The sequence below is a fragment of the Solea senegalensis genome, linkage group LG12 (genome assembly GCF_019176455.1).
Source record: "Solea senegalensis isolate Sse05_10M linkage group LG12, IFAPA_SoseM_1, whole genome shotgun sequence".
Taxonomy (NCBI): Eukaryota; Metazoa; Chordata; class Actinopteri; order Pleuronectiformes; family Soleidae; genus Solea; species Solea senegalensis.
The window spans coordinates 16,191,911-16,313,806 of record NC_058032.1 but is presented as its reverse complement, the minus strand read 5'-3'; the positions used below and the strand labels follow the sequence as shown (position 1 = coordinate 16,313,806).

Genomic DNA, 121,896 nt, shown 5'->3' with positions numbered 1-121,896 from the left:
TTTGACATAAATACTTTACATTGAGTGTTAAGATTTATAGTGCATGCATACTGGTCACAATATTTTATTTTTAGATGGATGCTTCGTTCAATCAGTCATTTCAAAAATACAAATTACTATATCTAATGGAGAAATTGAACACATTGGGCCAAGTGATTTGTACAGTGTTGTCTTTGGTCAGAACACACGGCAATGATGTTTCAATCAATCCAGGAAAATGTACACATGAAGAGAACACAGCTCATAGTGCAGAGGATTCAGTTTATTGAAGTCAAAGTTTAACAACTTAAGTTTACAATCTGTATTTTTTTGTAATATATATTCATATATATGAAACCAAAAAAGGCTACTTTAGGAAGAATAAATGTCATTTTCTTTCTTTTTTTAATATCATCTTTAGTCATTTTTAATGTACAGAATAACAGTAAGCTAATATTATCCTTGAAAAAGAGCAATATGTTCCTTTTTTAATGTCGCAGTGCAACTTACATCTTACACACCTGTGCAATGTACCATGAGGTGTACACCCCTGAAAAAACACACAGTGGAATCTCCCTTTTCGGCCTGTTTCTGCAGGATCTGGGACACAAAGATCTGGGAGGGATAACACAGTCTGTGCCTACAAATCATAACCCACGTAACTCCTTCATCTACAGTATGTTGCCTGCTCAGCGGAGCAGCAGCATTTAACGTAAGAAAACATATTGACCAACACTACAGATGAGAAACGGAGAGAGGTCTGCAGACTGAAACTGTATCATTGCTCTTCTACAGCTGTGTGTGTGTAGGATCGCCAGTATAGTCAGCCCATTGTTGCCAAAGAGAGGGTTGGGAGGCACAGGGAAAGTGCTTGCATCATTTTGTTTTCTTTGTGGTTTACTCGTAAATTAACCTTGGAATAAAAAAAAAAAACATGAGCTATAAATCTGGGGGAGTGATCAATACTTCACAACAGTGAGACATGATGAAAAAACCCGAACCTACACACAGTAAAATATGAAGAGTTAGTACAGCTAGTGCTGGATGCAGCAGGTGCTACACATGTCTTTGACACTGGGAGGCACCACTGAGTCCATGGCTTGATAAAGCATCACAGACATTACAGACCAATGAATGTAAATGTCTTTGACCGGCTCAGTATCAACCATGTGCTAGGAGGGAATTAAAAGGAGATGTAATTGTACTGCTGTCTCTCAGTCACCATTGGATGTGTGGTCGTCTCACTATGAAAACCAAAGCGTCAAACTGAATACAGCAGCTTAGGTGCTTTAGAAGGATCTGCATTAGACTGAATGACAGAGTAGCAAAAGTGCTCCCCTCAGTTATTGTACAGTTTGTGTCAAAATCTCTATCTAATCAAAAAAATAACAAAACTTGATAAACAAACAAAGTCATTCTTTCTTCAACAGTACTTTTGCATGTATCATGCGCTACAAGTCTAATTATGTTGCAATCATGAGAGGAAGATAAAAAGAAAAAAAAGAAATGAACTCACAAATGATCCATGATAGTTAACCATGTCCAATTAGATCAGTCCCAGGCCTTTTCTCATGCAACACGTCACCAGGAGAAGATGATGTAAACCAGTAAAAACTGTCAATCAACTGTCAGTGATGATGGTTGTCGTTTGCCTCCTAGTTATTCAAATGCTTATCACCCTGCATCGACAGAGTGAAGAGGGGGACACTGCAAAACCTTGGCATAGAATACATCATACTTTACATTATATCTATGACACAAAACGTAAATAGATTTATATATTCTTCTATGTTTAAATATATTTGTAGACTGTACACAAATCTTTAGAAAATGAGACGGCAAATGCTTTTACCTGATATTTTGAACAGCAATGGTAAAGAGGCCGATGAGACATAGACCCTGTGATGCAGCCAATGAGATGTAGAAAGTGCATTCTTTGTAGTGAGTGACTCCCTTGAAAAGAACTCGCTAGCTCTTGCATTCACTGTTTACGGAAAAGAAAAGAAAGAAATTAAAAAAAAAAAGAAAATATTTTTTGCACCTGCGCAAATACATACTCTCTGTCTTCCCTCCGCTACCTCTAGAAGCATATCACAGTGGTAGTGGAATGCAAACATTTACATCAGTATACACATATACATAGGTCTTTGAGGACAAGAGAGAGAGAAAGAGAGAGGAAACAAAACAAAGGAAACATGTGAGAAAGGAGGAGATGAGAGAGAGGGAGAGAGATTGCAAATTAAATTGTAGGATTGCGCTCTATCATAGGAGCCTCCTTCTGCAGATAAAAATGTGTTTGTTTTTTTACAGTTCACAGTTTGAAATAGCGTGCATCTAGCTGGCACAATGGTTTCTCAACACTCATGACACTCAGTTACATCGGCTAAAACAGATAAACCAACATCGATGGCTACCTTTCACAGTCTTTTTACACCAAAGTCACATAGTCACTGCCCTTACTTTCCCCACATTGTCCCGTCAGATCGTCCTGGAGTAACAGTAAGGTCCCTGTAAATCAGCGAGATATGCAGTGAGAGGAAAAAAAAAATAAAGAGAGAGAGAGAGAGAGAGAAAGGGGGAGAACTGGTGGCTCTGGGTGCAAAGTTCATCAGTACAAAAGTACAGTGCTGTGGTGAAAAGGATTTTCCTCTGTATTGCTGCTACATAGCTCCCCCTGCCCCCTAAAATCAACCAGAAGAAAATAACAAAACCAATACAAAGGAATGAATGTGTTAAAAAGTCTCCTTTTTTTCCATTTTGCTGGACAAGCACGTGGAGTTTATGCTGAGTTCCATAGACAAAGGAAGATTAATGCTTTCTGTTCAGGCATGCAATAGGCACCCTCTGGGGTCCTCAAGATTATCAAAAGTTCATACACGCAGGTCTCAGACTGTTCCCTCTATGATATTTACACATCTTAAAATGTGTGTTCCTGTATGTGTTTCTGTGTGAGTGTGTTCAGAGGAGGTTTGGCTAAGTAAAGCTGTGTGTGTGTGTGTGTGTGTGTGTGTGTGTGTGTGTGTGCGTGTGCGTGTGTGCGTGTGTGTGTGTAAGTGAGTGTCAGCATCTCAGTTCAGTCTCTGCCTCCCCTCTCTTCCTCACACGTGTGTCTCAATGAAGGAGTGTGTGTGGGTCATGAGAGGTGCGGCCAGCGGGGAGAGGTCGTCCTGGCCGTTGGTACCAGGACTGAGCTGGCAGATGTCTGTGTAGAGCTCGCTGTGCCACTGCTTCCACTCTCTGAAGGTCTGGGAGCACAGGCCAGGGTCCTCCAGGAGGGCACAGATCACTGCCAGCTCCGACTCTTTGGCCTGGGGGAGCAGAGAGACACCAGGGGATTACCACACTGAATCCAATTCCTTCCTTGCTGTGAGAGAATCCTCTCTTTGTGCTACCTTCAAGGTGCTGCGGAGGGCTCGCACCCGGTGTAGCCTGTCGTTGAGCAGAGGGTCCCTGGCTCGCTGGGTGAAACAGCGTCGCAGCTCTTGCCTGCTACAAGGTCTCGGGTCTCCTAGGGCCGTCACGTTAGCTTGCTCCAAGGCCCGGTACAGCTGCTCTAGACCATCTAATGATTCTGGCTCACGGCCCTCTGACACCCGCCGCTCCCTTCCTTCTGACACCCTCCTCTCTCTGCTCTCAACTCTCAACTCCCGCAGGTCTGAGACAGCCAGGAGACAACCATTAAGAGTGGGATTCATAATGTACATGGTGTATTTTAATACTAACAGAGCAGAAATACTATCAGACAGTCCGGTTCTCTTCCTCACTAGCACTGGGTCTTACCAAAGTGTCATTTTTTAGCAAGGTTAAAATGAACCCTGCCACTCTACACCGTCTCTACACACAACTACACACACTACAGGTATGACTGTGGGCCCACTTCTCTAGTGTGTGTGGTCCCACAGAGCACACAGCTGTTTGGAGTGAAATAATAACAATAAATAAATGTGTATTCCCTGTTTTAACCTGACTTTTAAGACCCAATCTTAAATGAAAATGAAGTGAAATCATATTTGTTCCCTTAGTGGACAAGTGGACATTGTGGAAGTTACTGAAATAAAGATCTGAACTCATACATCATTGTTACACCAGATGAACAAATATCCTCTATTCTTTTGTGAGGGGACAAAAGGTCATTCCCAGACAAACCATGTACAAGTATCTAATTTATTGTTCATGCAGCTTTTAAAACTCTCAACAGACCTATTAGGTATTTTTAAAGAAGTAGTGTAGTAGGAAAAACACTCAACATAGAAACACAGCACAAGGACGTCTATTGTGTTGACTATGTTCCACAGCTGAGGTCTCTGATTACAATGTATTCTTTACATTCTGTACAACACACACATTAAGATGATGAGCTCAGAGGAAGAAGAGAGAAGTGGTGCTGTTGTTGAGTCACAAAACAATAACAACATGGCAATAGTGTGGTAATAATTTCTAACATGACGGTAATATTATGGTAATAAACATCTTATTTCTAACAGAGTGGCAATGAGTAGATAATATTTCAGTAATACAATGTAATTTCCAGGTAATAACATACAATGTATGCAGAGCGTGCAAAGATTTTTGAAACATCATTAGTACTTAGTACTTAGTACATTAGTAAGTAGTACCACATTATCACATTATTACCTGATTGTTACTATTCTGTTATGTAATCTGTCATTTTGGTGTATGATGACAGTAACATTTACTTATTTGTTTTAAATACAATTTATGGCTTTGATTTGGCTCAATGTCTAATCTGCCCCAGGAAGACTAGCTGTGCCGAAGGGAAAAGCTAATGTGGTTCTAATAAATAATCAAACTGCCTAAACCTAAATCATATCATGGTTGTTGCTCCACAATTAATACATTACTATGCAAATTATTTTTATTTAATGATCCTATTAATATGCTCTCCCAACCCGTTCTCATCCCAGGAGCGTCATGTACCGACACACACGTCCCTCAGCGTCGCCTGACAGATGCACAAGGCACACGCACCAGGCTTTCAACTGACTCCAGTGTAAACACGCTCAAAGCAGAGCAGAGTAAAATAAAAGTCAGGGTTAGGGTAAATATCCAGGTTAGGCTTAGTGGATATAGACTGTTGGCTCACACTCTGACAGACTTTTATTTTATTATTATCATAAGCATGTCCATGACCAATAATAAATCAGAAATAATTATATATAATAAAGAATATATGTTTAACTTGTCAATGACTGCTTAGTACTGTTTGGTGCTCACAGCGACATTAAAGGGCAGTTTAAATGCACCACGCAGAGGGATGTGACAGAGCGACAGTATATGACGCTCTTAGAATGAGAACGGTCTGGCTGTTCACACTGTATAATAGAAATCTCTATATTTTTGACTTGTGGCAAAATACTTGATACAGTGTCATTTTCTTACCCTCCTCAGCCTCGAGCATATCTGCAGCCTGCACTTCTCCCTCTTCATCTTCACTCCTCTCCTCCATATGAGCCGAGGTGTGCAGCAGCTTCCCTAGCATCGGGTCTCTGTTCCTGGGCAGGCTCTGACTCCGCTGCTTGTGAGAGCGCCGGTGTGTGTAACTATGTGTATGTGGCCCCCGCTCCAGAGGGAAGGGTCCGTCCCGCTCCCTGTCCCTCTCTGCGGCGTGGTGTCTCCGTACAGGCAGGGTGGCCTGCCTGCGTCTCTCCGGGGACATGCCCTGCCTGCCCAGCCCTCCGTACAGCCCCATTTCTCCTGCCATGCTCCCCATTAGGCCTCCATAATCAGTCTCTCCGGGCGCAGTCTGGAGGAAGTGCAGCCCTGCACTGGTCAGCGGGGTCTCAATGAGGTCCTGCCAGGAGCGACGCTCACGATGGGAAGAACGGCAGCCGGATGAGTGTGTACTGGTGCTACCTGTGCCAGTGCCCATGCCCATGCCATCTCCACGCTGGTCCTCAGCTGAGGAGTGGGAGTGTGTGGACTCGCTGGAGAAATGCCGACCATGCTTGGGTTCGGGGAAGGGGCTAGAAGAATTTACCTGGAGAGGGAGAGGGGAGGTGGTAGAGACCATCTGTGGAGGGATTGGGGAGGTGGAGGCACTCATTGGTTGGGGGCGTGGGGACGGAGTGGAGCGCATGAGGCTCATGGAGCTGACTGAGCGGGGCAACTGGTCATAACTGTGGAGGAGGTTAGTCTGGATGGCCCGAGGGTAAATGAGGTGGACGGGGTTGGATTGTGTGAGAGGAGGAAGTGATGGGAAAGGTGACATATGTGAAAGGAGCACAGACGCAAGGAATATAGTAACCCGTGAAACAAGGAGAAGGAGGAGATGTGCGAGGAAGCAAGACGTGGCAGAAATAGAAAGGTCAAGAAAGAATAAAGGAAAAAAAAGAGACCCAAATATGAGTGCAACAAAGCAATGAGATGGCAGATATGTAACTTCAGGAATGGCTGACAGGAGCGTAGCATGGCTTAGCTGGAAAATGTGGTGCCACTGCATCTGCTCTGCAATAGACATGTCTGAAGGTTGAACTTCAGTGTTGCACAGTGTCTTTTCATGTTTAGTTTAGGACGTAATGTTCATTGTCATTTGTCACCACCTAGAGGTCACACTTGTGTATAATATCTGACAGTAGAAGGCTGCTTACAGGACCAGACTGTCTCACACTCGGATGTATTATTAATGCTGTGCAGCTCTGAAAACTGTGAGGCTTTCAGGAATAAAATATTCAATCACAATGAAACACTGTGCAGAAAATGAGTGTGTGTGTGTGTTTGTGTGCGTGTACTTACTGATGGCGTGCGATGATAAGTATCACAGAGGGATGGCGGTCCCTCCTGTTTGAGCGTCATTGAGCCGTCGACCTCATCTTGATCGCTCTCACTCCAGTAGTCTGATTTTGAGATAAACACACACACACACACACACACACACACACACACACACACAGGGATTTTAGTCATTGACAGACGAGGAAAAAGTGCGACCAGTAATTTCAAACTGAGACAACCCATCTTACCTTCGTCTGGGCGTGGCACCTTGTCATCTGGTGTGTAACCAATAGCAGCGAGCCCCAGTCGGTTCATCCACCTATTGGAAACAAGTGAAGGACACGTTATACTGTGGCTGCTTTTGCTCTTTTCATACAATTGATTGAGAATTGAAAAAATAATTGCTGCTTTATCCAGAGTCAGTTTATTTCATTTCTTTATTTAAACATAGAGTGTGGTTTCTGACTATATTGCAGCTTCAGATGTATTAACTGTCATGTAGAGTTCAATTATAGATGCATTTGGTTCCTCCTGGGGTTTTTGTGTCATCTTGTACATCTGTATGTGCTGTGTTTGTGTATTCTTCACACGGATACAGATGAAAAGAGTGGCCGGATTATTAACTCATCTGCAAACATGGTGATCATTCAAACTTAGCAGTGTGGTGGTTGTTTGTGTGAAGAGGAGGGCCTGGGGTGGAGTCAAGATTCCCAAACTGAATTATTGTTCCAGCTTCTACACAAGCATCTCCAAACACAGTATGGAAGTCAAATATAGCTGGTAAATTATTCTCCCCCCAATTATCTCCCCATGTCACTGACGGGCGGTGTGGATAATTAGAGCTCCTCAGATAACGCTCCTGCAAATATCACGACAATCTCCAACTTACACAAGCGCACACACGTGACGGCGTCTCACATTTACAAACACACTGCTACATTTAACAGCAGAGAGCTGGGTTTGTGCCTTATTCATGTGCACTTCATTGTGTTGGAACACAATAGTGCACTGATTAAGGATTCATAAAATGACACATGACGATGCCAGCCTGTGACGACTGTCCACACCATAACACAAATACACGCTCACGGAGTCTCACAGACACACAGTCGCTTACCTGTTCATTTCCTCAAGACAATCTGTGGCGAAGAAGAAGCTCTTGATTTTGGGATGACAGGCTTTGAAGGCACTGCAGTCAGCCATGCAGGGGGAAGAGGGCTGATTAGTGTTTTTGTGTTTGTGCAGTCAATTTGTTGTGTGGGTGAGTGCAAATGTGCTTGATTAGTAATTTCAGCGACGTGTGAGGGACACTCACAATTTCCGTCTGCACTCTATGGCTCGGTCTATTCTGAACTCAGGGAGGCTGATGAAGCCCTCAGCTTTCTCATCCTGCAGCAGGAGACAGATGGAGAGTGGCGGCACATCATCAACACAGAGAACAAAATGTCATGCATACTGATATAGCTGTTTTATTTGGGATAGTAGTCCTCTTGTCAAGCATATGAAAACAACATATGTTGTTTGTATTTACCACTTAACATGAGGCAAAGAAAGATAGATAGATAGATAGATAGATAGATAGATAGATAGAACAACAAAATAAAGTACAGATACGTGAAGTTTGTCCCTGGTCTCGAATTTTTTAATATTTTAAAGCAGAAATGTTCATAAAAGGTCCAACATGTAAGAGTCAGTGACATCAAAAAGTGAGACTGCAGATTAGAACAAACAGAGGACTCTTCTGCTCACCCTTCCCTTACGTCTTTCTTTTTTGTTTGTGTATAGCGAGCCGTTCTGCCTGCTGTACAAACAAGCAGTGCAAAATGGCAGCCTCAGTAAAGCTGAAGATAAAAGGCTTATTCTAAAGCTATAGAAACTGTTTTCTTATCTTAAAGGGATTCTACACTTGTACAAACATACTTATATATAGGTAGTATATTCAATTTCTGTCAACAAGTTCTCCTTAACGTTATACACTGGACCTTTACAAGTCGCAAAGAATTCCGTATTATTCTTTTATTTACATGGGATTAGTGGAGGATAGCTCAATGCTAATGCTCGATACAGCATCAGGTTAAACTCAGGGATGTACTGTAATAAGAGACAAATGTGGTGGCTTACGTTTTGGTTGGTGTACCAGTAGAGGCAGGACTCTTTGAGGATGAACCAGTACTTCCTCCATTTCTGAGTGAAGTAGCCTTTGGCGTCTTTCTTCTTCCACAGCCAGCCCTCACAGTCACCATGGCCCAGGTCCTTACACGAGATTCTCCTTCTACTCGCGCTAGTGAGAGAACCTGCAAAGAGAGGACATGTTGATATTAAAACTGGTGCTGAGAAGATTTGGAGGAGAACTGCATATAATACTGATAAAGAAGTCAAAGTGTGCTTCTTTAGAAGAAATACAAATGATGGTTCTCTCTTTACATCTGATAATATTTTGGTAATTATCCAGGTAACAAAGTATGACGTTGAAATTCATCTTCTCTTATGTGCCATACACATTTTCCATTGTTATTACCAAGATATTACTTGGTGATGATGAGAGAATTAAGATATATTTCCATAACATTACCTCACTACTTCCACATTATTACCATATACATCACTGTGATGAAAACTGTTACACTTGAATCTCTGAAAAAACATCTGCATCCCTGATGAGACCAGTGACAGTGATAAGTTAGCAGTGTCCAAAAATGGAAACAATCAATCACTGCAAGAACAGTGACGAGGGAAAATGGAGCAGGAAGGTGTCAGCAAGAAAAATCTGGACATGTAAACTATTGTTTTGCAAGCACAGTGTATCTCTCTCTGTTTATGTCCAGTACAGATGCTTTAGCACTGGTTCAGTTTAGTGTTCAGACATTTACATCATTTCATTGCTTACCTTTACTTCTCTTTTTGGTTTTCGTTCTTAGCGAGGTGTAATGGAAAGACTACAAGGAAGAGGGAAAAAAAAAAAGCTTTAAAATAACAACAAGTCAAGGCTAAAATTGGGCGAAGGACAGACATGTTACAGCAAAGTTTGTGTGATGGTGTTAATGAAATTCCCAAATAAACAAGAACAAGTCGTTCCCTCTGACTCTCTCTCACACGCCCTCGCTGGCTTTTTGAAAAAATATCTAAATGTAATGTTATCAGGCAAACAGCAGAGAGGATTAAACACACAAAAGGATCACAGAACTAAAACTACGACCCGTGATTGAACTAAAACCTCAGACAGAACAGGATATTGTGAAATGTATCACAAAAATGCAACGTCGTCGATTGTCAGCATGTAGTTGAATCCCAAATTAAATGGCGCACGTGATGAAATCTGTCCTCAGGGGAAACATTTTCCTTTGTTTATTTCTCTGTTGTGCTAAGGTTTGATGTGACACTGTAATGAAATAAGAGCCATTAAGTCACTCGCTTAGTAACGTCCGTTACACAACGATGTGATTAAAAATAGCCACCATAAGCTAATAGGACCATTGATGTTGTATCAGCTTAACCAGTGAATGAACTGAAATGAACAATGTTTCCAGTATTTTTGATATTTAACATATGATTATAACAAATACAGTACTCTGTCGGCTCAGTGGATTTTTATTTAGGTGACAAAGCTAAATAACTACTTGTTTATAGCCATATGCTGAGTCACTGTAATGCACTACTCACAGTGTTTTAGAGGAGAGGTGCGGGTTAATGACTGACAAAGCTTCCTGTGTCACAGTAACCATAGTATGGAAACCAATTCACCTCGTCTTTTATTTAAATTATTACACATGTGAATGGATTTAATCTCAACTGTATCTCGTATTTGTGTCTGACTGCATGCCCGGGTCTTATTTGGACACAACTGATCCTCATGTAACAGCAGATGTGGTTGCTAGGAGATTTGTGATGCACTTGTGAGGCCTCTGTTGCTACCGTAAAAAGGGGGGGTTGAGTCTCTGTAGTACAGGAAAAGCCAGGGTTGTTTAAGAATGAGACACAAGACCTCTGCTCTCCTACCTTCCTCATGGAGGCTGCTCCTGAGCTTCCTGAGCCCGAGTACCTACAGAGGGATGGACAGGAACAAAAAAAGAAAATCAGCCCCCAAACAACACTTACCGCTCTTACTTGTCAGATACGTGGTCACATGTATGGACTCACCTGTCTGTTGTGTCTGCTCGCAGTGTATCTGCACCTCGCTGGTGGACAAAAGGAGAAAAATAATCTTTATTAAAGAGCTTTTACAAATACATTCAAACACAGACAGACACATACTGTACATGTCTTGTGTTCATGTGTTGGTAAATCATCATTTAGACAAGGGGATTTATTCTAATTAAAAAAATAATCAATTTATTTTCTATAGCCCAAATTGAAAATTATAGTTTTCCCAAGTGGGCTTTACAATCTGTACATGGAGCGAGATCCTCTTTCCTTAGAACCTTAGAGAGGAACGATTCCCTTCCAGAAGAAATAATTATAATAACAGGTAATAATGTGTTTCTTAAACTTTCCCCATAAATGATTAATACAGTGCTGTGAACCGCTGTAATCTACAGCACTGTACTGTATAAAGGAATACACTTTGTGTAGTTATAATTCTGATAGATTCATGGGTCCAGAGTCCATTTCATCTGTAAAATGCTAATAATATATTTAACAGAATGGTAAAAACTATGACAGTGTTATACCTTTTGGATCTTATAAAGATACCCTATTGCCCATCGTCAACTTCAGACACAAAAAAGCATTTTCACATAATTAAATAAACCTACATGGGCACACTTACTGGGTCCTTAGCCTTCCATTAGTAATAGTAGTAGGTTTTAAAGGTTTTAATGTGCTGCATATTTCACTTTTAACGCTGAGGAGCACAAAAGGATCACGGCTCCATAGTCCAGAGCCCTTTCCACCAGACGAGCACAAAGAGGTGTTTAAATGCATTTATCAAGTGTCTTTCTGTTTTCTTCAGTTGCATTATGGGATATGAAGCTGTTGACAATGCTGGAATAGCAACCTTCCCACGGAGGTCATATGTATACTTAGAACTACTGATACTTAGAATAGAATAGCAGACATAGTGCTGTCTCTCTCTCTGAACTACCCTATGTTATAGAATTATAGTTCACGTTGCCTACACCAGCTTTATGGATATGACACATATTCAAAGAACTGCGTCAGCGTCCGGGACGAATTTAACATTTTTGGTGTTTTTCATTAATGGACATGAATCATACTGGGAGAATGAGTGAGAATCGGGCCATTAATGTTAGCATATGTTTGTTAGCGCAGGATGGTACACTTCATGTGGTACAGAACAGATATGAGTCATCACCATGAGAAGCACACAGCTGGGAGGGGGGTAAGAGAGGGCTGGTGTGAGCCAAGCTGTGAATCTGTGTGTGCCTCGTGTTGTACACACACTCTGTCGGCCGTGCTTGTAATTGGTCTGGGTGATGCTGAGTCATACACCTAGTCACAGGGGTACATGATTGTGTATGTGAGCGAGTGTGTGTGTGTATGTGTGTGTGTGCAAATGTGAATTTGTCCATATTAAATGTCTATTTAGGCTCAGGATGAGTCGTGAGATGGCTACCATGTATACAAGTGTACTGTGAACTGTGTGTGCGTGTGTGTCAGAGGGGTGTGTCTCAGAGTGTCACTTTCGTTCTCATAATGCGTGATGCTGGCAGTCGTGCAAAAACACTCATCATCCTCTCGCTCCTGTATCTCCTCGACCTGACACATGCACACACACACACACACACACACACCAGGAACAATGTGTGTACATCATGTCCTCAGCCACAAACTGTCCCCTCTTAAAGGAGAAAGACGTCAACTCTATGACATGAAGAAAGATTTGTATGCCAGTGGCACATCTCTGCTTTAGGATTAAATCCTCGAAGGTGATTGTATGTGGCACTGAAGACATTTTGATGCAAATCAATGTACAGTTGCTCTTGTGAGTATTGATCCATGTTCATAGTCGTAAAGTTAGAATACAACATGGCTCCAGTTGCAACATTGTGAACAAGAGAGGAAAATCATATATGTACAGAGGAGTAAGCTATAGAGGTCTAAGTAGATAATGCTTGTTTGTGGTAGGGTTGGCACCTGAAAATCAAAGGTTCAATCAGCTGAGAATTGAAGACTGGCACCCTGTTCAAAATCTAGCAGTTCAGTCAATAAAAACAACACATTTCTGAGTAGAAACAGCCACATTTAGCAGGAATGATTCATGACTATTGGTTTTAGTCTTTTGATGGAATTTGTTGACAGAAAGAAAAAGATCATCAGCATCCCCTTGCGTAGCATTTCAAACACTGTAAATTCACTGGCCAAATAGAGGTTCCAATTGGTTTTTATCAAAACTATTGATGGCATCACCAGTTGATTATTATAAATATCAAGGAATATGGCTGGACAGAAGATTCATTTTCAAATTTCATATTGACATAGAAACTGAAATTCAGACTTTCGGCACAGACTGAAGTCTTGCTTGTCTCTGGCCTCTATAGTCAGTAGCTGTTGGCCTCTGTTTTATCTCAGTTAGATTACAGAGATGCTCTTTACAGTTTTGCCCCACAGACCCACCCTGTCAAAACTCAACCGTCAGTCCAAAGGTACATGATGAACCATCACTGTACTCAATACAGCCTGTGGGATGCCGTCCCTCATTCACGAGGCCTACATCATTGTATAGTTTAAACTACTAAAAGTTATCGCTGGAAAGGAACCTTAACTTACAATAAAATGCCGTTAGAATAGAAACAGGCACATTTAGCCTTTTTTTCCACGGCCCCTGGTAGTGGAATGATCTTCAGACTAAAGCTATCACTCTGAATGTTTTTAATCAATGATGACTTTTTTATTTTGTTTTTAGTTTTGCACTGCTTTTTGTTACTGTGATTGCTTGACTCGGTCTCACTTGTAAAACAGCGTTTAATTTCAATGTGACTAATTAAAATCATCATTAATTAGTTCCGCCATGTGTTATAAGCACATATAAGCAGATGACTGATTGAGTTGATGGACAGAATATTTGTTTACTGCTGTCTGCTCGCCTAATATCCCTATGGAGATATTAAATATTAAAGTGCAGGAACCAGCTGAAAGCAACAGAGTACATACAGGCAGAGCATCAAGCGGCTGGTCTAAGCGCAGGGTTGACGACAGCATGGAGGGACTGATGGGAAAGCTGGGGCTGCTGGGATTGCGGCTCTTGCGTCGCGAGCGTCTGGTGGAATCCCGTCGACTCTCTCTTCCCGGACCCTCGGGCTCCTCCTCAATCACCAGGATCTTGTCATCGCTAAGGTAACGCAGCAGGGAGTTGTCTGAATCTGTGGGGAGACATGCGAAGTGTGAAGCAGTTTGAAGGATGGACTGGCTCAAAAGAACCCATGACAGAGAGAGGAAAACCACAGAGGGGGAGGAGATATCATCAGAGAGTCATGGGAGAACTCCAGAGTAGAAACAGATGAGGGCGAATAGACCCTTACAGATAAAAAAAACCCAACAGACAGGGATAAAAGTGCCTCAGAGCCTCTGATATGGATCCACAGCCAGCGACATACAGCTAATCTGTTTGCGGTGATTATGTCGATTTGGAGAGCATTACGGCTAAATCTTGTCACTCTCTGAAACTTTTATTCCGCTCCAAATCCAAAAAAATGCTTTTCACCTCATTTGTTTATTATACATATACTTCACTGTGAACACGGAAAAAAATGACTGACAGAAAGAGGAGGAGAAGAGCAGTTGCCTTGTAGAAGTATTGTGATTTAATGTTATTCATGGACTTTCTGACGGTAGAGTGGAGAATCCTCGGCTGAATACAAATTGACTCTTGCCGCAAAAAATGGTAAAGCTGGTTAGGACTGGTCACATAGAAAATACCCTCATTTCCAGAACATCTTTATAAATGCAATTTCCTTGCATTTATGTTGTTTTGTTTGTTCTGTCAGATACATATGTGACAGGTATGTATCTCCACACAACCACACCACCATGGATAACCAGAGGATGAGCTGAAATGTGTTGAGCCGAGTATGGAGCAAAGCACGGCACCAGTCTGTCACCTTTGTGTTAAGTGTGTGAGCGTGTACACTGTGGGGGTGCGTGTTTGTATGTGTGTGTGTACCTCGGCTCCCTCTCTTGCCCATGCTGGGTTCCTTGGCCTCTGCCATCCAGTTATATTCGGGAGGCATGGAAACTGGTCTGAGGTCACCTGGAACGACCAATCAGCAATCAGATAGTGGGCTGTGGGTGGGGGGAGTTGGGGGTGTCTCGGAAAGGCAGTGACTTAGAGATAGTGCGGGAGAAAGCTTGGGGTGCGGGGGGGGGGTTCAAGTGAGGGCGGAGATTCAGGAGACCTTTGAGGAACTGCTGGAACTGCTTGCACGCCCACTATGGACTTTTATAGCAATTAATTATTCTTATTCTTATTGGTTGGTTAAAAAGTTGTCGTTAACTCGACCACTATGACATCAGTCAAGTTCTAGAGATTTCTAATAATGCCAAACAACACAGCAAAACATACAATAAATACTATGTGGAAGAACTAGTGTCATGTATCAAAGTTTTGAGGAGGACATGTGATCTTACACAGCTAATCTAAGATTCAACTCTGATTTTAGCTCTACTTTGGTCTCTTAAGCTACAGTGGTTAACTTTTCTGGTGCTCACCAGGTAAAACACAGCAGGTTTGTTTGAGGTTATTGGTTAAACTGAACAACACTGATCAGAGTGAAAACAAGTAAACTCCTGAAGATTATGAAACACTTAATAGAGTTGAAAGGACATTGTGTTCATTTATTTGATGTATTGTAAATATTAAAATAATTAATTAACTTTTAACATAGTCATAAAATCAGTTCTTAGTCTGTCCATAGCCTGGACAGTCAAAAGTGTCTTTTAAAATAAGTGTATCTTTGGACACAGAGCAGAGGCTTGTTAAACTTAACTAATATTTTCCCCTTTGTTGGAGATCATACAGATTTCTGTGCAAGTTGACTGATTATCTTTATTATTCTCACAGTACAAACAGCATTCAATATAAAGCGAAGAAACCCTGCACATACTAGCAGTTCCTTGAGGCTTTTACAGGAAGGTACAGGATGTGTGGGAAGCTGTCTGAGACACAGGTGAACACAGGTAGTGGTGCAGAAAGGGAGCTGGAGACAAGTGTTTTTGGACTGACCCATAGGATTGTGATCAGTGTTTCTGGGACGTGCGCACGTGAGAAAGAAACACAAGGAAGCTGAGCCATGGAGCGAGCGGTGAACACATAACAAGGAGTTTTGTGGTAAAGATGAAAACAAAAAGTAAAGGAAGAAAGCAGTTCTTCAAAACAAAGTCAGGGAGATGGGGCCATTCCACAGCGCCACTCACACAGTTTGAGTGTACTCGCTTTCCTACCATGAGTGGGGGTTTTGTCCCTCCGGCGCACCCCTGTATTCCTGCCCCTGTCGTAGTCAGGCCCTGGGGGTCCATCTCCCTCTAACAAGGAGAAGTACTGACCACTGTCCTGGTCCAGGTAGTAGCTGACAGCCTCTGAGCCTTTGGATCCAGACTGGGAGCTCACACTGTAGCGGCTGATGTCGTCACATGACATCAGACCCATTTCCTCTCTGGGGAGAACAGAGCTGTCATCATCACTGTCATCACCTGGATCATGGTAAACAACAATCATCATCAAACATCTGCACTTGGGAGCATCTGACCTGGTGCTGTAGAGTCCAGAGACAGGTGAGAGGATATAGACGTCCTGCATGCTGGGGCCGTCCATTTTGGACATGCCTAAAGTTCCACCAGGTGTAGGGGAGGTGCTGGTGGGACTGGTGGGGAGCGGCTGGAGAGAGAGAGAGAGAGAGAGAGAGAGAAAAAAGGGAAGTATGAATCTGTTTTCAGCACTATTTCACTGAGGTGCAGTCGGGGGATAGAGAGGAGATGCTGGAGAGAGCACAGGAAAACAAACCAGCACATAATACACACTGTAATGCAGTGGACAAAACCTTTTACTTGTGCTATTTTCCTTGGAGCTCTTACTTGTTTTAACACTAAATCAATTGAATGTCAAATAGAGAGGGTGCCATGTTGTGTGCGCTGTCTTTTTTTTGAAAATATCTTTCTCATTCTGCAGACTCTTCCATGTTCAATCGCTTCACTGTTCTGTCGTTTTGTCTCAAGCCTCTTCACTCACATGGGGCTCTCCATGTCTGTTCCCATGACAACCCCTTCCTCTCTCATCCTTTCCTCGCCCTTCCACTCTCCTCAAGCCCCCCCCCTCCCCCCATAAGAGAGAGAAAAGGACAGAGGTAGCGAGGCCTCCTGCTTCGGCTTGAGTCAAGGACTTCTTTTGTCATCGGGTCCTCTGTGTGAACAGGGCGCCTCGCTCATGATGTCATGGAAACTTGCTCCTCATTTGAAATGAATAGCATTACTCCTCAGTTGGAGCAGCCCGAGTGACAAATATATATTTAGTGTTGACAGTTTTATCCCCAAGGATGAGCTTACCCAGAATCTGAAAAATGGAGTGTTTTACTGTATATCTGAGGAGTACACTTCATTTTCAAGAGGAGACACTGAGTGTGGATGGAATGGATAAACAAACAGAGAGCCCGAGCGATGGCGAGGCAGGCAGCGTCCTCATTATGGAGGCCCAGTGATTCATCATTTCATCAACAGTGCATTAGTGGAATTCATTTCATATTACAAACTTTACCCCCTCTTCCATCCCCAGGCCCTGTCTCTATCATCATCATCTCTGTCTCTCTTGCACAGACTTCTTTTCATTAAGGCAGTTTACAGTAAATAATGAAAGATGGCTCCACATTAAATAATGAACATGGGCTGGAAAGAGAAGCAAGTAAATGAGAAAGAGGAGAGGATAAGAAAACACGCCAGAAAGAGTGCAGGAGAGGGTGAGTGAAGCAGGGACGCTGTGCAATGTGGTGACTGGAGCTGAGAGTGAAAACAGTAATTTAGTGATTACAGCCCACTGCTGACTGCATGGAAAATTGTGGGGTGAGAGGGGGGCTTCCACAGCAGGCAATTGCAGTTTGGTAAAAAACAACAACAAAAAAAGCACTTAATGCATTTGACCCCTGCTGTGCCCTGCACTCCAAACTACCTGCATAACCTCCTCTGGTGTTCTCCATTCCACTACCATTATATGCACACATGCAAACTCACTGAAACTCCCAGTCAACTCATTTTACCATCTCACTATGTTAAATTGATCAAAAGAGTTCCGGTAATAAAATAATGATTTTGACATAAACCGTACATGTTAAAAACAGTTCAAGTACAATTAAATGTTATTTAATTTAACAATTGATGTAGTTTGATTTTTGCACTTCCATTAAATATGAGTTTGGAAACGGTCTGAAATAGTCATTTTCTAAAGTCAGCTTTCAAATTCTATAGTTTCATTTCAAACCACTTGTTAGTAATAGCCAGTACAGATAAAAAAATAAAATAAAAAAAAAACAGGGTTAACCCTAACCCTAAACCAGGGGTGTCAAACTCAAATGACCTGGGGGCCAATGAGCATCTAGCCTGGTCAAGAGGGGGCCGGTCTAGAGAAAAAAAAGTGGAAAAAAACAAATATTTAGTAGTGGTTGGGAAATTATCATTATCATTATAATATTAGACAGAATTGCAAAGTAAATGTACTTGTTTTGTTATAAAATGATGTATACTTCACAATAAAAACACATTTATGATGCACAAAAAAACGGAGAAATAAATAGAAAACTTGACAAATAATGACGCGGATAACTATAATTAAAACAGCTTAAATATATGTAATTTAATGTTGCGTGTATACTACATTTAATAAAGAAATGATTATAACCAAATGTCTTATTACTATTATAATAACAATAATAATAATAATAATAATATTGCTAGCAAATACATATAGTCTTATATTCTGTCTATATTCCATCACCTCAGTGGCAGATGTGCCTCAGCACAGTGGTGGGCGGGCCGCATGTAAACGATTGGAGGGCCACATGTGGCCCCCGGGCCGCCAGATTGACACCCCTGCCCTAACCCAACAGAATGGGCAATTTAACCTAACACTAGCAAGTGAAACAGACCACACCAGCCATTGTTTAATTGAATCCCTTTTTAAGAATACAGTACATTTAACATTTGTTTGGTAAAACAAAATGCTTGAGCAAAAAGTTTGTATCCTGAAACGTATCCTTACTCTCTGCTGTAATTATTATTGACAACAATGCTAGATCCTAAATAGTTAACGTGGTTGCTGTTGTAGGTAGGAGAGAATTTCTTTATTTAAAGAAGAGGAAGACGTGCACTTTTCTCTGTGAGTGGCTTTGGCAGCTGTGACAGACAGTGATAGACAGATGGTTCATCAGTGCACATGCCAAGCATTTTCTGAAAGTGTTTCAAAAGACTTTCTGGCTAAGCCATCCTAGAAGGTCATGTGCAACAAACCATCTGGTGTGTCAGGTTACACGTCCCCCAATCCGTCAAACTATCTATTTAAAATAATAGCCACTGCATTATTACATGAGCTTAAGAGAATCGTGTGGAACCTTGAAATCACACTTGACAAAACTCCCGAACCTCATGTTCCATTTAGTAGCTGTTATCTCATTCAAGACAGCTTAAACGCTAAGCCTCAAACTCTGACTGCGATGTAGATCTCGAGATGTGAAGAACAACCAGGAAATGGACCTTTCCACTGCCATGTTTTAGATGTTTCCCTGATTCAAATGAATGGGTCATTATCAGGCTTCTGCAGTGCTTGCTGATGAGCTGACCATTTAAATCAAGTGTGTTGGACCAGGGACACATCTAAAACATGCAGGGCAGTGGGTCCCCAGGACCAGGATTGAGAAACCCTGTGCTATGGAATGATTTATAATGAAGAGCATGTGTATGTGACACCCATTCAGCTGGTCCATCAGTAAATATCACATAACCGACAAATACATGTTTCCTAAGATAGCAGGTATCTGCCAAAAGTAATTATTTATATGTCGAAGCATATAACAGATTTATTAAAGATGGGTCACGGACACTGTGTAACCAATGAAGTGGCCTGTAATGTGGAAGCTGAGGTTGCCCTCAGTCACACATGGAATAACTACCTATATCTATATACAGCAGCAACAAAGTAGGGCATCAGTCCAGTAATCCTCATCATTGTTTTTACTGCATCCCATCATGCACACGCACACACACACACAGATAGAGAGAGAAATGGAGACAGAGAGAGAGGGAGAAGGATACATGTAATTATTGAGTAGAATAAAGAAGGTTGCCATGCAGAGATTTGGTGCTGTAATCACATGATAATTCGCAGAGATAAATTGTTTCCTTTGTACATTTTTTTTTAAATTCAATCCAGCTGAACGTTTGCCGAATTAGGGCTTAACTTCACAGCTGTACAATTCATCCTCCAAAACCAGGCTTAGAGGTATGAGTGCGCATGTGTTGATGTGTGTGTGTGTGTGTTTGTTTTGGGAGTGTGCATGTACAGTATGTGTCCAAAACCAAGTGCAGTGACCCAGTTCCTCTGTTTTTCAAAGGAGCAACAGCATTGATTGACATCAGAAAACATATCTCTGCACATGTGTACATGCAAACGACCATGGTCAGGGACCCACACGCACACACGCACGCACGCACGCACAAGCTGTTAAGCAGGATATTTTGGATTCAGTGAATTATCTCCAGTATTTGCTGAGTAGCAGTTCTTGTTTCAGAGCCAGTGGAGCTGCCTGTAGTTGCTTATGAATAATTAAGAGCTCTAGTCTTTTGGAGAGAGAACAAATCTAAAATACCCCTTTCTTCTCTTCTCCCACAGATATCCCAGTGCTCTGATCTTGGCGCTCATGGCACATTTGTGTCTTAGCGGCCCATCAGGGTCAAATTCACACATTTGTCTGCTTTTGCATGAAGCAAATGAAACACTAAGCTCTATGGTAGCAACATAGAGTGATGGTGTAACGAGACAGCAACCTGGAAACAAGAAGGGTCTTCTAGTTTGTTAAAAAACAGTGTGCAGTGTTAAATATGCATGTATATGCTCACAGACATGTGGACACCAAAATAAACTCAAACAATAGTAGTTTGAGAAGAAGAGACCAGCAGGAGAGAGCGTAAAGGAAGGTAAGACGGAACAAAGAAGGTAAGTAAGGAGACAAAGCCGAGGAGCAGCTGAGCGCCGAGCAGAGATCAGAGCATGCATGTAGCATGTAAATGAACGAGCCTGATGCAAGGTTAAAAATAGCAGCCAGCAGGGTCTGACAGGACAGTAACCGCTTCACAAAGCATGCAGGCGCAGCATCAGACTAGCGTCGAACCTTATCTGCACGATTAATTTGTTGAGTGCATCAAAATTCTTTTCTGGGCTCTCAGTGAGCAACAAATTTGCTCATTGAGGCTGTTTACTGTTGAGTGAGACGTGTACAGGAGGGTGTGAGTCGTAAGCACAAGCGTTTCCAGATACCCGGAATTGTGTATTAAAAATGAACTCTCTTTGGAAAGAGCGATGTCCTGCATGAATGAATATGAACCAAAGTCTGAGTAAAGATGAGCGAGAGCATGGATGGACCCTTTGGTGACCTTGTATTGCCCTATAGTGCCCTAGATCTTTGGCAGGTCACTCAGCTCATATTATAGTATCTGAATCATCCACACACTTCCCAAGTGCAATATAAATTTTAATTGGCTATTTTATACTTCAATTTTCAATGGCCTCTTTGAAAAAAAAAAAAAAAGCATTTAAGGCATTTGATAAGCCTTAGTTCTCTGCAGGTGGAGGTGTAGGCCTCAGCACATTTATGAATGACTTTTGAAACTGTCACCAGCACGACAGGCTGTAAAACTCAGAGATTTGTTGACACACTTAACGGGAAGAGTGACGCAAGGTCAAGCAGTGAACGAGTTTCCTTTCTTTTGAAATATTCATTAAAAAAGAATGGTAGTAGGAGAATGTGGAGTGAGGTTGTTTAAAACAAGAGGTGAGGGCGAGTCAAAAGTAAAGCCAGAGCTAAACACATTATTATTTGCAGTATACAGTCAGGGACGTTTGCAGGGGTGAGAATGGAGTGGTCTAATACAGTTTCTTACTTCTCGCTCTAACGTTTTCTTTGTTATGTTTGGAAGGCAGCATGAGCAGAAGGCGTCATGTGTTGCTGGTGTTTACCTGCAGGCCCAGTGGTTTCCAGCGGACGTTCCTGAGCAGAGCCGGCGTTGAGCTCAGGGTGTTCTGGGGCCTTTTCTTCAGCGTGAGGATGACTCCACATGGGTCCTCCCTCAGAGCGTTCACAAGGTTCTTCAGTTGCCAGCCCACCTGAGAAGCAGACACATGCCAGGCTGTATTCAAAACATCTGCTGCAAACGACATATACTGTACATGCCCGTGCTGTACGTGGTGCACTGAGAGCAACAGAGTCTGCTGAGGAACACCACCATGAAAGTCTTAGCCACCACACACTTCTGATACCACCTCTACACACATGTATTTGTCTTAGACATTGTATGCCTTTAGAAAGGAAACAGAGAACAAGAGAAACTGTGAGGAAGGGATAGAGTGTCCAATTTACCTAATCCCCATATTGCATGTTTTTGGATTGTGGGAGGAAGCCAGAGAACCTAGAGAAAACCCACACACACACACATGGGGAGAACATGCAAACTCCATGCAACCCTGGTTGCAGCTTCCACATTTGCATCACCTTCAGCCAGCCTTAACAATTTTAAGTCAGTCAGCACCAACAGATTGACAATGAATGATTGGAAACAGTGATCAAAAATAAATACATTACGGTAAGTCCATCCATAAAATGATACATAAGTGCACGTCTAGGTTTAAGATGCCAGATTAAAGTGTTATTTAAAATGACAGCTATCCCAGTCCAACAGCCTGATAGCTGTAGGGATTTAAAATCATTTTAAAAGTATCAAACTCATCAGCCAGAATATTCTGGGATTGGCTGACAATGGAGGTGGCCTTCTTCCTTGCTTGCCTCTCCCAGAGGGACGTCAAATCTTTTTGCCCGACTCCAGTGATCTTGAAGCAGATCTTTAACCCTGGCTGTTTTTTCCTTCAAAGATAGCCCCCTGAACCAGCAAATAAAAGACTCTCAGTACTTAGTTTTGGGGTGATACTGAATTGCAATGTGTTATACTGAGAGATTTTAAGGTCTGTGCTTATTGATATAAATTATATTAGACACACTGCCCTGTATAACACAACACAACTCGAGCCTGAGAAATTTGATTAATTTGATTAAATTCCTCCTACAAGGCACTGTGGTAACATGGCCCATAAACAGCCACAACTAAGTGACCATGAGTCTGAGTGTTGTGATTAAAATCTTAATTAAAATCTTGAACGTTGGTACACGACATTGGAAATACACCATTGCATTGGTCCGACTAAAACTGGACATTCAGAGTATACTGTATCTATATGTGTTAGTCAGACTGAAATGGTACTGAAATGGAATATCTTACATTTGGACTAATGCACCCTGATAATGCAATAGGGAATTTAATTAATACTGCATGTACTGAATATGTTTGACTAGCCTCAAATGTGGGTGATCTGTGTATGTTCTATATTTCCCACACCTGGGAAAACCCTGGAAATAGTAGAACTGGTTCACAAAAGAAGGAAATAACAGCGGGAAAAAGATGATGAAAGATCAGGGAATTTATTTGACTGCGAGGATCGTTTTGTAGTTAATGAACTGTAATGTAATAGGTCAAAATATTGAAATGCTTAATGCTAACAAGCTGAATTGGCCCATATCGCCACCTAGTGTAGCGGAGGCAGACATACTTCATTCATTCAATTAATGCCCCGCTAGTGTTTGTTACACTGGGACAAGGACAGTAGTCCTGTTTAACTGCAAGGATGTCGTGAGTGACACCTTGCACCACATTGTCCCAAAACAAATAACATATCATTGTGTCAGTGTGCTCATATTATAAAGACGTGAGAGTGAAGGGTTAGGCTTTTGAAAGTCATGCTGACTGCAGTGATTCCTCGTGGTTGTGGACAGTCTGTCTCCAGAGCACACCACACTCGACAGCTGTTGATTGGCTACAGCTACAAGAAGTGTCCAAAGAGGCCACCATGCACACACACACACACACAGAGGCAGAACTGCTCTGACCTTATTCCTGACATAATGATGACTGGCCTGTGTCAGCCTGTCGTGGCCCGTTCCTTGTTCTCTTTGGCCCAGTTCAGAAGCTGGTGATCATCGGACATGAGGGACAAAAAGTTTCTGTCTTCATGTTTTGTGCAGTTGCCCACTTAAACCAGAACGGAGGTATACCAGGACACACCGGGACTACGTCAATAACTACCATTCATTTATCGATCTGATTGATTATATATTAATATATTAATTAATATTATATATTAATATTGAGGGGTCTCTCAGTACTCATTTGCTGCCAGCAGAAAATAAAAATGCCATGAAACAAATTTACATGGACAGCAATATTATTATTAATCAGTCATAAGACACGTTTTAAGCAATAATCGGATTAAGAGTATTCTGGTCTTTATTCCAATTTGGAGACATGTGCATTTTAAGAGGATTACAATGCACTACTGGAGTTTTAGCTCTATGCTCTGTTTCTACTGCTACTCATGTAAACATCATAATCCAAATGCATGTCTTATTCAGAATAAAAAAAACAATCTGTTTATTTGTGTCCACACTAACATATTCAATGACTTTCTTGTTTTCCTACTTCATTTCCGTTCTGTCATGGCCGGCTCTTGGCATAGGCGATATATGCGGTCGCCTAGAGCGCCATCTGCTGGAGGGGCGCCGCGAGGCGACTAGTGACGAGTATACAGTCACTTTTGAGCGCGACAAACACGCTCGTGGACACACACACACACAATCTCGCCTAGGGCACAAAATTAGGTAGAGCCGGCCCTGCGTTCTGTCATCAAATCATTTGAGGTTAAAATCATACTTTTGTGTCACTTAAACTAGTTTATCCAGACAAACGAGTCAGCAAAAGGGTCAACTTTGTACTCGACCAGTAGACAAAGAGCAACATTAGCATTTATCTGAAGTCTTATTCCTGTTAAATCACCACCTGAGCAAACTCAGGTGGTACACAGAAGCCTTTACTTTAGAGATGGATGCATGCATGTTGAAATTGTCCCCGTCTAATCTGCATACTCACTTAAGTGTCAACAAAGTGGAATTAACTGACCTGATGGTGAACCAAATTGATCAAAACCTCTCAACCCTTGATTGATCCACCACAGTGAGCGCCTGCTCCACTCAGGTTGGTTTATAACTGTTATGTTAACATGCAAACGGCAACTAGAAAGTAAGAATAGGTCATAATAGAGCATAAACAGTTGCTCAAGTGTTTCAAATCCCAAGAGTCGTGATTATTTTCCCAGATGCTATTACCATCCCATAATTATGTTGCCTCTTCAAACAATCAGGTTGTTATTTGAACCAAAAAGTCATTTTACCCCAATAGAGAAGCAGAGCTAAAAACCGAAGCTCGTGTCTTCAAGAGTTTAGAACAGAAGCTCATGCACTGTAGCTAAATATGTGGGATAGTCCTATATAATGATCACATAATGTAATGTCTATTCACACCAAATCTAATTTTTAAATAAAGAGCCTCACTAAATAAACGTATAAGCTGTAAAGCTGTGTATATCCATTTTCTCCTCCTCAGCAGCTCCATTTAGGATTGAGGAAAAAAACAACTACAGGGATCTGAGACTTCTTTCATGCCGCTCGCCCCTTTTCTTTTTATGCCCTTCCTCTTTTCCCGAAGTCCTTCTTTACAACCTCCTCCTTTTTGCCTCACTCACTGGCAGCCTTCCTCATCCCAGCATCTCCTAACTGCTTTACACTGTTGTCCCCATCACACACACACACACACACACACACACACAGGCTTATCTCCTCCCCCAGAGCGAGGGATCAGAGTGGTGAGGGTCTAGCTGAGGGAGTAATGAGGGGTTGGAGTTGCTAGCCTGGCAGGGTGCGATCTGCACTGTCACCCCGAGGAAAGAACGCGAGGGACAGAGATAACTTGCAGTTAACTCGCACGTCAATCAACGCCTCTCCCTGGCACCTGTGTAGCACACGTTCACATGAGCGGCGCCTGTCGAGGTGTACAGGGTTGGTTTGTCCCTGATGTGACAAGCTGTATGCAATATTACAACTTATTCAAGTCTGAAAAGTGGAACATGGGGTGACATTTCAAACCAGAAGCCTCCTTCAGGGGTTCCTTTCAACACTGGAAACAGAAAGTAGAAGCTGACAATCAGGTTGGACTGAACAAAGGTCTTGGAACGATCGTTTCATTATCTGCTCGAGCAGTAAGTCTAATTAGCCTACATAGTGACACAGGACAGGAGGCACCATGGCAGCAGTGGTGGTGGTGCTGGTGGCAGACTTCATGTACCTTGACGGATCGTCAACACGGCACAGAATGGAGAACAGAACTTTGCATATTGTGTGTTTACAGTGGAGACACAACAGTTCCACTGAGTGTTGGGCAGCGTTTTCACTCACCACTGTCTGGTGGTTGACTTGGATCACCTCGTCACCTGCGTGGATCTTCTTACACTGGTCTGCCGGAGACTGTGCAGGCAGAAATTTGACCCAACGGGAACACATTTAGCAGATACTTGGAGGGTGCATTCGTTGACATAGTGGAATATGAGACAGTGAACTGTGGTTGGTGAAGTGTTGAGCGTCCAACTGAGTGAAACAAGAACTCACGTTCTCTGTGGTTCCGGTGATAACGTGGAGTCCGTCATATGTTGATTTGATATACATCCCCTGAAACAAAAGCACAGGCAGTGGCGGTGAGTTCAGTTTAATACAGAGCAGACTGATTCTGTCCACAGTGAGCCTCCAGTTTGTCTTCAGTGCTTTTTAACTGAGACTCATATTCAGTTTTTACACAGTAACATAACTATTCCACTGTACCCATCAAAGGTCTTGTATAAGTACGTTCACATTTTTTCATAATCAATTAAACCTTTTCTTTTTTTTTATCACCTCAGCATTTAAGACTGGATTTGATTTGAGATTTGAATGTCAAAGGATTTGAGTCACAAGTTCTGACCAGTGCATTTTCACACCCATTGAATATTTAATTGTTTGTCCTCTGTACTCAGGAGACTTGGGTTCAAACGTGTGAAAACACTAGTTTAGAAAAAGCCAGCGTACTGATGTGACAAGTGTTTATGACATCAGGCGCATGACACTGATGAGACTTGATATTACAAGACTAAAAGATACAATAAATTGCCTTCAAGCAAGGGAATACATATGAAGATTTTCTCTCCCCAAATAGACAACTTTCAGAAAGACTTTCATCGTAAAAATAACAATGTCATATTTATAAACAATTTTCTTTGTCTAGAGGAGAAGAATAGAAGCACCACAGCATGAAATAGTGCAATATTGTAGTGTATTGATATTTTCTTTCACTCATATTTTATACATATGACCTCTTTCACATATCAGCTCATGGTTCAAAATGACAAAGACTTAAACTTGACCTTAGTGTGTGTGTTTGTGTGTCCTTACCAGCCCTTCATTGGGCATGATGCTGGTGAGGTGGACCACCTCTAGATGGGCAGACTGAGAGACCAGAGAGTCTGATGACAGAGAGATGATGTGGTCGCAAATCCCTGCTAAGGTCTTACACTGAAGGTAAAGAGAGCAGAGGGAAAAAAAGAAAGAAGAGAAAGAGAGAGAGAGAGAGAGAGCGACAAAAAGAAAAAGACAGAACGTTACTGAGATTGGTTTTGGTCTGTGGGGGATGCTGTGACCTAGCTGGAGGAGGTGAAACTGAAATCATTTCATCAGACTGTTCCACATCGCCACCTCCATCACTCCAGCACACAAACTGTTTCCTGTCACAGTCTGTCCACAGGCAAGCCCACAAGACACCGTCACAGACAGAGCAACGCACACCACTGATACAAAACAAGCCCAAGGTGCACAGATGACATTTTCTAACAACTAAATTACAGAGCACAGATCTCATTTGTTGTTATCCGTCATGGTAAAGGCTATTTTTGTCATCAAATCAACCAATCCAAATCAGACACGTTTTAGAGTGGATGGAGTTTTCTCTGCTGTAATGTTTTCCCCTCTGCAGACACATTTCTAACACACACCGTTTTAATGCATGTGAGTGCATCCAAGCATTATTGCCCAATAAAATCCTTGGCTTCCTTCTTACCATAGTTCCAAATAAACCCTGATTATTTTTCTGGCTGTTTGTCTGCTTGGTCACGCATGCAAGTTAATTTATCATCAGCAACATCTCTGCCTTCTAATCTTGGCTGACTGACTGCAGGGATGGTTACCTTGGTTATACTGCCTCATTGCATTGCTGCTTAGTGCACAAATGTGTGCAAATACACACAAGCACAAACACACTCATATGAGTGCATGAAAACGCACACGCAGGAGTGTAATAACATGTAGAATGCAGAATATAAAGTATCTTCTCCGCGTTGACAGTGGTGAACTCTGCATCAACTAATCTTCTCATCTCAATCCTAATGAGCAATTACTGGATTATGGTTAAGAGGAGACCTTTAGCACACAAACACTCTCACACTTACACGCACACACACATAACACAAACTCATTCAAATACACACACAGACACGAGGACTTCACATTATCTTTTATTCTTTTTCTGCAGATATAGAGGTCACGGTTAACGTTATCGCTGACCATGACCTTATAACATTCATTCACACAGAGGCCGTGTCTGTGTTTGTTCATTTATATTTATATCAAGGTGTACACATTATGTAATGTGATACACAGAACTGACATTTACCCAGAAATATCATATGCAGACACCAAACTATTGCCCCCCCCCCTGTGGACTTCTACCATTTCCAGCTTTTATGTAGCCACCTCGCTTTACAGCGCTATGCAGATGTTGTGCTTTCCTCCATCAATCGGAATGTAAAAAGCGCCGCTCCGTGTGCAACACGGGAATGTCTCCACAGACATGAAAACAAAACCCTATAATACTGAGAGAGAGAGACAGAATCACACAGAGAGTGTTGTGTGGAGCTGATAGTCTTAACCAGCATGGTATTCATTAATTTGACAATGGTTTGAATGGAGTGGACATTTGTTTATATTTAAAAGCTACAAGCTGAGCCTCCCAAACAGCAAACTTCAGCAAGGGACAATTCTGTGGCTCTGCTTGTCTCCCGCTTTGATCATTGTGTCCTGCTTTGATCATCAGACTAATTCTTGACCTGGGATTAAACCAAGGCTGGGAGACAAAAGAACAATCACCAGCACGGACACTCGCAACTCCTGAGCTCCGGAACACCCTGCCTTGATCGGACGTGCCTCTGGGGGAATCAGAGCGCAGATTATAGGGAAGTTACCTTATGTGGCTGACTGGCTGGCATGAGATTTAAAAGCAGTGAAACAGAAAGCCAGACATAGTATGCTGCCAACTGGATTAAGCTCTGTGCGCACACAACCACCCCCATTCTCCACCTCCCTGTGTGCTTCCTTCCCCGTGGACGTGCAACTTCTCTCTTATGCACACATGTTAAAATGCTAACGTGCACTAAGCACGACTGCATAATTGATTGTTTTCCACATGCATGAGCGTAAGCGCCATGGCAAATAAAAAACCTCAACCAAGACACAGAAAATGACGGAGAGAGAAGGGGGAGTGGAGGAGAGACCTAGAAAAGCAGAAAGGTGGGAGGCAGAGTCCGGGAGGAAAGGGGGAGGAAACAAGGCAAAGGGAAAACACACAACTAGGGCAGTCTTATGTAATTCCTCTCATCCTTATGCATGCATGCACATAAAAACACATACGCTGATACACACTTCATGCTTCATTGAACACACAGCCTCATATCTTCTCTCTCTCTCTCTCTCTCTCCCTCTCTTGCTTTCTCTCTGCCTCTCTCACACACACACAGACTGTTTTCCCTGGCCATCTGATTGCTGCAGGCCGTAGTCTAAAGCAGAGCAGAGCAGAACAGCACTGAGTTCTGCATTTATAGAGCTGAAGCCGATGAACCTACCACTACCACTACAGTAGCTCCAGCAGACCTGAATCACATGAACAGAGGACAGACAGGCTGGGAGACTCTCACACACGTCCCATTAATACATCACATACATGAAGCTACATGGTTAGTATACAGTCTATACTATATTGTGAGATGTAACCTGCTGTGTTAAGCCGATTTTTCCCCCCTGTCCTGTGCAGCTGTTTTCCTTTGTTTCCAGACTTAATGCAAAGCTAAGCAAGATTCATATTTTAACAAACAGTTATGGGAGATTTATTGATTAACTCTCAACTCTTGGCGAGTAAGTATAATACACAAAAATGCAACGCTGTTTTATTTAAGTTAAAACAATAATGCCATGTGAAAAATGTAGGTGTGACATAGGTGATGGTCTCCAGTCCATCACCTATGTGCAGAGCAAACATATAGAGATGAACAAACTTTAATTCCAACATTGACACTCTAGGTCAATTTTGTCTTCACTTTATACTTAAATGTTTTATCCTATCATGTATGTCCAAAGTAAGACACTCGTCATGCTTAAAGAAACAATCACTGTTATTGACAGAATTTCTCATTTCGAATTTTTGAATTATAATTGGGCGGTTTAAGCTATGAAAACTCCATGTATTCAAAAGATGATCATAAATAACTACTTTTCAGTAAGGCTTTGATTTTCTGAAGTGAAGTGAGTGTATCCACATTTTAAATATAAGCACACTGAATATCAGAGTTTGATAGCTTTAACTAAATGTACTAAATTATTCCATACACAGCATTTATGTTATCATTGTGTAAATCTTTCTTAGATACTTTACCACCACTTTAATACTGGCTAAAACACATAGTAAACAATGATCGGCAAGGCAAGGAAGCATCATCAAAAACAAACACCTCCCCCTCTCTCTCTCTGTCTGTCTCTCTGTCTGTCTCTCTCTCTCTTCATGCTGTCTCCCTATTTCACACATAAACCTCCCACACGCCACATACTTAGACATGCGTAGCCTTTAGTCTGGCACTGTGTTTGTGTTTGTTTTTCAGGTCATACATTTACATAGTCATGTAAATGTCATGTGTCACAGTCATGTGTCCTGCTTTGTCTTTCTAAAGTGGGACACAAAGCAAATCCCCATAATGCAACTGTATTTGTCAAAGGTGAAATGTTAAAGCTGTAGTGTGTAACTCTGCAATACAAACTAATGTGTGAACTCATCACACAATGCTGATTAGCTCCATGTGACTCTCTCCAGGTTTCTCAATATAGCAGTGTTTTGTTTCCATCACGGCACAGTTCGGTTTGGTACAGAACGGTATGGTTTGATAAAGCCCTCGGTCAGCCGACAACGAACACTGAACACACCACAACAGACAACAACACAACAAACAACAACGGAGCAGCTTGTTTTTTCTCTGCTCGCTTTGTGGCTGTTTAGCTTTGAGTGAGAACAGACTGCAGTGTTGAATAAACACAGATTCTGTCGCCCAATCAGGTGACTGTCGTGGGTCTAGCTCCACCTATAACCTATCATTACTCTGGTAGCCCAAGGTAAGGGTATAGAAAAATGATTTTGGTACTATTCTTTATGGAAATACGTACCAGACCATACCAAACGAAGCGTTCCACTCGGTGGAAACATGCCATTGCAGCTGATAGAGGGACGGCACAAGCATGGCGGCTACCCTTGTAAAGTGAGACGGCAGCAAACTTAGGTTATTGCTGGATCAATTATCTCCAGTTCTATGAAATCTGAGTGAGGTAAAATGAATCGAGAAAGAGAACTTTAAGTTAAGGAATTGACCCCAATTCTCTAACACATTAGTGAGATAATGTTGAAAGAGACTCATTCATCCAGGTATTGCAGTTTTCTTGAAGTTCTCTTCAAGAAAACTAAGTCCAGTTACCACTGATTAAATTCTAGGATGTTCAGGTTCACCTGAGGCCTAAGGTAATTCTGAAGGAGCAGCGACACTCGCAGTGTTTTGGCAACAGAAGTCACACACTGCGGCTTTAAGGCTAAGGTTAGAGCAAAGATCAAGTAAGGGTGAGGGATCGGTAAGAAGCTTAGTAGTTATTTAACATTTACAGTAGCACATGAATCTGTAAGTCAGTGTCATTTTATCTGATGCAGGGGAAACTGACCGTGTGCATGTGTGTGAATGAATTACCATCTAAATATTTTAATTAGCCTGTGCCTTAGCTCTGTGTCATTAGCAGGCCTTTGATGACCGGGATACATGACAGCCGTGTTTCCACATCCAACATAATGGGGGACAACATGGAGAGACAAATGTCTCTAATACAGTCTTATCGTTAGTGTTGTTGACACAAACGTGCGATATATTTGTCTTTGACAACATCAGAGTAAAAAGAAATAAAAAAGAAAAATTGCTGTGATCTCCCCCTACAACAAATGGACATGGTTTCCTCCACCTGACCTTGGATGACAGCAGGAAGTGTCCCATACCAACTGTCAACCCAGATCAGACCCTATCTGCTCTCTCTATTTCACTCGCAGACACAGACAGTTTTCTGTCATCCTCGGGCCTCTTACACTCACACACAATCAAAAACATAAACATACACGCGCAGTCACACACAGACAGTCTCCAGCTGCAAAATTAAACAGCAACCTATGTCTACCATTGGTGATAAGATTGCATTAAAGTCATGGGTCCACATGGGTCTGCTTTGAAAAGTCTCATGTCTGTCTGGTTACTATGAAGCCAGAGTCAGGAGCTGTTTACTTTATCTTCTTATCTTAGCTGGAAACAACAGGAAATCACTTTTCTGTCTCTGTACAACGCTAACAAACACGACATCTTTAAATATCAAAAATAATGAAATAGCACAAAGAATAAGTTTATTCCTGACAATGTCAAACTCTTAGACCTCTTCTTTAATTTGGTGTAGTGGAGGTAAAATGTAAAATCTTGGAAAAGATATAAAAAGAGCCCAACAACAATCCATCAGTGTGGTGGTTCAACTACAATTTTTAAACGGAAACTTACCACATGGAGAATCTTATTCTCTGTCTCGTACACAGTGCAATCCTGTAAAACGAGAGGAAGACAAAGAGGAAGAGGAAGAAAACGTGAGAGGAAGGAAGCATCAACGTGAACATCCGCACAGAGGCTCAGATATCTTCGGCCTCCAAAAATAAAGTGAAGAAAAGAGGAAATAAAAGAAATGAGAGATGGATAAAATTAACGATGGATCTTTCTCACTGGAGAACATCAATAATCAGCTATTCATTTCTTACCGTCCACATTATGTCTTGTGTTACTTTGGAGTGACCAGCTCTGGAACTACTCTCCTGCTACTCTCCAGCCTCCTCAGGATTTAGAAATTATTTGAACATGACAGATTGTTATTTAATGGTAGCTGATAGTTAATCTATTTCTGGGAAAGCAGCCCACTGTATCCAACAGATGTGCATGGTAGCAGTTAATGAATCTGTTTGATGCATTAGTGCAAACAGCGCTGCCACCTTTGTCTCACTTCACCCTGGCAGCCACGTGTTCATTTTGCCCATTGTGGACCGATGGAAGCCCCTTACTCTTCGCTCTCCTTTGGCCCTTGTAAGAAGGAGTGGGTGTTATCTGCTCAGCTCCAGGACTCACTCTGGGCACATGCACAAACACACTCTCCACACACACTCAAAGCAGGGTCTTACAGGAAGGACATGGATGAGCTCCAGGACAGCAGGCATAGTTTCCGTCCAAACAATGAGGTTTTAGAGTGAGCATGTGTGCAAGTCTGGTTTTATTTCTTAAAAAGTAAATGTGTCAGTAGTGAATTTACAGTAGGGAGTAGAGAGAGGACGGGAAACGAAGTGATAAGACACCTCCTCATTCATTCTCCTTCTGAGTCCGGTATTTAAGCAGCAGATGAGGTTTAACAGGGAGTCAATGAGTGCATTGCCTGAAGCTGTGGCAGTGGTTCAGCATTATGTCCCATTCATGGTCAAATCTATAGAAATGAACTGTAAACTAGAGTAAGCTGCATCCATACTGATAGACCCAGTTTAAGCCCACTTTAGAGTTGTCCTTTCAGTTCAAACCCCGACCCTTGTCAAGTAGATAAATATAGTATATAACATTAAATACAGGCATGATAGACTGTCTGATACGTGCACGTGTGTAAGCACCTGTTGTACAATTGTAGTTAATTCTAGGCAGAGCTGCACAATGTTGTTCTTCAGTAATGAATACTCCGTCACACTGGCAAATGGAGACCTGAAAGAGACAAAAACAATGTTTATAATCTCGGAGGTGCACCTGGATCCTTCTGGATTATTTTCCTAATTTTGGTTATTGATCTTAATCAAATGTTCCTCAGAGAGGGGAATCCTACTAGGGTTCTTTATAGATAGTTATGACAGAGACAGCTGATAAAAGTCCACCTCCATATGATTGTGCAAATCTACATTAACATATTTAGATTTTTGTTATCATCTTTACTCACAAAGCGCACACCTAAAGCCTGCGGTATGATTCCTACCTGTCAAGCCAGGCTAGAAGGTTCTTGGCTGCACCAATCAGATCCACCACTGACGTGAGGAAATCATTGGGTAGTCTCCGAGAAGCCCGTCCATCATAGTGCCCACCCCTCCGCCGGCCCAGGATGAAGTTCTGGAGGTTCTTAGCTGAAGCGTTCAGCTTGTGGGACAAAGTCCTGAGGTTCTCTGTCTCTAAGCCGTAATTCTAGAGGATAAGCAGAACGATTCATTTCAGTTGCAGAATTACAGAAAACAGAAAGAATTTGTTTGCTCATCAGTGATTTGAAGTTACAACTGCACCGCTGTCTGCATATGGATTACAGTAATAAATCACAATGCAATGTTTTGAATGTGGTGAAAGCTACACACCTACAGCACTCCTTCAGAAGCTTCACTCCTCACATTCATGCATTTATTATCTGAGGACACCTTTTCAGGTAATCCTCAGATGTATCTGGTGATGTTTTACTTTATTGCTCCAAGAAGAGGATGAGCGTACTGCAAGCATTTTATATTTATGACTGTTCTCGTGGAGCGTGTATTGCAATCACTTACCCCACCTTTAATTAGTGAGCTGTCAGAGCTATTGTATTCAACACTGGAGATAGAACATCTGCTTTTCTCCCTCTGCTTCTAGTCTTTGTGTTTAGCTGGGCTTCTCCTGCCTCCAAATCCATAGCAGATACTCGACATGGGAGTGTTTTTTTATCTTCTATCTAATTAGTAATTGGCCCAAAATATTGACTATTGTTTTTACTTTTCCTCAATGGAAGTTTCTTTTCTTGTAGACAATATTTACAGCGGAAAGGAAACAGGAAGCTATGTCAGTAATGTGTCTAAATCCCAGTTTAACTACTATTACTGTGGAAATGCTACCTCTGAATAACCAGAAGCATTTTTATAAAATATCCACTCTGCCCACATACACACACGCACATAGCGAAAGAGAGAGTGCGCCACATTGCACTTAGTGTCATGTCCTCCATGACAGAGCCTGATTCCTGCTGACACAAAGGCTCCACACAGACACAGATACACACACATTAAGATGCACTCATACCCTTGTAAAGTCTGATGTGCAGGCTGAGGTAGACATATCTATTCCTCCCGTGCCTCTAGAACTATTCTACACAGTCACGACCACAGCGACAACAAAGGACAAAGGGTTTAACAGCAGAGAGAGAGAGAGAGAAATGAGGGAAGTGAGATACTGAAGAGGCAAGACAAGAGGGATGAAGAGAAAGCACCCAACTATGCATCTCAGGGAAACTAGGTCATGCACACACTGTGTTCTGTATGATCTTCTGTATTCTGTGTGAACATGGATGTGTACATGAACTTAGCGTGAACATGTTTGCGCAGCTGCAATTAGGCTGCCCTATATGCTTCGATCGGAAGCTCGATGCGGCTCTTTCCAGGGGACAGAGTGCTGAGATGAAGCATGACAATAATGCACTGTGTCAACTTTCTGAATGACTGCATGTGCACATGTGTACGTGTGTGTATATACACATACACACGTGCACATACAGTCATATGCTCACTGTACATATGCACTTGTATTTGTTACATCTTTAGGGTCTTTTTCGGGACTAGTAGTCCTCATGGAGACCAAAACCTGGTCCTAATGAGACAGAACCTCATTTCGGAGTGCTAAGATCTGAATTGTGGTTAGGTTAAGGTTTGGGTTATAGGCATGCAGTGGTTATGATTAAGCTAAATGAATTATCATAATCTTTCCTTCATTGTCTACCACTTTATCCTCCACTTGCCGTTGCCAATCCCAGCTGACATAGGGCGAAAGGCAGGATCACACCCTGGACAGGCCGCCAGTCCATCACAGGACCACATACAGAGACGAACAACCATTCACTCTCACATTCACACCTATGGGCGATGGCGAGTGTCCAATTAACCGCAGCTTGTTTTTGGACGTGTGAGAGGAAACTGGAAAAAACCAACTCACACGCAGGGACAAGATGCAAGCTCTGCTAGGCAACAGCGCTAGCAGTATGTTATTATCATACATTTGTATGATTTTAATGCTGTTTTTGTATGAATTCAACTGTCTTTATTAGCCTTATTACTTTTCTTTTGTGTTCTATTTTATGGTTCAATAATATCCTTAAGGGATCCTTATAATTAAACAAATAAACAAGTGGAAGTAAATGCGTGTGTATGTGTACCAGGTATTACTCATGTTGTAATAATGATGCACACATAATGATGCACATATGATGTATGGTTAGGGTGAGGTTAAGGTTAGATTAGGGTTAGGTTAATGTTAGGGTTAGGCCAATATAGTTCTGGTTAGGTTAAGATAATATAAGTGTAATGTAGTAATGTAGTTAATGTCGTGTGTGTGTGTGTGCAGTGAAATAATTTGAGCAGAATGTGCATATGTGTGTGCTAGATCAATACAGTGAGAGGGCAATGCCATTACAGCAACCACCCCCCACTCCGTCTTCATGTCGATGTGGTTGCCATAGCAGCTACATGTAGAGTGGCCTCTCCTCTGTGCTCATATTCCTACCATTCACTAAAAACAAACTGTTTCGATGCCACATCGAATTATCTTCTTTCAAAAGTAAATATTATTATGCAAATGTATCCACTTTTACTGGTCTTAAACATGAATATACATATATATAGAGAGATGTATATAGATATATAGATAAATATGTAGGGATATCACTTTAAATTTAACCCTGAATGATGAGTATTAAGAAATTAACATTTTTCTAACTAAAATGGTCCAATTTTATGTTGAATAAAAAGAAAAAAATAATAATAACTAATAAAAAAATAACTGGAACATGCACTTTAGGATTTTTGATAGAAAAGATAAAAGCAGATGTTGATGTATGATGTCTATGAAGAGCAGTTACATGAATGTTTAAAACAGTAAGGGGACAGGAATCACTGAACAAAAGAACCAAATAAATCTATGTAAATATTATTCAGGCCAAGATATTTTAAGGTTTTGGAGATGATGTTAAGCTTGCAAGATAAGAATATCCAGGCACGTTTTTTCTTCCAGGTGCTTCAGTGTAGTACAAATATATAAATCTGAGCAATTACAAAGTGCAATCATGATAAACATGTGTTTGTGTCTGTTTTAGGCCAAACAGACTGTTGACCTTTAACTAACATTTTGGTAAGTGTCATTACAGAATGGTGCCTTTCCTCTTTTTCTTCCAATCCCCTGTCCTATACAGAAAAAAAAAGGTTTATCAAATTACCTAGAGGACGAAGGTGGTACAGATTTCACAAATTAAGATAACTGAGTTATAACTATGTCCATATTACAAGACTAGTTGAGGTCTGTGTGGACACAGAAATCCAATTGCCATTTCCAATTTTCCGATCAGATTTGTGTCACATCAGTATGTGTTTCTAGATAAGGCATATATCCCATATGTTGCCATGCGACATGAGTAAGAACTTTTTTTTTTTTATCAGTGTCCATGTGGCTTTCTTGCCAATATGCATGCACTGAGAGTTGAGAGCCGCTGAAGCACGGCAACATCAAACAACCACAGGAGGAGAGTGTCGTTCTCTAGAGCTAAATCTTACCCACACATTTACTGTATAATGTGTCAAGTAACTGTTAAATATGAGTTTGCATGAGCACTGATTTTTCTGCTCACGTTGGAGTCATTTCTCAGTGTGTCTTGCTAAAGATTCTCTGCATACTTGGAAACATACAGTGGCAAAAACGTCATTGTATAGGCACATTACATACATACATACACACATACATACATACATACATACATACATACACACATACATACACACACATACATACACACATACACACACATACATACATACATACATAAATACACATACATACATACATACATGCACACACATACATACACATAGACACACACAGACACAAATACATACATAGACATACACATACATAAACACACAGACACATAAATACATACATACACACATACATACAGTACATATATACATACATACACACATAAATACACATACATACATACATATACATACATACACACATACATACATACACACATACACAGACACATACATACATACACACATACACAGACACATACATACATACACACATAGATCCACACATACATACATACATACATACACACACATAAATACACACATACATACATACACAAATAGACACATACATACACACACACATACATAAATACACACATACATACACACACACATACATACACACATAGACACAGATACACACACATACACACATAGATACACACATACATACATATATACATACATACACATACACATACACATACACATAGACATCTACACCTGCACTGAAAGCTCAGTCAGTGCAAAAAACTTGCATTGCTCTTTGGCCACAGTACCATGTCTCCTTTCACTGCTGCAAGACCAAAAGGTCACAGTGGTAGAGCCAGAGAAACAGGGTTTTGTTTTCCTTATGGTGGGTTATATCGCTGACAACACTGAATCTTCCTTTATTATCCAATTATTCTTAGTTTGTAGCTATAGAGCTTTGTCCAGTTCAGCTATCTTTAAATGGCATTTCTGTTTTATTGCACTTTGGTTTGTATTTCTGTAGTTTAATCATTAACTCTGTCAGTTATGATAAAACTATACACTTTAAGTAATCGCCGAGAAGAACATGGTGATCTCAGGCCAGTGGTGCAAGAAATGAGCAGTGGCACAGTCAGATAAGTTGCAAACCAGCAATTATTCGGTACTGATGGGTCACACCAGCATCCTCAAACTTCAAACTCCGCTTAGTTTGATCACAGTTACACAATTTGTGCAGTATGACCATGTAGACCCCTTGCTAAAATCCTCAAAACAACCTTTTGTTTGCTTTACAGTAGGTGTCTCCAGGACCACATTTAGTCACGGTGACACATACGCTGTGAAAACAATACCAGCCACACTGTCACGGCTGATAATAGATTTGGCTAACATGGGGATTTGTTTGAAACCAATCTGTTTGTTTGACTTCCTCCTGTTTCTCATCCAGATGCTCCAGATGTTGATGTGTTCCCTGAGCTCGGCAATTACATCACAGTGTTATCTGATGATGGCTAAACTGGCATTATCCTTTAAAACTATACTCGCCACACTTTTTAGTGACTCATCTTGTCTACCTGGCTTCGTGTGCGTGTGTATGTGTGTGCCCAGTTCCAGTGATTGCTGCTCTGGGACACATTCCCATGCTGGAACATCTGAATGAGAAGAGGTGGTGATTAGCGCTTGCGCGCGCACACACACACACACACACACACACATACAGAGGCAAACCTCAACTAATCCAACCATGTGTGCCTGGGAGATAAGGTGCATCCTATTCCTACACACACCCCCAGTCATTGCTCCTTCTCTCTCTCTGGACTGAGAGGGTAGCACCTAATTCTCCCTAATTCCCTAATCCTGGGCAGGGTGGCTCTGCATATAGTTAGCAGTGACCAAAACAGAGCACAATAAGCAGTCTAAATGATCGAGGATCTTTCTGGCCAGTCAGGGTCAGTTACTGGAAGAGGAAAATAAAAGATAGCCAACACATCTGTCCTAAAGAGAATTTTGTTCCCAAACTTCACAGATTTGACCAAAAATATCACTTAATGTAATTCTGAGATTAACAGAGCAAAGGTTATTTATATATATATATATATATATCTATATATATAGATATATATATAGATATATATGTAGTGAATGGACTTACATAATTGTGTTATGCTTGTAGGAAGGACTGTTCCGGGATCATGGTCCCTTTAAGTAACCATGTTTGTGATGACGTAGAGCCCTGTGCTGGTTGGTTGGTTACTGTACGTCCTCATCTTGTGTTTACTTCGGCTTCGCTGTTTTCAATAAACGAGGCACACAGTTTGTGCACTCAAGCTGAGAAATTGTTTTTACCTGTTCGAATGCAATTTCCACAGATAGATATCTGTCTTAAACACAGAGTAACGGTTGACAGCTGATACTATCAAATTCTAAATAGTGTGTGAACATGTGCAGCAGCAAAGAATTTGGAAAATTTAGATTTAAATGAGAAGCAGGCCAAAGTAGTGGGACAAAGCACTGGCATTAATTAGCAGGCAGCATGCTGGCAACCTGCAGCAGAGTTGTGTTTCTCTGCTCTTTAGTCTTTTCAGTTATCTTTTTGTTAGTTTCTCCACAGCTTTTAGCTCATGGTTTATTTCTCCATTCAATCTATTATTAAAACTACTCTACACTCAGTCTGTTATGACTCATTTTCACTGGTCGAAAAATAACTGTAATCCTGCATTTAAACTGTCTTTTTTCCCCACTGGGACAGTTTTAATTGGGATTCACTCACAGGTCAGAAACCTGTGCAACACATTCAGGTTTTAATCAGCTTGAGCTTCAGTCAGTGGGAGCTCAAGACCCAGGTGCATGTGCTAATTTCCATTAGCATAGCCATTGGCATTTAAGTTTGTCGTGATCTTTATTATTTAAATCTTGAGACAGCACTTGTTATCGTTATTTCTGTGAATCAGATCATCTAAACATTTGATTTAAGAGAGACTGAAGTAAAAGATGCAAAATAGCACTGCATCATCATTGATGGTGTTGCTTTTTCTTCCTCTGACTCATTTTGTTTCTGGCAAGACTGTGATGTCAGAATTCATGCACAGGTGATGAAGGGGTGAAAAGAAACACCACAGGGCAGATGTTCATCACCTTTTATTTTAGCAGCTTCACGCAGTTCTAAAAACTCCCGGGTACACGCACTCATTCTTTATGTGAATAAGAAAAGCTGACTGACCAGGGCACAGAGGAGGTCGACGGCTTCCAGGATGAGCTCCTGATGTCCTATTCTGGTGACACCCAGCTCTTCAAGCTCCTGATGGGTGATGTGCAGCAGCTGCTCGCCCCCCATCTGCTCCCGCTCAAAACTCTTCACATACTGCTGGAGACAGTCATCCAGACCTGGAGAGACCAAAGACAGATGCAGGTTAGCCTGTGGTGATACAGTATGTCTATCTACTAACACTACTGGTTAGTCCTCATTATTAAAACGTGTTAATTCATTCATCTTCTACCGCTTTATGCTCCACATGAGGGTCATAGCTGGTGCCAATCACAGTTGACATATAGGGCAAAAGGTGAGGAACATTCTAGACAGGCCGCCAGAGACAAACAACAATACACTCTCACGTTACATTTTTGAAATAGACAAAATATATATGTTATTGTTAGTATGTGAAAAGAGTTCTTCTCTGAAAAGGGTAAAAAAGACAACTGATAGATGTTGTATTACATACAGAGGATTATAGAGGATTGCATCCATTTAGATGCAACACACAGATGTCAGATATGAGTGTGGAGGAAAATTAAAGTTCTTTATTTTGCCTAAAGGGAAATAAAACACCAGCCTAAAGCCAGAAATGACTTCATTGTGTAATTACAAAACAAAGGTAGAGTAGGTTAACACTGATTTCTGTCATCTGATGTTGCTTGCACACATCACTGTGATAACCTTCAGTTACAATGAAATACATCCAATGTTGTTTGTGTTGCAGAGTGACAGCGCCGAGTTTCATACATAGTCTGATTGACTAAGGCTGTGTCCAAATTATAAAGATGTGAGCAACACTGATGTACGACTTTGCGCTGTTAAGCCGCGGCTGCCTGCCATGCAGAGAGCTAGTCAGCTATGGACGCGGTAGGTCCGGAGTACTATTGATCAGTAAGAGCCCCAGGCTTTGAACCAAACAGAGTCAGCAGAAAGCACTCCTCCCCACAGACCTAATGAACAGGCCTGCTTGAAAATGAGCACACGCGGAGCAAAAAGAGGAAGAAAATCCATGCACACAAAGTGTACACGCGCACAGAGCCACGGAGAAAAACAAACAGCACACTCCGTCCCAATGTGAACGCACATATCAATCACAGTCACACAAACAGATACGATTACAACTGCTGTTGTTATTCAGGGTCTCGACGACTCCGCGGAGGCATGCTGTTAAAGACGAGTAGAGCTGTGAGGAAAACACTGAAGCCCCTGGGAAGGACTGCTGTCAGAGAGCAGACAGTGTGGTAGTGCCATGTGCCACGGGACATGCCAGACATAAAAATAAACACATATAAGATATATATTCAACAAAGCAGAGCGACTGTGAATGTGACAAGTCAGTAAGAGACTCTTCACACTATAGCAAATAATGGTGAAAACTTAATTGAATACATTCCCGGTGGGCAGACCTTCATATCCCATGTGTTTCTGTGTGTGTTTTACAAATAACAGTACAGTGGTTTCGCATGGAAGACAGTAATCATGTTTACAAATGAAGTATATTGCAACGATACTTGTTTTATACTTGATGTTCTGCTAATACATACAAGTGTCATGACTTGTGTCAAAATTCCAAACCTTCAGTTTAGACGTTTGTTTTCTTTACCTTGAGCTTTTAGTTCAGTGTTTCTTTCCCCTTAGTTTTGCTTCCTGTCTTCCCTGATTGGCTGCCCCGCCCTAATGTGTTTCACCTGTGTTTGATTGCCCCTGCCTCTCTAGTGTATTTAGTCTCGCCAGTGTCTGGGTTGGGTCATTTGTTTTTTGTGTTTGGTTTGCTCTGGTTTGGTTTGTTAGTTAGTCTTGTCTGTTTTTTTGTATTCCTGGTCAACTCCCAGTGTTTCTGCTCCATGTTCTTTCGGTGTACTCATTACATCAAGCTTTATTAAAGACTGGTTTTACACTTTATTGTCACAACCCAATGCATTTACTGAGGTACTGAAAGTAATGCTGCTGTCAGTGAAATCCTTTATTTGAACTCTCTAGCTCTATATCCCCACATATATTACTGTTGTAAGTGTTTGGTCAGTGACACGGGTCTCTCAGTCTCCAGGGTCTGAAAGGATGAGAAGATTTTCTAGTTATCTAGCCACAATATTTTATCCAATCAGCAGCAATAGACAGGAAGTTAGCCTGAAGATGACACCAGTAACAGGAGTTTTTATAACAATTTTGAGGTGGCCTACTTGTTTGCTGATTTCTATTACTCTAAGATAACATCCATATACTACATTTTCATTTAAACATGACGTAAAAAAAAATTTGTATATGAAATAGATCTGTGTCCAGACAAGTGTTGTAGCTCCATTTCAGAAGTACATCTGCTGACACACTTAAAATCACTTGACCGTTCAGGTACACTGAGCATACACTTGCTTGTGTAAACAGAACGTTAATTCTCTCCTTTGCAGTTGTTTGCTTAGTTTCAGGGAGTTATTATTAATGAGAAACAATACTGAAAAGTAGCACAAGGATTTAAGGTTTTTGTAACTAAACACCTATGACATTCAGTAGACGTGTGTCTACCTAAGTTATTGTCAGTATTTTAGTGTTGGTAAAGACAGCAGCAGCTGAGGTTCAAGAAAAGACACTGGAGTTGCTTGTCTAACCACAGAAAGCTCCTCAGTGAGAACCACACAAATGTAATTCTAAACGAACATCAAATTTCCATGTGTCAGGAAATCTTAATCGACAGTAGGAAGATAAGAGGACCGAATTAAAGTAGAAGCTGCAAAGGGAAAGAAGAGCAAACCATAAACTGTCAAGAAAAGCAAAGAAGTGGAAAAGCAAGGTGAAAGTGAGATATGATTATGTGAGTCTGATATATCACTATGTTAGTGGAGATATGCTCAAGTGGAGTGGAAGTGCAGTGAATATGGAGGCGAAGAGGATTCCTCCTTACTCTCACATTTGTCCTTCACCATTTACAGCCCTGAAGCATAGCAATTCTTTTTATTGGTAGTCATGTCCTACCATGTGGTATGTTATAGCTTAAAGGATTCCATCATAGTGCAAATCCAAGGACCGGCAACTGCACTTAAAAAAATTGTTCTCTCCATCGTACATCTCTGCACATGCAAGAAAAAAAAATGACTTTCTATCACTCACTATTCCAGCCCCAGGTGTCCACTCATCTATTGTAGCACCTTTTCCTTCTCCTTTGTCCTTTCTCCATATATGTATATATGTATATATGTATACATATATACATTATGCTGATGAATAAAGAATCATCGCTTCTACTGGGGAAGCCTTCTTCTAAAACTATCATCACACACACACACACACACACACACACACACACACACACTCAAGTTTGCACAGCTGTCCTTTTAAAGACACACATTGATTTCCATTTACAGCTGAATCAAAGTCTTATTCTGAACCCAAATTCAAATCTTAGCCTCAAACTTTACCAGTTCCTTGAAAATGAGGTTCTTGTTTATTAGGACCAGGTTTTGGTCTTCACGAGGACTACTTACTTATGCCCAAAAAGGTCCTTAAAGACGCCACATTCACACTGGGTGCACTTTCACAAGTATAGACGTGTACACATGCATAAGCAGCCATACATTCACACACACGTGTGACATCACAGCTGATCTGGGTTCATCTGCTGAGTTGACGTGGCACAAACATCCACACTTCTGCACTTCGGGGCCCTTGGGGTACTTCATCTCACCAGATCATAGTTCAATCATGTTGATGTTCTGTTCTTAGTCGAAATCCACCACAGTCACCACATACCTCAGACAACGACTTCTTTCCTGACGCCCTGATGATTTCTCACGTCAGACTGTTTTGGCACAGCAAGACACATAAAGACTGACATCATATTAATGTAGGCCATGCTGTGCAATCAGAGTCAAACAAAGCCTGGTCTGTACATTAACAATCAAAAAAAATCATTGTGTAGAAATGTGTCTCACTTCATTAAGTCATAATCTTCCGCTATTCCTTGGGAGCAATACTGACATGGGGATTAAGATATTTTATTAAAGCTGTGCTCTCACCAGCCTCCACTACATTCACTCTAGTGTTTCCTGTAAATATACATGTTTCAAAAATCACCCATTTTGTGTCTAGTCTAAAGCAATATTTAGGAATGGAAACGGTAAGTGCAAATGTGATTAGCTCTTGATAATAAAAAAGACTGTACCACACTTTAAGAGCCTTTAAAAGCTCTTTTCACTTAAGCTTTTTACTGAACATCAAACAACAAACACTTGAAGAAGCAGATTTTATAATTCATAATTGAATTCTGGATTTCACTTTAATAAAATGTTAGAGCCCAGCGTTAGCACAAAGACACAGGGTTTTCAATGTTTGTTTGTTTCTTCTTAGATGGATACGAGAAAAACACAGCAAGTAAAATATTGTCTTATCGCTATAAGAGACACGGGAGCATCCCTTGATTCCAACCACCACTGTAAACCTGTGTGCGGAGGTTTGAGCCGGCAACTCTTGTTGACAGCTTCATCCACATTTCATGCAATTTGCTCCAATCTTTTCCTCTTTCCTGGGCAAAATAAATCCCTCCCTTTCAGACACGCGAGGGTTGCCAGGCAACCAGGAGCAGAAGCGAGGGGTCTGCATTTGCTGCCACTCATTACGCTACACTGGCGCTCGGCTAAAGAGCACACATACACACAAACATACACACACTGTATCATTAAAATGCTTTCCACGTATTGACTCAAAGCTTGTTGAAGACCACAATAAAAAAAGACTCCATTTACGGCTCAAATTGAACAACTCACATTGCAGCGACTTTGCTGCTCGGCCATTAACGTCAACTGAAATCAAACGGTCGAACCAGGGTTTTCCTCTGAGAGAATGTTAGGGTCAGAGTGGAGTCTGGGCTAAGAGCTGCAGCAAGCACCAGCGACTCCCAGCCTGCCACCTTGCCCCCATCTCTGAGTTCTGAGTCGGAGTAAGTGCCTCAGTAAGTGTGAGAAAAAGGCACGACACTCACTAAAAATATTTCTACTGTGAAATATTCATCACGTCATGAAGTTTTATTCCTAAGAATGTGGCATTTTTGCTCCCCAGTTTATGAGCTTTCAAGTGCATCACAGCCTTCTCTCGGAAATCCAGCGAGCAGGGAGGTGTGAAGAGGAAATCTGAAGAACGGGAGGCAGGGAGACATGGTCAGCTAGGAAGCTGCAAGAAGTTCAGAAGCAAAGATCTTACCAACCTCAAAGAACCGGTAAAGTTTTCCACAACAAAAGGAGAACTTTACCTGTACAATCTTTTTCTTTCTCATATTTAAGAAGTTTTCCATCCATCCATCCATTTTCTTAGCCTTATCCTCCACATGAGGTTTGTGGGGGGTGCTGTGCCAATCTCAGCTGACATAGGGCGATAGACAAAAACTTTAGCAGCCTCCTGAACTCGTGGGAAAAGGAGATGCTACAAGATGCCTTCACTGATAACACAGGTGCAGCCAGTTCATACACTATTTAAATTTCAATGTACACCCTGTAAACACTTATGCTTTGATGCTTTGGTTTGTTGCTTCACCCTCTGCCAACCACCATACTCACACTGTTGCATTTCACCACGCAGGTTCTCAGCAGACATCATCAAACACAGTGAGCTGTAGCTACAGTATGTGCTGGAAACGTTGTATGTTACCAAACCGAAATGGCCTCACTACCCTTCTCAAAATGATCTTGACCAGAGGAGCAGTAAAACAAGGATCTGCACTAGAGATGCATTCAAATGAAGATAACTGAAAGGTTTTGTGTGTTTCCATTATTATTATTTCCAAAATAACTGGCCCCAACCGTTCCATTCTTTGTCACCCTTCCCTTGGTGTAAACTGGTATGTCACTCTCTTGCGATTGTTGTAAACATCCCAAGTCAAAGCAAACGCCTGGAATCTATTCTCATACAAAGAAAAACAGTCCTCCATTTCTGTCCATCGTGTTGTCTGTTGTGTTCAATGTCGTTGTTCGTTGTTGTCACACCAATGCCACATCACGCTACGCGGCCACCGGACACAGCACCCACCCTTCTACTAAGTAAAGGTGCTGTTCTCAGTCAGAACGCCAGCCTGACCCAGGGCTTTACCATTCCAAACCAAACCGTACCATGACACGCAACACGTGTCACTTATCTCTCTATGTGATAATTCAAAAAACATTTTCACTTTCAATCTCCGCTTATTGCCGTTGCAGCCAACGCTCTCCAATGTTCTGAACTGAGATGGCAGTGCCAGTTTTAAACACTAACCGTAGTTCCTTTCAATGGTTATTCCATTGATGGTGAGTAGTTTGACACTATCTGACTTTGTGGTTGCTGAAACGATCAAATATTCAAGTCATAGTGTTAAAAATATACAATGTCATCGCTCTCTTTTCACTGTTTCCTGTCATTCGCAATATTAATGATCAATGGAAACGCACTCTAACTTATCAGAATGACAGTACCCTTTAAAGACTATATTTAATGACTCAGCAACCATGTTGCCACAAGGATGATTCACCCAAGTGTCTCTTATAATTCTGAAACATTTGGAAAGACTCACACACTGTTATCTCCACAGACAGAAACACTGGATACTGTTAACATCATAAATGCTGAAATACTATGAATATATCTATATCTGTTCCTGTGATCATTTTAAGCTTTCCTGTGAATCTCCATATCATTTTTCAAACAAACTATTCATCATCTGCTGTTCTGTCTGTATCATGTGAGCTCCCGAAACAGGTGCAAAACTAACCCCAGTAAAACACACACACACAGTTTGGCACCGCTATTCTTGTAAGGACACTACGTTGACTTCCATTCATTTGGGCAGCCCTAAACAATGTCCCATCCCTAACTGTACTAACTGTAACCATAATATTAACCTAACCACAAGCCACAATTCACATCTTACCTCTAACTTAAACCAGAGTCTCAGAAATGAGGTTCTGCCTTATTGGGACCTGGCTGTGGTCCCCATGAGGACTACTGAACAATTTCAGTGTTTGTACCGAAAGATCCTAGATGCAACACACACACATACACACACACAGGCCCCTCTGTCCCAGCAGCCGGATAGAGCAAGTGCTTTGATATGATGCCCACTGCATTTCCCATCCTCCGCACCGCTCTGCCATCGCCTCTGTGCTCTCCCTGGTCTTCCTCCATCATGCCCAGCCTTCTCCTTGCTCTCGCCCTCAGTTCTTCCCCCCGGCTGTCTTTCTTTTGCTCTGCACCTCCCCATTTCTGAAGCCATGTTCCTGCCTGATTCTCTTGCTTTCATGGCTGTAAAACAGTAGGCTCTGTTTGTGTGTGTTTGTACTTGGTACACGTCTCTAAATGTATGCTGCTGTAGAGTATAGGATGTGAATTAAGAATCCGAGCATGTTGCTGCTTCCCCATCTTATGACATGCTGTGACTCCAACACGATCAGATCTGGTTTCCATGACTACTGATGCCCCACTTAAAGCTGCTGCTCCAGAGTTTGTGTGTCGGTATATGAGTGCACACACACCGGAGAAACATACCATTTATTTCAGTGGACGTGTGCCTTCCTCACACACATGTATATATCTGTGCCTCTGCTTTTCTTTTGTGTATGAAAATGGAGGAGTTTCTCTCCTTGTGTGTGCATGTGTTTCCCCATAATAAGGCATGCTCTTTAATCTTTAATGCAGCTCAAACTACAACAAGCACACAGCCAGAGCCAGAGGAAGCGTGTTTTCCATCAAAGACTTTCTTACTGAGCCAGCAGGCGACTAAATCGGGGGCACAGTATGGAACGGTAGTAAACATTGCCCTCAACACCTCGGGAGAGTCAAACAACCAAATAACGTTCAAAAACGCCTTCTCTGATTGGGTGTTTAGTAACATTGTCAGTTTCCAGTATCATACTACTGCTACATACTTCTAAATTTAGATATAAAACATTTTTGCATTAAAATATCTAAAAACATCCCCACGTGGTTAGCACTCTTGCCTTAGCAGGAAGAAGACCCAGTCGAAACAAGGGCCTTTTTGCATGGAGTTTGCATGTTCTCCCCATCCAAAAAGATTTGGGGATTAGGTACTAGGTGATGATTGGTCAGACTACCGGCCACTGACTGGCCAGAGTGCCGTCACAGGAAGAGACGTCCCACACACACATCAAGCTGAACAGCGGCAAAATGTAGATCACTTAAAACTACTTAACAATCCTAAAAACGTGGGTTAATCTCCAACAACTACCAGGGAAACCTCTATATTAAACAGAGGAGTCTGGTGTATTTAGGGACAGCGCCGGCGATCGTGAGCAGCATCACAGACCGCTGCCGCTGTAGTCTGAGGAGTAGGAGGCTGTGCTTCAGAGACGTGTGGACAGAAATCAAGCCAAACAGTGCCGAATTGTAGATCAGTTAAATCTACTTAACAATCCTAAATCTGAAACAACTGCAGGAGTCTGGTGTAAAGTCGCTAGTCACTCGTGTGAGTGTGTGACGCGTATAAAACAAAGTCACCGCAGGTTCACTCCGCCGTGCAGTGATGACTCCGCCCACATTAAGTAGGTACTTTTTTTGTAGTGGAGATGCAACCTAATCATGCCGTGTCGTGCCGTGCCGAGGCGAGGCGAGTAGAGCCGGTGGAAATACGCCATGGCCCATTCTGTGGCCCTGTGATGGACTGACAACCTGTTGAGGATGTACCCTGCCTTTCGCCCAGTCAGCTGGCCACCAGCGCCCCCCTCGACCCTCATAAAAATAAACAATAATAATAAACTAGTCCCTTATCAGTGCCGCAGGGGAAATTCCCTTTCTGCACCCTCCTCTAGAAACCGTCCTAGACTGGTGCAGTGGGCAGCCACTGAGCACTGCCCGGGAGCAATGGGGGTTGGGTACTTTGCTCTGGTGTCCTATTAAGCCCATGAATGGATGAATATCTAAAAATGACAAGATATATTATGTATTTTGTTGAATAGAGCACTTACACTTTTTAATGTATGGATCACAACTACTAATTGTTCCTCGCTGTGTGTTCTGTGGCTAAATTGTCCCCGTAATAGTGCAAAAGACAATAGTTCCCATGATCCCACGATGATCAAGAAAAATGTCTTTTCTTATTGTTTTGAATGAGAGATCCCGAGTGGACAACATCTCATGATTCCAGTTATTTGTAGGGTTAAACGAGGGAATGATAATTAAATAAATCATCATTCTCATTTTCATTCGCAAAACATATTTAAAATGACTACTGTGTGATATTTGTGCAGCTCTGTGAGAAACAAAGACGTTCTCTTCAGTCTGTAAAATAAGATGTGTATGGATCAAGACAATAATTAATCTAAAATGATATTTGACTTATTTGTAGTCCCAATATTAATAGATATTGAATGAATCACATTGATTATTGGATTATTATTTTGTCCCAATGTATCAGCACTGCAGAGAATACTGCAGGAATAGTAAACAGTGTATATGCATCAGCAGGCTGCCGATACACTGCACGTGACAGCGCAGGGTGATCCTGTGAGGCACATACACACAGCACAGAGGAGAAGAAGTCCATTTTTCTTCGTTGCCTCTCAGCGTTAAAGCACAAATCCATGCACGTCATTCTTTACACATCAATTGAGTCTGCATGCACCCAACAGCATACACACACACACATACACACACACAGAGATAGAGGGAGGAAACTCCTTCTGTGTGGGTGCTCAAATCAAAACAAATGAGTCATCTTTCTGTGAACCTCACCAGTGTTCTGCTGCTGGAGCACCTCTTCTACAGCAGCGGGACACACAGTACAGTCTGCTTGGCCTGATAGCTACGAGCTAGCTGTGTCAGGTTGTCTCAATTGGACTGCAGAGTTTCCCAGTCCCTCTGTGTGTCCCACATTCTTTCAAATGACAGCCCTGGTCCACCGCTGTCGCAGAGTCTGGATGAAGCTTGTGCAGCTTGCACCCAGAAAAAGGTGTCTCCTGTTGTTTTTAGAAAGGAGGCTTTCCTTAAAAGTGGAGTCATACATTTGTCCTATTGATGAATTCTGGTTTTAGAAACTAAACTAAATATAACAAAAAGGCAACCAGAGGTTGACTAACATAAGTGATGGAAAGTAACTCAGTATATTCACTGCACTTATATATAGCATAACTTTGTGAAAGAAGCCATCCTACACAATGACATATTTTACCTTTAGTAGGCCTAGTTAAGTGCAGTAACAATTTAATTATCACTATTATACTATTTCTTATTCATTAAAAACATAAGTGAATACATGTTTTTAGCAAATTACAATATCAAATGTCTTAAAAGCAATATGAGTCTAATGAATTTGATTTTCAATTTTAAGGGCTATAATGTCAAATCAATAAAGATATTGTATAAGTAATGAGACTATTGCGAGGCAGATCATCTGAAAGTTGCACACTAACATTGTCTGGTGCAGACACAGATCAGCGGTGCTCCCATGACTTGGAGGTCAGGGCACCGAGCACCGACTGTGGAGTCCTCGCTGTGGGCCTGGCTGGGGACCTTTGTTGCATCGCTCTCTTTTCACTGTTTCCTGTCATCTCTCTACCAGGGCAGCCTTGTAAAGGCATGGGAATAATCCTAATAGAAACTAGCATGACTCACAGGTCACCTAAAAGTGTTGTTACATTGGCAAAATGACACGGTTTTTTTTTCAGTGCTATCTGTGCCTATGTTTCTCATACCTGTGTGTGCACTGAAAGTACTTTTCAAGCCGGGGAAATCACAAAAATACACTCACTGCACCCTAAAACTGGCACAAGACCAATCAGCTCAATGTAAGAAAGATGACGAGCTTCCAGAGAGACAAGAAAGTGTGCGCTCACAGACAGATTAATACTACTTTGATGTTATTCCTATGAAAATGAAGGCCCATGCATGAGGCCCTGCAGAAAAAAAACAAACTGGGACAACAGAAGAACAGGGACAACTGGGAGTGGGAGATGCTGGCGAATGTAAAAAAAAAAAACAAAAGAAGTCTGGGCCTCAACTCGTCTTCTGAAAGAAGCCAAAAGACGCTGCTCACCAAAAACAAAGACAGCACTGGGCTACAAATGTGTTTGGTGCAAGTGTGTCCATTTTTCTTTCTCTTCACTTCACTGATGATGGGTGTTTCTCAAAACATGCACACATTGTAAAAACCATAAAAAACGTAGCTTTCAAGCTCAAAGGTTGGAATCATGGACAATCACGATGTCTCCTTATGCTCAACTGGAACATTCAGGTCCTTCTTCTTCTGCATTTAGGGGTCGCATTAAACATTCAGTTCCTATTTTGGTAATTTCATAGTGATGGTAATTGGAGATTGAGGGACATGCTGTTCTGAACTGTATCTCCGCCTTACAACCAGGATATCTCACAGTGTATGATTCAGTTATAACATTATATACTCAGGGTCCAAATACACTATTTCATCAAACCTGCTATCACATTGCTGGAGCCTGCAGGGGGAATTATTGACTTGCCCTGGATAAAATGGATGCATGTAGATTTTTGTTTTAGCACATCATTTTCGATTTATTTATTTTTTGCTTTTCCCCTTAGTTGAACAGAAGAGAGTAAAAGCGTGAAAGTGGTAAGGAGAAGATCACTATTAGCCAGGATTGAACCGCTGCAGAAGGCTGCAGCCTCAGGGACACCAGCTATACCTGGTGAGCTATCCAGTGCGCATTGATTAAACTTGTCCATAAAATAACAACATGATCAAAACAGTAGCACACATGAAAAAGAGTTTCTGCGATGGCTCCCAAGCCCCGAATACTGCTATCTAACTTTTTTAGATGATTGATTTATTAGTTATACTTTGTGTGGCTGAGAAAAAATAATCCTAAATCAACATTTATTTTGTATTTTGCATGTTGCAAGACCCCAAACCACATTTATCTTGGTAGTAATCTGATCTCCAATCAAATCTTAATGAATGGTGCAGAAGCAAAAGTTTCCAAACAGACAAAGAAGCTATAACTCGATCACTGGCTGCTTCAGGAGAGCAATTGTAAAACCAGGAACACTGGAGTAATCACTTAACTTGCATACTCCATCAGCATGTCACCTGAGGACCCATCCACCACCTTGACTTTAATCTCAGACATCACAGCTTCACTGAGATGAAATGGAACGTGTGGAACACATACAGAAACTCCTTGGTGTATCCTTGGTGAAGCTAATGCAGACCCACACATCACGAGTAGCTAAAGGGACATCGTGTTTAGGTTTGAGTCATCGCGCAAGTAGTGATTAAGTCATTCTCCTGCGTGAAGGGATTGCGGACACTTGGCTTGTCCGTGTCCATTGTCTATGTGTCAGTGGGCCTACCACAGTTTCTGTCACAGCTCTCATAGCTGACCAGTGTGTGAGAACAGCTCCTGCCACCACACACACACACACAGAGAAAGATAGACAGAGAGAGAGAGAGAGTCATGTGCATTAGTGATTACTCATTCATACTGTCTGTGAAAGGATGTAGCCTATCCAGCAGAGCGAGCAACACACACACACACACACACACACCGCTACCTTTGCCTCTCATGGCAGTGGGCATTGCGCCATGTCCATGGTGCTGAAACTGACTATATGGCTGAAATTGGGGATTTGGGGTGAGGGTGGGGGTGAGTGTGTGGGGGGATGTACATGCAGTATCATACACGCACACACACACACAATTGTGGTGCATATGAGCGAAAGAGCAAATGAAATATCGCTCAGCTCTATTGATGAGATGTGGTCTACTGCTGCTGCTGATGATGAAGATGCTGATGCTGATGATGATGATGGTGGTGGTGGTGGTGGTGGTGATGGAGTATCAGCATCAGCCTATAGGCTTGGCTTGCGATGGGTACACTCTCAAACAGGATGACAGAATGCTGAGCCTCCACTCCTCCCTGCTTCTCGGGGACATCCATTTCTCTGCACCGGCTCAAACACATCCACTCCACTTTAGAGACTTCAGTCGGTCTCACCACAGTCACTCGCAGCAGCTATAACCACATACGTCAGCCTGCAGGTTTGGATGTGCAGGAGAGCACACATGCACAGTACACAGTGTGTGGCCCTCCACTGCTCACCATCTTCACCACCAAGCCTCCTCCTCCTCCTCCTTCTCCTCTTTTTCCACCTCTATACCATGCATGATCATGATCAGCCCTGTTGCAATCAAGGGATCCAACATTACCTTTCATCCAATCCAGAACTTGCTTTGGTGTCCATTTACTTATAGGTTCCATAACCAAAGCCATGGTGTCACAGTCTCTCCGAGATGAACAGCGCAGGACTCAATGCGGGCCACATAAAACGGCTTGTCAGTCACATCTGGAATGACACGGCGGTGGATCGATCTGAGGGAAAAGAAAAGCCTGTCAATTTTATTCTCGCCATCAGAGCATGGCCGCCTGCAGAAACGGTGAGCGGGATGCGGTGGTGCAGTCCACGCGCACACACTGAGGCACGCACGCGCAGGCACACACGCTCTCTCCTGCTTCCCTCCCTCCTCTCTGTAGCTCGCTCTCTCTCACTTTCTCGTGCCTTCCCGCCAGCAGCCTGCGCGCTGTGAGAAGTGGATTCGGTGGGCGCGAGGGGATGGAGCGACCCCTCCCCTCCCCTCTTCTCCTCCCTCCCGCCTCGCTGCTGCAGCATCACAAGGGCCACCACTCATAATACAGACCAGGGAATGGTGCAACGCACACCATATAGGGAGGATCTCTGTCTCCCTCCCTCCCTGACACACACTCACACGCACACATGCATGCACGCGCACAGGTTCGTAGGGCTATCCTTTTAAGGACTAATAGTGATTTCCATTCATTTAGACAGCCTCATTATCCCTAACGTTAACCATAACCAGTTCATTCCTAACCCTAATCATAAACTAACCACAATTCACATCTCAGTCCTAAACGTAACCAGTTCCTCAGAAATGAGGTTATGTGTCATTAGGATCAGGTTTTGGTCTCTATGAGGACTACCGGTCCTGACAAGGTCAGTGTTAATGCCAAAAAAGTTCTTAAGTGGACACACACACACAGAGAGAAAGGCAAAACATATATATTTATATAAAAGTAAGCAGCTACAATACAACTATATCATAGCCTGTATAACTTAATCAATACTAAGTGGCTACAGAAATATGACCTATTATGCGCTTTAATTAAATGATTGTTGTTATTAGATTAACTTACACGTTGGCTGGTCTGAAAACATGATGCTTATATGCCAGATATTTTCATTATTATTGTTTTAAGGTTACTTTCCATGGATGAAAGACTCAGCATCACTTGTCAGGCGCTGCTGTTGGGTGCAAGAGCGAAACTGAGAGAAACCGCGCCCCCTGCTGTGCACCTGGAGCACAGGTGACGTCATGGATCGAATCAGTTTCTCCCCCCTTTCCAAAACTAACGGACACACACATACTCACTACCGTTCAGACAAATAAAGAGGCTCACGTGCACAGAGAGGCAGGTCACGCAGACTGTGGCTTTGTTTTTTTTAGTCTCGGCATATAAAAGAGCACTGTAGAAAAAAGGGAATCAATGAGTGTCTATGGCAAATGGATGGACAGTGTTTATTGCTGTTTCTCTTCTTTCTTAAATGTGTTGATGTGCTCACACAGAACTGCTTTGGCATTTTGACAGATATGATGTGAAATGATCAGTGCTGTGAGTTAGTTTTTCTTGTTATGACTAATTACCTCTGTTTTTCTATCTGTATCAATTTGCACATTTAGATTATTTTGTATAAAATGTGCAACACAAATAAACCTGAAGGTATGTATTTTATGTTTATTTTTACTTGGCTTGCTCATTGTTTTACTCTATGTAGCATGTATAAAGAGTGTTATGAATGCTGTTAATGTATTGACATTACTGTTAAGTTAACTAATTCGTAACAATATTTGTTTATTTACAGTTTAGTTGCTATGAAGATAGTTTTAGAAATTGTACAGTATGTTTTACTAAAATAGAACATGAATGAATTATATTAGATTTAATTGTCTTATAAATCAGTTATGAAAGGTTTATAACGTAATCTGATCACCAAATGTTAACCTTTAGAAAAAGAAAATTATTCATCAGTGTTGAATCAAAAAATAAAAGCTATAGAGAATAATAATAAACTAATATAATAAAGCTGTTGTCTGTTCCACAAAAACAGTACTACATATTTTTGGTGGCCTGAAGTTAAAGTGTGAGTTTCTTGTTGGCAACATTCCACTTCTTACTACAGTATATACACACTGGCAGTTTCCTACAGTCAGGAAACTGTGACCTCGTCCTCTTTGAGCAGCAGAGACCCACTGAACAAAGTCACTGGTGGGCGGGACCACGCTGCTCAGTTTTCAGCCCTTTCCGAATGTCACAACGATGATCTCGCGCTCCCATTGGCTCCTGTCTGCGAACACGTCACAATCATGATTAGAATTGATGATCGGACGTTCTGATTTCATTGTCTCGCTTAGGGGACAGCTGAAGAAATCTGCTGAATTTGAACGTCCTTTCTGAATTTGACATCACACATGGTAAGCAGGGACCGGGTCTCTCACTTGGGGCTTCGGCTCATTCCGTGTGCTTTGTGTTCGTGTGTGCTCGGAGCCAGGGTCAGAGAGAACGATCATACCAGGGTCGAGAAATCACAGATTTGAAGGAAAAGTTTAGCTGCTGCTATCCAGTGGGAAAGCTATGCTAATGGTGGCTAACGCTGGCTGGCTCAGTCATGGCCGCCCGGGCCTGTGGTAAGCTAACGTGAGCTGTCTGCTCCGCTGTGATGATACGGCGCGTATCCGGTTTGTTTACTCTCTGGTTCGCTGTCGTACATTTATGGCATGTGCTTCCTGCGTGGTTATCGTGTTTCTGAATTCCCACGCCGTTGCCTTGGTGGCGTACTAATCTGACGTGCCCACAATTTGTTGGCTAATCCTCTCCTTCTAGAGCTATTGACTGTAGCCATGCGCAGACAGCCTGCCAAAATAAAGCAGCTGAGCGCGAAACATTCCCGTATGTGAATTTCTCTCTTTCTACAACGTTTTTTTCTTCTCTGTCAAACTTGGTCAACACTATTTTTCAACTGTTTATAAATATCTAACAGGGCTTGTTGGTTTGTTTTCTTTTTCTCTTCTTCGTTCGTTCTTATTAACACATAGCTACACAACTATAATATAATAATTATAATCCGTTGAAAATACTGTAACCTTATTCTCTTTATGTTGTGCATCAATAAGCATAAGCAAAAATACTATTTGTGTACGAAGTTTATTTTGATATTACTTTGGAATTGAACTAGTATTATTATTCTACTAGTAATAGTTTTCAGGGTCACATATTTACCACATTTTGCTAATATATGTTTTGTTTGTAACTGGGATTTATTTAGTGGTTTTTTTCTTATACTGGCTGAAAACAGTGATGAATAATTCACACATCTAATTGAAGAGACATAGAACAGGATTAACAAATGAACATTTAAAAAATAGTGTTCCAATGCTGTTCAATTTCCAAAAGTGTCAATACGTATCTCGCAAGGTTAACAATTGTTTATTTCTAAACCCCAAATCTGTGATCGTATCCCAATACCACCAAATTCTTATTATTTTATTATTACTATCTTATTATTTTCACCTTGTTCCTTAAACTACACCCCAGAAAAAAACTATCCAAATCCATCCAGACAGACAAATATGCCCCAAAACATAATTTCCTTTGTGGAGGTAATACATTAATTGTTACAAGTTAGTGTGCAGGATGTCATGTTATTATTATTATTTTTGTTTAGTTTATAAAATTTATAAATAAACAGAGCAGTGGCTGGCAAGGAACAGCACAACACCATGAATGATGTTATGTCTTTAACACAATAGCCTTGTCATCAGTTATTATTCTTTGACATGTAGATATTTCAGCTTTGTTTACAGACACATGACAACGTGTTTGTTAATTGTTGAAACTGATCATCATCATCATGTTGCACAGAAACATGATCCTAATTGAGATTTTTTTTTGATAGATTTGCAGTCTTTCATAGTTGAAGTGTTGTCTTGTTTTGCTTCCTCCTCAGCCGCAGTACGCAGAAGTGTGCCCGGGTACACTGAGACAGGATGGCTGTGATCAACCCGCACTAACCTAGTAATATGGAGGTTTTGCTGTGACCTGCATGGCGGCCCCATTCCCCTCCAGTAGCAGAATGGATGCATGGCCACAAAGGCGTGGCCTGCAGGCTGTGAGTTTATCACAAATTTCTGTGTAGGAAATATACCATAAGATGATTTTTAAAAACAAATTCTTAACAAAAACATACAGTCCTGCTGCAGTAGTCATGTTGAAAATGTGATCTTTTGGACAGCATTATGTAATAGTTCATGTATTAGCTAAATTAGTGTTTATACACAAGAAGCTTTTTTTTTTAGATTTGTTTTAATTAGGCATCTGTCTTAACTTAAACTGATTAGTAAAATGTTCCATATGTTCTTGCATTTCCTTTGTGATTTTCTCTTAGATGAACCTGCGCTCAGTGTTCACCCCTGAACAGCACAGGATCCTGGAACGTTACTATGAGAATGGGATGACCAATCAGAGCAAGGCCTGCTTCCAGTTGATACTCCAATGTGCCCAGGAGGCCAAACTGGACTTCAGCGTGGTTCGAGTAAGGGCCCATAAAAATGTGCTTGTGTGAATGAGTTAGAGGGAGGCAACGCTCCTCATTGTGATTTGTGTTGCACCTTGGTGCTTTTTTTTATAATGGATGTTCATTTAATGCTGTAGCAAGTAATTAAGGCCATGAGTGTGTCAGTTTCTCATCTAGGGCAGAGGCATAACTTATTACTCCCTGCAGATTTTGTCCCTCTACGGTTTAGAGAAATGCTGCTGAGCTGATTGTGCTTCTTCTCTGCAGACATGGGTTGGCAACAAAAGACGGAAGCTTGCCTCCAGGGCAGACCAGAACGGAGGTTTGTCTCATTCCCTATCCAGTCATGTACTCACTGGGGGACTTCTCTCCAATCACACATTAGCTGGAGGTTCTCTGTCCAATCATAGCATAGCGGCAGGGGCACTCCTTCCCGCTGACATGGCTGCAGCACGGACCATTCAGAATCGAGTACACCTTCTTCCTCCATCCTCGTCTTTCCCTTCGTTCTCGTCAGCATCTTCCTCTCCTTCCTCCTCCTCTCCTCTCAGCAGTGGAAGCAACAACAACAACAACAACAATGACGTAATACTGACTGGAATCTACTCTCTGAACTCCATCCCTCGTTCTCGACAAAAAACAACTGCTCCCCCCTCTCAGTCAGATCCCGAACTTTCTGCGCACACTCCCTCTTCTCTGATCAACCAGGTCCTGCAGAGCAGGAACAACTCCACCACCTCACCCTTCCACTCCAAGCTGGTGTCACTCTCACAGAATCCCCCATCCCTCACATCTGCCTCAGGGCCGTTAGTCTACACTGCAGTCAGGAAGGGAACTTCATCCCTTGGAGAAGCAGGGACAAGTGCAGTACCTGGAGCAGGGGTAGTACCTCACAGCTGGACTAGGCAGTACGGTACAGCGCAAACACGCCCTTGGTCTTCTTCCTCACAGTCCCAGGCTCAACTTCAGCCCAGACCTCACTCCAACCCTGAGTCTCAACCAGCTGTCACACAGAAGACACAGGATTCCGTCACAGAACAAAACTCTGCTTCCTCCTCCGAACAGACGCCTCGAATTCAGCAGGTCTTCACTTTGTCAGAAAAAAGTGAGGCCGACAGATTTACATCTGGACCATCTTATCCTCGAAAACGTCATGAGAGTCAAAGGCATGTGCCACACCCTCATGACACAAGTTCTAACTTCTCCATCATCTCCATTGCCATGGAGACCGGAGACGAAGCAGATGAGTGGCAAAGGGAGGAGGAACTGGCCAGTATGGCAGCTCAGACACATCTCCACAGGGAGCAAACTTTGTCCAGCCCAACTGAGGCTGAAGTGTCTGTGGTGAGAGGAAGCCACACACCTCCTCTGACTAGCTCCAGGCCTGCTCCTCTTCACAGCAACACAACTCTTCAGGGCAGCTACTCCATCACAGCACAGACCTCACTCACAGGGGAATCCAGCTCACAGGTGGGTGAGGTTCCTAGTATTGCTGACGCTTTACTTTAAGTGGATTGTAAAACGTAACCTGAATGTGTCTTGTCTTTCTGTACAGACTCCAGTCAGTGTGTCTGCTGCCCCCTGGGTTATCAGCAACTCCAGGAAAAGAACAGTAAGTTTGTTTTTGTCAATATATTGTGATTATTTTTAGATAAATAAAACAAAATTGTTTTCTCCCCTAGAATTGTGTATTTTCTGCAATCCAGGGTTTTTTTTCACTTCATTTGAAGCATGTTTACATGAGGGCTCACATTTGTGCTGTCCCCTGTTTCATTTTTTATTGCAGCACTAGTTCAGTGAACACTGAGTAAGCAAAGCTAAAAAAAAACCTTTATTTTCTACTTGGCCTGTTTTTGTTTTAGCATTACCAAGGGCAGCTATATATAGCAATTAACTTTAAAAATATTCTGTTGAACAAAGTACGTACCACTGTCCCCTTAATGTCAGACTGACATATGTGATGCACATTGATTGATTGAATTGCAAAACCTCTAGAACCACAATAAATCTAAGTATGACGATATAGTCAAAATTGTGACTAGAGCATATTGTCTCAGCACTAACACACTCCACTTCCTTTTAATGGGAAGCTGTGATAAACACGGACATAAAGTCAAACAGAGGTGTTTGTTTCCAGCTGCAGGATCGGACCCAGTTCAGTGACGGGGATCTCATGCAACTGAAGTGCTACTGGGACCGAGGTATGACCAGCCTGGGCTCAGTCTGCAGGGAAAAGATCAACGCTGCAGCCAACCAACTCAATGTAGACACTGAAATAGTCAAGGTAACGATCGCTGCAAGGCTGCAAATGACAGTGAAAAATGCTAAAAGAGAAACGGAGAAATGTCAAAAGATATGTGCTGTGTCGTCGAAACCTTAGAGATGTTTTGTTGACTATGAAACCTTTGAGCCACTCGCATGTGTTCTGGCCACCTGTGGGTGACATTTGGTGAAAACACCACTGTTTGACTAGTCTGACCTTTTTGAGATCAAATAAGCAGTGTGACTTTTCTAGGTCACGGAAGTTTTTCTAACACTTTACACAAAGTTGTGTAAAAGTCCCACAGATATGTCAGGGCCACAGTAATACTGATGAACTAAATATAGTCTCTCAGTCCTGACACACACATGAACTACTGCCATCTCACTTACTAGGATATTTATTTCAACAAGGAAAAGTCTGTGCCTACAGAGATGCACGCTACAGTAGTATTCTGTGAATCATATGAAATTACACAGTTCCTTAAAGCTGCTGTGTGTTCTTTTTGTTATGTTATTCTGCCAATGTTTGGTCTTTGTGAACAGAAATGATGCACCATTGTTTACATGCTGCAGCCTTTATTGGAAAATAGGCTACGTTAAGCAATACCATCAGACCTGACAGAGATATTGCTTGACATAAAACGACTGCACGCAGGAATGTCGCTGGGTGACTTAAGATCTGTGCGCTGCTGTACCAAGAAATACAGAAAGACTTTTATGGAGCTGATACTTTAGGTTTAAGCAGCATAATGTGAACTCATTTGATAATGGGTTGAAACTAAAGGACAGTTGTTTGTATTCAAACATTATTCACTACTGTTATAAATCTATGTTTACTGTGTATCAGGTACTCACTTGTGATGTGGCAACAGACAACTAACATTTAAGCACCTTTCAATCACTTTGTGGAAAAACTGATCGATATTAATATCCAGATTACTTTGGTACATGGAGATGCTGATGCATGCTTTTATCTCCTGTTGTATTGACTATTGTAATGCCCTGCTTTCTTGTCTTCCCAAAAAAGCCATTTCACACCTTCAGCTACTCTAGAACTCAGCTGCTTGTGCGTTGACAAGGACCAGTTTTAAAATTACTGCCCCGGCTCCCTGTGTGTTTTAGGGTTGTTTAAAAAAAATCTAAAATGGTGGCTGCATGACGGGGTCCATCCACTTTGTAGCAGTGGTGTTTGGCTCTTTGCCCAGCCTGAGGCTGGGTTGTGGCACCCTGCCGAGCGTCTGGGGGCAGCTAGGGGCGATTCTGTTTTTATTATGTAAAGCACTTTGTGCTACATTTTGTTTGCATAAATATTGCTCTGTAAATAAAGTTTGAATGATTGATTTTGTCCACATCAGTGGCACTTACCCAAGTTGTCACTCTTTTTTTCAATTTGCAGACATGGATCAGTAATAGACGAAGGAAGTACCGACTGATGGGTATTGAGATTCCACCCCCTAAAGGTGGTCCTGCTGTATTTTCAACCTCATCCCCAGGTAATGAATGTCCCATGACTCTGAGCCCTGATGAAGAACGGCTCAGAACGCCTGACCTCGGAGATGACCTGAATGATGGCGGATCACTCTGCCTGTCTGAAGGTAAGACCAAAGACACTACACACACACTCAAGCATCCTCCACTAAGTGCTACCGTGTGTGTTTCTGTAATGACGTAGTGTTATGTCTTCTAGATGGATCCATTGACTCACAACACAGAGAAGATGAGACAGATGTGTCCATTGCTGCTTCAATGGCCAATAATGTGGTAATTCATTGTTTCTCTCATTGTATCACAGAAAAAAACGTCATTACATTCAGCCACTTGACGGTGTTCTCTGTCTGGGAATAGTGTTCATCCTCTAATGAAATAATCAATATCAAAGCTTATGTAGGGCTTAGTCATTCCACTTGTTCATCCTAGCTTATTGCAAAAAAGAAATACATGGTTGGGTCCCTCTGGAAGTCTTACACTTAACTTGTTGGTGTCTACATAAACATTTGGAATTAAGAAAATGATAAAAAAAACATCCCTGCCAATCACAGTCTTTTGTTTTAGGTAAATTAGCAGGCAGTTGTTAAGCCAACATTGGTGGTTACCGAGTGATTGTAATAGGACAAGAGAAATGGTTATTTTTTTATGTTATTTTTATGTAGTATGTTAGTGTTTCTATAATAAGTCATATTAATATCTGGGCATATTATTACTGGGGTTTTTTCAGGGCATCCAAGGGTCCTTGAGGTTTTTGAAAATCTTCCTAAATAGACATGGGTCATTGAAAGTGCTTTTTGCAAGAAAGAAGTTAAGTTGATATTTAGGTAAATGTCTGACTTGTTTATTACAACACCACCGACTGATTCATGCACCCTACATTACTTGATGTAGACAAGGACTACACGGTGTCTCTCTCCGCTGTTGATGTGAGATTCCATGCAGAACAATAATGAAATAAAGTTTCGCAAGAGAGAGCAAATTACGTGATACCCGGGAAATGGAAATTTCGAGATCTCTGGCTGACCAAAAAGAATTACATAGACTAGTTTGGCCAAGAGCCCAAGGACAATCACTTGTTCAGATGCAGAGCATGCTGTAAATCAATACATTTAGATGCCATTTGATGTCAACCAAGGTGTGTTTTTTTAGTGTGCGCTTAATTAGAATAACCGTAACTTATATCTTATATTTTATTAAGGCTCATAGGGAGCTAGCATCAAAATACATTGCTGACCACCTAACACCCTACAAGCCACAGTGCAACCTGAGATTGTACAGCAGGTCATTACTGGCCATTCCTTGGTCGAACCACGAAACCAATTTTGACCAAGCCTTTCCAGTTCAGTCACTACTAAGTCTTCAAGTCTTTGTAACTTCTTTTTGGAAGGTACTATATAAACAAAGGTATTATTGTTATTATATGAAGTTAATATCACTTTATCCTGTCTTTTTTCCAACAGAAGATTGAAGTAATTGGTGAGGATGAAGAAGAAGAAGATGATGACGATGATGATGATGGTGGTGAATTTGTGTCCTCTGACCTACAGCAAATGCAAAATCTGTTGGAATTCAAGGTGAAGACACACACAGACATAAATAACCCTTTATTCAAACCGAATGATGTGCGATGGACTGTGTTTTTAAAGTTGTTTTGCCTTGTAACGTGCCATCATCTATCGTCATCTTCTTTGTTTCAGCACGAAGAAGTGCAGTTCTTAGAGAACGAGCTAGAGAACCAAAAACAAAAATACCTTGAGCTTGCAAGCTTCACTAGGAGCCTTCTCAGTGCTCTGAGGAATAATGACCTGGAGAGACAGAAGGTACAATCACATGTCACATTTACACAGCAATGACTTCCACTGGGGTATCAGCTTCAAATATGTCATCTGTTTGTTTATCTGTTTAGGAACTTATGGCCAGTCTACCTCAGCCTTCAGACCAGGACTGGGACACAAATGTGGAGAGAGGATTTGATCCTGCTGCTGAGTTAGCAGACGCATCTTTCAACCACGATGACTTCCCCGTGGCTGGTGACAGCAGCCTGGAGCCTCCGCCAGGCCCGGCAAAGGAAGAAGTCCCGCTGGTCACCATCAACAAAGACGGTTCAATTAATGAAGATACCCTGCATCTTCTGCCCTCTGCATCAGAGGAGCAAATGCAGGAGGCATTTACAGAACAGAAGTGACTCGTCTTATGTACAACAGCTTCCTCACAGACACACACATAAACAGACGTTGTCGCACTCCACGTAGAAGATGATTTCACACACAAGATGGAATCTGTTGTCTTACATTTAAACTGGTAAACTTGTTGTCCACTCCCAGTGCCTGTGGATTGATGCTTCACTATGACTGTTGGGCTGACAAAGGCCTTTTTTACTGCATATCATTCGCCTTGCTCTGGATCAGTCCAGAGAGAACAATAAATGACCTCTGATTAATCTTTGTCTGTGCCTTTCTCATTTATCACGTGTGACTTGTGTATATCAGGCTACACAGTTATCAGTTTATAAGAAGTCTCCAACTCATGTCATAAATGTTGACTATTTTTGTGAAAACACTTGCAATCTGGTCAGATTTGTCAATTCACATGGCATTGACTGGTTTTCTCATTTTGACACAGTAAGGGAAGTGATTATAAACATGGACCATGTTTTACATTCTGATTAAGGTAGTGTCAATTATGGCCAGATAATTGTCTTTTTTACCTCTGCCAATTAGGCTGTATTTTTTGTCTGTGTTCATCTGAAACTGAGTAACTTTATACAAAAAGTTAAAGAACCGATTTGGATAAAAGTTTCTGCGGATGTAGGTTATGACATCGGGTGGTGATCAGCATATGGATTTCGGAGTGTATTGATGCTGAATGGAACTGAACATCTTTGTTCCTCTAGTTACAAGAGGGACAATGTGTGGGCATTGTTTGTTTGCTGTTTGGATCCTATCGCCCACTCGCACCTGTCTCTTGGAATAGATTTGTAAAGTATTTTTTTTGTTTTGAATAAACGGCAGTGTTAAATCTGACTTTTTGCCAAAAAGACCAACCATGAATCTTCATCCTCCATTATATAAACCATCTCACTGTTAGTTTCCCATGAAATACATCAATCAATATCAAATGTTAAACTTCCTAGTTGTTCCGATGTGTACTTATTTTTGAGTTTCTTAATTAGTATGATTTGCATATACGCCCCTATAGGTTTCTACATCACGCTCACTCATACCTTTTAGACTTGATTTTCCTTGTATTTATGTGTGAGAAATACATTTTAAAAAACACGTGTGTCATCAGCAAGTAAGACAAGTGATATGTGATATAAATCTTTATTTAACCTTGCCACATGGTGGAGTGTATTGAGGGAAACTAACTGTGTGACTTTGGCGGAAGTTTGCACTCCCTGAGAGTTTTCTTTAGTTTCGAACAAGTGCCTGTGCTTGTGTGCAGGAGAGGAACAGAGCCGCAGAGAAAGTAGATGAGATTTAAGCCTCTTATTTCCACTTGGACCAGGGATGGACAGGCTTACGAAACAGTGGCTATAAAACAGTCAACTCACTCCCGTTAGATCAGAGGCTCAGGTTTGTGGCACAGGACAAGAGTAGACTGTTTAGTTCCATAATCCTCCCCCTGTCTGTATTGCCTGTAAACTTAACCCAGTGCGTCAAAGCGGCAGATACTTTTAATCTTAATAAGAAAACGTGCCATCGTCACTCGTGTATATGTCACTCACAGCATGTCACGCAGCATCAAGCGCCCCCGCGCCCCTACGTCCTCCTCGCTATCTCCGTGATCCGCTGCTCTGGTTTGGACGGGGGAAATCCTTAACCGAATTGCGTCATTAATACGTCAATAAACTCTCATTCACTGACGACCAGGTACCACGGTAGCCGCCATATTCGCATCAATGGCAGGGTAGCGGTGTTCTCGGCGAGCGTATGGTCCAGTCATCAGCAATTCAGCATCAACTATTCCCCGCACCGACCCCCCGATCCCATCCCTGATTCCATCCCGCAGCCACGCAGCGTGCATCTGGTCGTCAAAGCAGAGCTGCCGGACTTCCACGGAGGGGAAGCCATGCAACGTGGAGCGGGGGTCTAGGTGGACTACGATGCCTTAGACTTGGAGAAGATTCCTGGCACAAGATGGAGGTAAACAGCGTCAGCAGTGAGGTGAGTTGGTTATCGCGTTTTTCTGAAGAACCATTTGCTTCACACAGTTTTCCGCGTGTGCTGCTGTCCCGTTAAGTTAGCTTTCCCCTGCAAGGCTGGCTACAGCTTAAATTCGCGTCACGACCCGCAGCGCACCGTGATGCATGCTAACACGGTAGCTAATGCTAACAGCTGGTTAGGTGTTTATTTTTGTTGCACTGTCCGGGTATATTAGTTCAATTGCAGCCTGCCTGGGCTGGTAACCCCACCGGTCAGTGTTCCCTAACAGAGGACGGGCTGTATCCGATGACACATGACCTCCTCTTGATTTTTGTTGTTATTTTCACTTCTCAGGAGGAGTTTCCTTCATAGCTAGCTTAGCGTGTGTAGCTTTAGCATGTGTTTAGCTTGCTAGCTGACAGCTTGCATCCTTCAAACTTAGTTTTGTTCAACCATCAACGTCTAGTCAATGAAGAGCTGGTAAAGACGTTTTATTTGTCTATGGTACGGTGGTACACATTTCAATAGCCTCAAGTTTTAAGAGATTTACTCCAGTTTAGTTACATTTGTACATTTGTCTGAACAACTAAGGGCTGTATTGCCAGCAACCCAAGTGACCTAATGATGCTGTTATTAGCTATAACAAAGCTCTGTAAACTACTATTAACTTAAACTGCTTAAAATATGATTTTTCAAAACGTATAATCCACAAAATCGTGTGTTATGACCTTAACATACAGACAGACTCGTATGTAACAACATGAAACTCTTTGACTGTAAACTAGTACATTCCTTTAAGACTAAAGGATCCACCTTCACATCGTTACTGATACCAGTGAAACATTTTTGAAGACTTCAGTGGAAAGGTCATGTTTTCTTTTGCGTGGGCCCCAGTTTGACATATGAATAAAAACAATAAATGAGTTGTGACAGAGAAATGTAATAATTAAAGATAATTCTCCAGGGCATCAAAAATAATCCTAATAAATGTAACTGGAATAAGACATTTTAAAAAATGTGAGCAATATGTGGTGAATTGATTTGTTTTTTTCATGTGCATTAATCAAATGCCCCAAATCTCTCCATTCTTTCTTTCACACATTTAGTTCAAACTGTCCGACTGTCCACCAAAACTGTTGAAAAGCAAACAGTAAACGGTTGCAACATACACTTCTGCCCTGAACTACACTTTGTTGATCGAAACTTTCCTCCTCTCGTTTTATGAGGGCAGTATTGCGTCACAAGATCTTTTAATATTTCGATAAATCTATGAGAGGACCTCAGTGTATGCGAGTGGGATGAATGCTGACTAAACTAACCTTTCTCAGCTATCACTGTTTAAACTGTTGTTGTTTCCTTTTTTTACTTGTTGCTACAAATAAGCACTTAAATCCACTTTTCGCTGAATCCTGAACCTTTGAAAGCTGCCAAGATAAAACAAGCACACAAGTAAACACCAAGCTTAGCCACTGACACTGGGCTAGTGGTGATGCTGGCTACTGAATCCACTATGATTTAGATTTAAGACAATATTTATCCAAAGCTTTGTATGTCAGCGTCAGTCGGTTGTGAAGCTGTCAGACATGTTTTCAAATGGCTGAAAAAGGCTGGTCTGGTTGTGTTGAGTGTGTAGGCTGCACTGCACTCTGCACAGCCATGATGAGCCACACCACAGGTGGGAATGAAAATGCATGTGTGAATTTATGACACAAGCACTGCCCTGGCTTTGGCTAGCCTGGATACTAATAATTCATAGATGCTCCAAGGCTTCTGTCCTTTCTTTGTGATATAACATGCATGTGTTTTTGTTTTTTTTTAAATGTTATTTTATAGCGTTGAGACACTGGAAGGTGGTTTGTTGGTCTCTGTTCTGTGGCTGTACGTGAGTGTATGTTGGTGGCTCCACCCACTGAGTGGGTTTGCGTAGTGCTATGACTCATCCCCCTCTTCAGAGCCTTGATGGAATTTAACACACACAAACACTAGACTGAATACATCATGCTGCTAGAGCTTGAGCACAGCATTGAAATATGTAGACCTGGATAATCGTGTATTGGTCAGTTTTTCGTTTGATTTATTTGAGATGCCTGGCATTCCTCTTCTGGCAATATAATCAGAGTGTGTGGCTTTTGAAATAAAAAGAAGAGAGGCATAAAACGGGCTTCTGAAAGTAACTCTTGATAAATGAAGCATATCAGTGGTCAGTGGACAAGCATTTTAGTGGTCTTTTACATTTTCCTACCACCATTATCAGCAAGAAGGCCTTAAAAGAACCAGACCCCACTTTGTCCTCCGGAGGTTGAATGATGGCTGCAGCCCGAGCAGACACCAGTGACCCAGAGCCAGTCAGACATGTTGTTTTTACACTGGCTGGGGATTAAGCTTGAATGCTAATAATGAAGAGTATTATAGAGACAGGATGAGTGCTTGACAGCTGGACGGGCTTAAAGTATGGACTCCATAATGTTTGACAACAAATTCAGCTTCAGTGGGGCAAGCAAAATCACGCTGTTATTTCATGTGACTCATCGATTTCATCTGTTGAATCCTCCATCATACATGTGGGCGTGCAGCATTTGCAATCACAGTCCTGCTCAGTCGAGAACAAGGATGAAAGATTTTTGAAGTCTTTACTGTTGCAGGCTCCTCTAATGAAAATTGTGGCTTTGGCTGCAGGTCAATGGACATCAAATCATGGATGAGCCCATGGAAGAGGGAGAGTCTTTCTCACAGAGTGTAAGTAATGACCAGCATGAGTGTACTTCTATATGTCGATTTGCATGGCTGTCTCATAATGATACTGTCTGTGTAGGATGAAGGGACTTATAAGGAGATTCCTATCACCCACCATGTGAAAGAAGGTTGTGAGAAAGCTGATCCAGCTCAGTTTGAACTGCTCAAAGTCCTTGGCCAGGGCTCTTTCGGCAAGGTGATGAAAGAAGCAGCAGACCAATCTAATATGTCATGTATACATATCATGTATGCTTTGTCTTTCTAAATTCCGCTGCCCATCTCTCAGGTATTTCTTGTTAGGAAGATCATTGGTCCAGATGCTGGTCAGTTATATGCAATGAAAGTTCTAAAAAAGGCATCTTTGAAAGGTAATGCAGCAAAACACCTGAGACCACTTTCATCATCTCGGTGCCAAATATTTCCTGTCCTCTGCACACTGAATTTCTCTCCCATCCTGTTTTGTCTCTCCAGTCAGGGACAGAGTGCGCACTAAGATGGAAAGAGACATTTTAGTGGAAGTAAATCACCCCTTCATAGTGAAATTGCACTACGGTAAGTGACAGCTAAACTGATTTAGGATTAGATCCTTGTGCATACCTTCATGTTCCAATAGGAAACACCATTGGTGATTGGTTGTAAAAAAAAGTCTCACATCTGTTTTTAACAGACAATCTTGCAACAATAGAAACAATGCAAAGCAATGAAACAAAGGATTAAACTAATATTTGCTTTTACCCTGATATGATGTCTGTATTACTGTTATTCATGTCAACATGGCTTTTGTTGTGCTAAGTGACTTACAGTGTTAACATGGGCCACCAAAACCCATAATGTCATTAGCATGTGGCTAATTTATTTGTTTCTGTGTCTCACAGCCTTTCAGACAGAAGGGAAACTGTATTTAATACTGGACTTTCTCAGGGGAGGGGATGTATTCACTCGCTTATCCAAAGAGGTAAGCTGATGTGCTCTTGTCATCTCATTATTAAGTTTCTGTGTGCCTCTTTTCTCTTTGATAGTTTATGTTCTTTGGCTTTGGAAAGTACAGCTTGTCTAGGTGTTAATTATTCTTTTTATAACCTCAAGTGAACCTATTTCTGTAAATCAATAAAATTACATATACATCAAAGTTGTTTCTTAACACTAAAAAAATGATGGCCACACTTGGAACAGGTGCACATTTAACTATTTATTTTATGAGCGCATTAGTCATCCAGCTTTCTGTTTGTCTCACAGAATTTCAAGTGCTGTTGGGATCTGTATTCATTTTTCAATCATCAGTTGCTTGTCAGTCAGAGGCTATCGGGGAATTCAGACAATATGTGATTGTTCTCTAAACAAACCAAGTCTTGAAAGCATGTCTTGGAACAAAGGAATGGCTGCTGGCAATGTCAGATACACAGCTTGCTGAATCTTGTTCTCTGTTTGAAATGTTGACACTGTGACAGTAATACTACACTTGTTTTCTCTTTTTGTGGTTACTGAAGATTAACACTGAAGTTTTTTTCTTTGTTGCTGAATTTCTCTCCTTGTCCGAGTTCAGAGAGTAAATGTCTCCAGTTCTTATCAGGTTATGTTTACAGAGGAAGATGTGAAATTCTACCTTGCAGAGCTGGCCCTGGCCCTTGACCACCTGCACAACTTGGGCATAGTTTACAGAGATCTCAAGCCAGAGAAGTATGAATTTTAGTATTTACCTTCTTCTTTCCAGACCTTTTACACCTTTAATACAAGAGTAACTACCTGCATCATCCCCCAATACAAAAAGACCAACTGTATTTAGCTTTGGATCATCACAAACAACAGATTTTTCAGCATGTGTCTCTTGTCATAAGAACCTGTCATAGTTTAATATTTTTTACTTTATTTAATTTAGAAATCCCTTTTGATGATATTGGTATTTACTGTACTCCATTCCCACATGTAATAATTCATGATTCAAATTAGTCTCATGTTTGGAGTTTCTAAAGACCCAAAAGCATGATTCTTTAAAATCTTAACAGATGATATTTTACATAGTAGTAACATGAAATGTAAATTTAAAAAATAAAAACTTTTACAAGATGACATCAAGAAATATGTCGGTAAGATGGCAGGTCTTGAAATGAAAATTACCTCAGAAAGGAATTTCCAATGACCAGTTTCTATAATGATTCATTTACTGTGTAGTGTATCTTTAATGTTGAAGTCACAACTAAAGTTGCTGAGCGGAAAGTCACACTTGCTTATAACTTCAATTCAATTTAATTTTAACAATTTATCTGAATGAGTCCTCAGTCTCCAACCAGATCTATCCAGTGTGATCTATTGAGTTGTATACTAAGCGGTCATTTAAAAACCTCCACAACGTACTCACGTTTTCATATCTGACCCTGGGCTTTACATGACCTGTGTACTGTTATTCGTTGTATTATTGTTTACTTGTGAAGAATAATTTAAAGCTCACCTCAGTGGAAACTGTTTTTGTTTTGTAGCATCTTACTTGATGAAGCTGGACACATAAAGTTAACAGGTATGTTTTTCAGAAATAAATGACTAACTAGCACAAACTGTTTTTTTAATTCCTAAGATTAATGTAATAAGCTTATCCAGTTAATAATATTTCTTTCTACCACGTCATGTATTAGTCATTGTACAAAGTGAAATTACTGGTTGTGGCTGTGACAGATCTGTTAATTGTTGCATTGCTGTTGTGCAGACTTTGGCTTGAGTAAAGAGTCAGTAGATGCTGATAAGAAGGCATATTCCTTCTGTGGTACGGTGGAGTATATGGCCCCTGAGGTGGTCAACAGGAGAGGACACACACAGAGTGCGGACTGGTGGTCTCTGGGAGTACTAATGGTACGCGCAAGTTCAAGCAAAATTCACACAGCTACTCAGATGTTGACTGATTATACAAGCTGATTAGAAAACATGCTAATTGTTGTTCCTTGTCTTTATTGTGCGTGTGCAGTTTGAGATGCTAACGGGGACATTACCATTCCAAGGCAAAGACCGCAATGAGACCATGAACATGATTCTCAAGTGAGTCATTATGCACTGCATGATTAAGGCACTTAAAGTGGGACTGAATGCTGAATACAATGCAATTAATTAAATGGAGATTATTTTAATCCATATTTTTTTTTCCCCTCACTGCAGAGCTAAATTGGGGATGCCACAGTTCCTAAGCTTGGAAGCCCAGAGTTTACTGAGGATGCTGTTTAAACGTAACCCTGCTAACAGACTAGGTGAGTGTGTACGTCTGTTGGAGTAAGAGAAAGGCCAGCTAACCCTCATGCTTGTTAACATTTTGGCTTCCATGTAAAGGACATGCTGGAAAAAAATGTGTGAATCTGTTGATGCTTGAGAGTGATCTGCATTTGTAGGTGCAGGGCCCGATGGAGTTGAGGAGATCAAGCGCCATGCTTTCTTTTCCACAATCGACTGGAATGTGAGCGCACACACGCATACACACGTCCCTCTAATTTCTCACAGAGCTACACATACACACTTGTAACTCTCTCAGCTTCTGTTGAGGATTCACACCTACCAAATGGTTTGCTTGGTGACTACTGGCCATCATTCTTGGCCATGCCAGCTATGTTTGTGTGTGTGTCTGGGCAGTGAGCCAGTTCTCACTGTGTGTGCACTAATAGCCCTGTGTGAGTGTTTAGGAGCCAGCAGGATGCTGTTGGCTGGACCAAGCTGTAGAGGGCTTGGATTGGGTTAATCTTTGTTGGGTCTTGGCTTCATGTTCTCATAAGGTCACACACTCCAAACAGCCTGACGTAGAAATCGCTTTCTAACTCACGTGTGTGTGTGTTTTTTCTGCATGTTTGCGCGTACCTGTGTTTTCTTCAGAAACTGTACAGAAGAGAACTTCAGCCCCCTTTCAAACCTGCAGCAGGAAAACCAGACGACACATTCTGCTTTGACCCAGAGTTCACCGCTAAAACACCGAAAGGTAAATCCACACCAGTGGACTTGCATCATATTCCGCTCATATGCTGTTCAGCCACTTCTACAGTCATGAAAACTTGTTTGTGGGTGTTTCTTCATCTGTCCATATTATGAATTAGCTTTATATATTCAGACTCCCCAGGTATTCCACCCAGTGCTAACGCCCACCAACTTTTCAAAGGCTTCAGTTTTGTTGCTCCAACTCCTATGGATGAGAACAAGAGCTCCCCACTGCTCAGCATACTCCCGATAGTTCAGGTAAACGCATATTCTGTCTTCTTTGCATGAGCATGGGGATTAATGTACTCTTCATCTTTTATATGAACCTCACTTGATGCTCATACTGCACATTAAATACTTATTCAAGTGGATGTAAGTGTGTTTTTGCCATTTGTTTTTGCCATGATACCAATGACTAATGTCTATAAGCACAGGAAGTTGACACTGTAGTTGGTATGTCTGTAAATGTGATTTAAAAACATTGTTATTGTAATAGATTTGTTTTACTGTATGTGTACAATTAATTAATTAGGCGTTAATATTTGTCATCAGAAACACATAATAGTGACTGGTTAATAAACCTTTAACAATATTATGTGCTTATACATCGTGTGAATAGGGAGTCAGTCTGTTGAATAAGCACATTACCATGAAGATGTAATACATGTATTTAAAAAAGCTGCTGTTGGATCTTTTGACTAACAACACATGTTGACCTTTTATGGACCAACCAAGGATTGTTGTGTTGTTGTGATCATTCATGAATAATGATGTCACAGACAATGGATTGACAGGCACAGGCGCTAAATGCTTTCCTGTAAAATATTTTATTGATGTGAAATAATGCCATGTAACGGTAAAAAATAAATGAATCTTGTTTTCAGATGCACGGGGGCTCAACCAAGTTCTCTGATCTGTACGAGCTGCAGGAGGACATAGGAGTCGGTTCTTACTCTATTTGTAAACGCTGTGTACACCGAGTCTCTGCCATGGACTATGCTGTGAAGGTAGTTAATATTCAGTGTAAACTGAAACCTTTAATAACAACTCCTAAACATCCGTCATTTAATAAGATTGGCTTGTAGTTATTTTGTTTTTCCCAAGCGCCACTAATCACATTAAGCCACATTGTGTTTCACTCTTACTCACACTCACAGCCTTTTTAGAAATGTTTATAATTGCAGAGTTAAAGGTTGAAATGCTGCACGTTAACAAAATATCCCAATTTCTTTAAAGCCATTTTATAAGCGAGGCCATGAAATTAACCATGTCGTTTTTTGTTTAGGGTTCAGGCACTTTTGTTTTGTTGAGCTTTAAATGTGAACACAGACATGAATGCAGCACAAACGTCTCGATCACTAGCACATGAGTGCAGATTATGCCGGGATCAGGCGACGACAATTCAGCTTGGTTTTAATGCGATGTGGTCGGGACCGACACAGTGTCAGACCCAATCATGAACGACAAAGGGCCGCGTTGTGCAACATAATTGAAGAACAGAGATTCGGCGTCTAGGACGCTCCGTGACACCCTGACAAGAAGTCTAGCATGTTAGGAGTTTTTCTGTTGCCCGTTTGCCCGTTGGCCTAGTTTGACATCTCATACAGCATACTCCTGGATGTTGACCAATAGGATCACACAGTGCTCTGACACAGTGTAACATACAGACATAAACATGGCTAAGAGGAATGCTACTGTTAGGTGGAACAGTGACACCCAAGTACAGTACCTTACCCAGGAACGGGTCCACAATCTTTTTTTCTTCCTCCGCGATGACCTCTGAACTCACACATCGTGTTGTGAATGATGATTAGTTGGGATCATACATTGTACTTGTAGTGTTGCCAGTCCCCCAAACAAGATACGGCGAGAGTCAGTGCTACTGTAATTGATAATCTGACCTGGTGACCATTGTGAAAGACGATAATATTGTGTGGTCTAGTTTCATTGAGGCTGTGAATGTGCGGCGACTTTCTCTCTTTTATTGAAATGATTCAATTCCCAGTACTGTCATCACACATTTTGAAATTAAACTTGAAAAAGCACAATGCTCTTTAATTACTTAAAGTACTGTTCTGTTAAGTTTTGTTTTTGTGGGTCTGCATACATGTAGCTACCACGAGGATGTGTTTTCATGTACAGTAGTAGATTGTAAACCTTGTTTTGTAGAGATGAAGTGAATGAGTTGAGTGATACCAGTACACCAGGAGAGGGCAGCACAACTTCAGCATCTGAACTAATATTTCAGCCCCTACACCAACCTGTGTTGGTTCAAAGATCTTGGCATTTATATATCTGACATAAGTTTTTAAATTGCACAGTAGAAATATTTAATGTTCCATCTGACCCTAACTGCTCTTGTCTTTCTTCCGTATGTCGCAGATTATAGACAAAAGTAAGAGGGACCCTTCTGAAGAGATTGAAATCCTAATGAGATACGGACAGCATCCCAACATCATCACTCTAAAAGACGTCTGTGACATTTTTTGCGTGAATTGTGCGAGACCGTTTGAAGCAGTGTGTTAACATACTGACAGTCTGTTGGTGTGTGTCTTGTCAGGTGTATGATGAGGGCAGGTATGTGTATGTGGTGACGGAGCTGATGAAGGGAGGGGAGCTGCTGGATAAGATCCTCAGGCAGAAGTTTTTCTCTGAGAGAGAAGCCAGTGCTGTGCTCTATACCATCGCCAAGACTGTTGACTACCTCCACTGCCAAGGGGTCAGGAAACACTTCAGTGCATGTGCAAGCCTAAATAAAATCTAAAGACATCTTTGCTCATTATTTTCGTCTCCCTCTTTGCAGGTGGTACACCGAGACCTGAAGCCCAGTAACATCCTGTATATGGATGACTCGGGGAATCCTGACTCTATCAGGATCTGTGACTTTGGATTTGCCAAGCAGCTTCGGGGGGGCAACGGCCTCCTCCTCACCCCCTGTTACACCGCCAACTTTGTGGCACCAGAGGTAAGACCAGACAAATACTATAAATCCTGCAAAAAGGGTAAAGGAAATGGAAGTGAGTAGAGATAGGAGTCCCTAATGGTGTGTTTGTCTTTCTTTGTGTGACTCCAGGTACTAATGCGTCAAGGTTATGATGCAGCATGTGATATATGGAGTCTTGGAGTTCTACTGTATACAATGCTGGCAGGGTAAGACTACACTCTGGAGAAATTGCTGAGGAATTCAGCTTATATGTGAGTGGGAATGATAAAGTGTCAGTTTAATGTCTTGGAACAAAGATAAAGCACCACACCGGGGTCAAACACCAGCGCTCCTTTCACTTATTTACTGTGCTGTTTGTGATATTATGGACATTAAATGTACTGACTGCATTTTGGAGCAGTGGATTAAACTTGAGCGCCACGTTTCACCTCCTCCTCTCTCACTGCGATTTCACAGTTGTTTTCACGATGTATTTTAGTACCACAGAGTGATAATTAAACCAAAAATATGTCAATCAGAATGTAAAATGACAGTTTTTCTATCATCTCCTCATATCTCCCTGTCAGGTACACACCGTTTGCTAATGGGCCAAATGACACACCAGAGGAGATTCTGCTGCGAATAGGTTCCGGAAAGTTCTCCTTGACAGGCGGCAACTGGGATACTGTGTCAGACAGCTCAAAGGTACATATACACCGACACTGGTGTCGCACCTAATGTGAATTCATTTATTGTTCTGCTTGTATATCAGTAATACACTTTGGAAGGTTTCTTAGAATGTTCTACAAAAACTGGATTTATATGGTAAAAATGATCAGATACTTGAACAAAGATGACATCGTACTCATCTGTGTGTTCAATGGTTGAGACAGTTCATGAGATTATCTATCAGTGTAAAATAAATAAGTCAGTCCTGTATTAAGTAAAACTGAAATGCTGCTCCTTTCTTGTATACCATCTCTTATCGGTCCTATTGAATCCTATAACCTATATATCATCAATAATTTCCACATTTTGATGGAGAATTTTACATTTTAAATTGTGCAGCTCTCCAACAAATTTAGAGTTCTTGAGAAGAACAGACTGATAAATCATAGAAAGTAAGGACATTTCAGCATTTCTGCATTTCAGTCAGTTGATTAAACATTGATATATATATATATATATATATATATATATATATATATATATACACCACATAAACACACAGCTCCATAAGACTACTAAATAAGACATTATGATGCACCAGGCGATTACATTGAGATTTTCTCCATCTGGACCTTTGTAAATTGTACTTTAATACACTTGTCTTATAGGTTTTTTAATAACCTGACTGTGTTTGTGTGTGTTCCAGGACCTGCTGTCCCATATGCTCCATGTGGACCCTCACCAGCGATACACAGCAGAGCAGGTTTTAAAGCATTCCTGGATCACCTGCAGAGACGCGCTCCCACACTTCCAGCTCACACGCCATGACGCTCCGCACCTCGTCAAGGTGAGTCTCTTTCAGAAGGCTTCTTGATCCACAAGATCTGTTTTGACTCTTTATTGAAGGCTTGAGGTAAAATGACCATGCCATTACACTAAAGGCATTTTAATAATTTAAAAGAAAGTGCCTCTCAGTTTTCTTTGATGCTCTAAGAAGCTTTTTTACTTTACTTTTACTTAAAGTAATAAGAAGCATATTAAAATGATGTTTTTCCCTTTACCTCCTGTTTGCTGCTACTGTAGGAAAAAAAAAAAAAGCACTCATACGTGCAGTGCTGCAGCCTCCGCATTATTTCCTGGAGTGTTCTTCCAGGTAGTTGTTCTCTGTCCTCCTCTAGAGACGGAGAGCGAGGTTGTCTGGGCAGCATCATTACCAAGTGCTTGTACAACCTGTCGACTTCTCTTAATCTCACTGAGCAGCAGCGGTAGACAGAGTTGCTCTCAAAACTCCAAAACACTTCTCTCAGTCATGAAGGCCAGCCTTTCTTACAGGAACCTGCATCTGTGTGTGTGTGACCTTGCTCCTTTAATTTACAGTTGGTGTTAACTTTGATTTAAGGTAAGGGCTGGAACAAAGAGTAGCAGTTAACCGAGAGTGTTATTTCAAAATTCCCTATTTACCAACATAACATCAGATCTTCCATGCTACCGTCACATAGATTATATCTGTATGGATGTTTATAATGAAGTAGATGAGCCGTCACTCACTGCAGACTTTGATTGAAAAATGTTTACACATCAGAAAATACAATAGATTTTCTTGTGTTGCTAGAAGACAAGACAAACATTTCCTGCAGTGATACATTTGAGTGCTTTTGTTTTAAACATCCAAGCAAAGGGTATTAAATACCTGAAGTTTCTCAGTCGTCCAGGTCATAGCACTTTAAGAGACACAGGCAACTGGATCAGCTGCATTAAAGGATAGAGCTCGTCAGGAACAGTATTCATAGCTAACGTCTTGTTTTTGTCCATTTTGTTGTTGTTGTTTTTTCACTCCTCAAACCCACTTTTAGTGTTGAGTCACTCTTACTCATCTATTCTTGCTCTTCTCTCTCCTACATGTGACTCAAGGCCAGGCAAATTGTTAATTATAATTCCTCACTGGATACCAGTATTTGTCATGAAGTGTTATTTGTTTGTGTATCCGTTGCCTCTTTGTTGGCTTCAACTGAACAAATATACAAAGTCTTAAACATTTCACATATTTTACTTTATGTATAATGTTAAAAAAGGAATGACGGCGACAGACTGGGAGAAAGACTCTGTTTTCCATCAAATACAACTGAAAAACTCACCACTAGATGTTGTCTGTAATTTTTCTCTTTAAATTGTATCTGCTCTTGTTAAAAAAAAACTTTTTACCCAGTGATGGTGTTTCGATGCTCCCACTCACTTGTTGAAAAATGTGTGGTTCCAGAATAAATGAGTGTTGCAACAACAGATGAGTCACCCAGGATCGGATTGGACAACAAAGTAGAACTGGAACCATTTGTTGATCAGTTTATTTGATCAATCAACAGAAAGTTAAGGCTTGGCAAGGCAGTATAATGCACGGATGTCATTCTGTGTGCTTTACTGAAATGAATTAACACAAACACACTTAAAAATGAAAGGTCAAAGAGTGGAAGCATACATTCAGTAAACATTTTAAAAGAGTCTTTGAAAACTAAAATTTAGAGCAGGTCAAAAATAGAACGGGATAAACGTTTCTTGCGGAAATATTTCGACAACTGTAGGCCACATAAGTACTGGCTGAATGATATTTTACCCTGATTACTGTAAACTCAGCAGGCTAAGGTCGTGCAGATCTTAGTAAATGTAATTTTTTTTTAGATTACAAATAATATAATATCAAATACCTTCTGGTTCCAGCTTCCAGGTACGTAATGAGGATTAAGATGAGTTTGTAACTGAGCTTAGTTAGAAAACCAAGCAGCAAACTAACGTTTGGAGGTTCACAGTTAAAGAGGCACAAGATTAAACTAGTAAATGATCGTTAAGTTAAACCCACCTGCTGATGATGATGATGATATGTTTTTTTTAGGGAGCCATGGCGGCCACCTATTCAGCACTGAGCCAGAAGACAAGTCAGCCTGTGCTGGAGCCTGTGGCAGCGTCCAGTCTAGCACAGAGACGCAGCATGAAGAAACTCACCTCAACAGACATGTAGACACACACACACACACACACGCACACACACACACGCGCACATCGCTCGCCCTCCATATTGGACCTCACTCTCAGTCAGACTCTCGTACTCGAAACACGGATGCGCCCCCCTCAGACCGAAGTCCTGGCCAGTCAGATCTACTGTTCCCCCTTTTTAACCTATTTATTTGACACACTCACCACATGCACTCACACCCACCCAACATGCACGCACACACTGGACGAGGTTGCATCGTGAAGACGTCAGCTGCAGAGGAAGAGGGGAAACTCACATATCTGTTACTGCTGGGGAGACAGACTTGTATTTATTTCCACAGCTTTCATATGCACTTGCCCTCCTCGCCTTTCATTCTTTCTTCCTCAGATGGGGAAGAAACGCACCAGCTGATGTTCTCCTTCACTGTGATTGGCTGATTCAAAGCTGCTTCGGTAAACTGTGCCCTCCCCCCACTGCTCTTCATCTGCACTCTTGTCACCCTCCTCCTCCTCAGTTCTCTCTTTTTCCCATGTTTGCTTTTGCTCTTTTAACTTCTTCTCTGCAAAGTCAACTTATGGTTTATGTGTGAGAGTGCTGACATGACGATATTGACTGAGGGACATTGTCAGACTGTTCCCTGTCTTAAAAATGAAAATATATGATTCTGCTTGTGGCGGATTAAGGCGTTCTCTCAGGGTCAATATCGTCTGCCAGCACTTGGGAAACATAAATGCATGCGTGGACACAACCTGTATTTCTTTTCCCTTAAATCTCACCGTCTGACTCTGATGTTACTTTGTGATGCTAACAGTGTATCAAATGAGGTAAAATAAGCTGCAGATGGGCAAAAGTTAATGGGTGAAATAATGTGGTAACAATAGCAGAAACTTCTAGTTTGCAAAATAAATATATATATATCTACATATATATGATGAAGTTAATGAAGATGAAGAGCATGTGGGGGAGCTGTAGGGATTTCTCTGGAGGGGGACGGGATGCACCCCGTCAAACCAGAGGAGCTGAATTAACAAAAAAAAAAAAAAGATTTCCATGGATATCTCTTCAAAAAGACATTGTGGAAATTGTATGATATTGTATTTATTTCATTTGATTTTTAAGATTCTATTTTTCTTTCAAGTTCTGTATATATTGACATTAAAGATCATTATTGACATGCATCCACTGGTCTGAGCTGTGTGACTGTCAGTCATTGAAATGCCTTATTTAAGGTGACGACGAGGTGAAGTGTACTGTGACATCTTATAGCAGGATTATACATCAGTATTTTACCTAAGTATTTGTCCTGTATTTCCCTTTATTTAAGTATCTGTCTGGATTCCAGTGGCTGTTGTGTAAATATGCAGTCATCACTCACAATATTGAAACAGCTGATTTAGATATTCTCATCATGGCTGATTGGTCTATGACACAGCATGTGTACATTATAAAGTGGCTGGGCAGTATAGATCACAGTAATATTGTCTGGATTACACTGAATTGAAAAAGCCTTGTTGTCATTCATGTGAAAATGTGGAGTTTGCATGTTCTCCCTGTGTGTGTGTGTATGTTTTTTCATGGTGTTCTTCAGAGTCCTCCCACAGTCATAAAACATATAATATGAGGATTGGGTAAATTGGACATTGCTCTAAATCAGGGGCCTCAAACTCAAAATGAGCTGGGGGCCAGTGAACTTCTAGTTTGGTCAAGAGGGTGCCGGGGGTCACTCAAGTCCAATCTGACTTTATTTATAAAGCATAACAGCTGAAACAAAGTGCTGTACATCACAGATAAATAAAATATAGAAACAAGACCTAATAATCCTAAAAAATAAGTGACACAGGTCCAAAGGTTTGGTAAGAAATTAAAAATTAAAACAATATCATGGTGTTGCAATAAAACATATTGTTGATCAATGTAGACAAAACACTAGACAAGCTTATAATTAAATGTTGAATGTAGAGAAATATTGTTCACCTTTGGGCAGTTTTCAAGTGAAGAGTCACAGAACATGGACTAGGGGGGCTGCAAGTTTGAGACCCCTGCTCTAAATTGACCGTAGAGACAAATGGATCTTTATCTCTATATGTGGCCCTGGAGTGGTAGATAAGTGATAGATAATGAATGGATGGATTTGAAACAGCCTTGACTTTGGGATGTGCCATATGCAAACTTCAAATGAGATGCAGAGTGTATTCACCACCACTAGGTGGAAACAGTGTCCAGTGCAGGAGAAGCTGAGCGGCAGCTGAACACACAACACACACACACAGTGTCCCTCTGTGGGTCTGTCCTGCCCTTATGTAAATTATCAGTCACGCCTGCTTCCATTTTGTCTGTCCAACCCCCTGCTCCCCTGAGAATATATGCTGCTCTAACCAGCGGAGTGTAAAGAGAAGTTTGTGTGTGTGTGTGTGTGTGTGTGTGTGTGTCAGGGCTGTCATGTCCAGACAGCAGTGGACGGAGATCTAGGACTAGAAAAGGAAAGCAGATGGATTGAGGCAAGAGGCACTGCTCCTATCAGTGCAAACACACACACACACACACACACACACACACTGTGGCCTATGGACCAGCTGTTGTCCTTTTCTGCAACTGTCTGGGCCTCCTCCATGTGCTCCTCTCCCTCTCCCCTTCTCTCCTGGATTAGATGCATTTTGCAGTCAGCCTGGGAGCTGAGAGGTAAACAGTGGGGCTAATTGCTTTGACATACTGCTCTTTGTTTTGGCCTCCTGGTGCTAATCAACCACTCGGCTAATAAGTCTGCCTGGCAGGGAAAACACCACTGTGTTATTGCTGGGAGGGAGCAGAATGGGACAGCGGTCTCTCCCGTTGACTTCCACCCCATAATAAAGTGTTGCGCTCATATATGCTGTGCACGCTTGCTCGTCATCCACAGTGTTCCCACAGTGATGCTGTGGCTGGGTAGCGCCCCGCTCAGGTGTGAATCTATTTATCCTCATTAACAAGCGTCTCCCTTAAGTCAGCCAATTAACATGCTGCTCTTAATGAAGCCATTAGCTGTCAGATGAGGTAGAGGCAGTGCTTGTCATTGGTCTACTGTGTGTGTGTGTGTGTGTGTGTGTGTGCATGTATCCACTCTTGCTGCTAATAAAAGCAAGAGAATTAATGGAGTGAGCGTGTGTGATAATGAGTTAATGTGGAACAAGCAGGACGAGCAGTGATCAGCCCTGTGTCTCAAGTGAAGATATCAGACACAGTGATTTACTCTCAGTGCCATAAACAAGCCTCTCTCCTCTCACACACACTAATTTGTGTGTGTGTGTGTGTGTGTGTGTGTGTGTGTGTGTGTGTGTGTGAGATGGATGATGAAAAGCCTTTCTGGAGTTTTTGTAAATCATACCTTTTTTTTATTATTTCTATTTTGGCCAGTGCAGCCGTGCGCGAGCCACCTGACATCACATTAAGGTTTTTGCGGCCTCATAATAACAAACTGTGGCTGTCACTCAGGCGCCGTGTGTTCCTTAATGGAGCTATCACGCTACACAACCTTAATATGCTTTTAATTGTCAAAGTAATTGCAAAGACATGAATGGCAGAGCCTCGGCGGCGAGGAACAATAAGATCTGAGAGGCAGCTGTTCTTCTGACACCACTTCCACTTCCTTCTTTGTTGGCGAGTAGATTTTATTTATTTGTGTTCATATGGAGATACCAGTTTTCTGGGAACCTGCAGTGATCTGAGGAGGTGTAAAAACAGCATTTATATTTAACCAGTGCTAACAAAGGACTGTACTTTCTATTCTTGGTGATTCTTGCAGTCTACATCACCCTGCTCCCCCACAACTGCCAGAACTGAGGATGTGAAATTGATTTTAGGTTACGCAGTTAATCACATTTAAGATTATTTCTCCTTCTTCTTCTTCTTTTCCTTCTTTCTTCACAATGCAGTGGCTCATATGTTGAGTGGGAGGAAACATCAGGGTCATGTCACCCCAGTTCTGGCTTCTCTGCTCTTCTGCTCTCTCGGCCTCCTGACAGTTCCAGGATCCAGACTTGTTTTTAAAACTCCAGATGCAAATACACCTTCTTATCTGTCTGAGTCGTTCCACGTACATGGTCCAGTCAGCGTGCTGAGGTCAACAGCTCAGTTGCTCGTGAATGTTCCAAGTTCCAGGATTTTGGAACTAGGAGTGAGTCAGGCCTTTTCAGCCGCTGCTGCTGAACCGTGGAAGATCAGAGCTGCCCACACAGTTTCAAGTCTTAGCTTCAGACCATTGTACATCAAAAAGTGGATGTATTGCTCTTGTTTTCCTTCCATGGCCAACATGGAAGTAACAGTATACTGAGTAGCCACTAGGAGGCGACGCCACTGAGTGTAAAAAAGAACTCTGGTTGGAAAATGCTCACTAATTTCAGTTCTTTTTCACGGGACATGGTGTCAGTTGTATAAATTATGTTCCTATTTTAAAAAAAGACGATGAGAAGTACGGCACATATGAGTGGACAACAGTGTGATTGACAGCTGGTATCATCCAATAAGAGCCCAGAGGTGACGTCTGTGGTCAAATTGCAAATTTTAAGGCTTCCAAATGGGAGCTGAGATCTGTATGAGTGGCATCACCCACAGTGTTGGTTTTTAATCCCAGCTGAACTTGATATTTATTGATATTTTTTTATATAGGACATAAATGCATTCTATCTTTATTTTGTGACGTCTTCATTGTTTTTTTTATTGGCTTGTTCTTCATTTTTATTTATTGAGCTATTGTATTTTATTATATTTTAAGTATGTGCAACACAACAGAGGTTGTTTTTAATTTGACCTTGACCTTCACCTTGACGTCTTCTTCTTCCTCACCCACTGTGTATGTGTCAGTTACAGTTGGTTCTGTCTTCTAATCCACGGTCATTACTAACAATCGCCCCCTTCTCTGCCCTCCATTGATCAGGCATCACATTTGACCACCTTCGCTTAGAGGTCGTGTCAGTGTCCTGCAGAGGTCGCAGAGGTCAGCGCTGTATTCTCGAGAGCAAGCAGGTGCAACAAGTGTGAATGCTTTTTTTGTGCCAAAATATGTCTTTGAACAGCTCCAAACACATTCTTTATATGACGTGAAAACACAAAGAATCTCTTTTTCAGACAGAAAAATGTGTTCTCTGAAAGCAAGATGTCGCACACAAAAGAACAGAGTTGTTTTCTAAATATTCTGTAAATGTAACACAGAAGTGGCAAAATGGTGTTTCAAAAATATGCAGCATTATTTGATGTATTCCAAACTTATATACAGTGTATACTTTCAATGATACTTTTGGATATTTTGTTTATTTTCAAAACATTGGAATTGCACTTTGTGTTGTAGTTTCCTTTATTTCCAACTGTTTGCTTTATGTCTTGTCTCTGTGTGTGGGTGTGGTCTCATTAGTCCTCCCTGCTCCTGCGTCTTCTCCTCTCCCCTCACCTGACGTTCACCTCCCTGCTCTCCACCTGTGTCTCATCCCTGGTTAGTCTCGGTTTGTCCTCTGTTCTGTTTTGTCTCGTCTCGGTTCGTGTTTGACTTTTCTCACGTGTCCACCACGTCTTGGGTTTTCTTGTCTTTTTTGTGAGGTTTGAGTTTTTGATGCTGAGATTTCGTTTAATAAATTTTCGTTTTCTTGCAAACTGTCGCTTCTCCTGCATTCAGGTCCAAACCTGCCCTCAGGCTTGATAGTAGCCAGACACATTTTCAATTTATTTAAAGATTCTGTTGCACCATGTATGATATAGACTAAGCTATCAGTGGTTTTCCAACCCCCGAAGTCCAAAAAATGATTTTGTTTCTTGTGCATTACATTAAATCAATAGATGATTAAAAAAAAACCCAACAGGGATATAAACCATCCACTGGTTGATCTTGTCAGAAGCTATTTAGAGGGTCATATTTGATTTGGAGGAGTCACAAGTAAAAAAGATTAGAAATAACTGCTTGAGGACATTTCCAGTGGTTTATGGAGACAAGGATCAGACTCCTGGACAGATAGAGGACGTATGAAAACACAGACATGGCCTTACAAGTAGGTTTTGTTGGAAGTGAGATTAGGAGTAATAACAGAAAGAAAGAAACACAATCGGTGAAGTCCAGCGGTCACACAATCGTGTGGTCGACCAGCAGCTGATCTTCATTATTCCCATGTATGTGTGTGTGTGTGAGACTGCACACACTGCGGCTCTGTGCTTTTCCTTGTGTCTAATTAAAGAGAGATGTGATGTCCCTGAACGTCCTGTCTGACCTCTTACCATACCAGTTTTACTGCAAACACTATATCAGCATCTTATAAACTTTCTTTCCACCTCGCTTTCTCGGAATATTTCAGCTCTGCCCTGCCATTAAGTCGCAGCTCTTATAGTCTTAATGTTTTTATTCACTTTACTTTTACTTTACTGACCTTCAGGGGTTTTCTTTTAAAAGCTTCCGTAAAAATAATGAAGCCCCAGAAAACTATTTGTTTTAGAGGAATCCTTTTTTTTTTCTTCTTTACACTCTTGACGTCACCACAGACTTTGAAGCAGGACACAGAGAAGATGAAAAGAATACAGAAGGTTTGAGATGAGAAGCAATTATGAGAAAGAAGGTGCGAGTCAGCTGCTCCATTATTCCCCGTCAGTAAACAACTCCCAACTGCTGCTGCTGCTACTGCTGCTCCTCTGTTGTCGCTGTCCTGTCTCATGATCCTTCTGTACTGACTCAAGATCTGACTCAGAGGCTCAATTATCTGCTGACGTTCAGAGGTGAGTCACACAACCTGGAGCTTTTTGGAAAAAAAGAATTACCTCAAGTTCATCGTTTAATATTCCTAAAAAATGTGCTTTTTATCTCACACCTGCTTGGCTTTTCTCACATTTTTTCCCCCCAAGTCACTCATTAGTTTTTTCCTCTCTGATGAGTTGTGCATGTGGAGGTTTGAGTTACTCATTGGAGACATATTTAGATGTTGCTGCTCGCTGCTACATGGAGGAGCGCCACACTGAGGCAGTGTGAGGTGGAGACGACGGCAGCGCTTTGCTCTTGTTTGCATGGCTGCTCTTCTTCCATCCAGGGTCAAACCCCCCCCAGAAATCAGGGATTATTTCAAACTAAAATAGATGGATGGAATCAATCAGCCATGGTTTCTCTTTTTCTTTTTCCCCCTCTCTCTCTCCCTCTTCTTCTACATAACCGCCCCCTTTCACCTCCACCCTCACACCCTTTCTCTCTCTCTCTCTCTCTCTCTCTCTCTCTCTGTGTCTCCCCCACCCCCCTCTCAGGGCTGCAGACTGAGTAGATGCATAAATTCAGATGCATTAGTATTCCAGTCAGGCTCTCCATTTCAAGGCAAGGCCTAGCACCCTTCCGCCTCTCCTCTCCTCTCCCCTCCCTCCTTCACTCTCCCTCTCCAGCTCTATTTTTGCATCATTTACTGCATCTATAATCCTACTTTTTCCCCCTCAAAACTGTCCCTAAATTATTCTCAGGAATTATGATTTTATTTTTATTTCATTTCAGGAATAGAACTCTATTTTGCCCTGGCACGCCCAATTATACGCAGCTGTAGTCTTTGAAATGAGATTCATCTGCTTCTGATTGTGTGTGTGTGTGTGTGCTTGTCATTGTGTTTTGCTGTCAGGCCCAGCAGTCCAGGCGATAAATCACACATGTCTGATTGAGGAGGGCAGAGGGCCCGGACAATAACATTTTAGTGGAAGTGCAGGAGAGAGCGTCTCGTTTGCTGTGATCCATACACAGCCAAGGTTCTTTTTCAACCTCTGGACATTTTACAGCTGTTAGTGACATGGAGGGAAAATAACAACAACTTTTGAGTGAATTATGCAGCAAAAAAAACAACAGCATTATATTATGGAAAACCTATAAAGCTATCCACGTATTTATGTGTGTCATTTGTATATATCATTTATAATATTTTACATAAAAGTGTCATTTTTTATGTAATAAAAAAAAGAGGGAGAAAAAAAACTACATTTCACCCTATTTGTAATAATAATCATTTCTATTTCTTATTCTAAATCTTCAGTATTTCTTGGTCAGAAGTTGAATTCTGTTTTGGACAGCAAACAGTTGTAGCAAGAAATTGTTTATTACAACATACATAGTTTATTTCAAAAAACATAATACAAGCTTTATACTGAAAATAAATAATCACTTGAGCAGTCATCGAAATTTGGAATAAAACCGCCGAAACAGTTCAATCTTACTGAAAATATCGTTTGTGTTTTTGTTTTTTTTACATTGCTAATTAAGTGCATGAATAACTAAGAGCATTTGTTTAAATTAATGACTCCAAAAAGGGTAATATATAAAACTGTACAATATTCGAAAAAATACTTCGGAAATAAACCAAATAACAGGAGTATTTTAAGATTATAAAATTTGTTGATACTGAACGTACAATAAAATTATAGGCAGGTGTATAGCGTCAGTCAACCCCTCTGTTTACTCTCGGCTCTGGTTCAGAGTCCACACAGTTTATATGGTCGAAGGTGATTGAAAACAAATAAATGGATTTATAAATAGCTCTAAGTGTGTGTGTGTGTGTGTGTGCTACAGGCCATAAGGGAGGAAATGAATTAAAAACAAACAAACAAAACCTCCAAGTGCTATTATGTTGGCAGCAATAACTACAACTGGAATCAGGGCCTATATTTGCATATGCAATAATAATAATAATAATAATAATAATAATAATAATAATAATAATAATAATAATAATAATAATAATAACAATGATAATAAGAATAATAATAACAATAATAATAATAATGATGATAATAATAACACATCAGCTGCGAGTATGTTAGAAAAGAATGACTGTAAATACGCTGAGAACTAAAGCCCGTGGGAAGCGTGAGGTGGACTGTAAGATGGCCTCCGGTGCAGCAACAAATCAATTAAGAAAAGTGATATTATTATCAGTTTCACTCCACTGATCATATGGAAGAGGAGAGAGAAGCCAAAACAGATCATCACATCAGTCCCGCACTGTCATTATTGTCATCGAGCTGATGGGAAATGGTGACACAAACCAAAGGCGCTGGCAGGTTATTATTATAGGCACATTTTTGTTTTTGTATCCGTGATGTAGAAAATTATTTGGCGAGCTCCAAAAAAAAAAAAAAATTTACAAAAAAAGTGTGATGAGAAGTGTGACGTTTGATATGCAGCTATATAGAATAATGCCCTCATGACAGTTAGAAAAATGACGAAGGCTGAAGGGGTTTCTCTGTTCTTGTTATTGTCGTGTTTTCAGTGCTGGAGGCATCTGGACGAGTCTGTACCGGGACACGCGCGGCGACCGGACGGTGCCGCCGCGCGCCTAGCTGCCCCTGCGTGCGCTCGCGAGTCTGTGCCGTGGGGTGGAGGGGGTCAGAGATCGTGACACGACGATGCGTCTCCCGCGCTCCCGCTGTGAGAATACGGTCCCTCGTGCGGCGGCGGCTCCCCCGGCGGCGTCATGCGCTTCTCCTTCTGCCTCCGGTTGCAGAACCACACGCGCACCACCTCCTTCTCCAGCTGCAGCGAGTCCGCCAGTGACGTGATCTCCTGCGCGGCCGGTTTGGGACACTTAAGGAAGTGTGTCTCCAGGACCCCCTTCACGCTCACCTCGATGGACGTCCTCTTCTTCCTCTTCCTCCCCTGAGCTGCTATCTTGTCTATACTGCTCGAGCTGCCCGTGGATGAGTCTGCCTCCTCCAGCCACTTGTTCAGCAGCGGCTTTAGTTTACACATGTTTTTAAAGCTCAGCTGCAGAGCCTCAAACCTGCAGATGGTGGTTTGGGAAAAGACGTTACCGTACAGTGTGCCCAGAGCCAACCCCACGTCGGCCTGCGTAAAACCCAGCTTGATCCTCCTCTGCTTGAACTGCTTGGCAAAGTGCTCCAGCTCGTCCGAGGTCGGCGTCTCCTCGTCTGAGTGGTCGTGGCAGTGGTGTCCGCCGAGGTCGCTGTGCTCGGGGCTGAGTGTGTCCCTGAGGCCCGGGTGCATGCCTTGGCCCTGCGGGTTGGATGGAGGCGTGAGTCCACCGTGGTCCAGCATGCCGTTGACAGTGAAGCCCGCCTGGGAGTAGATGTTGATCTGCTGCCCGCCGCTGATGGAGGAGTTGTGGGACACCGGGGTTCCCCACGCTCCCGGGTGGTTGCCATGGTTGTTGTGATGCGGGGAGTGATGCGCTACGTGCGGGGATCGGTGATGGATGATGCCGAGCTGCAGGTCCTCCCGCCCTGGCTTTACGTCCTGCTGCTCCATAGAGGCCGACCAGGGGCTGCCCTCCGACAGGCTACTCGCCCACTGGTGCCCGAGCGGGTGCCCGTTGCTCTGGACGCTCTGCAGGTAGTCGCTCTGGAGGAGTTTCTGGTGTCCTCTGTAGGGGCTCGCAGGCTGCATGGCCTGGCTGTCCGGGTGGATCATGGGACTGGAGCTGAGCAAGGTGTAGGGGCTGGAGGCAGCTGTGGCCATGCTGGCTGCTGAACCCCACTAGAGCTACTGAAGGGAGGAAGCAGCTCAGCCTCTGACATCTCCCTCTCTCTGGAGTCTCGGCAGCAGTTGAACACTGACTGACAGCCTGCACCACCACTCACAGACCGACGGAGACACAGTGACGACGCGTCTCCACCAATGACAGCGCAGACACCCGCACTGCCGCCCCTGTAAGCAGCGCTGCGGGGAGGAAAGAGTTACAGGCAAGTCGAACCGGAAGTGAGTCGGTCGGGGTACAGGTCCAGTGGGTCTGGCTGTGGAACGATGTGCGCGTGAAGCGCATTTCCTGTTTATTAATTAAAGTTTCCAACTGATTTACGCACGAGTTTATTGCTTCTCCTGTCACCCTTGAGCGCTCGCGAAGGAGGAGATTAAAGCGCAATGGCATTTGTTAGACGTGCCAGCACTTAATTTAGAAGGATACAATCAAACCAAGAGCAGTTCTCACTGGCACTGATTAACTTTTAGAGAATACTTCGCCGAGTGTTCACAGAATGACACGTCTCAAGGTAGTTTTTGCGTAAAGGTGTTTTACGCATGGGCCATTACGCAAATCGATTTGAGTTAGACACTATTAATGCGTGTCACTTAAAGGCCTTTTATTCCAACATGGGCTTTAAAATAAGTTTATTTATTATTCCGAAAACACACATGTAGTCAAAACTTTTTTAATACAATCTAAACATGTTCTCTTCTTTCTTTCTTTTTTTTAATTTTTTTTTCTCAAATGCGCAAAATAGGTATACAAACTTTACTTTTTTGCTCACAGAGAATCTCATCAGGTCCTCTCAGAGTTAGAAAAAGATCTTTCTTCGCGTCTGTGGGCAAACTCACCACGTAATTACATTTGCCATTAGGAGACTGCGTCCCAGTCTTCTTATTGGTTTGAAATTCCATTAAATATATTGCTCGAGCTCCCAGGTTAAGCTTGATTTAAATTTGCATACATTTTCATACATTTAGGAGAAATAAAAGAAGGCTGCAGCCACCAGAAAGTCATTAAAGAGCGTCGAGCCGAGGAGCTGCTATGGCATGAGGAGACGGAGGCAGACAGAGAGAGACAGACAGAGAGAGGAGGCCGGAGCAGGTGAGCTAACCGCGGGCTGGATGAGTGGACAGAGCCGCTGGAGGGTGGATGGACAGACAGGGCCTCAGTGTAACAGAGTGAGGGAAGGACGAGGACAGCATTTACTCTGAAGCCTCAGAGGCTGCAGGCCCTCAGATGCAGGACAAATACACTGTAGTTTTGCTCTGTTTTAAGTCCAGCGCGTGCGTAAACCCTCCATATTTGAAACTTCCATGACAGTGACTGAATATTTGATGTGAATGACAGTGTTGTCCTGAGTGTCCCAGCGTGCAGAGCTGCGCGGTTTTCGTTTGTGTCGTTATGATATAAAATAATGCAGTTAAATTATATATAAATTGCTTGAATCTGTCCAGTTTTTAAAAAAAATAATGCGCCAAAGCAACGTGAGTTTTACAGATTAATTATCTGCTTGAAAAAATGCTTCCTACAAATCTGAGCCTGTAAACAGCTTTTCATCGATAAAAAAAAAAATATTTCCTTTTTTTTCTTCTTCTGACAAGAAATAAAGTCTGTGTTTTTTTGTGTTTGGAGCATAAAGCAGGCAGGAGAGCGACTTTGAGAGGGGGGTTGTGTGGCTCTCGATAGTCTAAGTTTCTAAGTGTAACAGATGCTTCTCTAGAAACGCTCCTTGTGCTGATTCCCTTTATTCACGTCGACATTTTTCTGCCGTCGAGCGCGTTTCCATAGCGAGGCGAATAAAAGGCAAATCCCCGCTCCGCGCCTCCAATAAAGAGCCCATTCACAGATAACCCGAGCCAGCCTGCTACACTTGCACCATGCAGCAGCAGCAGCAGCAGCAACAACAGCAGCAGCAGCAGCAGCAGCAAATAGCACACACTCACTAATGAGTCATAATTTCTTGAATCTTGTCTTTATGTAATGTGAGTTCACGCTTGTTTATTGTGTTTGTTCAGCGCCTTGTTTGTGTTTATTTTGCGGCTTTGACTGAAACTTTACGGTGATTATCTCTTTGCTGGCGGCTGTGGAGTAAATACAAAATATTGGGGGGAAACTATGACGTGATCCTCATCAAGCAAACTAAAATTACATTATTTAATTATGTGTTTTTGCCCCTAAAACAACAGATGCACGTGCAGGCCTGGAACTGTAACTCCTGTATTTACTGCCATGGTTGTTTATTTCTAAAATTCCAGAAATCCAAATGAATAATAATTATTCCAAAATTGTATTTTAAGAAGCTGTTTCCGTGTGAACGTGTTGGTCTCTGTCTGCATTTCAAAACAGAAAAGTCAAAGCAAGAGCTTTGCAAAAACATTTCATTTAAATGAGCTTTGTTCCCCGAGATCACCATGTTTCCATATGGGTTTCAAAATGACACACTTATTTTTCATCATCAGATTGTGACGTATTTAAATTCTAGCATGTCTTCAGAATAATCTCTGTGCAATAATTCGATCGTGCTGCTCCTTTTAACGATTTCTTTCTATAGAAAGCTAAACACATGTGGATGAAGTTCGTTTGGGTTCGAGAGCCTGAAAGTGCAGCTCAAGAGTAATTGGGTGATTTTGCATTTTCAAAAGGAAAACATTGTTTTTTCCCCCTCCCACAGTTTGATTAGACACTGTTTCCTGTGCATAAATGCCCCATGCATCGCTCCGCAGCCTGTGGATAAATGTGTGCGCACAGACAGACGTGGGCCTCAGGGCGGGACCTGTCACTGCAGTGTCATGACCTTTGAAAATGTTGAAGCCTAAAAAAAGGGAAATCTCTGCTGCTGCTGCTGCTGCTGTGACTGGTGCTGCCAAACATGACCTCAAGTTTTTAAACAAACGGAACTGCTTCATTCACATTCATGTATTTATTTATTTATTTTTATGTTATTTAAAATTCGGAAAATATAGGCCTGTTTGGGGTCATAATACGGCTTAATCTTTATTGACAATTATTATTATCATTATTGTCATGATTCTTATTCTTATTATATTAATTGAAATGAATGAATGAATGAATTTAATTCATTTCTTTGTTTTATTTTGAAGGAAATTCAAAGCCTCATGTTTATGTCCTCTGTCTGAACTTGGTTGTCCTCTTTACCCTGACACACACACACACACACACACACACACACACTGCTGTTCAGACTCCTAGACACTCGGATCAATACTCCCATTAAACCATGACATCGTTATTAAAGGACAGTGACACTATTTAAAAAAACAAACAAACAAAACTAGCATTAGATTATGTTGCAAGTATAGTAAAAAAAAAAAATTGTTTAATTTTTGACAAGTCACATCATTTTTTCACGATGAAAAGAAAAAAAAGTGTTTTTATGCGTGAGGTCACATGTCCTGTTGTCACGTAAACCTCACCATTGCCTCTGTGTGTGTGTGTGTTTAGCAGGAGGAAACACAGTGAGTGGATGTATATGAAGCTAAAGCTCATCCCACGAGAGCACACACACAAGTGTAAGTGTACATTCATAATGCATGGGACCAATAGTCGTGCGCGTGTGTGTGTGTTTTAAAGTGAATTTACACACAAACACACACACGCGCGCGCATAAGAGAAGAGTTTCTTCTTTTCAATAGGTATTAAGTAAACTCGATTTAAAGAACAGATTTTCTCCCCTCGGACACTTTAAATTCAATTTTTTATAAAGTTAAAAACTTCGTATATGACATGGAAATACAATGGAAACGTTCCCACCCCTTTATACGGGAATGTATTCCTGTATGTGAGACTCAATGAGGAAATTCAAACGGTGTTTTCGCATTATAATTCAGCTTTTACTTTATAGATTCTGACCTACGTCATGATGTTATTTAAGTATCAAGAAGGAGGAACACTGGAACATTTACTTGTTTAGGTTTTAGTTTAGAATATGATAATATAAACCTCATTTTCAGCTAAATGGCGCTGCTGTTCAAATCACCATAATAGTGATAATTATGATGATTTTATCGACTGACGCTCAAATCCTCTGACACTTAGAAACAACCCTCTAGATTATTATTAATTCATATACATATATATGCATATATGTATATATATAAGCACAAACTAAGTTTTAAAATTGAAGTAATTTAATTAAATTAAGCGGCTGAAATACACAAAGTGCAATAAGTGGTTTAAATAATTAAAACATGTCTCAGGTCTAGATGAGATGTAGATATTTATATGTAAAAGTTAAGTTGGAATTACATATTTAAATAGCAAATTCAAATAAAAATAACACCCAGTGTTGGATTCAGGCTCTTTCAGCTCCTGAAATGTTTTTTTCCTTTTCATTGAGAGAGTTAATACTTAACACTAACCCTAATAATATTGAATTATTGAAAGATAATTGTCACATGTTTATGTATAGGCCTGGAAACACGACTTTAAATGATTGTTGTTGTTGTTGTTGCATTAAACAAAAGCAAATGTTTGTGAGAGATTATTCACTCTTTGTGTGTGTGTGTGTGTGTGCGTATGTAACAGGTGCTGTTTGCAGAAGAGGCTAGTATATTGTCCATGGGTCAGTGAAGGAGCCATGGTTAGTAGAAATCTACATAACATTACCATCTGTTAAACTTCAAACTGCCCAGTAACACACACGCACACACACGCACACACACGCACACAGTATTCTAAACACAGAGTCTATGGAAATGTAGTGTTAAGTTGCTCTTCAGGTCCTATATTTCACCTCCTCCTCCCACTGAGAGCAGAGAAGAGCTCAGAGTTGAGGCCTCTCCTGGCACCAACTGATGCCAATGAGGCAGAGAGAGAGAGAGTTGTTACTCAAACTTGCTGAAAATCTCTCACTTTCCTCTCTCTCTGCAACTACAGCTCAAACACCAAACGCAGCCGCTGTTTAATGAACAACACGGGAGAATTCCATGTAGAAAATCAGCAAGTTTTCTGCCACGGCTAAACAGCTAACCAGCACAAGTTCCCCTGTGGCTGGCACACACACACACACACACACACACACACACACACAGGTCTCTCTGAAGGAGCAGGCGGAGCCGGCAGTCGCACATCTGCATTTCAAACACAGACTCTCTGGGATTCATTATTAATTAGCCTGCTGAGCCCTGGAGGACTAGTGATGTTGCCATCACACACACACCTGCACACACACACACGCATGCACACACACACACCTCATGACCTCTGTGCCCCCTCTGCTCTACAGTTAAAGTCCTCACCAGAATACTGAGCTGTACAGCTTCTCCTCCTCCAATCATATCTCTTCTTCCGATTTCCTGGCTTAATGTACGTTAAAGGATGATGAATTACAGGAGTCCATGGATTTATTAATCTGAGCTTGGTGTAACTGTGTTTAAAGCACACAGCAGAGCACTGAATAACATATGCAAGTATATGAGAGAGAGCGAGAGAGCAAGAGAAGAGCTGTACTTGTTCTTATGTCACATTAATAAACATTGCAAAACTCTCCTTTGCCTTTGTTTGCTTTATTCTCTGCTATTTTGGGAAAGGCGTTGTGTTTGGCTCGCCTCTAATAATGCGTGTGTTTCCAAGTGTGTGTCGCCCTGTGCATTAACCTCCACCAGCAGTGGATAGAGGCAGATCAGAAAGAGAGTGATTATGCATGAGGGATGTCTCCAGGGTCCAAAGAGAGAGAAAGAGAGAGAGAGAGAGAGAGAGAGAGAGAGACATCAAACATACTGCAGAGAGAACGCTCTGTCCACAGCACACGTCCCACCGCAACACAAAGTTGGGGCTGTGCAGTTTACAAAAATAAACACAAAAGGGAGAAATAAACACACTGTTGTAGGTTTACAGGTTCCATAATATAATGTCTGATGCAGGAATCATTCAAGAGCATCAGAGCAAATCTTATTTTCTCACATATTTGGGCTGACGGCAAATACCTGAACGTACAGTGTAACATCCATTTACAAACATGGATGCAGTCTTTAGGTTTCCTCCTAAAGCAAACCAGGAAATAAGAGTATATTAACAAACCACAGGGGGGCGACTCATAGAACTCAGTTTATTTCTCACTTGATTATTGTCAGCAAACACTTTTCTGAGGATTTAATGGTGTGTACCACTCACTTCAGGTCTTCTTCAATAGAACATGATGTCAACTTTTTAAATTATGTTTCCTTTTAGGGTCAATTAGAGGATAAACTATGACTCGTAGTGAGTGAGAGCTGGTATTATGCAGTCTGTGCCTGGTTGCAGGTGATTTCTGTGAAAATCAAAATGCGAGTTCAGACGTCTATAGGCGACGTCATAAGGGAAAGTTTTTCTTTTCCTCTGATAATTGGAGAAACTTTCCTTTTTAACCCTTAATAGACCACTCATTGAAAAAAAGGCCAACTCTTTTTCCTTTCCTTACATAAAAAATGCAAATAAAGTGAGAGGAATACTATTTTAGAACAGTGTTTCCCAGTCCTGGTCCTCGTGGACACCTGTCCTGCATGTTTTATTGATTTCATCAACTTCCCATCATTGCTGTTTGAGATATTGCCATAGATGCAGGAGAAGACCAAGCCATATTACCCTACTTTTTGCCTTGTTGATTAGTCAAATTTCACAATTCTGCTAAACTGGCTGGGTGACATGGTTTCGGATGTCTGCGGAAGTCACCAAACATAGTTCCTTGCTGGTAAAGGGTTAATGATTATTGGAGGACTTTTCCCACTGCTCTCTTATCCTCCATCCACTCCTCCACTAGCTAGTATCACCATGGCCACTGGAGTTACATGGGAACTCTGTGATGTCTCCGCACATATCATCACCTCACCGATTGGCTCGCTCAAGGCTATAACTTGGGTTGTGATAGGCCGGGTAGCTCTGGCATGAATTAGGACATAATTGTATAATTGAGCGGGACCCCGCGATCGGCACATTCTGCCTATGAGGTCTTTAACTGAGGCCTCATGGTGGTTGGAGCTGCTGCTCAGCTGTCACCTTCTATCTCTATTCAAATTGCACGAGATTGAAACACATGTGCGCACACCGTGCAGCGTCGCTGCCAGCACCAGAGCCTCTTTGGACAAATGGGATCTGATTCGGAGCCAGCGTTGGACCTCCATCGTGGAGCACATGCGCCTCCCGGTTCCGGAGAGAATGTTGGGTCAGAGGTGTGGTGTGATTTGCACGGGGAAAAGACGACTTCTCAACAACAGCACAGCCTTTGTTAGGTGTGTAACGTAGGATCTCGGGCAATCGAAGAATCTGCACAAATGTTGTTACAAGTTCTCGCTCCGAAAGGGAATTCTTCTTCTGCGTTCAGAGCGTTCCCCTCGGCCTGTCCTTTCATTCAAAGGAATGTACGTGTGATTTTTGGTTTCATACCAATTCCACCTGGAGACTGGAAGGGAAGAATAACAAATATGGGAAACATTTAATCCAGAATAATATGTTTTTCCACAGACCTGTGGCCTTGAGGAGGAATGAACCCCCTCTGTTGTGGTCTGCTGCCCGCGTGTGCGTGTGTGCGTGCACGTGTGTGCGGGTTGCCATGTGTTTGGTTTGGACGTGTGAGACGGGTGAAGAGACCCTCCACCCCCTGGGGCCAGGAACTGTGGGTGAGGAGGAAGAGAGGGCTGACACACTCTCAGGTTTCTCAAGTGTGTTTGTGTGCAATCCTTGGTGTGTGCGAGTGTGAGATGCAGGATGTGACAAAAGCTAAGCAGCAAGAAAAGGAGCTGGACAGAAATACAGAGGAAAAAAAACCTTCAAGTATTCACTTTTGATGGTGCTTCTCACAGAGATAGGCCTCTTTTTTTTCTACAGGAAAGAAAATATCAACTCCATCTTCCAACCTTCCTTTTAATTTCTGCCAGAGAGGTTAAGTGTCGAGAAACCCCCAAAGCTCGTGTGTTTGCATGAGGTGTTGTTGTGTTGTAAAGACACATCTATAGGTCTGTCATCACTAAAGCAATAAGAACATAAACAACCATAGGTAGAAGAAACAAACCATTATGAAATATAAAATATCAAAATTCAACCATGAATGTTTAAAAATCACAATTTGTGTATAAACATAAGATGAAGTATGATCGAACGATAGCTCAACAGATAGATAGATGACCATTATTTACAAAAAGGACGTCATGTTCTGTAGAGAAAGATCTATAGGAAAATGATTGTGTTAGAAGTATGCTCATTTTCCTTGTTCGTGTTTTTGTAACGCCCCCTAGTGGCTAACTACTACTTCCGTTCTTTTCCCTGGGTTTCACTCCTCAAAACACAAGACTTCATCTATGTAAAGTATTTATATACAGCCTATATAGTCAGACCTTGTCTTCCTGAATCACTCATACATTATCACTTGAGCCATTGTGCAGCGTGCAGTAGCAAATCAAACTGAAAACAAGCAGAGGACGGCGTGTTTGAGCAGCAGAGAAGGAGCTGAGTGGTGGGCGGGGATAGTTTTACATATTCATAGAGCCACGAATACAAAATGAGGCAAAGGTGAAGTGTTATATCAAAGACATTTTAAGGCCATGAAGGGATTAGTGTTTTCATCATTCAGAGATTTCTAAATACTTTCTTTTAAAAACACAAAAACAATACCAGAGGAGAACACAGGCATCATTGTGTTCCCAGGTCTCAGCAATTAACATTTGTTGGTTACAACCTCATCAAAAATGATTGAAATTGTGCTTCAAACTAACTAAACTATTAGATCCAAGTTGTGTTTCCTTTAAACACGGGTCACTGCTGTTGCATGCTAATATTTACAGTGACATGTTTTTGAAATGAATGAAAGATATAATACGATAGCAGACATTTCTTTATAAAAATCCACACACACACACACATACACAGAAGTAAACGCATAAAGGCGACACTTCCTCCGCCACTGTCGATACTACGACCAGTTCAGTTTGCCAAAAGTACCAAATCCCACTCTCTTTCTCTCCTTGTCTCTCGTTCTGACTCCCTCTCCTTCCCCCTGAAAGAAGGTCTTATTGTAGCGATGTCAGCTGTCTCAAGGGCATCCAGAACAAAGAAGCTTTTCACCCGTCTGCGTATATCCTCCTCTCATCCTTCTCTCCCTCACCTCTCACTCTGGCTTTTCTCAGTCTGTCTATCTCTCCCCACATTCTGAGTCCTGTGTCATGCAAACCTCTCATTTCACCTTTCATTCCCTTTGCTTTCCTTGTCTCACTCCTGCTTTGGTATTCTCATGTGTGCACGCGTACAGCTGCTGGTGAGCACACTTGAAATTAATATGAAATAACAGTGAAAACACGGCTGGAATATTCAACAAATAAATCAATCCACGATTTGATTTGGACTTAGACACAGACCAGTGGATGTGACGACATGCTGCTTTGCCTGGTGTGTGCGTGTGTGTGTGTGTGTGTGTGTGTGTGATAGACTGCATGTCCTGCATGTATCAGTGCCTGGCAGAGTATGGAAGCAGGAAGAGAAGGATGTGTGGAGGCAGCAGCAGCTGGTAGAGTTACACAGTGTCACAGAGAGAGAGAGAGAGGACAAGAGAGGATGCCTCCTTAGCTGACTGTGTGGAAGGGGAACAGTGGAGCATAACAAACAGGATCCACCTTTCTGCTTGGCTAATTTTCCCCATTAAAACAGCCCAGCAGGAGCCTCAGCAGTCCACCAGCTGGAACAGAGGTTATTTTAGTGCCTGTCTTTCAGCAGGGTGTGTGCGTATGCGCGTGTGTGTGCACGTGTGTGGATTTGTGTGTATGTATTGCATCTATTGCGACGTGTGAGTCTGAGGTTTGGGGAAGCATAAAGATCTTCCATAGGAGCGGATTCAATTCACTGATATTAATTTCCTTCTCTGCAGTCATGCATAAACAAAGAAAATCTCCACGGCTGTCGGCCGCATGTGTTTCGCCCTGCTGGGTGTCGCTATAATGTGCTCGCCGCTAATATTGATGTATGTGCCCATATTTGCCAAGTCATCTCTTTATGTGGCTAAAGTCATCAGGCCTCCGCTCCTCTGTCTCAGTCAGATCCTAAACTAATCCCCAACCCTGCTACTCTGACAAGAAAATCCCCTATTTTAATGCATGCACACACACTCCGTCTTCCTCTCCTGCCCCCCAGCCACACAACCCCCTGACACACACACACACACACACGGTTTTTCATCCCCGTGTGTACCTGCACACAGCATTTATCTCGCTAGTCCCTTTACCCTTTAGTAAAGAAAGATATGTACGCAAGGCACAAGGCCGTTTGTGGTATTTGTTATGATAATATCTTCACAGTATGGTGGCGCTTTTGGAAATGTACACCGTAATGAAATTTCTCCTTTTGTTCGCACGAGGCAGAGTTTGGCAGCGCAGACTTATTATGCTGGAGGCTGTCAGGAAATGTTAACCGAAATCTGTTACAGACCATTTACTGTAAGAAAACATAATCAGATAAGAGACATTTGCATTTACAAAAAAACAAGAGGGAGAGAGAGAGACAGCATATAATAGCAACTCATTTTTCCACAGTGTCATAATGTTTAGACATGATAGTCCAATGGAATACATTTCCAAACCGTGGAGTGCATTTTTCCAGCCAAAATAATACATGAAACTCAATTAACTAAAATACATTTCTCTTTTTTTCTTTCTTCCAACTATAATGGGTTTTGGTAATTAATAGCGATCGGCTCTTCCATTAAGCAATATGACTTTCAAAGACAAAGAGCAGTAACTATAGAATAGAAGCAGTAGTTAATACAGAGTAATATTATATGGTTTTTAAGTTTGTTTACTGGACAGAAAGTCATTATATAGAGACTGTCATTGGAGAGTTCACTGACAGACAATGTGTGCTCTTATTTCAGTCAGTTACAGTTTCACGATTTTGAATAACCACATTATTCTTATATACTGTATACTATACTGTACATCCTCCTAGTACTGCTTTTCATCCAGCTCTAGAAGGAAAAGTCACACTCCTCACCTCAAGGCCTCTTCATCATCTGTTAACACAGCTGGAGCCACTAGTTGTAGGTGGGCATGTTACTTGGTGACATGGAAGTTTTATGGAAAGAACCAGAAGATGCTGTACATTATGCACTCAAGAAAAAGAGTAAAAACTGAAACGCATAGTATGGACTTTAAAAGAATTAACTGACACATAGTAAGTGTAGTCTCTATTTGGCTGTTTGGTTACTATATGGATAATATTATTACTTCATAATGACTACATTTTTAACATGTGATTTACTGGTAGGACAATATTAGTGACAGTGACATGAGTTTCTTATGCTGCGTTTCCATCATGGTACGGTTTGGTTTGGATTGGTTCAGGCTTGTGATGTGTGATGACAACGGAAGACGACCCAACAAACACCAGTGGAGGACATCTTTCCGTCCTGTTGAAGAAACACCGGTCGCAAGGGAGGGACGTTTTTCTGTCGCCCAATCAGCTGACTGTTGTGGGTGGAGCTTCACCCTGACTGTAGCCTACCATTTTACTCTGGTACCCCAAGAGAAGGGTGCCAAAATATGGAACAGAACGGGTGATTTTGGTACTATTCCTAATGGAAATGCAAAAAAACCCAAACATTTAGGACATTTAGGTTAATTTTGTAACCTAAATGTGTCCCACAACACTTGATCCGGTCTGAAGCCAGAACTCTACAAAGAGGCGATCCTCTCTGCTCGTGAGGTTAAGATGTTTGTAGGTGAATAAATGCCTTAACTAAATGTGCAGGGAGAAGAATCCTTATAGCAGGAAGTGAGCCGAAAGAAGACATCAGTGGCAGCAGCTTTAAACACACAGCATTATTTCTGCTGCTGGTGGTCTCACTCAAAACAATGACAAAATACTTATGTTTGATGGTGTCTGTAAGCAGCATGGGATCATGGTAAGTTTTGTTTTGTTGTCTCGTATGTTTCCTCTCAGTGTGTGTGATTTATGAGGAGAACTCAGCATCATAAGATGATCCAAAAGAAAACACAGTGACTAGCTAATATTTCCTTTTCACCGGGGTTGACCTCAGCACTTATAGTAAAGGTAGTGGAGGTTAGGTGACGTCATTAAAAGGTGACCAAATGAAACTGTTACCTTGAATAGAAATACAGATTTAGTCATAGAAATGTGTTGGCCAATGTGAGGACCCCACTCATCATTTTTAGATAATGTAATGAAAACGCTGATGTCTGTGACTCTGACGCTCATTACCTAACATTAAGACTGCATTCACACCACTCACTTCTGTGTTGTGCCCTGGAGAAGCCTGCACTCCACATTACCACAGTGTGTTTGAATCCCTGAGAATGGAGATGACGATGCTTTCCAGAGCAGGGTTGTTGTTTGGGTGGCCAGAAATAGAAACCATTGAAAACAATGATGCACTCTTTCAGTTTCAGGTTCACCTCATCGTTGATCTAATAACAGAAATACCAGTTCTTACTTTTCTTGTTGTTATTTCTTGTTCTTACATTTTGTTCTAAATGTTGCCTAAAACCAAAAAGAATCACATTAACATTGGCTTTCTTAGTGAACTGAGTTCTGGCTGTCACATCTGCACCAGTGTGTATGGACACTCGGACACACGGTAATTATTTTAATGATGCACTGCTCAGTGTGGCCATGGATGACTCTATAACACAGATGCAGTGTATTTTCAGTCCCGTTGAGTTGTCCTCCAAAGAATAACAGCACACACAGGCAGCGGATATAGGCTGAGTTTAATTTATGCCTCTCTTGGCCAGTCGGTGGCTTTGCCAACTCAAGCCCATTTGTATTTCACACTGTTGTTTACAGGCTATAAAACCTTTTACTTTTAATTTCTCGATTTTATAGTTTATAGTATATTAACACCCATGATAAAACAACACTGTTCAGCTGTAAAGCTAAATACCAACGCAGATTATTTATGCATCGTTCAATAAAACTCTTGCTTGTCTGATCATTTCGCACAAATACAAATGGGGGAGTGACTGCGGGTTCATAATATCCGATGAGAAGCATTAATCACACAAAAGGTAACTTTGTTGTGTTTTTAATGTTATATTCAGGAAGTGTGAGCGCTCTCCACGTGGACCTGCCAGGAGAGATGAGGTTCAGTTGACCTTGGCATGTATGCGACACATAAAAAACCCAACACACACACACACACACACACACACACCATGCAGGGGGGACTGACAAATGGCAGCGTGGCAGCTCACTTAGATGGTAAATGTGTGTTTAAACAATGCAGAGTGACGCTTACACACGCAGCACTTAGTGGCCAGTCACAGATATAAGATTGATTTGGTTCACTCTCTCTCTCTCTCTCTCTCTCTCTCACACACACACACACACTCTGTCTCTCTCCACTCTCACTCTTTGAAACACTCGCTCACTCCCGTGTAGTGGAATATGAGTGATGTGATTCAGGACACCTCTCGGCAGCCACTCTGCTTTCCATGCTAACGCCTGAGCAGAATACTAATCACTGGATCACATTACAGAGAGAGAGAGAAAGAGAGAGAAACACAGAGAGAAAGAGAGAGAGAGAGAGCTCTGCATGGAATAGCATGGATTAAATCAGATAAGAGAAAATATAAGGTGAGCTTCACAGGCGCATGTGTTTTTTTTTTTTTTGTTCCTTTCACAGCTACACCTTCCTGTGAGCAGCATGCAAATACACTGTTCGTGATGAAAAAGTAATGTCACGGGCAGGTGAGACCAAAGCTAAACAGCAGGACTGGAAACTGAGATGAGATCAGCGGCAGCAGCAGAAGAAGAAGAAGATCCGCTCCCTGTGTGAATGTCACCCACAGTAGAAAGCCATTAAAGAAACAATTATCCCAATGACTGCATGCCATTAAAATAAATAATTAAGCCCCGCATGCAATCACTCAATTAATTTTGAGGTACTTACGTGACGCTTCCGCGCTATTATACCTATAGTTCACTACATGTACAGGCCGTTATTGTAAATCTGCTGCCTTTATTTAACACTGCCTTCACTTATCAGATACTTGATAGAGACGATTCTACATTCAGTGTCCCAAATTCAGATACCTCATAGTATGAAAAATGTGTAGCAACTAATGATCTTAAACTTTGTTAGCTGGCTCCACCCAGATGTTTTTTCTTTAGACGATGGAGGAGACCAACGACGAGCAAAAAGAAGACACAACAAGTATGCAAAAGTGTTTGCACCAGCTTGTTGCATTGTTCTCAAGGCGTGTTGTTGATAATAATTAAATACTCTTACTTTATCAAAACCGACTTATACTTGGAATGTTTTGTAGTGTGGTGTGCTTGTACTCTGACGTGAAGTAGGACTTCTTCTCAAGAGCCAGACAGCACCAGATTCACTGAGTCACATTAACTGTAGTTATCAGAAATAATTGCTGGTGTCACTTGCAATGAGAAACATCTCAGATCAAAGCATTTTGGAATAAATGTTAGTTCAGCTGGAGCAGAATCCTTCATCCTCGGTGCTGCACTTGCCTTGTATGGCTAACATGCAAATACAAATACTCAAACCTCACACACTCTCCCTTCTCCTCATCTTCCCTCCTTCCATCCCTCTCGCTCTCTCCAGCTCCATGCTGAAGCAATTATGTCGTGTGTGTGTGTGTGTGTGTGTGAGTCTTCTACAGGCAGTGTGAGGGTGATTGATGATGCTGTCAGCACAAGGAACATGTTTTAACGTCAGAATAATCTCCCTGCTAATATATTACATCCACTGGATAGGGTTCAATCATTACTAATAGCACTGCTAAGTTGGTGAGAGGGGCTGGCAAAAGCACGTGCCCTTGTTTTTGTGTCACTGTGTGTGTGTTTATGTATCTCATTAATCAGAGCACAAAAAAAAGAAAGAGGCATGGGAATCGAGTAAGGCCACCCAATACACAAACATGCCAGTGCAAGGTGGAGGAAGCAACCGGCAATGGGTGTTTACGTCTTACATAATTACTCACTCAACCCACAGTCAGTGAATCAACAGAGGTGGTGTTATTGTGAGGGCGAGAGTCTTACCACCTCTTGATATAATATCATCTCATGAAATGAAAGAGGTGGAAAGAATGCGGCACAAAGGCATCCAATGGTTCAAAAAGAGGCAGCCTTGTGGTGTCTAATCCGTACTGTATAATCTCTCAAATTGCTGTGACGTTTGATAAAGGAGACCGAGCCGGTGCAGGGAGAGGAATCAGTCAGGGACGCAGTCAGAGACAGAGTGTGTGTATGTTTTTTTTGTTGTTGTTGATTTTTTTGCTGATGTGTGCTGTGCAGATCCAGCTGTGCCCTCTGCTTCGGAACAAATCCTTCTTTAAATATGAGTCGTGTTGTTTGCGGCACTTCTGCCTACACACCCCGTGTTCAACTGACACTGCCTTCTCCCTTATCTGCTCCACGTACTGCTGATCAGATGCACCATCCCCCCCGCTTTATACCTACAGGAACACGCATGTTGCATGCATGGACACGTACACATGTACTGTACATCTCGCAACATGGGAGAAAGGAAGAAAGGAAGAGAGAGGGGGAGAAAGAAAGAAAGAAAGAAAGACTGTGCGTGCACGAGAGAGTCTGTGGGGATCGGTGTTATATTCTGCTGGTGTCAGCTGGCTCGTGGCCTGCAGATTAATGTGTATGTGTGCACACGCATATGTGCGTGGTGCAAACAAAGACGCCCTCACAAAACACCCGTAAACAGATTAGCTCGTCTGCTGAAAAACAAAGGGTTAAGAGAGAATGCAGATTTCACAGAGAAGAGGAGGGAGCCAGGCTGTGCGTCTAGTTTTGGGGTGTGTGTTCGTGTTGTGTATGTGTGAGGGGTGAGAGGGGCCAGCGCGGCGGTGCAGCGTCCTGATCCTTCTCCCTAATGCTGTGAGGAGAAGCTCCTCACTGGGCTCAGCTGCCAGTTCTGTTCAGTTCCATTCTCCTCCTCAGCCAGTGAAACAATACTGCCCTGCCTTTCTGCGCATCTCCACACAAAGAGCCCGGCACTGAGACAGACGCTCAAAGTGAGCTGAGACACAGCAGCAGGACAATAGACTGAGAATGGTTTTGTTTGGCACTGTGCTGTGTGTTTGTGGAGGCAAACAATAAAGAAAAGTTCCAAGGGACAAGCGACGTCTTCCTCATTGTTGGAACTTTAAGAGGATGCACAGTTCACAGAAGTAGGAGCTGGGGATTTGCTGCTGTGGTGAATCCACATGCACTGATACTCGTGTGTCTTTCTAATTGGACTCACACTTGGATAAAAAACAACAACTTTCGTTTGCATGAAATGTCAGTCAGGTGTGATCAAAGCCTGTATCACTCTCTTAGCAACATCTACCCATCAATCTACCTGTCACTCAACTCAGTTATACACACATTTACATTTAGTGCTTATCCAAGGTCATGACCTGCATATGTTTAAAGGCAGAGCTACACACTTTCCTCTCTCATTATCCAGTAAACAGTGGACTGTAAACACTGGAAGTTCCCCCTCTGCTGGTGGTGGCGGATGCTGAGCCACGCTGCCCCAGAGGACCACCTCCTTGGGACCTTGAGCCAATCACGACAGTCAAAACAAGCCCTTTATCTACAGGGGCTTATTAAGCTAATTGAATTAGCATGTTGTGGTTTCTGAACCCAAATACGATTAGCCTGTTATTACTGTGTTATCAGGGTCCCTTGTTACAGTAACAGCAGGTTACTTTTGGCTGCTTCATCGGCTCTTTCTCTCTCTCTCTCTCTCTCTCTCTCTGTCTCACTGTAACAGTGTGTAAACCTGGAGTCTGTAACAGCTTCTTATCTGTTAAATGGCTGCCACAGTCACAGCATCATGAAAACCAGCGATAGAATGCATCCCATAGCATCTGCTTGCTTCTTTAAATCAAGCAAACATTACAGGGGCATTAGAGCTACTACTCCTCAACATTTTAAATATGAACATATGAAAAATATGTTCATATTTAATATATATTGTTAATATATACAGAACAAATGTTTTCTGTATCTTTTAGCTCCTTGTTGTGGTTTTCAGATTTTCTTATTACTAACACCAAGTTGACACGTACACAGCTTCAAATGAATGTTAATATTGTTCTATAGCTGTTAAACTGAACAAAAAGGCAGCTGAATCTCCTTGTCGTATAAAAAACAAAAAACATTTATATGTTGATAATACACTCACAGAGCACTTTATGGGATGTACATGCACACCTGCTTATTCAGTGCAATTATCCAGTGAACAGTGCTTTATTCAAAGTTCATATCAAACATCAGAATCTGATCTTTATCTTGCTGTGTGTCAAGTCCAAGCCTCTGCTGGGTTGAAAGTTGTACCAATTAAAAAAAAGGGTTTGAATGTCACAGAACAGTTATTATTTGTGGCGTTCCCAATAAAGTGCTTTGTGAGTATTTCCATGTTGTGTTTATAGCTTGACGTGCTTCTGCGGCAGGCCAAAAAGTCAACTAACGCTGGTGTCAGTAATACATGGTGGAAACTTTTGTCCAATTTTATTTTTTAACTTAAACCGGCGACACAGTGAAGAGAAAAACAGATAAATTGTGTTTTACCCCCATAGAGTTTCTTTAAAAGAGAAAATATTGCTTTTCAATTACAGTACATTTCATGGTTTATTAAAAAGTTTGTAACAAAATTATTACTGGTACACTAAGGTTAATTTGCCATGGGAATAATACACAACTCCTTACATAAACATCCTGGGGTTTATATTCAAGCTTTAAAAAATGTTTGTATTATGTGTTGTTGAGTCAAAGTTATGATTCATTTTAATCCACATTTTTAGTAGTGATATAAAATAGCAATAATTGTGCAGAAGTCACAAAATATAGTTGTTTTTCTTTTATTTTTGTTCATAAAAACAATCCAATTGAACTGTGACGTATTTCCAAATTTCACAAATACAATCCGATTTTAAACATTTTGAATACTTTTTGCTCAGGTGTGTTGATATAGTGAAAATGAAATACACTTTTCATCAGGTTGCCTACGTTGTGTGAAAAAAATTACATAAGAAACGCTATTATTGCACATTCTTATACCCTCTGTATATACTGTACGTTTAAACACAGTAATGGTAGTGTTCTATTAACGATGTTATTATTTGCATTTTCCCTTCATTTAACATGATATATCTTTTCAACAGGTCGATGCAAGATGGCAGCACCTAAAATCAATTAATATCCATATAACTGGATTTGTTATTGAACCAAAATCAAACATTTTTGAAAAACAAGTCTCAGTGAACTGGACACAGTGTTCCTTGTGCAACAAAGCTTCCTTTAACAGTGAGGCAGTCAGAGAGGCTGCTGGCCGGAGAGGAGGAGGAGGAGGAGGAGGTGGATACACTTGGTAGAAGGAGGTGTAGGGGTGAGGAAGGAGGTTAAGGAACGAGGGAGGAGGGTGGGGAGGCTAAAGGGCCAGGTGAGGGAGTCAGATGGTCTCCCTGAGCCTGTGATTAATACACTGGGGCTGCTCTGTCCCACCTCCACAACACATTGTCCTCACCTCCAATTAGCATGCTAATGAAGCTGCACATGAGTGTGTGTGTGTGTGTGTGTGTCACCTGAGGGCTCTTTCTCCCTCAGCATCAACACAAATACGCCAGTATTCAGAGTAATAGCTGCTGCTCTACTAATTGAGACTGTGTGTGCGTTATGGACGGTGACCCAGGTCTCACTCCCTGCTGTTATGGTAACCAGCTGAATAGGAATGTTTCCTCTCTCCAGTTCTACCTGTCATGGTGACCTTTGTTCTCGGTGATTGCTGAGAGGTGGACATGAGCAGTCGTTCAGCTCGTTCTCCACGGGGTAACATGATTTACAGGTGCATCATAAATAAAACATGAATACATTCAGTGGCAGTAAACACATAATACATAAAACAGATGAATATAAACTACCTTGAATATGCGTGTTAAAAAACTAGAAAGTGCTCAGAGAGCAACACTTTAAGGTACATGTTAACAAAACTCTTTTTAATATTTGTTATGACAAATCTTTCTTCTATGAGGCCATGTCCCTCCACAAAATGTCATGTTATATCAGTTTAACACTGTTTTTGTTCAACAAGCTACATAGTTAACTTGTAATCATTACAGATGGAAAGACAACACGAAGTGACTTTAACTGTAACTTCCATAGATATCCAAAATGGCATCGCTATGCAGGCGAAGGTCAGGCTACATCTTATACTAAAAATAAATGTTCCTTTAAGTTTATGTATGTTTCTTTTTTATTTTTACATCTTATAGAAAATGTTTCACCCTCGACAGACAGGGGACCATACACGGTAACTTCTTTGATTTTGATGTTCTACATGAAAATTTTTATTTTGACATTTTGAAGTATTTCAACCCTTGATAAAGGGTTAAACAATTAAAAAAAAATTAATAGGTAACACTTTACAAGTACAAGTAATGACATGGAAATGGTATGGTAATACTATTTTAATGTAGAGGTAGTATTATGTTTTCAATAAAATACAATAATAATAGTGTAGTAATAGGACATAATGGTGCAGTAAAAATAATGTGATACATTGGTAATGTGAAGTACTGTAGACCGCCATCAGTGTAATAACTTCACATGTTAGGAATCAAAATTACCATATTATAATGTTGATATTCATACTCCCATATGTCCCACACACCTTTTTCCATTGCTATTACCAAGCTATTACTATCTTCCTATGACAAAATTATTATTCTATTATAACTGCAAAATGATGCCTAATGTTACATTGCATTTCCGTCTTTCTTTCAGTGGCACTATTGCATATTTGACCTTTAAATTATTTTAAGACATATTTTAAGATATATTAATAACTGTGTATGAGGAATTTAAAAATAAACCATTACAGAGAATATGGCAGCGTCTTTGCTTGCCCCTCCCCCTCTTCATTTAACCAACGTTTTTAGTGGAGTCGAGAATTTTCATCCTCATGATTAAAGGGAAAGGAGAGCTAATGCAGGATGTGGGAGGACATGTAGGAACTTTCTTTTTTACTGGCAGTAATGGTAGGATTTATGGGAAACACTGGCTGTATAGTTTGGAAAACACAAGCAGAAGTGTAGGATAATGTGCACTATGATGAAACTTCCCAGTAGTTTGTGTCAGTGGTGCTCAACCAAAACCATAATGTCACAGTCCTGCATCCAAAATGTGAAACAGTAACAACCACACATTTCGTCAGCTCAAAATAAATACATCTTCATTTCACTAATGTGCTTTAGCTGTGTAGCAGCCAGTGCTGCAAACATCTGGACACCAGAGTAAGGATTGGTTCAGATTTTGACATGTATGTTCATTAACCCCTCACTTTGTCTGCGTTGCTTATAAAACAAAATGGGTGTTAATAACATAACATACAAACAGTGTAATCCTGTTTAAGCTTACAGGCCCGGTATAAATGGATATCTGTACATGTAGGTTAATGTGCTTGTGTGTGTAGAGGCACCGCCAGAGAAACAGTGAGCAGCATTGCTACAATAACCTTTGCAATAATCAGTTCTGTCTGATGGGCCTCTTTAATTAACCTTGTAGGAAATTAATCCCAGTGTTAAATGGACAAGAAAAAGATGTTTGATTACCACTGCGAGCCTACAGGGACTTCTCCCTCTGTCTAATTGCCCAGGAAGAGAGAACAAGAGAAAAAGTGGCAAGAATGAGAAATGGAGAAACAGATATGGAGAGAGAGGTGAGAAGGGAGAGCGGAGAGTGAAGCACCTCAAATCCAGTGGTGTCATTAGCATCTGCGTGAATGTCAGTTGGTCCCTGAAGCACTGATAAGGCTTCAGCAAGAAGACAGAGGAGACGGAGAAGGAGAGGACAGGGAGGAGAAGGACATAGAGGAATGACAGGGACAAAAAATAAAATAACAGTACATTACATAAGGTGTAGAAATTCCCAAGTGGTTACCAGGGAATAATATAAGGAACTGGCTGTTCATTAATAAGCATCTAACAAGCTGTTCCTTAACAAAGTCCCCATTTATCAAACTGCCTTGGTTGTGTTGGATATGGATTATATGAACTTGAAAAGAAAAACAACGCTGCTATACCTTTGGCTGCCACAGGTCTCTCTTCAAAGATATGAAATATTATTGTGCTCAGTGATAATAGTTGTGTTAATTTAATCATCACATTTAGATTCACATGAACCCTGACAACCCAATTCCTTGGATTATGTTTTCAATCTACCTTTTTGTCACGTAACAAGACGTCTGCAGCTCTCTTCTTCAACACACATGCTGTCTGGATGTTTGCAGCATTATTACTTACAGTTGTTCCTTATCCTCCATAAACCCTCACTTTTTTTTTTAACACAAAACAAATTACTGCCCATGTGTTGAGAACCTCCACTGCAGTTTTTGTTCTTTAAATTATATACTTGTGGAAAAAATTCAGGATTGAGTCCAAACACATTTCTGTGCATGATGTATTGAAATTTCTCACAGGGTTTCATAATATATCATGTATATCATGTATATCATGTATATCATGTACATATAAATTTGAGGTGACTGTGACCACCTACATTTATTCAGTTCACCTTTCATCCTGGGCAGTGGTGTTTGTTGGTCTTTGAAACAGTGGAAGCTTATTTCAGGACCAGTTATTTATACATAAAGTCTGTAATCAAACAACTAGGACAAGGAAATGCTAAAAATATGTAAAACTGAAAGGCTATAATAATATTTTTTATTTACAGTGTATATGTACAAATGAAAATGTGCTTTATCACCGAGCAAATACAACACAACGACTAACTATTTGGGCTGCGGCTGAAAAGACTCCGCTGTCATGTATGTTTCTGCGTCGCTGTCAATCAAAAACTGGTTCTGCCTTTCAGACAGTTGCTCCAGTCATCATGCAGAAGCCCAGCATCCGCGCCCATGTCCCAGAGAAGCTGAGCTTCCCTGGAAGTGATGTTTTTGCCACATAGATCCAGTCGCCGTAGAGAGCAGTTGAAGCTGAGCTTCAAGTGGTTTTAACGCGGAGACTGCTACGGGAATACGAAAATTATGTGAGACAATCTGTCATTCGTGATTTTGAAAGAATTAGTGACACGTTCGCATTTTTATGCACATTTCATATTGAAATGTAAATACAACACATACAGAACATATTTCACTTTCCTTGCTGCCTTAGAGCAGTCACCACTGATCCTGAGTGACTACACCAAAATTTAAGAAATTAACTCACCGCATGTCTCAGACTGTATGTGGCCAAAAGGTTAAGTGTATAATTGTAATCAATGTCATCCAAAATTTGGGAAAAAAGATTTGGAATCACAGTCAGGAGAATGGGAGGGATGCTAAGATGAACAGTGATGCACAAACAAAATGGCTCCGATAACTGTTGCCAAACACTGAGGCATAAAAATGCACCAAACAGGGAACAGAAATGTTTGCATTGTATTTTGTATGAAGATAAAGGAAGTTGAACAACCTTGAAAGCTTCATTCTCACATTGCTTCATCTGTCTGTCTTATCCTGCTGGAGCAGGTGCTTCCTCTCTCTCCTCACTAATGTCTCCAGATCTCTACACTGACCTCAGCTCTCCATGACTCATCCTGCAGCGTGCTGGCTCCATGTGTCAGTGCATGTGTGTGTTGGCTGTGTTCATCGGTGTGTATCGACTTCCCGGATCCCTACAGGTGTCTGTATCAATAATCCACAGAACACAGTGAAGAGAACCTGCAGAGGCTACATCCACCATTACAGTTATATCTCAGAGTTGTCAAAGCTTTACCATACTGATATAACTTTTAATCATTAGTGGTGGAGGCTACGCCAAGTGGAGTGGTGCAATCAAATTTCAACCACGTTGGGATGCAATTGAGTCCACGGGCAGCGTTTATCTTTATCAAAAGAACCTTGCCATCGATACTTTCAGTCACCACTTCACAGAGGTACAATATTTGTCTGCAATGGACAGCGCCACAAGTGTCCTCCACTTTTGTACACACAACACAAGATACTTTGGTTTTTAGGTCAAGCCAAGTGGCCACTGGTTGTGATGCCACACGTTAGAATCTGAACTCCTCGAGATGTTGAGCTTTTAAAGGTAGAGATTCAGAGACCTATTGGATGATACCAGCTGTCAATCACACGTATGTGATGTACTTTATTGTCTATGTTCCCTTTATATGGGAACTTAATTAACAAAATTGGCATTATGTGCTATTGAAAAAGACATGTAAATAGGGATAGAGACCCTTAAATCTTAAGGAAAATGTTAAATGAAGTAGCTAATTTTCCCATAGACCTTTTTTTCTTTTCAACCAATGGAGTGATTCAATTATTCTTACTTTCTGGTTGGCCTCAACCATCAAACCAGGAGAACTGTCCGCTTTTTATATCAGGTCTATGGGGTCAAGCTGACATGTTTCAGAGCATGTTTCTGCTGGTTCACAAGTCAAACAACGTCAAAGATTCGTATGTGCTTTAAGACAGTACATTTGTTATTGGAACAGGTTATTCCATTTCAAATATTAAGTTTTCTCCCCACATTTTAATAAATGTTCATGTCAACACTGACATAAACAACATGACTATTGTCGGCAAAGTACATGACCAATGCTCCTCGCACTGTGTTCCACCAGCACAGAACTCACACAACTGTTTTCTCCTGCTGCTTCATGCTGTGACGTGTATTGACAATAATACGCATGGAACTGGTGGGACATGAAAGTTGTCTCTGGGGCAAAAGTTTTATTTCTCAAAGTCTTCATCATGTTCCAGTCAAGTTTTACTGACCATGTAATTAGCAGACATGACGGACATCTGTTTTTCACATCAGGGAGTTTGAATGTTGTTGCCGTCAGTCCAGCAACCATGAACTTCATTGTCTTCCGCTCACCTTGCCTTCTACTCTTTATGAGCTTGTTAGTATTAACTCATCAGCGGGGTCAAACGCTCTGAAAACACACATTACAACACAGCCAAAAGATCACATTACACAATTTGAATAAATACAAGGCAATTTGTCACTGTCATGTCAGAGTTGCCCCTTTCTGTGTCTGCCCTTGCTGCCTCTCCTCTCTCTTGCCCCCACTCCTTCTCCACGCCCGGCCTCCTCTGCCTGACACAGCAGCAGGAAGCAGTAATGGTGATTGTATTAACCCCTCACAGAAAGCACTGACCTCCGCTTCTGTTCAGCTGGAGGTAATAGTCCCGGAACACTCAAACACACACACACACACAGTTTTAAAAACATACACACGGCTGAAATAATTGTGGATTTTGGGAAGGATTTTAGGTTGATTTTGATTCTTGATCTATCTGTCTGTCTGTCTGTCTGTCTGTCTGTCTATCTATCTGTGGGATGTCTTCACCAATAATAATGGTAAAAGTCATACTGACTGACTGACTGACATAGTTGACTCTCCTCACCTAAGTAGATTAAACTCAAATGATTAGGGAGAAAAATAAAATGAAGCAAATGTCACTGTAGCAAATTAAACCAATGAGAGTGGAATAATTGAACAGTGATGTTAACCAGGTGTATCACTTCAATAAACATTCAATAAAGCAATTCCCCCACAAGGACAGTCTACCAGTTGAATGGCATAGTCGAGCCACAACCGCAGCTTGACTCAACTGTGGACAGAAGCGTACAAAACTATCTCAGTGACTGTCTCACATTACCTATTCATGCAGTTATTTGCTATTTTAAAAAGGCGGCACATTTACTGATTTGCGAGCACACTTGAAATTGTTGTATTGTGTAATGCTATCCATACGCTTTACAGTTCCCCAGTTCTGCCCATGATCGAATCACACACTCAATCCTGCGTGATTTAAGGATGCAGAGAATTTAGCAGTTGCTTACTACAGTTTTTATCCTTGATTCTACCCTTGATTTGTTGTTAAGCTGCTCTGCATGAGAAGCAATTAGCTTTAATAATTAGGTAGATAAGGAATACTGCAGGCAGGTGTGGGCATCTTTGTATGATATAGATAAGAGTGGTGTGTAAGTCATGTGTTGATACATGTTTGATATTGAAATGAACATTTAATTATGATCTGAATGAACCTAAGCTCTGCTGTGAAACAAGATATGTACCCAATTGCAAAGGTTAGAACAGTGTTACGTGTTATTTGGTGCGGTATAAAGGGTTATTCACACATTTAATATTCTATAACTTGTGTTCTGCTCCATAAAGATGCAACAGTACAATGCACTGGAACAAGAGGTGTGTAGTACATGTATGTGTGTGGTGGTTCATTTTGTAATTTCATAATCACCCTCTGTATATCCTGAAGAATGAATGTGGAGACATTAAAAACTGCCTCCTATCACTGTTTCTGAGAGTTACAACCTCAGCTGTCTGATTTCCATTGCTGAATTGACAGTGGATTAATGTAACTATTATCAGCAACATTCTGTGCATGTGCTATCTTGGCAAAACATCGCCCACATTAAAGAGATAGTTCGAGTTTTTTTTTTTATTGTGGTTTTAGGGAGTATTGACACACTGTCAGCACTGTCTTCCCAGAGAACGCGCAGATCCAGCCTGCTGGGACACAGATACTCGCTCTCACTGAAAACACGGCTGCCTGCAGGCGCGCAAGGAAAGCAGATTTTAGCCACCAAACAAAAAGCTCATCTAATAAAATCTGCCCGAGATTAAATATATGACAAGCTAAGACTATGTTTGCAGCTTAATCTTGTCATTAGACAGTTATTTGTAGACATTTGTAAACTACTCACTCTCGTGCACCAAAGTCCATACTGAGAAAATGTACATGTTTAGCTTACAGAGAATAGATGCTTTACTGCTGCTTTCACCAGTAATTTCAAATGAGTTGTTTTTTTTTACTTCAGTTTTTAAAGCTTCAGAACAGTTCTATCAGACCTGACTGAGGGAGTGTTTGTGTGTATACAGCAGCAGCACAGGAGGGTAATAAGCATTTATCGCTTCAGACTGCTGTACTGGGCTTTTTTCCTTAACAATATAATTCACTTCCAACCTGCCATGCAGCAATCTACATTTACTAGCACAATGTTGTTATTGCCTGCGGATTGTCACCAGGCGACATGAGACCTAAACATTGCTATACTGAGGAATAAGAGAATCGTCTGGAGCTGAGAGGCTTAATCAGCTTCTTTCCTTCACATTTACCTGTGACAAATAAGCTGTCTTTCCATCATGGTACAGTCCAGTTTGTTATGGTCTGGAATGGTAAAGCCCTCAGTCAGGCTTGCATTTCGACTGAGAACAGTACCTTTACTTGGTAGGCAGTGTGTGGGCTGTGCTCCTGATGGCTTTGTCAAGCGAGATACGTGGCGCGATGTTATACCGCTGCGCCAAACAACGACATTGAACGCGACACAACAGAGGACATCTAGCAGCTCATCAATCTTTGTATGAGGAGAAACAGCGGTACAAGGGAGTGACGCTTTTCTGTCATGAGTTGTACCACTACTCTGGTACGCCAAGGGAAGGGTACCAAGAAATAGATCAGTTTGAGTCACAAAAAACATAAAACAATATGTACCGTACTGAACCTAACCGTTCCACTCAGTGGAAACACACCACTACACTTCCCAGTTAGGTCAGTCATGTTTTCAGATACTGAGGCTACAGTGGCACGGCAGTGTGCTCAGTAAAGTCAGTGCTGACAATGTGTCAACACATCATACAACCTCACTGAAAACCTGAACTATCCCTTTAATCCTGATGCCTTCACACGCAGATCAAAAACATGACAGTAGTACAGTACAATGGGAGACATTTTCTTTTTGTTCAGTATGAATCAAATGTGGACTTTTGTGTAAAGCAAACCCTCTTGGCCCAAGAGAAAAGCTTTTAATCAAAGAATTTCTCAGGGATCTGTGTGAGGCGGAAGTCACGCGGGGCGCCTCCAAGTGTACGGGGGTTAGCACAACAGCTCAGACCTCCTGCACTCTTTCATCTGCCTGTTTCAACAGCCCTCTGTCCCCGCCACCCTTCTCCACTGCTCTCTCTTAAACAAATCTTCTTGTTTCTGACAGCCTACTAACTCTTAAATAAATCCTGCCCAATGTGAGATCCCGGCCATTCCCCCCTGAGCCAGACAATACCCCTCCCCTCATGCTATTCTTCTTCCTAACCCTGAGTCGACTTCCAGTCATTGGGACAGCCAAAACACAGCATTATCTTTAACCTCCACCATAACCAGTTAATACCTTAACCTAACCACAATTCAAATCTTAGCTTAACTTAACCAGTTCTTCATAAATGAGGTTCTGCCTCATTAGGACCAGGTTGTGGTCTCTATGAGGACAAGGTAAGTGTACCAGAGAATGTACCTCAGAGATTACAAATACAAGTATACATATACACAAACACACAAAGAGCTCTTGGGGTCAGAACTGTGACCTATCCAGACTTTGACCCGTGTGGGTGAAACAGTGAAAGTCGTTGTGGACCCAGATGTCCTCTCAGATTTTAAAACCGCAGTCTCTCCCTTATTTCCTTTTCTCCTAACTCTCCTCCCCGCTCACTCTGCTTTCACTCCGGTCCCTCTGGAGACTCAGTGATAACCAGGGTAGACGCGAGGAGGAAGGGAGCGGAGGAAAGAGGGATGGAGGGAGGGGAGCAGAGCGGTGAGAGGGAGTTGTGATGTCCCGACTCAGGGATATTTAATCCTCTCTGTGAGGGGCGAGCGTCTCTCTCCCTCTGTTTGGCTTTGGGAGATCAAAGAGGCAGTTCAGATCCTGGTGAGATCGCTCACACTCTCCCCCTGAGTGGACCAGACACACACACACACACACGCTTAAGTACTTTGGGAGACTGGTGAGGATGTTGCTGGTGGTGGTAATGAGGCAGTGATTGATGGGACTTCATTACTGCACTGTCTCAAACCACCAGTATGAGTGCAATCCAGATCTAATCAACTCTGTGTGCAGATGAAAGTTCGATGACAGGAGTTAGATAAAAGTTAAATAACCTTTGCTCTCATGATCTTTCTTCAGGTGGCACGCACAAAAACAAACACCTACAGTCATCAGTTTGGTGGTATTTTCCTTCATCTGCAGCCTCTTTGTCTCTGGGTAAGCTGATGGCTTCAGGCCATCACCATTATGCTAATGTGGAAACATTTGGAAAATGTTTGGTCGTCCACCCACACTCAATCAATACACACCAGACCAGATTCTCCCCAAAATGGCTCTGGTGTAACATAATGTTATTTTCAGGAGAAGCTTGAGTTTATTGAGAACACTGATGAACGTGTGTGGCATGAGTTCATGAGCTCTCATGTAATCAACAAAACACTAACCTCACCGACATCCAGGACTGGCTCTTGATATCATGTCTCTTCTCGGGGTGCTTTCATACCTGTATATTGTTCCGATTCAGGGAGTAATATGTTATAATGTTGTACTTAACCTTAGTTCGACTCATTTTCACACAGCAGCCTAGACTCGACATGCCCTCAACACTACGGCTTATTAACAGTTTTGTGATTGTTCAGAATTTTGTGTGAAATTTACGTAAGTAAGTGTCCAGTATATGAACATTTCCAATTTGAGCGAGCAACTCGGCTACACCGAGAAAACAATGCCATGTATCTGATGATGAAAAGTAGAAGCACTGTTACTCTTCCAAAGGTGATCGTTTATATTCTGAAGACGCATCAGGTAGGCATTTATAAGCCTAGACTCCTGTCAACGCATAGATTGAACTCTCTTTTTACCAAAGTTGTTTCTGGCAGTGGTCGTACCAACTCTACTCGTAATTGAGTACACACTGCACACAAACCACTCCGTGGGACCACCCTCTCTCATTGGACTCACCATGGTTGATTTGTGCCGGAACAGTGTGTGATTTGATGCTCATTTCGAAAACCTAAATCTACAAATCTTAAGGCAAATCAAGTCACTGCAGACAGTAAAAGCAGCCAGAATTAAATAAATAAACCGACAGGTTGGGCTAAAACCATTTGAATAGTATCACCATCACTATCATGTGATGTCAGATGCCTCACCAGTGATCCAGTTATCATATGAGAAGGATGCCATAAAAAAACTGGAATGGCCCTTGGTCCTTGAGGTTCCCCATCCATCTGTAACATCAGATGTCGTCCCTCTCTACAGACTTGGCTCGGAGTTAAACCCGTAAAAACATATTCGTAAATGAATATGCATCCATTTTCTGCTGGATGCAAAACTGTTTTCCTCTAAGGCCTAGAATGAGTTTCACACCCACTGCAGTAGAACTGTGTTTTTAATATTAGTTAAAAGATACTGTGCGTGAGCTACGAAGTGAGTACATTTCAGCGCTTTCTGTTTCATAACCCTGGAGGAGTTTGTTAACAGTGGGAGCTGTAAACCACAGAGCAGGCGATAACAAAAGTGATGATTCCAATGTTTCCTTTCTGTTTGTGTTTTAATTTTGTACCAATCCCCTGAAACACACACACACACAGTCATGCACGTACACACACAAATGTAAACCCACGGCTCCCCTGCCACTCGGCTTCTGAGGTTTGCAGGTCTCTGATAGGAAGCTTCTGAAATAGAAAAGAGATAAGAGTAAATAAACAAATAAATACAATAAAAATGAATTTGTGCTGGTTCAGTGCACACAGGGGGGAGAGCGGGAGAGAGAAATGGAGGGAGTGCACTTGGCAAGGCCTGACGATGAATCCCACAAAGATGCCTCCTCAATAAAAGCAAAGCAAAGTAAGGTAAATAGCTAAGTGAATTCAAGTTCCATTTATTCTGTGAAATCTATTGAGACTTCGCGGAGAGAGAGAGAGACTATTTGGCTTTCTAACAATGCAGCTATCAGTTACTGTCGCTGGTCCCCCGATATGATCTCTGTCCATTTTATACAACTGAATTACTCAAAAAAGAAGCATTTTATTTCCATCACAATGACAGTATTTGGTGCTGTCAGCTAACTTTCAATGGCACAGCGATCTTTCTTACGGCGCTTGCCGATTCTTTTACGGGGGAACCCGAAATGTTGCACAGCCCATCTGCCTTTAAAGCGATCCTACAGGCTTTGATGTGCGCCCACACCAATGTGCCACTCCAGCAGCCTTTCTTCTCAGATGTTGCTTAATTACACTATCATAGTCAGTTAATTACCTTATCAGTACAGCATAATCCCATGGTCAGTGTCTGCACGCCATGTATCAAAGCAAAGCAAGTCTCTTTCATGTGCTTTTTTGGTTCTGATTAGTGAATTCAGTGGTTTCGGGTTGCAGATTAAGTTAAGTTATTTTTATTTACAATTGCTGTCCTGAGGAGAAAATAGAAATAGGTGTTTGTTTAATTTTGTTTATTCAGTGTAGTAGTGCTCCGCTAATTCTAATTGTTTCCCCGGAGAGTTAAGGTTGTGTCATTGCAGTAATGAAAACAAAGTGCTGTCCTGGTTGGAAGATTCAGTATGTTAAACAAACAGCTCAACATTTTTGGAAATAATACTAAGAAACCGCTGTTTTTAGTTGAATGAAGATCTGGAACATGATGATTAGCCTAGCTTAGAATAAAGACTGAATGAAGAGGGGGAGGGAAGCTTGGCTCTGTCCAAACATGGACACCCCTAATGCTTAATATTTTGTTCCTTGTTTGTTTAATACAAATATTAAAATGACGTTTATTTACATTTTACATTATTTACGTTTATAACAGCTTTACATCATTTGGTCTCTGAATTATTGTGACATAAAGAGTCTGTAAGTCTGCGTATGAGACACATCAGTCATTGACTTTATAGCAGCTCAACTGAAAAATACACAGTATCTACCAGTCATGTTGTTATACTGGTGTGCAAATGTGTATTTGAGTTTCTGACCAATGGACCGACTTGGATCAAGCATAGATGAGGAAGACACCAAGCACCAAACAGACAGGGTCACATGACTCTGTTAAGCCAATCAATACAATCAAGTATCTGGAGTCAGTGATTAAAGACACTGGTATTGCACATGTGTAGGTATTATGCAATTAATACTTATTATGTTTGTTTTACTGGGTTTTTTCACATTTGACAGTTGAGTCCATATGTTTTCGTCCATCAAGTTATGGCTCTCTACCCATTCATTTAGTTAGAAGCCTGTTCATGTTCATTTGAAATAGCTGGCATGGTAGGTTAAAAAGATGACTAAGTAGGAAGAACTTTGAAAAAAAACAAAAACAACTATTAATAGTAATCACAAACTTTTTTGTGAGCTGTAGAACAACTTCCATTTTCTAATACACATGTGTCAAACTGGTGGCCCTCCAATCGATTACATGCGGGCCCCCCCACCACTGTGCGAGGTGATGGAATATAAGACTAAATGTATTTGCCGGCAATATTTTTATAATAGTAATAAGACATTCAGTTGTAATCATTGCTTTATTAAATGTATTACACTCAACATGAAATGACATATATTTAATCTGTTTTAATCACAATTATCCTCGTCATTATTTGCTAAATGTTCAATTTAATTATCCGTTTTTGTGCAACATAAATATGTTTTTATTGTGAATCATTTTATATCAAAACAAGCTTACGTTGCAATTCTCTATAATATCATAATGAATATCTTATATTTACCCACCCATAGTTGTTTTTCCACTTGTTTTCCTCTATGTTGGCCCCCGCTTGACCAGATTAGATGCTCATTGGCCCCCAGGTCATTT

At 41.5% G+C, this 121,896-nt stretch overlaps 4 protein-coding genes and 1 long non-coding RNA gene across 11 annotated transcripts; 3 read left to right on the top strand and 2 right to left on the bottom strand.

The window, feature by feature from the left end:
- Positions 1-241: 241 nt before the first annotated feature.
- si:ch211-26b3.4 (connector enhancer of kinase suppressor of ras 2) lies at positions 242-54,592 on the bottom strand. Of its 7 annotated transcripts, XR_006361448.1 has the most exons (26): positions 54,252-54,592; positions 41,075-41,238; positions 34,266-34,468; positions 33,913-34,000; positions 32,774-32,815; positions 27,279-27,398; positions 26,463-26,522; positions 26,253-26,321; positions 21,878-22,024; positions 16,413-16,540; positions 16,108-16,319; positions 14,831-14,917; positions 13,822-14,030; positions 10,849-10,886; positions 10,708-10,750; positions 9,599-9,647; positions 8,833-9,005; positions 8,027-8,100; positions 7,829-7,900; positions 6,960-7,030; positions 6,733-6,833; positions 5,380-6,133; positions 3,372-3,634; positions 2,394-3,287; positions 1,832-1,963; positions 242-1,695 (listed from the first exon to the last, which is right to left on the bottom strand). XR_006361448.1 is itself a non-coding variant. In XM_044040545.1 (24 exons), the coding sequence occupies exons 1-24, from the start codon at positions 54,313-54,315 to the stop codon at positions 3,078-3,080; spliced, it is 3,441 nt and encodes a 1,146-aa protein (XP_043896480.1). In that variant the 5' UTR covers positions 54,316-54,592; the 3' UTR covers positions 242-3,077. The 7 variants fall into 7 exon arrangements, 4 of the variants coding, with proteins under 4 accessions (XP_043896480.1, XP_043896483.1, XP_043896484.1 ...); XR_006361446.1 differs by having other exon boundaries at positions 242-1,963; XR_006361447.1 differs by having other exon boundaries at positions 242-1,963; positions 2,440-3,287.
- A 1,830-nt stretch (positions 54,593-56,422) lies between these two features.
- On the top strand, positions 56,423-64,880 carry hdx (highly divergent homeobox). Its single transcript, XM_044039986.1, has 11 exons — positions 56,423-56,591; positions 58,124-58,285; positions 58,562-58,708; positions 58,958-60,160; positions 60,246-60,302; positions 60,828-60,974; positions 62,349-62,547; positions 62,640-62,713; positions 63,901-64,014; positions 64,138-64,260; positions 64,347-64,880. The coding sequence occupies exons 2-11, from the start codon at positions 58,220-58,222 to the stop codon at positions 64,623-64,625; spliced, it is 2,409 nt and encodes an 802-aa protein (XP_043895921.1). The 5' UTR covers positions 56,423-56,591; positions 58,124-58,219; the 3' UTR covers positions 64,626-64,880.
- A 1,560-nt stretch (positions 64,881-66,440) lies between these two features.
- Positions 66,441-81,016, top strand: rps6kal (ribosomal protein S6 kinase a, like). The gene is made up of 22 exons (XM_044039987.1): positions 66,441-66,606; positions 69,262-69,321; positions 69,398-69,514; positions 69,605-69,686; positions 69,790-69,870; positions 70,194-70,273; positions 70,889-70,995; positions 71,793-71,830; positions 72,017-72,159; positions 72,272-72,342; positions 72,460-72,548; positions 72,687-72,751; positions 73,162-73,264; positions 73,394-73,518; positions 74,145-74,267; positions 75,643-75,732; positions 75,821-75,979; positions 76,064-76,225; positions 76,334-76,410; positions 76,771-76,888; positions 77,559-77,699; positions 79,737-81,016. Exons 1-22 carry the CDS (start codon positions 66,580-66,582, stop codon positions 79,860-79,862), a joined length of 2,184 nt encoding a protein of 727 aa, XP_043895922.1. The 5' UTR covers positions 66,441-66,579; the 3' UTR covers positions 79,863-81,016.
- A 7,352-nt stretch (positions 81,017-88,368) lies between these two features.
- On the bottom strand, positions 88,369-90,483 carry LOC122778176 (POU domain, class 3, transcription factor 4-like). The gene has a single exon (XM_044039804.1). The coding sequence runs from the start codon at positions 90,280-90,282 to the stop codon at positions 89,194-89,196; it is 1,089 nt and encodes a 362-aa protein (XP_043895739.1). The 5' UTR covers positions 90,283-90,483; the 3' UTR covers positions 88,369-89,193.
- A 729-nt stretch (positions 90,484-91,212) lies between these two features.
- LOC122778214 lies at positions 91,213-95,797 on the top strand. The gene is made up of 3 exons (XR_006361412.1): positions 91,213-91,390; positions 93,752-93,819; positions 94,835-95,797. It is a non-coding gene; the product is annotated as an uncharacterized LOC122778214 (long non-coding RNA).
- Positions 95,798-121,896: the final 26,099 nt, after the last annotated feature.

Excerpts from the sequence above, each read along its gene's own strand:
- hdx (XM_044039986.1), top strand. The coding sequence starts at position 58,220 with ATGGCGGCCCCATTCCCCTCCAGTAGCAGAATGGATGCATGGCCACAA. Across the intron at positions 58,709-58,957 it reads TGGACTTCAGCGTGGTTCGA|ACATGGGTTGGCAACAAAAG; the intron begins GTAAGGGCCCAT and ends TCTTCTCTGCAG. Across the intron at positions 60,161-60,245 it reads CAGGGGAATCCAGCTCACAG|ACTCCAGTCAGTGTGTCTGC; the intron begins GTGGGTGAGGTT and ends CTTTCTGTACAG.
- rps6kal (XM_044039987.1), top strand. The coding sequence starts at position 66,580 with ATGGAGGTAAACAGCGTCAGCAGTGAG. Across the intron at positions 69,687-69,789 it reads AAAAAAGGCATCTTTGAAAG|TCAGGGACAGAGTGCGCACT; the intron begins GTAATGCAGCAA and ends TTGTCTCTCCAG. Across the intron at positions 73,265-73,393 it reads CACCGCTAAAACACCGAAAG|ACTCCCCAGGTATTCCACCC; the intron begins GTAAATCCACAC and ends TTATATATTCAG.
- si:ch211-26b3.4 (XM_044040545.1), bottom strand. The coding sequence starts at position 54,315 with ATGGCTTTGGTTATGGAACCTATAAGTAAATGGACACCAAAGCAAGTT. Across the intron at positions 6,834-6,959 it reads GGTGCCACGCCCAGACGAAG|ACTACTGGAGTGAGAGCGAT; the intron begins GTAAGATGGGTT and ends TCTCAAAATCAG. Across the intron at positions 3,288-3,371 it reads CCCTCCGCAGCACCTTGAAG|GCCAAAGAGTCGGAGCTGGC; the intron begins GTAGCACAAAGA and ends CTGCTCCCCCAG.
- LOC122778176 (XM_044039804.1), bottom strand. The coding sequence starts at position 90,282 with ATGGCCACAGCTGCCTCCAGCCCCTACACCTTGCTCAGCTCCAGTCCC.